This window comes from Furipterus horrens, unplaced genomic scaffold, assembly GCF_987537825.1.
Source record: "Furipterus horrens unplaced genomic scaffold, mFurHor1.1.pri manual_scaffold_2, whole genome shotgun sequence".
Lineage (NCBI taxonomy): Eukaryota > Metazoa > Chordata > Mammalia > Chiroptera > Furipteridae > Furipterus > Furipterus horrens.
The window spans coordinates 6733503-6850595 of record NW_028327172.1 but is presented as its reverse complement, the minus strand read 5'-3'; the positions used below and the strand labels follow the sequence as shown (position 1 = coordinate 6850595).

The window sequence follows — 117093 nt, the reverse complement described above, 5'->3', positions numbered from 1 at the left end:
ATCAGAGAGTTACCTACAAAGGAGTTCCCATAAGACTATCAGCTGATTTCTCAAAAGAAACTTTGCAGGCTAGAAGGGACTGGCAAGGAGTATTCAAAGTGATGAAAAGTAAGGACCTACAACCAGGATTACTCTACCCAGCAAAGCTATCATTTAGAATGGAAGGGCAGATAAAGTGCTTCCCAGACACAGTAAAGGTAAAGGAGTTCATCATCACCAAGCCATTATTACATAAAATGTTAAAGGGACTTATTTAAGAAAAAGAAGAAAATCAAAACTATGTGCATTAAAAATGGCAACAAACTCACAACTATCAACAACTGAATCTAAAAAAAACAAACTAAGCAAACAACTAGAACAGGAATAGAATAATAGATATGGAGATCACTTGGACGATTATCAGCTAGGAGGTGGAAAGGAGAGAATGGGGGGAAAGGTGCAGAGATTAAGAAGCATAATTGGTTGCTACAAAATAGACAGGGGGATGTTAAGAATAGTATAGGAAATGGAGAAGCCAAAGAACTTATATGTACAACTCATGGACATGAACTAAAGGAGGTGGGGATTGCTGGAGGGAATGGGGGTACTAGGCAGAGGGGGACAATGGGGGAAAAACTGGGACAACTGTAATAGCATAATCAATAAAATACACTTTAAAAAGAAGCTATTTTCTCTTCATTGCAGGTGCAGATGGAATTAATTCTTAATGAATGGAAAAGCAAATTAGATGTAATCAAATTTGTTTTTTCTTTCTTAGCACTGGTTTTCAAAATACTTGAGACATCTGGATATGTGCTCTGTAAGAATTTTGTTTAGATAATTTCAATGAAGATCTAGTTAAAATCATCTTGAAATGAATTTGCAAAATTATTATTATTATGTAACATGTTCCTTTATAACTTGTATTTCAGCATCAATTTCTCCAATGCTTTCTGTACTTGACCATCAGTCAGTAATGATTACAAAATCAACAATGTGTGATTAAGGATAAACAAATTAAAATTCCAAACAGTCCAAACCGTCACCATGGCTGGCCATCTGCTGAGGGAGGACCCTCCTAAGTCCTGGACACATTCATCTGATTGTAACCAACCGCTCTACTCTTGTGCACAGAGTTCTCTTTTTTTATGTTTTATTGATTATGCTGTTACAGTCGTCCCAATTTCTTTTCCCTTTGCTCCCTTCCACCCAGCACCCCCCTCCCTCTAGCAATCTCACCCCCTCAGTCCATGTCCATGGGTCATATGTATAAGCTCTTCTCTATAGCACAGAGTTCTTTTTGTTCCATTAAAAAAAGGCAAATACTTGAAAACTATTTTGTCAATAAAAAAGAGGAAAATTAAAACAGGTTTCCAGTTTAAGACAAGATTTGAAACCAGCATGTCCTATTGGCATCTGTCCTCAAGCCCAGACTTTGAGGTATCAGAGAATTGACAGGTACATGGGGAAACCCCAATAAAACCTGAGCAAAACCCTTGAAGAGGCACAGGTGGTTGGATCCCAGAGTGTGGGCTGTAAACCAGCCAGGTGCACGAATGGGTTCTTCCCAAGGGGAAGACCTCCAGATATGTTATTCCCCACCTGCAGAGTAGGGCAGACCATTGCCCTTTCTCCTGCTACCTTATTTTTTCCAGCTTTGTTGAGACATAATTGACATATAACTTTGTGTACGTTTAAGGTATAATAATAATAAGATGCATATATATATATCGTCGGCAGCCGTCCGTCTCGAGAGACGATGGTGTAGCTTCTTAAGAGTCTATCTGCACCGCCGAGAATGGTTGTGCAGTCCGACTCGGGAGTGACACGGTATCTGTCTCCTCCCGTGCTGAATCGACATCTTGCGATGACGCTGGAGTGTCCTCTCCAGTGAAGCTGAAGCTACAGAGCCTGGGCAGGGTGATATGGAGGGTCTGCTGTTGCCCATGCAGCAGACCCCCCCTCTCTTCGCAGCTGAAGGGTCCAAGGGAAAGACGGAGTCAATACAGCTTGGCTTCAGGTGCGCCGCAGGAGTTGCTGGTGTTGACTACAACGTCAAACCGCCTTAGGGACTCCGGCTCCGGATTTTCTGTCGGGGTTTACTCCCTTAGCCTTTCCCCTGAAGAGGTATGCCGCAAGGCAGCGGAGGTTTTTTGGAGTCAGAGTTTTCCTTCTCTGATGTGCCCTGACTGGAAGATCGAACCAGCGACACTTAGCTCGCAGGCCGACGCTCAATCCACTGAGCCAAACCAGCCAGTGCTATATATATATACACACACACACATATATATATATATATATATATACACACACATATATATATATATAGTAAAATGTTTACCACAACAAGGTGAATTAACATATTCTTTTCCTCACATAATTCCTAGTGTGTTGTTATGAGGAGAACACTACATCTATTCTTGTAGCAACTTTGAACTTTATAATACAGTATTGTTAACCATGGTCACCATACCGTGCCTTAGATCCCCATAACTTATTTTATAAATGGAAGTTTGTACCCTTTAACCAATATTTCCCCATTTCACCCAACCCCAGCTACTGGCAACCATTATTCTACTCTCTCTTTCTATGAGTTTGATGTGTTTCGATTCCACATATAATTGAGGTTATACGGTACTTATCTTTCCTTTGTCTGACTCATTTCACTCGGCCTAATGCCCTTGAGGTCCATCCACATAGTTGCAAATGGCAGATTCCCTTCCTTCTCTATGGCTGAATAGTATATATAATAGAACATTATGGTATATAAATGTAATTCTATATTACATTTTCTTTATCCATGCATCCATTAATGGACACAGGTTGTTTTCTTGTCTTGGCTGTTGTGAGTAATTCTGCAATAAACAAGGGCGTGCAGATATCTCTTAGAGTAATTTCATTTCCTTTGGATATATACTCAGAAATGGGATTGCTGGGTCACACAGTAATTCCATTTTTAATTTTTTGAGGTACCCACATACTGTTTTCCGTAGTAGCTATGCCAATTTCCATTCCCACCAATAGTGCACGAGGATCCCTTTGCGTCACATCCCCTCCGGCACTTATTCTATCTCGTCTTCTTGAAAATAGCCATTCCAAAAGGTGTGAGTGATAGCTCATGGTGATTTTGATTTGTATTTTCCTGAGGATTAGTGATGTGGAGCGCCTGTGACTAGCTTTCAAGGAATTCTTTTCCGATACTCAATAGAACCATACTATAAAGACCGTGATCATTAAAAACCATGTACAGCCTTTTTTCTCAGGGGATTGTTGCCAAGGCTTCCTTTCAAGGAGGCCTGCCCATTCCCATGCAGAAAGGAGCTTGAATACAACAATTAGGCCAGAGAACTTGCCTAGTTTCTAAGACTTTCTTATTGATTTGCAATGTCGCCCTCAATGATCAGACGTCTATTTTTTTCCTTTATAAAAACCTATTTGAAAAATATTGTAAGCTTCCAGTAAGTGAAAAAAATCACTGATAATGCTGTTGCAAAATGATGAGCAGAAAAAATATTAACCAGGCACTTGAAGACTGTCTAGCATTCTGACCACAGTAGAGTTTCTATGCTTTCAATTACTATGCTTCTTCACACACACAAAAAAAATCTTTTAGGGGGGGTAAAAAAAACCCAGAAAACAAATTTGCAATTCTGACCCTTTTCAATGTACAATTCAGTGGCATGAACTGCACTCACCGTGTCATACAATTATTGACATTATTGATTTCCAAAACTCTTTCTTCACTCCAAACAGAGACTCTGAACCCATTAAGCAATAACTCTTTGTCCCCTCGTTCTGCCACCCCCAGGTGGCTACTGATCTACTTTGCTTCTATGAGTTTGCTTATTCTAGATATTTCTTATAAGTGGAATAATGCGGTACGTGTCCTTTTGTGTCTGGCTTTTTTCACTTTGCATATTGTTTTCAAGGTTCGCTGATGTAGCATTTCATTCCTTTTTATGGATGAATAACATCACATTGTGCGCATGCACCGTATTTTGTTTATCCATTATGTGCTGATGGCTGGTTTCCGCTCACCGGCCACTGTGAATAATGCTACCGTGAACTTTTGTGTTCGATATACTGTTTGAGTCCCTGTTTTCAATTATTTTGGGTATGCAAGTCGGAGGGGAATTGCTGGGATGTATGAGAATTCTGCGTTTAAAATTTTGAGTAACTGCCTAAATATTTTCCAAAGTAAATGCACTATTTTATACTTCTACCAGCATTGTGCAAGGGTTACGATTTCTCCACATCCTTACCAATAATTTCTCTCTCTCGTTTTGTCCTAGCCAGCTTCACTGAAGTGGTAACTCACTCTTTTATCCTCTGCACCATGAAGCACAGCACAGAGATTGAACTGTATGTAATAGAAAAAGCCCGTGGGGACCTATGGGACACCCTGCCATGAAATACCAGGCTCAGTGGGTCAGCCACCAGCCCTCTGGGTGACGAACAAAAATGGACACTCCCTGTTCTTTCTCTTGATGGGGCAATAAATATTTCAATAGGAGGAATGATGTGATTATAAACAAATGACACTCATCATGGATGGTTTTCCTGAAATTTCTTCTATCTCTTTCCCACATGCCTCCCGGCCACCCATCCTGTGCTTTCTCATCTCTTGGAAGACATCTTGCAGATGAAAGCAGAAGAAGCTTGTATGACGGGGTGACTTTAAAAAAAAAAAAAAAAAGACTATTGTCCTGGCTGGTGTGGCTCAGTGAATTGAGTGCCACCCTGTGAACCAAAGGGTCGCTGGTTTGATTCCCAGTCAGGCACATGCCTGGGTTGCAGGCCAGGTCCCGAGTTGGGGGCGTGAGTGAGAGGCAGCCACACACCGATGCTTCCCTCACTTTCTTCTTCCCTTCCCCTCTCTCTAAAAATAAAAATAAATAAAATCTTTATATAAAGTGTACAATTCAGTGGCATGAATTGCATTCACAGTGTTGTACAATTATTAACATTACTGATTTCCAAAACTTTCATCACTCCAAACACAGACTTTAAAAAGATTTTATTTACTTATTTTTAGAGAGAGGGGAAGGAAGGGAGAGAGAGAGGGAGAAAAACATCATGTGTAAGAGACACATTGACCAGCTGGCTCTCCCATGCCCCCAACCGGGGACCCAGCCCGCAACCCAGGCCTGTGCCCTGACCCAGAATCAAACCGGCGACCTTCAGTCTGCAGGTCAGAGCTCATTCCACTGAGCCACACCAGCCAGGCCCAACCGGGTGACTTTTGATTCCAAAACTAAGTTCCGTGAGACAACTGGAAGGTCTGTGGAAGAGGTAACGAGAGAAAAGCGTTGGTGGAAAGAAGCTGAGCGTTTGGGAAGGGGTGAAGATGAGGAAGGGTCTGTGGGTACTGGGAGCAGGCAGACCCAGGCATGAGCCTGGCGGCACCCCCAGGAAACAGCCCACCCCTCGCCGAGTGGCTGTACGGGGTGCTGAGTGATCAGAATGGGAACCCTGGGTTCCCGGATGTCACTGTGGTCACGGGTGGAAGAGTTCCAGCCCCTGAGCATGCACCGGCCCACTGTCGTGAGATAATCTCTTTGCACAGAGAACTGAGAACAAGGGGCCGCTTTCATTTTTGCCACCTTATCTCTTTGGCACTGCACATGCCAGCGGGATCTAAGCAGTTCTGGCGTGAAGGGTTTATTGAAATTGTCCCCACTCTTCCACCGCCCCCCCAAATGTACTGACTCGCAATCTCCTGCTAACTAGAAAAAAATGGTTACCTAAGTTAAAGTTGCTTTGACCTGTTGAAAATGTGATAACTCTATGAAGTAAGAGTCACACCTGCTATGTCTGTGTTAATGCCCTTTTTCTTCATTTCCTATTTATATTGGGGGTACCTAGCACAGTGACGTGAAGCTTAGTCACGTTCAACGAACAGTTAAATTAACGAAAGAGTGTTGTAAAGCTCTTGATGATGCTCAACTGTGTTATTATCTCTGTCGTCGGCAGCCGTCCGTCTCGAGAGACGATGGTGTAGCTTCTTAAGAGTCTATCTGCACCACCGAGAATGGCTGTGCAGTCCGACTCGGGAGTGACACGGTATCTGTCTCCTCCCGTGTTGAATCGACATCTTGCGATGACGCTGGAGTGTCCTCTCCAGTGAAGCTGAAGCTACAGAGCCTGGGCGGGGTGATATGGAGGGTCTGCTGTTGCCCATGCAGCAGACCCCCCCTCTCTTCGCAGCTGAAGGGTCCAAGGGAAAGACGGAGTCAATACAGCTTGGCTTCAGGTGCGCCGCAGGAGTTGCCGGTGTTGACTACAACGTCAAACCGCCTTAGGGACTCCGGCTCCGGATTTTCTGTCGGGGTTTACTCCCTTAGCCTTTCCCCTGAAGAGGTATGCCGCAAGGCAGCGGAGGTTTTTTGGAGTCAGAGTTTTCCTTCTCTGATGTGCCCTGACTGGAAGATCGAACCAGCGACACTTAGCTCGCAGGCCGACACTCAATCCACTGAGCCAAACCAGTCAGGGACATGTTATTATCTATAGCATATCTTATTTTATATTTCCACTATCAATGTTTCAGTTTCCATTTTATTGCCCACTCACCAAAATTGAGATCAAATTTTAAAAGATATTTTAGAAAACGAAGGTTGATATTTCCTTTTGTTTGTATGTCTTTGACTTCCAGTGAGTTTGTACAGATTTTCATAAGTTTATTAGTAATGTAAGTTTATCCTGACATCACGTTTTTACCTTTGCTTATTTTTCTATTAAAATATTTATTCGTGTTGATGTAAATAAAGATTTATAAGAACTTTACATGTTAGATACATGTACATTTTGAAAATGGTTTGTTATTACCCTTACTTAACATTTTGATAATGTCTTATAATATTTTGGTAATTTTTGTATTTGGAAATTATAGTAGAGATCTCAATCTGAAAAAAATGTCAAGGGAGGTCCCACATACCCATCATTGTTCCTTCCCCAGTGTTAGTATCTTTTATAACGATTATACTCCGTGTGATCACACAGTGAAGCTGAACAATCTGCAGAGCTTATTCATATTTCAGTGGTTACATGGGTGTGTACAGCTGTATGCAATTTTGTCACGTGTGTATCTTTGTGTAAGTACCACCAGGAAAAAAGCTCCCAACTAAGACAAGTCATGGCCCCGATGGCTTCACTGATGAATTCTACTCAGTATTTAAAGAAGAACTTACACTAATTCTTCTCAAACTTTTCAAGAAAATTGAAGAGGAGGGAACACATTCTAACTCAAATGATACAAAAATAATTTTCTAACGAGGGATCAAGATCATTCAGTAGGGAAAAGACAATCTTTTCAGCAAGCTGTACAGGGAAAACTGGATATGACTTGCCAAAAATGAAGTTGGACCCTTACCTAAAACCATATATAAAAATTTACTCAAAATGGATCAAGAACCTAAATGTAAGTCCTAAAAGGATAAAACTCTTAGAAAAAAACATACAGGAAAAGCTTCTTGACTTTGGTTTGGCAACCATTTCTTGGGTGTGACACCAAAGGCACAGGTTACTCAATAAAAAATAGACAAAGTGGGTATCATAAATTTTTTAAAAATGTGCATCAAAATATACTATTTACAGAGTAAAAAGGCCACCAGCGAATGGGAGAAAATATTTGAAAATCATATATCTGATAAGGGATTAATATCCAGACTATATAGAAAACTTTAAAAACTCAACAACAAAAAGACCAAACAACCTGGTTCAAAAATGGGTACAGAACTTGAATAGATATCTTTCCGAAGAAGGCATAGGAATGGCCAATAAGCACACAAAGAGATGGTTCAGTATCACTGACCGTTAGGGAAACGCAAATCAAAGCTGCAAAGACGTAAGGATGAGAAAAAAGCCAACCCGAGTGCTGGCGAGAACAGGGAGAAGTTGGAACCCGTGGGCCCTGCTGGTGGGAATGTGAACTGGTGCAGCCGCCCTGGAAAACAGCGTGGCGGGGCCTCGAAAATGAAAAAATTGAATTATCGTACAATCCACAATCTTCTGGGCATGTACCCCAAAGAATTGAAAGCAGGGTTTGGAAGAAATACTTGTAGACCCATGTCCATAGCAGCAGTTTTCCCAACAGCTAAGATGTGGATGCAACCCAAGTGCCCATCGGCTGATGACTGGGGAGCGAAGCATGGGATATACATGCGATGTAATATTCTTCATCTGTTCAAGGAAGGAGATCTTGACTCGTACTACAACGTAGATGAGCCCAATGTCACCCCAATACATTCCTTAAAAGTAAGTAAATGGGTTCATCTTAACCCTGCCATGTGCTTCTGTGTGTCGGTTCTCATTTTTCCACTTTATTCACCTTTCTGTTGATTGGACATCAGTCTGTGTTTTATTCCATGGTGTTAACTTCTAAAAGGCAGATCAGCTTATAGGTGGGTTTATTTTCCCCCCAAATATTTTCTGGTTTACAATAAATATTCAACAAATATTTCTATAGTAAGATTTGATGAAAATGGTCCTCCTTGGTCTTGAAGAAATTTTAATTCCATCCCCAAACTTGTTTCATAAGTTTCATAAGATCACAATATCACCTTATACATTCCATATTTGGACCATAGTCCAATACCTTTTGCTGAAAAATGATTTAACATTCTTTTTCTAGAAATATTTCAACTTCTCCGTCTCAAATCTCACCACTGTAATTTGGCTGTACTGGCTATTTCCCCTATAACGCACGAGTAGAATCTTATAGACTTGGTGACTTTTAAAAATTACTGTTAGAAAATGCCTGTCATAAGTCCATCTTACCATGAAAACTATATTCCAAGAATTCAATTCAGAATCCTCAGTTGCCAACTGCTTTGTCTATGATCTCTGTTTAGACAGAAAACCTTAGCTCTATAGTTCTCTGAACTTAATTTAGTTTTCAAAATATTTTTTCAGTGTTTGAATTTAGTGACAGCTCTTCCGTTACAGTTGCCTGTCTACCAATAACCACCATATTGTCCTTGACCTTTAAATGTCTAGTCAGGGGTGACGCCTTCACGGCGGACTGACGCGGCTGCTTGCATTTCAGCTATTACCGTCTCAGCACAGCTGACTTAGAATGCCTCACCGTTTGCAGACGGCTTTTTTCTTTTGATTGAATTTATTGGGGCGATGCTGGTGGACAAAATTACACAGGTTTCAGGTGCACAGTTCTACAACACAATATCCGTACACTGTGTTGTGCGCTCACCACCCCAAGTCAAGTCTCCGTCCGTCACCAGTTAGCCCCCCTGCACCCTCCTCCACCTCCTCTGATAGGTTGTTAATGGGCATTGCTTCTCACATAACTGTCTATCCAGGGCACGGTGTCACACCCTGAACTAAAAATTATTTTGTCTTATGCTTGCTTTTATCCTTGCGCAGAAAGCGGAATCCAGTCAAAAATACGTAAATGACTTTCCTAAAACGTTTCCACTCCTTCCAGTCACATCATAAATGAGGGGGAGGGAAAAACCTTTGACTAAGCTATCGGTAGCAGGGATAAAAGATCACCCCTCATGGAGACTGAGGGCTTTAGGAAATATTGTAACTGGTCATTGGTAAGCAAGGAAGAAGAAAATTATAACCAAGACACGTTGCTCAACATATTCTTACCCTTTCAAAAACATAATGGTTGCTAAAAGTTGAGTGCTGTTACCATTAAGGAAAATTGGGACCACTGTTAATAATGACATCTGGTCCCATAAATGCAGCCGAACAGAATATAGTCTTTAGTCCATAAATTAATGTTGCTAAAGGAATGAAGAAAGCAGAAAATAACTTTGAATAAATAACATAATTTCATTCTAACTGTTATGACCATTCAGAATTTTTCTAGTTTCCTTTTCCCAGAACGTTATGTATTCTGGATCATTTCTTACAAACAAGCATTTTAAGTTCTATAAACTGTTGTTATATATCAGTTTCTAATGTGCTGAGATTTTTTTCTCAGTCATCTATTAAATGTCTTTAAATGATGTACTTGCACACACAAAAAACTGGATTATTTCTGTCTATAACACTACCTCCGTATAAATGCCATTACAAGCACTTGAGAGTTTATATTATATGAGGTGTTTTTAGAGGCAATAACGAATGATCTAACATTATGAATTCATGAACTATGGATTTGGCCTCTCAAGTACATAGAGTACAAATGTTAATCATCTGTAAAAGCTTGTTTATAAATATAACTGGGTTTTTTTTTGTAGAAACATTTGATCTAAACAGTTCAACTAAGGTCAGATTTATTTCAATGCCACTGAAAAATCTATTGCATTTACTCTAAATAAACTGCAAAATTACGAAATCTGCTGTTTGTTTTATTGACTAAAATACAAAGCAGTTGTCAACTCTGCTAGTTCTTCACTATGCTTCTGGAATTCAATCTAGCAAAATTAGAGGAAAAGACTTGAGATTTCTGCTCTGACTTGTAAAGAGCATGGAAGATGTCATGTGTGTCCTTACAGAAAGGAAAAAAACTACATACACTGAAAAACTATGCTTAGATCCATCAAAGAATTGAGGTCATGGGCACCGGCCGTCCTGGCTTACCAGGAGCAGAAGAAGCTCGCTGCTGGAGCCAGTACTGGTAGGAGCGCTTAGACGGTAACAGAAGAATTCTGAGACTCAGGGTAGTCCAGTTTGAGATTTAAAAGCACTGGGGGAGTGAGGCTCCCATACATTTGTGGGGCCCCACCAGGTTCTCGCTATGGAGATTAAAGAAAAATGCGTTCTTCCTTCAACAGGCAGAGAAGCAAAGTTAAACATTTTGAAATCTATCCAGACCTGGAACACCTACTCCTGGCTCTGTTCTCTGTAAGGAAGGCCAGACCTCGAGAAACTACATTACCGCAGTGTTTTATCTGACATGGAGAAAGCCAGTCCCCTGTAGCTTTTCTGTTTCACATAAAAGGAGAGAGAGAGAGGGAGGGAGGGAGAGAGAGAAGGAATAAACCTCATCTAAAGATCACAGTGCAAGGACTCTGGCCCACCACAAAGAAAAAAATCAAAAATTATTCATAATATTAGAGAATGTCTTCCCTCCCCAGGACCTGACCACCCCAACAAAAGGGCCCTGGGACAATAACAGTAAATTACAAATGAGAGAGCTGCAAGACACAGATTCCATATAAGAAGTTTCTAGAGTTTTCATATAAGAAGATCCAAAGACAATAGAGGAGAAGTAAAAAGCACACGAGAAGAAGCTGAATCCTCTGACACATACAGATAGATACAGAAAACATTCAACACTGCCTATATTCTAGCCAGATAAACATCCAACCTCACACTAAAGACCTAGTTACCTCAATCTGATTACCCAATGCACCAGAGACCAAACAAACATCAGAGACAGACTCAGACATGTCACAGAATTTGGAATTATCAGACCAAGAATTTAAAGTAGGTATGATCAATATGCAAAGGGCCCTCGTGGGAAAAGTGAACAGTATGCTAGAACAGAAAGTAATATAAGCAGAGAAGTGGAAACTCTAAGGAGGAACCAAATGGAAATGCTAGAAATCGAAACCTCTGTAACAGAATTGAATGCCTTTGATGGGCTCAAAAGTAGACCAGGCACAGCTAAGAAAGGATTCAACAGGCCTGAAGATCGGTCAGCAGACACCTTCCAAATGGAAAGGCAAAGAGACAATAGAAAGAAAAAAGGTACCAGGGTAGTCAATAACAGTTCAATAACAATTGCAAAATGGGTCGTGTATGCACGTAACTGGACGACCGGAAGGAGCAGAGCGAGAGAAGGGAGCGGTGAAAACGGTTAATGTAATGACGGCTGAGCGCTTCCCACAATGAAGGACAAACACCAAATCAAAGTCATTGGAAAGGTCCTAAAGAGACTTACTTCTTTTAAGCAAAGGTGAACGCATACAGGCAGAAGTTGTGACATCGGCTGCCAGCGTGTGGATGGAGGTCATTGGGATTGAATGTGAATAGCAACGGTGCCTCTTTTTGTGGGGATGAAAATGTTCTGGAACGCGAGAGGGGCGACGGATGGACAAGTCTGAATGACTAACACCCAGCGAGTTGAACATTAACATCAGTAAGGCCTCAAGAAAAGAAGTTGTAGTGGAAGATTTAGCACTAACAAAGGTGACCTTCCCCCCATATTTTCTCTTTCATTCTTCCACAGCCCATATGCATTTACCATATGTTTTATAATATCGGAGTGTAGTTGCTTACCCACCTCTCCCTTCCTGTAGTAGAAGACCGTTAAAAAAGACCTCGCCTTACACACTGCTGGAAAAACATCTGTACAAGTGTTATCTGAACGGATCAATAAGCTTGTAAAAACAAACCTCTTTAGGAGCTTACCGCTGGCTTAGCCCTCTACCCTCCATCACCACGCACTCTGTCCCCATGATGAGTGACTTATTTTCAAAGTGAATTCACGGTTTGATTTGACTTGAGGCAGAATGTCACTTACCCCAAGGGAAGGATTGTACCATATTTCCCTTGCTTTAATTTAACTCAAGATTGTTTTCATTAACTCTTAAAATTTAAGCAAAGCACTCATTTTCAGTATTTTTCACAGAAAAATAAAGAACACCTCGCTTTTGAGTCTCATCGGTAGCATGTGAAAAGGTCTGCAAACCGCGGATAGGTTTTATTTACTTATAGCGGGTGCAGGTCAGAGTCCAGCGCTACTTCGGGGCAGTGCTGATGGAATCAATTTTCACCAAGTAGACCTTTAAACAGTGCTTATTGTCAACTGCTGGTAGTATCCCAGCGAAATCTCTCTTTAACTTTCAAGAAAACGGCTACCTACCTGATCCTCAAATAAGGTGGAGAAAGAGTTTCCATGGTCCAGCTGTGGAGGGGAGGAGGCGGGGCCTATTGAGGAGAAACTGCGATCAGGATCGACATGCACTTCGTGTGACCCAGAGATAAGAAACCGTTTTTCTCTCTGAACTTTTATAACTACAGCCATTGGGTCTCTCCTGGTCATCCTCGATGGCCTTTCATGAACTCCTGGATGAAGTCGGAGGCCTGGGAAGATTTCAGATCCTTCAGATGGTTTTCCTTTGTGTCTCCGGCCTCATGGTGTACCCCCATATTCTACTGGAGAACTTCACTGCCGCTGATCCTGATCACCGCTGCTGGGTCCACATCCTCGACAATGACACTGTCTCTGCTAATGGCACCGGGATCCTCGGGCAAGATGCCCTCCTGAGAATCTCCATCCCACTGGACTCAGACCTGAAGCCAGAGAAGTGTCTCCGCTTCCTCCACCCCCAGTGGCAGCTCCTTCACCTGAATGAGTCCTTGTCCAACACGAGTGAGCTGGCCACAGAACCTTGTGTGGATGGCTGGGTGTATGACCAGAGCTCCTTCTCCTCTACCATTGTGACTGAGGTAAGAGTCCTCTTTGACCTGTTGTGATTCCACGGTCTTGGAGTTTAAGGATAACACAAGTGATGAACCTTAGTCATCATATAGGTGCTCATTCTTTTTTCCTTCAGCAGTTATTAATTACTTCGTTAAATGCCAGACACCTACGTATTTAGTGACTCCAATGAACTAAAAAATATCCACAACCTTGCTATTATAAAGCTTTTATTTTTAGGGAGGCTAAAGGTGAAGCAATTAATTTATGTAATGTGTTTGCAATGTTATGCAAGGCCCATGATGCTCAGCCTTGCCTGAAAATGAGAACCATCTGGGAAGCTGATAAAGTTGTCCAAGCACAGACTGTACCCCAGAGCAGCCATACGAGAAAATCTATGGTGAATTCTGGCATTGACAAACTTTAAAACTTCTCAAGTGATTCTACTCTGTAGCCAAGATTGAGAACCACTAAGTGTGAAATAAACCATGGCATTCCCATAGCCAATCGGTTTAGAGGAAGCTTCTTAGAGGGAGTTAGGTTTCATCTGAGATCTGAATAATAAGGGTCAGCTAATGCAAAGAAAAAGTAAAGGAGCTGGAGAGGAGGAAGGGTCTTGATAGAAAGAAACATGGAAGTCATTTAAGTGGTTTCAGTCAGGTCCATATTGAGGGGCTGTGAGCTGCTGTGATGCTGTGCTGCGACACTTTTCTTCCTTTCCAGTGGGACCTGGTGTGTGACTCTCAGTCACTGAAATCAATGGTCAAATTCTCATTCATGGTTGGAGTGCTGGTGGGAGGCATCATTTTGGGCCATTTGTCAGACAGGTGAGTGTCTCTGGATCACCGCTCTCTTTACCTTGGGATATTTTCAAGAACTCATGAATCGTTCTTCCATTAGGAAACATTTATTGCAAATTACACTGTCCTGGGGGATCTAAAAACACAAATGAAGAATTATAGTCAGTGTGGTGGCTGCTGGTTTAGAAAGATGAGAAAGAGTAGTTACCTGTGGGAATAGAGAGGAAGGTGTATCACAGCATGAGATTCAGCCTGTTTAAAGACACACATGTGTAAAACAATGTTATAGACCATGTTCAGGCCCTCCTGGGTCTGGATTTCCAGAGCATAGATGTGTCATGTCATTGTTTCTCAAGAGTGAAGAGTAGACATTCTCATTAAACCTGTGTTGCACATATAGCAGTTTCTCTTGATGGTGGTTAAAAAATTGTTCCAGTAACCTTGACTTTTGTTTCTGAAAAAACAAACAACTTTTAAAGGTAAGCTTTTCAACCGTGTAAGGTGTAATCTAATGACAATTGCTGTCACCATTTGTGGTGTTATAATTGCAGTATCTTGTGCCTAACAGTACTACTTCTGAATTAAATAGCTAAGCATTGCCACCACATCTCCTCTGAAAGATACGGAGAATCAAGGTGTCCTTAACCATCTACCAGCATAATGTTTTCTGCTATTTCATCTGAAACTATGAATTCTGAATGTATGACAGTAAATGTAACTAAGTGTTCAGAGTCATCAACGAGGACCACATCAAGACACATCATAATTAAAATGGCAAACGTTAAAGATAAAGAAAGAATCTTAACAGCAGCAAGAGAAAAACAGTTAACTACAAGGGACTCCCATAAGGCTGTCAGCTGGTTTCTTAACAGAAACACTTCAGGCCAGAAGTCATTGGCATGAAATATTCAAAGTGACGAAAAACAATGACCTACAACCAAAACGACCCTATCCAGCAAGGTTATCATTTAAAGTTGAAGGCAAAATAAAGAGCTTCCCAAACATAACAACAACAAAATAACTAAAGGAGTTCATTACTACCAAACCAGCATACAAAAAAATATTAAAGGGTCTTTTTGAAAAAGAAGAAAGAAAGAAAGAAAAGAGATGTGGCTCAATGGGTTGAGTGCCGGCCTGCAAACTGAAAGGTCACTGGTTCAATTACCAGTCAGGGCACATGTCTAAGTTCTAGGCCAGGCAAGAGAAACTGATGTTTTTCTCCTTCTCTTTGTCCCTCCCTTCTCTTCTCTCTAAAAATTAAATTAATTTAATTTAATAAAATCTTATAAAAAAACAACAAAAAAAATAAATCGGCACTCAGTATCTATCAAGAATTACTTTAAATGCAAATTGATTAAACACTCCAATCAAAAAGACAAGAACGGATAAGAAAACAAGACCCATAGGTATGGTGTCTACAAGAGACCCACCTCAGAACAAAAGGTAAACACAGACTGAAAGTAAAGGAATGGAAAAAGATATTTCATGCAAAAGAAAATGAAAGAAAAACTGGTGTAGCCATACTTATAGCAGACAAAATAGACTTCAAATCAAAAGCCATAATGAAGAAAAAATGCTACATAATGATAAAGGGAACAATCTAACAAGAGGGTATAACCCTAGTAAACGTCTATGCACCTAACACAGGAGCACCTAACTATGTAAAACAAATCTTGATGAACATAAATGGAGAGATCACAGTAATGCAGTCATAGCAGGGGATTTTAACACCCATTAAATCAATGGATAGATTTTTCAGACAAAAAAATCAATAAGGGAACAGTGGCCTTAAAGAACACACTAGACCAGATGGAGTTAGTTGACATTTTCAGAGCATCTCATCCCAAAGCAGCAGAATACACATTCTTTTCTAGTACACATGGAATATCCTCTAGGATCGTCGGCAGCCGTCCGTCTCGAGAGACGATGGTGTAGCTTCTTAAGAGTCTATCTGCACCGCCGAGAATGGCTGTGCAGTCTGACTCGGGAGTGACACGGTATCTGTCTCCTCCCGTGTTGAATCGACATCTTGCGATGACGCTGGAGTGTCCTCTCCAGTGAAGCTGAAGCTACAGAGCCTGGGCAGGGTGATATGGAGGGTCTGCTGTTGCCCATGCAGCAGACCCCTATCCTCTAGGATAGACCACATAGTAGGACACAAAAAAGTCTTAATAAATTCAAGATAGAAATTATATTATCTTCTGTGACCACAATGAGATGAAACTAGAAATCAATTACAAGAAGAATAACTGAAAACACACAAATACATGGAAGGTAAATAGCATGTTACTAAACAGTGAATAGGTCAACAATGTGGTCAAGGAAGAAAATTTACCTGGAGACAAATGAAAATGAACACGCAACAACCCCCAATCTATGGGACACAGCGAACGCAGTCCTAAGAGGGACATTTTAAGCAATGTCACCCAATAAATTTAATTTTTTAAAAAGAAGCAAGAAAAATCTCAAATAAACAACCTAACCTTACACCTAAAGGACTAGAAAAAGAACAAAAAATAAAAACAAAAGCAAAAACAAAAACAAAGCCCAAAGGAAGTAGAAGGAAGGAAATAATAAAGATTAGAGAGGAAATAAATGACATAGAGACTAAAAAATATATATAAAAGGTCAATGAGAACAAGAGCTGGTTCTCTGAAAAGATAAACAAGATGAACAAACCTTTAACCAGAAAAAAGGAAAAAGGATCCAAATAAATAAAACCAGAAATTAAAAAGGAGAAGTAACGACTGACATCACAGAAATACAAAGGATTGTAAAAAATATATATTACGAACAACTATATATGCCAACAAGTTGGACAATCTGGATAAAATAGATGAATTCCTAGAAACATACAATCTTCCAAAAACTAAATTAGGAAGAATCAGAAATTTTGAATGCACAGATTACAACTAATGAAATTGCAGCAGTAATAAAAAAAACAAAACAAAACAAAAAACTCCCAGCAAATGAAACTCCTGGACCAATGGCTTCATAGAGGAATTTTACCAAACATTGAAATAACAAACACCTGTTCATCTCAGTTTTTTGTAATAGTTTATTCCAAAAAATTCAAGAGGAGGAAAGACTCTCATACTCATTTTATGAGGCCAGCATTGTCCTAATTCCAAAACCAGATAAAGACACTACAAAGAAAAAAATTATAGGCCAATATCCCTGATGAACATAGATGCAAACTTTTAGCAAATCAAATCCAGCAATGCACTAAAAAGATCATACAGAATGACCAAATGGAATTTATTCTGAGGATGCAAGGTTGGCACAATATCTGCAAACCAATTAATGTGATACACTGCATAAACAAAATGAAGGATAAAAATTATACAATCATATCAATAGATGCAGAAAAAGCATTTGATAAAATCCAGCACTCATTTATGATGAAAACTCTTAGCAAAGTGGGAATAGAGGGAACACACCTCAACATAATAAAGGCCATATATGACAAACCTACAGCCAACATCATATTCAATGGGCAAAAATTATTATAGAAGCATTTTCCTTAAGATTAGGAACAAGATACGGATGTCCGCTTTCACCAGTCTTAGTCAACATATTACTGGGAGTCCTAGCCACAGCAATCATATGAGAAGAAATAAAAGGCATCCAAATTGGGAAAGAAGAAGTAGAACTGTCATTATTGGCAGATGACACAATACTGTATATATAGAAAATTCTAAAGACTCCACTAAAAAACTACTAGAACTGGTAAATGAATTCAGTTAAGTAGCAGTATTCAAAATTAATATTGAGAAATTAGTGACACTTTTATACACCAATAATGAACTATCAGAAAGGGGAACTAGGGACTTCCAGCCAAGATGGAGGCCTAGACAGACATGCTGCATCTCCCTCCGCAACAAGAAGGAATACAACTACCTCAAAACTAGAAACAGCTAGAAGTTCCCGAAACTTGAGCTGCATGGAACTCCAACAAATAAAGATATAAAGAAGAAACACTCACCCAGACAGGTAGGAGGGGCAGAGCCGGGGCGGAGAGGACACAGTGTGGTGGCGGCAGCAGTGGTGGCAGTGGCAGGCCAGCAGAAAGCACAGTCACACATTTTAAAAAGTCAGGAGGGATACCTGGGGAGTGTTCCCAGCACCAGACCAGACTGCACAGCTCACAGTCCCAGTGCTGGGGAAAATAGAGCCTCATTGCTTTTGACTGTGAAAACCAGTGGGGGTTGGGGTGGAGGAAGAAACTCTCAGTCTCACAGCAGAGTCTTCTTGTTTAAAGGGCCCCCACAAATCCTAGACTGTCTGCAGGCCCACCCACTCTGGGAACCATGGCTAGAGCAACAACTAGAAAGGTGCCAGTCCCATATGGAAGTGGGAGAAATGCCTGGAAAAGGGATGACTGCTGAGCAATGGCATTGTTCCCTCTCAGACCCCTGCCCCACATATAGCACCACAACGTGGTGAAACGGGTCACCCGTACTGATGAATACCTAAGGCTCTGCCCCTTACAATGTAACAGTTGGGATAGCTCTACCTAAGACGCAGAGGGGTACACAAGAGCCTGTCAAGATGAGGAGACAGAGAAGTGTGGCCCAAAAGAAGGAACAGATCAAGGTTCCAGTGGGAGAACTAAGCGACGAGGGGATAGCCAACCTAACAGACATAGAGTTCAAAACACTGATGATAAAGATGCTCACAGGCTTGACAGATATGCTTGAGTACGGCAGACGCATAAGAGAAGAAGTGAAGGCGATGCTAAATGAAATGAAGGAAAATCCACACAAAACCAGTGGTGAAGGGAAGAAAACCGGGCTTCAAATCAACAATTTGGAACACAAGGAAGAAAAAAACAGTCAACCAGTACAGAATGAGGAAACAAGAATTGAAAAAAATGAGGAGCAGCTTAGGAACCTCTGGGACAACTTTAAACATACCAACATCCAAATAATAGGGGTGCCAGAAGGAGAAGAGGAAGAGCAAGAAATTGAAAGCTTACATGAAAAAATAATGAAGAAAAACTTTCCAGATTTGGCAAATGAAATAGACAAACAAGTCCAGGAAGCACAGAGTCCCAAACAAGCTAGACCCAAAGAGGACCACACCAAGACACATCATCATTAAAATGCCAAAGGTTGCCCTGGCTGCTGTGGCTCAGTGGATTGAGCGTTGGCCTGCAAGCCAAGTGTCGCTGGTTTGATTCCCAGTCAGGGCACATTACTAGGTTGCATGTCAGGTCCCCAGTTGGGGGCGTGAGTGAGAGGCAACCACAAAGAAAAAAAAAGTGCCAAATGTTAAAGATAAAGAGAGAATCTTAGCAGCAAGAGAAAAGCAGAGAGTTACTTACACAGGGGTGCCTATAAGACTCACAGCTGATTTCTCAAAAGAAACTTTGTAGGCAAGAAAGGAATGGCAAGAAGTATTCGATGTGATGAAAAGCAAGGACGTACAACCAAGATTACTCTATCCAGTAAAGCTATCATTTAGAATGGAAGGGCAGATAAAGTGCTTCCCAGACAAGGTAAAGCTAAAGGAGTTCATAATCTCAAGCCATTATTATATAAAATGTTAAAGGGACTTAATCAAGAAAAAGAAGATCAAAACTGTGAACGTTAAAATAACAAACTCACAACTATCAACAACTGAATCTAAAAAATAAACACAAAATCCAACTAAGCAAACCAGAATAGGAACAGAATCATAGGTATGGAGATCATTTGGAAGCTTCTCAATTGGAAGGGGTATGGGGGAGAAATGGAGGAAATGGTGCAGGGACAAAGAAGCATAATGGGTTGGTACAAAATAGACAGGGGGAGGTTAAGAATAATATAGGAAAGGGTGAAGCCCAAGAACTTATATGCACGACCCATGGACATAAACTAAGAGGGGTGGGATTGCTGGAGGGAAAGGTGGTACTGGGCAGAGGGAAGTAAAGGGAAAACAACCGGGACTACTGTTACAATATAATCAATAAAATGCACTCAAAAAAGAAAGAAAGGGGAACTAAGAAAACAATTCCATTTACAACAAAAAATAAGGTACCTAGGAATAAACTTAACCTAAGATGTAAAGGACCTGTACTCGGAAAATTATAAGAAACTGAAAAAAGAAATGAAATAAGATACAAATAAATGGAAACATATACTGTTTCATGGATAGGAAGAATTAACATTATTAAAATATCCATACCACCCAAAGCAATCTATAGATTCAATACAATTCCTACCCAATTACCAGTGGCATATTTCACAGAACTAGAACAAATATTCCAAAAATTTACACAAAACCACAAAAGACCCCAAATAGCCTGAGCCATCTTGAGAAAGAACAAAATTGATGGTATCATGTTTCCTTTTTTTTTTCTTTGTTCCCCTCAGAGAGATATAGCAGATAAAATATTACTATGAGGAATGCTCGAGATTTTACTGCCTATGTTTTCTTCTAGAAGTTGTATGGTTTTGAGTCTGCCATTTAAGTCTTTAATGGATTTTGAGGTTATTATTGTGTGTGGTTTAAGAAGGTGATCTAGTTTCTATTTTTTGCATGCACGCACCTGTCCAGTTTTTCAAAACACCATTTATTGAATAATCTGTCTCTATCTCATTTTAAATTCTTGCCTTCTTTGTCAAGTATTAAGTGACCACAGAGACATGGTTTACTTCTGTGCTCTCCATTCTGTTTTTATGCCCGTACCATGCTGTTCTGATTACTCTAGCCTTCTAGTATAGTTTGTATCAGGCAGTGTGATTCCTCCAGCTGCATGCTTCTTTCTCAAGACTGCTGTGGAACTGTGGAACATTTTTGAACTGCGATTGACCGTGGATAACTGAAACCATGAAACGCAAAAACCACGGACAAAAGGGGCCACTGTAGTGCAGGCGGTCTTATATGGTTTCAATTGATCTCAAAGTTCTACTGGTAACAAACATATTGGAGAAGAAGCTCTGTTACGCTCAGTATTTATTTACAAACAGGAGGGCTGCTTCTGGGATCTAGCGTTGATTCTTTATGGTTTCAAGTGCCAAGTTTCACTCATTAAAACATGGCCAAAATTTTAAAGTATGACTTCTTTTAGATACTTTCGACAACAGCTTGTTATTACCCCCGTATCTAACCTGTTTCCATTTCTCAGGTTTGGGAGGAGATTAATTCTCAGGTGGAGCTTACTGGTGATGGCCATCACTGGGACCTGTGCGGCCGTGGCTCCCACACTTCTCGTCTACTGCGCTCTGCGCTTCTTGGCTGGCTTTTCTGCCATGAGCATCCTGACAGACAGTTCTGTGCTTAGTAAGAAAAACTTTGGGTCTTTGACATATTCTAGGAGCCCTAGTTTTGACTTTGAAATTCCAACTTTGTTTGAAGTCAAAATCCTGTCTGTGTTTTCTTTCAGTTATAGAATGGATAGTGCCCCGATTCCAAACCATGGGAATGACAATGATGATCTGCTCTGCTTGTATGGGACAGATGATTCTGGGAGGACTGGCTTTTGCCATTCGAGACTGGCACTTCCTTCAGCTGATGTATTCTATCCCATTATTTATCTTGTTTCTTTCCTCAAGGTATGTCTTCCTTTCTTTGTCTTAAGGATCCTGGGATGCAGGCACATGGAACAAGGACACCGGATTCTGTTAGGTGCTTAGTCAATACTTGAGCACGTGCTCCGGCTAACGTGTGCCTTAAGTTTGATTCAAGAAGCGAACAGGCAGGGCTGTCAGACAATACCAAGGACACTCACTTAAATTTGAATTTCAGATAAACATTTTTTTTTTTTTTTTTTTGTATAACATTCCGAATATTGCCTGGTACACAGTTACTCTGAAAATCATTCATTGTTGATATAAAATTTCTATTTCTCTGAGAGGTCTGTATTTTTACTTAGTAACCTGGTAAAATGAAGGATGTCTAATTAAAGTACAATTTCAAATAAATAACAAATACTTTTTTAGTGTACGCCCAAAATATTACAAGAGACATAGGTACATTCAAAGAGGACCCATATTCACAGTTTAACTGAATTCAAATTTACCTAAGGCACACCGTTTTTATTTGCTAAAACTGGTAATATTCCCTTGAATAGGAAGGGGGCCAATGGGACTCCTCTTCTATAGTCCCAGCTGTGAAGGTGTATTGCGTGGAGAGACCACCTCACAGTTTCCTAGTTATGATGCAGGAAAATAAGAACTTAAGGTTCTTATTTGCTGGTATAACAAAACAGAAGGTAGGTATGAGAGGAGAGGGGAGACGTATTTCAGGCCAAAGGATATGGGAAACATGGGCAAGCGAGACTTCCCTGCACCTCTGTCTTCTTCTTTGACCAGGTGGCTGGCGGAGTCTGCTCGGTGGCTGATTATCACCAACAAACCCGAGGAGGGCTTAGAGGAGCTTAGGAAAGCCGCGCGCATGAACGGAAGGAAGGATGCTGGAGACGTCCTCACCATGGAGGTGAGTGGGACGGGAGCTGTGCGTGGGATGCAGGGGAGACTCGACATGACATGAGCACTAGATGGTGTCCGTAAGATGAATACAGGGTGGAATGCTGGTCATTTTCTCTAACTTGCCTGGTTCCCGGTGGCTGTCAACATTGTTCGAGTTAACATTGAGAGAGACTATGCTGTTGGCTGAAAGAACTGGACACAGATATTTCACCCAACAGAGGCTGTTATCACTTAGCATTTACAATTGTACAGAGTGTGTAGATTTCACTTAGCCAAATGTCCTCCAGATTTATCTCTGTTGCAGCAAATGGCAGGATTTCCTTTTTTATGAATGAATAATATTCTGTTGTATGTATATACCACATTTTAAAAAATCCATTGATGGGAATTGAGGTTGTTTCCATGGTTTGGCTTTTGTGAATAGTTCTACAATGAACATGCATGTGCGAATATCTATTCAAGATCTTCTTTACAATTCTTTCAGATCTATACCCACAAGAGAGATTATGGGATCGTATGATAGTTGTAATTTTAATTTTTGGAGGAACCTCCATACTGTCTCCATAGTGACTACCCAGTTCCACATTCCCACCAGCAGGGTACAGGGTATCCTGTTCTCCACATCCTCAGCAACACTTACCTTCTTTTCAAATAACAGCCGTCCTAACTGGTGTGAAGTGATAACTCACTGTGGTTTTGATTTGTGTTTCCTTGACAATCACTGACGATGAACACTTTATCATGTACCTGTTGGCCATTTGCATGCTGTCTTTGGAGAAATATCCATTCAGTTTGTATGCCCATTTTTAATGGTGTTATTTGGCTTTTTGCTCTTGAGTTGTAGGAGTTCCCTATATAGTATGGATATTAACCCTTCGTCACACATATGGTTTGTAAATATTTTTTCCCATTCCGTAGGTGCTTTCTCATTTTGTTACCTGTTTCCTAGTGTTGCAGAAGCGTTTTGGTTTGATGTAGTCCCACTCGTCTATCTTTGCCTGTGCTTTTGGTGTCACATCCAAGTAATCATTGCTGAGACCAATGCCAGGAACTTTCCTCCTATGTTTTATTTAGGAATTTTCTAGCCTCGTGCCTTACATTTTAGTCTTTAACTCATTTTGAATTTATTTTTGTGTATAGTGTAAGATAAGGTTCCAATTTCATTCTTTTGCCTGTGAAAATCCAGTTTTCCCAACACCATTTATTGATGCCACTATTCGGTCTCCATTATAAATTCTTGGCATTGCTGTCAGAGATAAACTAAGTGATTTGCATGGATTTATTGCTGGGCTCTCTATTCTGTTCCATTAGCCTCTATGTTTGTTTTTATGCCAGAACCATATTCTTGGTTACTGTAGCTTTGAAATATATTTTAAAATCAGAGCATATGTTGCCTCCAGCATTTTTATGCTGAAAAAATGTTTTGACTGCTAGGGGTATTCTGTGTTTTCATATGAGTTTTAGGATTGTTTTTTTCAATTTCTGTTTAGAATGCCATTGGGATTTTCATAAAGATTGTATTGAATCTATACATCACTTTGGATAATATTAAGTCTTTCAGTTCATGAACATGGGATGTCTTTCTATTTTTTGTGTCTGCTTTAATTTCTTTCTTCAGTGTTTATAGTTTTCAGTATACAAGTTTTTCACCACTTTGGTTAAATTTACTCCTAAATACATTATTATTTTTGATGTTATTATAAATGAAATTATTTTCTTTCTTTCTTTTTCTTTTTTCTTTTTTTTGGTGATAAACGAAAGGACTCTATTCAAAAGCTTCACAATTCTAGAATAACAGTTTTCCACATGCATTAGTCCTTAAGCCTACCAATTACTGCTAATTCTTTTACTCTTTAGCTACAGCTTTAATCAATTAAGCCTATCAATTAAGGCTAAACTCTTTAACACCTGAGTTCTCTTAGCCTTCCCCTTGTTATTTTTAATTGTCTTATTTCTATGGGGTTAGTTTACACACTAAAACATAAGCTACAAGAGCTACAGTTTTGGAAGAATGGCAGGCTTCTGCTTCAGAGCTCATCTCCGCTAGAACACCCAAAGAAGAATAACTCTGCCACCCTGTGCCAGGCCAGCTGGATCCTAGACTGCACCTGGAGTTCCTTCCCACCCGAAGTACTGTCCGTTGGGAAACACCGGCAGCTGCAGCACAGCCATCCGGGCATCGCTGAGGAAGAAGAGAGCGAGCCAGCAAGCTTGAGATTATTTTCTTAATTTTAATTTTCAGAGGGTTTGTTGCTGGTGTATAAAAATGCAAGAGATTTTTATATGTTGATTTTGTATCCTGCAACCTTATTAAATTCATTTATTAGTTGTAACAATTTTTGGAAATGTCTTCAGGGTTTTCTACATGTAAGACCATGCCGTCTGTAAACAGTGATGGTTTTACTTCTTTCTTCCTTATTTGGGTGCCTTTTATTTCTTTTCCTTACCTAATTGCTCTGTCTGGGACTTCCAGTCCTATGCTGAGTTGAAGGGGTATCCTTGTCTAGTTCCAGGTGTTAGAGGAAAAGCTTTCAGTTTTTCGCCATTGAGTTTAATGTTAGCTGTGGGCTTTTCATGTGTGGCATTTAAGGTAAGTTCCTTTAATACCTAGTTTGTTGAGAGTTTTTATCATGAAGGTTTTTTTATCATTTTGTCAAATGATTTTCCTGCATCTATTGAGACGATCATGTGATCTTTAGCCTTCATTCTACTAATATCATGTACCATATTTATTTATTTGCTTCTGTTGAACCATCCTTACATTCCAGGAATAAATCCCCCTGGGGTATGTTTCTTTTCATATGCTGTTAAATTTGTTTTGCTACATCTTATTAATGACCTTTTTCATCTATGTTCTTTTCTTACAGTCTTTGCTTTCGATATCAGGGTTATGCTGTCCCCATACAATGAGTTTGGAAATGTTTTCTCTTCTGTATCTTAGAAGAGTTTGAGAAGGAGTGGTATTAATTTTTCTTTAAATATTTGGTGGAATTCACCTCTGAAGGCACCTGGTATTAGGTATTTACTTCTGTGATTTTTAAAATTCCCTGGTGATCTTTTTTCTTTATGTGGCATCGGTTGTAACGTCTCCTCTTTCATTTCTGATTTTATTTATGGGATTGAGTCATCTCTCTTTTTTTCTTGGTTAGTTTAATTAAGAGTTTGTCACTTTTGTTCATCTTTTAGAATATCAACTCATCACGTTTTTGTGTACTTCGTTTCATTTCTTTCTGCTCTACTTTTGTTTCCTTCCTTTGTGCTAACTTTGGGTTTAATTTGTTCTTCTTTTTCTACTTCCTTAGTGTATAAAGTACTGTTGTTTACTTGAGATTGTTCTTTTTTTAATGAAGGTCTATAAATTTGCCTTTTAGTACTACTTTTGCTCTATCACATAGTTTTGGTATGTTTTATTTTAATTTTCATTTGTTTTGAGATATTTTCTGATTTCTCTTCTGATTTCTTCTTTAACCCAAATGGTTATCCAAGAGTCTGTTGTTTAATTTTTGTGAGTCCATTTTCCTTTTGTTATTGAGCTAGCTTTATTCCGTTATGGTTGGAAAAATACTTGGAATGATTTCAAACTTCTTAGATATGTTAAGAATTGTTTTGTGACCCAGCATGGGATCTATCCTGGAGAACAGTCTGTGTGAGGGGTAGAAAATGTATAGGCTGCTGCTATGAGATGAAATGTTCTGTATATGTCTGTCTCGTTCATTTGGTTTATATTATCGTTAAAGTCTTCTGTTTTCTTATGTATTTTCTGTCTCAATGATGGAGCCATTATTGACAGTGGGCTATTAAAGGCTCCTGATATTGCTGTCTATTTTTCCCTTCAGATCTGTGAATGTTTTTTTAAATATATTTTGGTGCTCTCTTTTTGGGTGCATGTATGTTTATAATTGTTATATCTTTCTGTCAGATTGGTACTTTTATCATTGTCTGTCTCTTGTGACTGTTTTTGACTGAAGTCTGTTTCATCTGATATAAGTTGGACTGCATCTGCTCTATTCTCATTAGCATTTACATGGAATGTCTTTTTCCATTCCTTCGCTTAAAGTCTACTGTGTCCTTCGTTCTAAAGTGTATCTCTCATAGATAGCACATGGTTGGATCTTGTTCTTCCTATTTATTCAGTCACTCTATGTCTTTTGATAAGTGAGTTTAATCCATTTACACTTAAAGTAATTATTGATGGGGAAGTACTTACTATCGACAAATTATGGTTGTGTCTATTTTTTATTTCTTTTGGTTTTTCTCTTCTATTGCTGTCTTTCCTTGTGATTCTCTTTAGCACTTTCTATTAGGCAGGTATAAAGGTGACAAATTCCCTCAGATTTTGTCTGGGAAGTCTTTATCTCCTTAATTTTTAAAGGGCATTTTTACTGACTATACTGCTTTTCATTGGCAGGTTTTCTTTCAGGATTTTGGATAAATCGTTCCATTCTCTTCTTTCCCACAAGACTGCTGCTGAGAAACCCACTCGTCTTAGGGGAGTTTCCTTGAATGCGATGAGTCACTTTTCTTGGCTGTTTTCAAAACTATCTCTTTATCTTTGACTTTTGACAATTTAACTATAATATGTCTCAGTGTAGACCTCTTTAGGGTCTACCTATTTGGAGTCCTTGGGCTTCATTAATCTAAATGGCCATGACTCTCCCAGATTTGGGAAGTTTTTATCCATTCTTTCTTTAAATGAGCTTTCTGGTCCTTTTCCTCTCTTATAATGTGTTTATTAGTTTTTTATGGTCCATAAGTTCCTTAGGATTCTTTTTATTTTTTCTGGCTCTTTTTTATTCTTTTCTCCATTTGTTCCTCTGACTGTATAATTTCAAATGATCTGTCTTCGAATTCGTAAGTCCTTTCCTTTCTAGCAAAGGAAGTGAAAATCAGAAGGAAAAAATGCATTTAAAAAAAGTGAAGATCCAGCAGGCTCCCAGCTAAATATGGACATCCTCTCCCCTGAATAAGGATTTGACCAGGTAGAAGGAGCTTCTGGAGTTCCAGTTAAGTGATCAGACATCTCCTTCCTGAATACTTCTGGATGCGCCACTCACATCTCTGCTTGCTCACCGGAAGTGAAAGGCCAGTACCAAAGAGCTTCAGTGTATCCTACACTTTTACTCTGATATTGGGTGTAATTTAAATCCAGCCTCCCAGGCATTGCAGCCCTCCTCTGGCCCACGTTGAAGATATTCTTGGTGCAGCCTAGACTAGCTCTAAGGCAGCAGGCAAACAGCTGCATAGAATTCCCAGAAAGATCGCAAGAACCTGCTGCTGTCCAGTGTGGGGAGTGGTCGACCAAAAGAGAGGAGACACAGCTGCCCATGGTGCTTAAGAAAAAATGAATAAGATGGGTTGGAAGAAGGCCTCATCAACAAGTTCAGGGGTAAGGGAAATTAATTGGTAGGAGGACAGAAAGGTGACTACTTCATGGACAATAATTTGAAAACCACTTGAAGAAAAGGCACTTGAAAGAGGAGAATTGTCGGTTGATACACTGATTATTGATAATTATTGACCTGTCTATCTGAGGCCATAGTGGTCTCAGAAGAGGTTGAGGAGGCTGTGGCCAAGGGATGAGTCGAGGAGATGAATTTGATTCCTGTGGCAAATAGGAATTTAAAAAAAATTCTATCTATTGAGGTGACATTGGTTAATAAAGTAATGTAGGTTTCAAGTTCATATTTCTATGGTACATGACCTGTATTATGGCATGGTGTGCCCATCACCCAAAGTCAAGTCGTCTTCTGTCATTATATATTTGGCCCCCTTTACCCTTCACTACCCTCCCTTGCCTCTGATAACCACTGTGCTGTTATCTGTGTCCATGAGGTGTTGTTTGTTTTTCTTGTTTGTTCATGGGTTGCGTTCAGTTTTCTATCCCACACAGAGCAAACGTGAATTGGCTAAGCACAGTGGAAGCGATAGATCTTTTACACATTACGGTGACTTGAAGCAGGAGGACGAATGTGGGGGCAGCGGGGCAACTATCAAAGACAGATTAACAGAGTCCCCAAGATACATTCAGAAACAAATATCTTATCATTGCGGTGACTTGGAGTAACTAAATGTGACCGAGGAAACACCTGAAGGTGAGAGCTTACAGTTGCAGTCACTGAAAATAAGGAGAATGAAGTTGAACAAATAAAGGAAGAGGATCCAAAATAAATTACTTTGGATGAGTGGAAAGCTATTCAAAAAGTAGGCGAGGGCAAGAGTAGAATAATATCCAAAAACCAAAGGCCAGTGGAAGGAGGGATTTGTTCTACATAAGTCGAAGAGTGAAGAGGTACATGCTGAAGATTCAGTTATGGACCATAATTTCTCCAGAAGCCAGCAAATGATATAATGTCTCAGCTGGAGGTCAAGTTTGGAGACCTTGGCCACCCAGGATGTGGTGGCAGGAGAGGACGAGGTGGCCGTGGGTGTGGCAGACATGCAAACCGTGGTGGCAGGACTGCGTCAAGCGCTTCTGCTCCTGCTGTAGATGACCCAGAGGCACTTCCAGCTCTGCTTAACTGGGTGCCATCAGACCACCCAGGTTCCTTTACGGGATCTGCCACTTGAGGTTTTGCGTGCTTGAAGATCCCACCTGACTAAAAAAAAAAAAAAAGTCTGTCATTCAAGCCATTCACACCTACAAACTATTTTCTTTGTTTTGAAAATTAACTTCTCTCACTACACAGAAGTAACAATATGGTAGTCAGTTTTTAATTTGTTAAAATTTTTATTTATTTATTTTTAGGGAGAGGGGAAGGGAGGGAGAAAGAGAGGGAGAGAAACATCAATGTGTGGTTGCCTCTCACACGCCCCCAACTGGGGAGCTGGCCCACAACCCAGGCATGAACCCTGATCTGGTTTGCAGGCCAGCATGCAATGTACTGAACCACACCAGCCAGGACCAGTTTTTTAAATTTAGACATGTATTGGGAAGAGGGATGTTTTCATAATTTTCAGAGACTGTGTGTTCTTACATGAATATTTTCTATTGCTGCCTGCAAATATGCATTTCTAAACTTGAAATATAGGTATGAACAGTGCGGACCAAAATATATATATATATATATTCTTGGAACCCATTCTTCCAACCCCACGCATGACAATAGCCCGTGGTTACAGGTTACTGGTGTTAGATGCTGGAAGGAAAAACCTTCATGACTCCGCTCTTCCAAAAGCATTTTGCCACTCAGGCTGGTGGACCAGCTGAGAGGAGATTCTTGATCGTGTAGGTCCTCCATTAGGGTGGCCTTTCATGTCTCTAAATTCCCATCTTCATGGGATTTTTCCAACGGACTTCCTGAGGTGTGCTGGATCTAGTTCCATCTTCACATTTGCGAATTCACGTGTGGCCTCAGAAATCCTGTGAGAGGTGCTATTATTTTTCTTCACCTTCTTCTCTTATTCTTCTACTTAGTCTTCTCTTTAATGACAAGGAAATGGAGGTTTAGAAATATTTAACTACCTTCCTCAATGTACCTATCTAGCATGTTGTAGTGTCATTGAGTCACTCAGATCATAACCACCTCTGGGGACAAATCATTCTACTCCAAGATCTCCCCAGATTTCGCCCTCAGATTTACTTCTAGACATCCCATTCATGGGTGCTCCACATGCCAGGCCTTCCCTCAAAGAGACTGGGTGACAAACCACAATAAAGACTCTCAAGAAATGCTCTTTTTTCTGAGATACACAGTTTTTCTGAAAAGGATAGTCAGCTGAGTCCCAAGCTCAGTTCCCAGGTCTTTCATGCCTATTGGGCATAAATGGCGCTTTGGACCATAATCCAAGTAACTCTGCATCTGCTTCCCTTTCTGATCGGAGGATCTAACACACACATGCTTCCCGATGCCTTGCAGTCCCCTCAGAGCTCATGTTTAATGTGTCTTTGTTGCTACATGATCTCCTTGAGGCTTCTTGGACACCCCAGTTCACCTTTCACACCCCTTTGACATCTGTCAACGCATCTTAATGGCTGCGGTTTCCAGTAGGCAGAAAAGGAAGTGGCCCATCTTGTCCTGTTGAGGGCCCCGCAATGCCTGCCACGTTGCGACAACTGAACAGTTTGTTGTTGTTGTTGAAGGTTTTGAGGTCCACCATGCAGGACGAGCTGGAGGCAGCCCGGACCAAACCTCCCGTGTCGGACTGGTTCCGCAAGCCCATCTTGCGTAAAAGGATGGGTCTCCTGTCCTTCGTGAGGTAGGCTTCGCGGCGCCCGTGCGGACGGTTAAAATGGGGCAGGTGTGGTTCTGTGGATCTCAAAGGATAGAACACGCTACAGGAACAGATCTGAGATAAAACACGAAGGAGCCATCAAGATAATTGCTATGTTTAGAGATAGTCGGAGGGTTATGCAAAGGCTGGCAGACCTAATTGTGCGGTGGGGAGTGTCGTTGGTCACGTCGCCCTATCGGGTTCATCACTGGAAACTGAGGCTGAGGACTCAGTCATGGTACAGATTTTGATTTTAAGCTTCTTCACTTGTTTCTATTTTAATTGAGGTAAAACTACAAACAGTAAAGTGCCCAAACAATACAGCTCTAGGAATACTTACACAGGTAAATACGCCACTATCACCCAGATTGGGACATAGGAAAAGCTCTAAAACCCCAGAAGGCCCCATTGTGTGTCTTCAAGAACAACGCTCCCCACCTCCAGAAAAACTGAGTAACAGTTATCACCTCCATCACCATATTTTATGACAGTTTTAAAACCATTGCCATGCAAAGATGTATTCTACAACACCGACCAGGCCTGTGTTCTCTGTCGCCAACCACTGGCTGCCTGGATGACAATATCTATCACGGCCGTTTGCCGGACAGGGGCTCTAACCCTCACGCCACGCCTTTCTTCCTTTGTTCCCTGCAGATTCGCAATCAGCATACCCTTCTACGGCCTGGCCCTCCACCTGCAGCACCTGGGGAGCAACGTTTTCCTCTTCCAGGTTCTCTTCGGCGCGGTCTCCGTCCCAGCCAATTACGTTTCATTTTTGGCACTGAATCACCTGGGCCGGCGAGTAAGCCAGGTGCTTTTCCTGTTCCTGCTGGGGGGCGCCATTCTGGCCGTGACCTTTGTGCCTCAAGGTGAGAAAGGAGCACAGGTTGGAGGAAATGTCTTTGCCCTTTTCCTCGGGGGACACACCTCTCTGAGGTCGGACGGAAAGGGAGAATGGGGTTCTAATGATTTCCCGAGACCAGTCTGAGGAGTTTGGACAGATTCTGCCATCGAGTGGCTGGGGAAGAGCCCAAGGCCAGTAAAAGTCAGTTCAGATACAAGGCTGTCTTCACTGTATCTGCGAAGTCCCTGACGATTGGTGTCATCTATTCCTGGCCATTCCTCTGAGCGAGCAAATGGTCACTTGCTCTTTGGCTATCAGACTTGACGTGGTGAACAACAGTGTTGCGTCCGTGGTATAACTGTGTCTCACGGGATGACACAGCACTCTCACTTCCTCTGTCTGGGCTCTTTTTTATTAGTTCCAATCCACTCCCCGATTACCGTATGTCCACATGTGTGTCTGGTAGTAGGTCATTATAACTGCTATAGTGTACATCTTCTTGACTTCAAGGAAGTAAAAATCTCCTGTCTTCTAGCAGACAAGTGTCCGACAGGAACACAGCGTGAAGCAGTTAAAGCCTCTCTCAGGATCAATTTTACTGAATTAAATAATCAGATGTAATGAATAGGGGAACCCAAGTGGTCATCATGCCTCATAAACACCCACTTGAAGCCAGAAGGAAATGGGGACTGGGTTCTAAGGATTCCTCCAAACCATTCTGGAGGTTTAGTACGTGGGCTGTCATTAAGTTGCCTGGAAGGAAAATCAGAGGTCAATTCAGGTTCGCTCTGACATATGATGTGCCCGTCACACCCTGGAAGTGCCTGGGAACTGCTGTCATCTCTTACATTACTGGCCATTTCTCCAGCACAGCAACTGACCACTTACCTTTAGGCAATCTCACTTTGGCCAGTAGACTTTGTCACTGTAGTCCATGTGAGGACACAATACTGTCATTTCCCCTGTCAGGGTTCTTTCTTACAACAACTTCAGTGAAAATGATCTCCTGGGGTGGGCTGCGTGGAGGAGGCAAAAGCAAAAAAAAAAAATGGGACAACTGTAATAGAATAAACATATATATATATATATATGTATGTATATGTATATGTATGTATGTATGTATGTACACACACACATGTATGAAAGAAAGAAAATTGAACTGGTATCCTGATTTTTATGTCTCCATATTATCTGTGTGCAGTCATGGTAACTGCAACTCTGGTTTAGGGGTGTCATCTTGACCCAAAGGATATAGTAGGAACAAAGCCCCATGCCATTAAAGCCTCTCTAAAGTCAACTTCATGAAATGAAGTGATCAGAGGTAACGAAGAGGGAGACTCAGGCGGTCCCCACGCTTCACTAACTCCCAGGGCAGTGGTGTGCTCTACAGGATCCCAGGTGGGTGGGCTTCCCTCCTCTTGAACGTCAGCAATGATGCAAGTTTCCTGGCTCCCAGCAGAGCCCACACCAGCGCTGTAACGCTCTCATGCGATGCCTTTTTAACTGGGTAGAAACTGACCCTAAAATCTCCTTTCCGAGGTTTCTAAAGTGTAATTCTCTTTCCTAATGCAGGCCCTTATTCTTGCATCTTCAGATGGTATCGTAGATCAAGATACTCTCCAGCTTACCCACCAACACGAGTCCCATTCTTTCATTACTCTCTATGCCAGTATGTTGACGCTCCATGCCAATATGTATATGCACCCAGGTTTTACACTCTTCGAGGATGTCTTGAGTCTTAAATCCCCCAGCAATTGCTCATGTGACAGGCCTATGTTATACATGAAAGGCAGAGAAGACTCTGGACGGAATAAATGAAAGTGAAGTCCTACCGGTCTCCCGTTCTCCTCTTTGTCTTTGGCAAATTTCTGATATGTAGAGAGACGATGCAATATCTTAGATTTTAGAAATTCTCTGTTTAAGCTATTAGGTATAGATACATCATATTTCTCAGCTATTAGACACTGCACATCCTCTGCCTCTCTGCGGTTCCTCTATGAAGTACTTAACCCATGCAGACATCTTTAAAAATATCCTTTTCAGTAATGATTTGGGGGGTGGTCGTTCCATCAGCTCAGACTTCCTGAGTCTCACTGGTCTTCCTCTCCAGAAATGCAGACCCTGCGTGTGGCTTTGTCAACCCTGGGAGTAGGATTTTGCTCTGCGGCTCTCATGAGTTCTTTTGTCCACGGAAATGAGCTAACCCCTACCGTCATCAGGTAGGGAGCTCTATCGGGCTCAAAGAGACTTTTCCCAGCAAATTAACATTCATACTGGAAGTAAACTAAGGCTGGTTAGTTATGAAACCAAGCAATTATAACAATTTATAGGCAAAGTTGATTTACAGCTGATTCGGCGAGGCCCTGGGGTTAAGTCCTTTAAGGTATCACCTCACATGTTCTACCAAACCACTAAAGGGTCGATGCTATGGGTAAGAGTATTTTTTTAAGTAATGAAAATGTCTTACTGGACTTGTGTACGGAAAAAAATGGCAAGCGCATAAGAGCATGTTTGAAACGTGGTCGTGCACTGTCAGCCTTCAGGTTTCTGAACACTGCTGTGCTCTCTCCCATAACCAGAGCAAGATAATAAAGCACAAGCTACACGTGTGGATTTTTCCCAGATTATTGTACTGTTGTTTGCATTCCAGGGCAACAGCTTCAGGCCTCATTGGGATTTTTGGTAATATTGGGGCAGCCCTGGCTCCCCTCTTGATGATCCTAGCCGTGCATTCTCCCCACCTGCCCTGGATCGTCTATGCAGCCGTCTCCTTCATCTCTGGCCTTGCGGTCTTCCTCCTTCCTGAAACCAAGAATCAGCCTCTGCTGGACTCCATCCAGGATGTGGAAAAGGAGTGAGTACAGCCCCGGCCGTCCCTTAGGGAGGCTGTGTGTTCTAGGTCTATGATGAGGGGCATGAAACAGAAAAGAGACCACCGTCCTCGAGGCAGGTATAGACCTAGACCGCTCCCACGCCGTCAGCGCCTTTGGTTTGGCTGCAGCCTCACCCCTCCCTGTAGGGACCTCAGACCCTCCCAAGGCCCCTGGGTCACACGGACCAGCTCTGCCCAGCCTGCAACGGTAGATTCAGTGGGGAAGGCGCCCCAGTGTGACACACACCCCAGAAATTGTTTCACAAACACGCACAGGTCCAAACACCAGCTCCTCGTCCTCAGGCCGGGGCAGCCCTCGGCCCAGCGAGTGCAGTGAGCCCTCTGGGGCTGCTGGCTCTGGGAGGCCCGCGGACACCCTGGTCCCTAAAGAAGCTGAGGGAGGTCAGGGGCGGGCCAGAGCCCCTCCCGCCGATGACAGCATATCCCAGGGGGAGCGGTGCTGCCTTTCACAGTCAGACCGTCTGGTTACCACTGGGATGGCAGTGTTGCCGAAGAGGAAAAGGGGTGGTAAATATTGGTATTTTAGATGATCAAGAAGTGGAAAGGATTTTTGGTAAACTTCGGGTATACTTTCCTTGCCTTTTCCAAATCCCTCTGGCCAGTGCCCTGGTGTCCAAAGGGGGGGAGTTGAAACTGTCAGAGCGGCCTTCCTGGGTCCTGCCCGGGAACTTGGTCTTTTCCTTCGTAAAATTTACTTAGATCCTTGGGGTAGCGGTTCTGGTTTTCATCAAAACTAGTGGGTGAAGAAGCAGCTTGCTCTAAAGAATGCAGAACATATATGCTTTTCCCATGTTTTTTAAATGTGTGTGTTTGCTGTTTCATTATATTTGTTCCAGGAGAAAAGGCTCACAGAAAGCAAAACAGGAAGATGCCTTCCTGAAAGTGACCCGGTTTTAAGGGATTCCAGGAACGGACTGCTAATCAAAGAGCAAGATGGAGGGGAGGGAGATGGGATCATCCCTAGGTACCGGCCAACTTTGGGGAATAAATAAATAAATAGTTATAATGGAGAAATGGATCCCATTTACAATTGCAGTACTAAATAACTCTACGTAAAATACCTGTGATTGATCATAAGAAGAAGTTTGAGGAGCCCTGGCCGGTATGGCTTAGTTCATTGGAGTGTCGTCTTGTAAACTGCAAGGGCACAGATTCGAGTCCTGGTCAGGCCTCATGACTATATTGCGGGTTTGGTCCACGGTTGGGACACATATGAGGCAACCAATCAATGTTTCTCTCTCACAAAAATGTTTCTCTCCCTCTCTCTCTCTCTCCTTTCCCGGCTACAATCAATAAGCATGTCTTTGGGTGAAGATCCCTCCCCCCCAAAAAAGAAGTCTGAGGAAAGTGGTCATACTTTTAAAGGAAGTATATTAAACTATGTATATAAATTTTGATCCCTAACATGTCTCTGGATAGAAAGAATAGTATTAAAAACATTGATTCTGCTCCAATTACTTGATAGAGTAATTGATTACAATGAAAAACCACATACTTTTGGAAGAATTTGAAAAAGTTACAAATTTATCTAGAAATTAATAATAAACAAGGTAATTCAACAAAAGAGGATCATAGAGTGAGAGGGGCTGGTTAGTGTTTAGATAGCATATGACAGACTTTATTATAGCAGCAATAATCAAAACAGTAATAGCAGATGTATTTATACATCAGAGGAAGTCCAGTAACAGACCATAGGAGATGTAACTATCAATATGTCCTTTGGGTATCAGAAATCACCGGGCAAAATAAAGGATTATACAACAAATAGCATAATAAATACTTTAAAATAAATGACTAATAATGTGACCTCCTGCCCTAAACCCAAACATATTCTATTTTAATAGAAAGTTAATTGGAAAAAATAAACCATAATTTTCAGTAGAAAACTTGGCTACAAAATCTTGGGATTAAAAATATTTTGAAGAGTAAAGCAAATGCCAGACATTTCGCGACAGGTGATTTGAATGCTACTCATTTATTATTAAAAATGTATAGAAGACCCTAATTGGTGTGGCTCAGTGGGTTGGATCGATGCTTTTCTCCCTCTTTCTCCCTCCCTTCTCCTCTCTCTAAAAATAAATAACTAAAATCATTTTTAAAAAATGTATCTAACAGAGGCTATGGGGAGCCGAAAAAAAAAATTAATTAATTAATTAATCAATTAATTAATTAATTAAAATGTATCTAAAAGGCCAGGGGTATTTAGCAGTGTGATATGTTACATTTTTATGCAGAACAATATAATATTTTAAACTAATAACTGTTTTATGTTTTCTCTGGCCCCAAATACACACACACACACACACACACCCCCTCTTCCTTTAATTTCTTCCTTGGTTTGCCCAGGATAGACCCAGCCTACACCTGTTCTATTGGCATAACTATTCAGTGTCCCCTTTCACTACCAAAAGTGTCTCAGTCTTGTTTTTATGATCATCCTACCTAAGGACTGTCTCTTCGGGTCAAGTAGTTAAAAGTGAATCCTGAAACCAGACATGAGTGTTGGGAGGAAAATTGTCAAGGTGAAGCAGGCAAATTTTTTACTTTGGGTTCAAAACTCTTTGTCCAAGTGTAAAAAAGACGTAGGAAGACATCCTAATTAGCTAGTCCTGTCCCCCATGCCATCCCCGCAACCCCAAGACTAGCTAAAGATCTGAGCTGGGGAAGGAATATCAGAAACAAGAAGGTAGGAGCTGATGAAGAACTCTGGTCCGGTGTGTGCCCCTCATCCAAAGTGTGGAGAGCAAGCTCTCCCACCCAGTGGGAAACCGAGGGAGATGCATTTATGTAGAGAACAGAAAACAGGAATACACTTAAAAGTCTCCCTTTTGTTAATCACTACCCACCAGCAATTTTAAATAAGTAATAAAATCCTCTTACCCGTCATCTAAAAGATATTTTGTTGGGCTATGTTTTAAACAATTGATGTGACAACGATTAAGGTTTCATAATACATCTGTAGGCTTCAAACAAGCATATTTTGGTTACTTATTATTTAATAAATATTGTATTCTACATGGGCATTGGGTAGGAGAACTCGCAGTTATACAGTTGGTCTCAGGCATCTGTGGACCCAGCTACACACACTTATAAGATTCAAGAATACGTTTATAAGGATTCAGAATCAGACAGCTCACTGGGGACTCTGCTATCTGTTGTACAACATATTTGGCATTTAAATAGTGGGTTCAAAATAAATAATGAAAGCAGAGGTTAGGAAAGATGAAGAACCTGAACTTGATTTATGTCAATCATGTCATTTTATGGGACCTCTTGGAGATCCTTCTGTGTTTCAAATTTAAAACAGTAAAGCAGAATGCAAACTGGGAGATGGATGTTTTTGTTTGGTGAGTGAACATTTCATTTTATATATGAAATACTTTACTGAATTTGGTAGTATTGTTTCAGTTGAAATTTGAGTTTTAAGTGATTAACTTTTAAAACTAAAGAAAAATTAAGAAAACAAAGTGTTATGTCAATGGTACAATTTAGTAGTTGCCTAGATTGTAACTTTTGCTAATGTTTTCTTTTTTTTAAAAAAAATTGTTTACTGGACATTTATTTATATAAAATAGTATGATAGCAGGCTGTAATGAAAGGATTTAAGTTCAAATGGTAAGGTAGAATAAAAACTATAAAGCAAACATTGTGCTTTGTAATATTTATTTTATTTTATCGAACTGTTTTATTTGTGTGGTTATGTATATAAAGTCTAATAAAAAATTTTTTACTGTCTCTTCTGGCCATTAATATTTGTTTCCTTTCATGATTATTAATAAAAATAATTTTGAAATCTTGAGGGTGAAGGACTTAAAACATGGCCTATTACAGGTGAAAAATATGCTAGGTTCGCCCCCTGAAGTTGAGGAACTGAGAGTAGGCGGGACCTGGGAACCTGTGACGGTTGACACACTCCAGTCTAGGTGCTCCCCTGCCACCAACGGCAGGTGGCAGCAGGGAGAGGTGGCCAAATGCCTGGAAGGGCACAATGACAGACCCGCGCCCCTCAAGGCCACACACGGGCCAGGAGGACAGCTAACGCTAAGACCTGATTTTTTTTTTAATGTTCTATGACAGTTGTCCCAATTTCCCCCCTGTTGCTCTCCACTGCTCCCCGCCCCCCAACGCCCCCACTCCTGTAAGGCCTGATATCTTGAAGGAGTTTCAGAGTCCTGAGGAGGAAACCCTGTTGGAAAGTGACATGAGCCCCACCTTTGGGAAGTCACAGAACCAGGGGTCTTCGGCAAGGTGCCAGGAAGAGGCCACCGCAGGCCCAGAGCGTGCCAGAGTGCTTTCAGCGGGGACAGAGACCAGCACAGGACAGAGGGGAGCGACGGGCCACGCTCCACTCTCCTCCCCTGCTGCTGAGGCTGCATCCTTGGACAAAGGCCAGAGAAGATCCTCTGAAGTGACTGCACTGACTCGCTGAAATGACTGAGCTTACCAATGCTGTTCCCTCTCGGGCAGACTGGGGCCGCTAAAAAGAGGTGGGCATGTTTTTTTCTGAGCTCCGTGTTTGCACAGCCTAGTTACTTGGCTCTAAAGAAAGTCTCAGTGCACTTGTACACAGGTGACTGAATGGAAGTCGCTTTCCTATTTGCCAACAGGACTGCATCGTGGAGGACGGGTAACGTTGCGGTTTCCCTCCTGCGGTGTCTCCCTCCACCAGCGGCTGCGTTTTTATCACGGAATGCCCGGACACTAACATGCTCGGTTCTGCCCCCATGTGTGGTGGGCTCTCCCCACTCCCTTCAGGGCGGAGGACCAAATTCCCCCAGCTGCTAGGAGTGTTGATGGCTGACAGCTCCCACCTGAGACCCTCTCTGGGAGGGTCACCCCCTCATCCTTGGCAGCCCATGGCCACAGACTACAAAGGGAGAGCTATATAAAGGACCGTCCTGCTTGCCTCGGTGCAGGGCCACTCTGCTTAAACGCCTCCCCCGTGACTGCCTCCGAGCTCCCCTTAGCCTGCGGCCGCTCACGCTTCCTCCACTTCCCACACAGTAAACTCGCTGCCGGCAAACCTCCACCCCAGGGTCCGTGTTCCAGGAGCCTGAGCTGCAACAGTAGATCCTCTACAATGCTGAACTGAACCGAAACCACGAAAACAGTGAACCCCCAAACACGTATTTCTCCCGGAGTAACCTAAGGGGAGAACCTGCTAACAAGCGTGACCCAGGTGTCTCGTGCCGCAGGAAGCATCTCTAAGGGATCTCAGCCCTGCGTCTAGCCAGAGGGCCAGCTTTTGCGCATCAGAGAATGTGCTGGGTCCCGCTGGAAGAAAGAGAGCAAGGGCCTAAGCTCTCAAGGTGTGCGGTGGTCCTTCCCTGTTCCTGCCCACCCGATGCCTGCACCACTTTCTCCACAATAATCTCGGGGTTCTGACTGGTACATCACGTTATTCTGAGCCGCTGTCCTGAAGGCCCGAACCCGGCCGTACCCTTTCCTACTCCAGAACTGGACAGTCACTTAAACCTTCTCACGCTGCTTAAGCTACTTGGTTGTGTTTTCAGCCCCGGCAACTAAGAGAGCCCTCACACAGACCTGGGACTGCCTAGAGCAGCAGTTTCAACCCTTCTCATCTCACGGCACACAGAAACTAATTACTGAAGTTCTGCGGCACGCCAAAAAATACATTTTTTGCATATCAGACCAAAAAATGGGTGTATAGTAACTTTGATTCATTCACACGTGTGTTTGATAATCTAAAGGAAAAGGAGCCAGTGCCCCTGACCAAATAGTCAGGTGTTGCGTGTTTTAAAACAACGGATCTAGAGAGATGAGACTTCGAGGAGTCTCTTGCAGGTTGCTTCCCATATTTTGGAGAACGACAGGTCAATCACGCCGTAGGTGACTCTCTCTAGTCTTCTCCTGATACCATCTCTCAGCCACAGCCCTGGGTGTCAAGTCGGGCTGTGAGTTCTCAGTAGACAAGGCGCCGCGGAGCCCAGCCTTGTGGAACAGTAGTCATGAGTGTGAGCCCCCAAAAGGCAGCTTCGTCAGGGACTGTCTTCCTGTCGCCCTGCCCAGACTGTCCTTGTCACTATGCATCTTTGTGCCTCAAGGACCTTCTTTCCTATTTATCTCTGAGTTCACTATAAAGCCGCTCCTGACCTCAATTTCCTTATTTTGCCAAGTGGAGACATTTCTACTACAGACATTTACCCACTTAAAGGACTGAATAAAGCTGGCTGGGTGGGGCATCTGTTTAAGGAGCCGCAGGGTCTGTAATGAAGACAGTGAGTGCGTAAAACCATGGGGGTGATCAAAGCATTTAAAAGAGCACCTGGAAGAGTGTGAGCACTTCATGAATGTCATAGTGTCGTCCCTGATGTGTGTTCCCACCAGCTGTTGGCAGAGCGTGTCCTCGAGGGCGTCCAGTCTACCAGATGGCCCTCAGCCGCAGCATGAAGCTCTGGGCCCCGCGTCCCCCAGAGCTGCTACATTTTCACCCCTTTTCTGCACCGTGTGTCTTGCTGACATTACACCTGAAGGGAGGGCTCTGCTGCTGATGGGAAGTATGGGAACCGCTGTTCAGGAAGTTCTACTGAAGCCGCAGCTTCCCTGTCTTTGTGACTGGGCACCTCTCACTGCCACTCGATCACGGCCCAAGGGTTCAGGCAAAGGGGAGGGAGCCATCTTTCAAGATGAAAAGACAAGGGAGCTGTGTCCTCCAGAGGTTTCTTAAAAAAGCCCTCCTTTGGAAGTGGAACCGGAAGTCCCCCAAACTACTCATTTACAAAGCACCGTCCACGTTGCTATAAACACAGATATACCCTACTTTTGAAGTTGAACTTTCAGCAATCTTTCAAAAAACATATACATTAATCCTTTTATATTTAACCTAGCAAACTGAATCTGAATTACCAGACTTTTAAAATATATATATACCCACCATAATCAAGCCAAACAAAACATAAACAAACAAACAAACCCAAACCACTTCCTCGGGACCACGAAGCAGCATGGGGTTCCCAAAGAGCTGCCTTCTTGTTAGTGCCTGTGAAGCTCTACGGTCAGTTTCAAAAGTGCTGGGAACAGAAATGATGGAAGAACAAAACTTCAAGTGGCTCAGAGAGCCTTCTTAGAGTTTGTATAAGCATTTATTGTCCTGCTGAAGCAGTTTCCGTGGGAACAGTGTGGGGGTCGAAACGGTCTATGAGCATCAGAATGCAGTGGATCCAAGGCCCCTGACCTCACCTTGGACTTGACTATGAGTCCTGTAAGCCCAAGTCCTATGGGCTCCGGAGTCACCCTTCCCTGTAAAATCTTATTTTGTGAACCAAGCTCCCCTCCTGCATGGCTGCAGGAAAGCCAGGTGCCTCCCAAAGTGTTCCAGACACACGGACATGGGGCCCCTCTGGTCTGCTTGCTTCCCATGACCTCCCCAGTGGTCCCTGACCCCTTCCCTCCTAGGTGCTGCCAACCGCAGACACTGCTCCTTCCTTTACCACCCCCTTTTCAATACGAGGCTGGAGAAAAACAAAAGGTTATTACAAGCACAGGACTGGGGAGCTTGCTTATCTCTACTCCTGGTGTCACAGGGGGCTCCCCTCTGTCCATTCCTCCCCTCAGCCCCTGGCCTGCTGCCCCAGCAGTGGGGCTCATGCTTCTTGATTCAGTTGGCAACCCTGGCAGACAGCTTTCCCACTCCCTACTGCTGGTTTGTTAGCCAGCAAACCCAGCCCCTTCATCATCATCAGCTTCGCTGCAGAGGTTATGCAGTGTTCCCTGAAGTCGGCCTTTCTACCCCTGAGCAGAACACCTGAGTTGTGTGTGGCACCTGCTGCCTCCTCTGTCGCTAGCACCGGGCCTCCCTACCACTGAGGAACATGGCACGTCCAAGTTCTCTGCCTGGGACACGCCAACACCACCACTGCCCCTACTCACCCATCCCCCCAAAGTGAAAAGGAATAAACGCTAAAAAGCCCACCAACAGGAGACCAGCATTTAACATCACTGGAGCACTTGCATTCGGATTACTTTCCCTTCATGTCTGCCCCCCAGCCGTGGGGATGTGTCTTGTATCAACCAGACTAAGAAGGCTCCCCCAAGTGGTCCCACTTGAAGCAGAGATTTCCGTTTTTGCCCGAGAATGCAGAAACCGCTACAAGTTTGTAATGCCACCTGCAAAGTGTGTGGCATGCACCCCAGAGCTCGTGGCCTTAGGCAGGGCTTGGAAGCAGGGAGAGACCACTGTCTGCCCCACGCTCCAGGGGGCCTCGGGCCCTCCCAGCCCACTCAGAACTCATCGCCATCCCTGACCCCTGCTTGTGGGCTCAGGCAAAGGTTGGGGAGCCAGGGCATGGCCCTTGGCATACACTCAAAACTATTTATTGGGTGAATGAGTGAACACTGGTCCTGATTGGCTCCTGGCGGTCTCTGTCTGAACCAGAAAGAAGCCAGAGCAGTATCCTTCTGTCCTGTCCACAAGCGAGACGTGATGGGTCCTTCGTTTAGAAGCTACTAAACACTCCCTGGCGTGGGGCAGTGGTTTGTTAAACAAATAACATCCAGTTTGTTTGATTAATAATTAATATGGTCTGTGAGTTCAAAGTCACGTTCAGATCAAAAGATTCACGAATACGTGACTGAGTTAGTTCAAAGCTGCAAGGAATCTATGTTATAAAATATAAATTCTTGGCATTTGGTTCTGTGTCCAAGGAAGTCTCACCCCAGATCGTGTAATGAGTGAAGAGACGGAAGGGATTCCCGGCAGGTGGGGAGGAGACAACTGTGGGATCTGGAGTCAGCGGCTTTGTCCTGGTGAAGAGTCACAGACACCAGGGAGTGCTCTGACCACTGGAAGTGAGCAGAGAGGCCGGCCCGTGGGGCAGGGCCGCTGGAGCACAATCAAAGACACACGCCCAGACTCCAGTATCTGAGGCCTAGAAGGTGCCAGGCGAGGCGGATGGCTAAGAAAATAACGGAGCGGGTGTGTGTGTGTGCATGAGTGTGTGCGTGTGTGCGTGTGTGTGTGTGCGTGTGTGTGCATGTGTACGTGCGTGCGTGTGCGTGTGCGCGTGTGCGCACGTGTGCATGTGTGTGTGCATGTGTGCGTGCGTGCGTGCATGTGTGTGTGTGTGTGTGAAGATCTTCATTGCAGGTCTGTTTTCTCCAGAGGGGAGAGAAGCTCATGGGAGAGCCTAACAGTGTCTGTGGGTTCCACCTCCACTCTCCCACATTCTCCCCCTCTCCTCGGCACTGCAAGAGCCCTTCCTGCGCCTTCTCGGGTGGTTTGGGCCCCCCACTGGCACTAACAATCCCCAACCATAAATTAAATCTTCCATCATGTCAACGTTCTTCCAAACACAAAAATCGCACCTCCCTTTCCCTCTTTCATGTGGTAGAAGTCCATTGATTCAGTTATTCTAAATATTCATCTGACATCAATGAAAACAGAAATTTCAAATGTCATGATACTTCTAAGGTAGAAAAGCAAGATAAATGGTCTAACTGATTATACTTTAAATGGGGGTTTTTAAACAACAAATAATAAAGCTGAAGTCTAATTTAAAAAATTATTTATTGGGAAAGGTGTTCCTAGCTTAAGGCACAGTGGGCCTTGGGTAGTGAGTTGTAGGCCTTCCTCAAGTCCTCCGCCTTTGAATCACACTGTGGCCGCACGGGCGGCCTGGAGCCATCCAGAAAAGCTAAAGACGTTTTAGTTCAATAAAAAGAACTTCTGAAAAGGGTTCTTCATCACGGGGAACATTCCAGCAGAGGTTTCCAGGATGTATCAGATGGTATTTAAGCATCGCGGACTAGGTTCAGCCTAAGAAACGAGGAAGACCCTTTTCTACAAAGAGAGTGGAATGACCGACCAAGTCATTACATGAAATGCCTCGCACAGTGCCTGGTGCCTTACAGCACATAATAAATACTAGATTCTTCCCACCCTGAGAGTCCATGGGTCTAATCACATATATTGGATGTATTTCCTAAGGGGTAATTGGATACATTCCTGGTTCTTCCGGAAGCTCACAATGGGGCCACTGAGCAAGGGAGACGAGGGAGCAAAGGAGGAGCGTTCTCCTTGCTGATGTCAGTGGCTCTTCCCCTGCTTGGTGTTTTCAGCCCTTCCAGGGGTTGCTGGTTTGGGTCTCATGCTCTCCAACATGGCTGACATCATGGCTCCTGCAGCCTTCGCACCTTGCATGAGGGCGTGCTCCACCTGCAAAACACATCAGTTCGCGGACACTCAGGGAGGACCCTAGGCGTGCACCCTGCCCGGCCCCCGACTCACCACGCCCCTTCCGGAACTGGCCTGCCTGGAGGCTTTTCCTAGAGCAGGAAGCACCCTGTGTTCCTTATTTCTAAGGGTCCTAGAGATTCAAGAGACCAAGAGGAGACAGGACGGCCTGGGACGGACATCTGAGGCAGGTGCACGCCCTTTCGCCCGGGTGGGGTCGGGGACACAGGACTCCTGGTCCCTTCCTTCCTCGGAGCCACTCAGCCTGGGGTCTGCCTCCAGGGTGGGGCTCAGAAGCAAGGGATCTCAGAGCAGCACAGCCACTGAGGCCCTCATCCCACATCCGGGGAGTCCGAGAACCAGGGAGGGGAACTCACTTGGACAATGTCACACAGTGAATTAGTGTCTGAGCTTAGATCTGGGCCCAGGTTTCTGATGAACGAGGGCTTCTTATAACCCTTTGACCCGTGGGGTCTTCTTTTCATGTGCAAATGCTTATGGGATGGGAGATCCCTCATATCAGTGCCCACCCAGGCCCTAGTGCTGCAGCAGGCCTCACAAGAGGGAATGCAGGCTGGGAGAGGACCAGAGCACAAAGGGGGAAGATGCGGGAGGTGAGGGACAGGCAGGAGGGAGGGACAGCGTGGGAGGCCTGCTCGCGGCCACTGAGAGATGGCACACCACAGCAGAGAAAGCAAGGCTGGGATGTGCCCAATGTGTCAGGAAAACATAGGAAGCATGGAAAAGAACATAGAAAAATGACGTGCCACATTTAATCCTTGGTTGTTTAAAATCTATTACCGGGGCGATTATAAACACTCCCTCTGCTCTTCTCTTGGGGTTTTAGTAAGGACCAAATATTAACAAGAGCAGCTCAAACTATCACAGATACTTAGGCTTGCAAAGTTCTTTCACCTGTACTGTACCTCATTTCATGTGCCACTGCCCTCTGTTATGGGGGGGGGGTGGTCACAAACCCAGATGCAGTAGGGCCAGGCAGGTAATGCGGGTGAAGCTGGTAGGTCGCACGCCTGCTCCCCCACCCATCCAAAGGGAGAGCGGTGACTGGGCCCCACAGAGTGTCAGCAAGCAGGAACTGATCAGCTGGTTGTGCAGGGAGGCTCGGAACCCAGATCTTTTTATATAAAATTTCTATATTTTTAAATGTTGACAAGGAATTAAAAAAAATACTAGTTGTCCAAGCAAAACATGTCTGTGGGCCAGATGTGGCCCACAGGCTGGTAGTGCGTGACTTCAGCGATAAAGTGTCTCCCTTGGTTTATCCCCATTTTGTAAAGGAAGGGACAGTCTCAGAGGTCAAATGACTTGACCAGGGAGACCAGGCCAGCTGATGGCCAGGCTGGACTCCACCGGGGGCCTCAGTGTGTAGCCCACTGCCTTTTCTACTTCTCCATGAGTTAACAGAGACGAAAAAAACCTGTCAAATGCTATAGAAACAGAGGGCCCCGCCAGGGCAACAATAACACGGAACCACTGATGGCCATTCTGACGAGGCAGGGGCCCCAGACAGCTCGGGGGGAAGCCGGGGCGCCGTACCTGCTGGCTCCTGGGCACGCCGTAGCGCAGGCCGGTGACAAAGTGCTCGCAGTTCCCTTCGATCAGACTGTACGGCACTCTCTCGTTGATCATCTTCTTCGTGCGCTGGATGATCTTGTCCACGGGCAGGGGCAGGTATGTGCCGTCCAGCTTGTTGTTAATCTTCCAGGAGCAGCCTTGCAGCACGTCCTGCAGGCGACTGTATTTCACAACGGCCCGGTTGCCGAAGATGGAGGTGATGATGCCGGCCTCCAAGTCCTCACCTGCAGGCCAAAGGCAAACGGAAGTCGGAGAGCTGCGAGGGACAGCAGCGGCGGAGGCCGGGCCCCTCTCGGGAGCTGGGCCACCTGCTTCCCGCTGGGGCCTCAGTTTCACCGTCTATAAGAGGCACGGCCGGGGGGATGGGGAGTTGGATTAAATGAGCGGCAAAGGATCGACTTCCCCAAGAAGTCCCCGCTTGCACTGCACTCCCCACTTCCGACCCACAAGGCCACCTCTTTCCCATAAAACTCTGCAAGTACCTACGGTGTGGCCCCAGGCTGCGTTCCGTGTTGATCTGAACTGACCAAGTGATCTAGTCTTAAACGACGTGAGTCTCGCTTTCCCAACCAGACTTCAGGAGTCTTCTTCACAACTGTGTGCCGAGCTCCCCGTAGGGGCAACTGTAAGCGTGGGCTCTTGGGGAAGGGGCTCCTGGGGTTGGGGCAGCCTGGGGCAGGTGGGGAGGGTCTGGCAGACCAGTCGAGGGTGGAGGTACCCAAGGCGATGAGGAAGCCAGAAGCAGTATTGGGGACAACAGAAAATAAGTGACAATCGAGGACGTAAGCACTGCACCCCTCCTGGGGAATCCTCAGGAATATGAGGAAGACTATGGGACTGTGGTCAACACAGATGGAGGCCCAGGTTCTTAAGTCTGCCATTGAAAAGAAAGGGCGCTGCCAGCGGCCAGGGAGCCTGGGTCCCCTCTCACTTGCGTCTCCCGGGAGGCTGGACACGCAGTGGTGTTAGTAGACAGAGATGAAGATCTGTCGCACAGCAAAGTTAGGTCTAGTCATGCTTTGGGGACTTTTATTGCTAAAAGCGAGGCAGCAGCTGAGGAACACCGTAATTAACTGTACAGCATTCCCTCACTTATCGCGGGTGTTATGTTCTAGACCCCCCCACGATAGGTGAAAATCCGCGAGGTAGGAACCTTACAATTATTTTAGTACAGTGTGCAGTATTTTATTCCGATTTAATATTCTTTTAATGTTAGAATCATTAATTACATTTTTTATATATTTTTTGAAAAATTTTAGGCAAAAGTCACTAAAATCATAAATACTACGCATATAAATACGTATGCAGTACCGCAAAATCCCGCGATAGAGCAAAAGATCCGCAATAAGTAATTAAATATAATATTTTTTAAAATCCCGCGATACAGTGAGGCCGCAATAAGTGACCCCCGATATAGAGAGGGACTGCTGTACTGCGTTTTCCTCGGCTAACTTAAGCATCACCATTTCGGCAGAGTATCCACTCTTACTCGGGGGGGCCAGGTGAACCACACGGTCATCCTCCACGTAGATGGCCCAGTGTTCATAGCCAATTCGAAAAATCTCAATCAGGTCTCCAGGTCTGGGTCTGGGTTTGCCCTACGATGGAAAGAAATATAGGAATAAAGACAAGGCGCATTCCCAAAGAATTCCAGAGACACTGGTCCTGAAGGCAGGGCGTTGTGTCTCTGCACAGAAACCCAGGCTGGAGAAAGCGCTCTTCACACAAAGAAGCAAAGGCCCGTCCCCCCTCCTGTTGTCACCCTCGTCACTAAAGAACTGCGCCCGTTCTCTAGGTATTACGCCTTCCTTATAGACGCTGTATAATGAATGGCTGATGGGACTCCTTTAAGCATAATTTCTCCTTGAACTTCAGCACCAGGTTAAGCTTTCTCAACAGAGGGCGCTAGAGGGACTTTGCAAGAGGAAAGGGCTCTCCTGCAATGTCCCGCCACGAATGAAGGGGCCATGCTCGGTGGCGCCCATGTGGGGACATCTGGTGGAGCTCTGACTGAGCCCCCATCCCTCTGTCCCCATAACCTTGTAACCTTGTTGATAACAAGCTTGCTCTCTCTCCCTCTCCACACATGCAAAAAAGGTCACATGAGCATACAGCAACATGACAGCTGCATACAAGTCAAGAGAAAAGGCCTCAGAATGAACCTCCCCTACCAGCGCTTTAACCTTGGACTTCCAGCCCCCAGGACTGTTGTAAACTAAGCTTCCGTTGTTTAAGGCACCCTGTCTGTGGTTACAACATGAATGAACCTTATAAACATTATGCTAAGTGAAAGAAGCCGGACACAAAGGATCTCATCTTGTCTGATTCCATTTACATGAAATGTCCAGGGTAGGTAAATCCACAAAAATGGAAAGTAGGTGACTGGTTTCCAAGGACTGGCGGTGGGGGAAAATGGGGAGTGAATGCTAAGATAGGGTTTCTTTCTTTCTTTCTTTCTTAATTATTTATCTGTTTTTAGAGAGAGAGGAAAGGAGAAAGAGAGGGAGAGAAACATCACTGTGTGGTTGCTTTTCATGATGCGCACCCAAACGGGGACCTGATGTGCAACCTAGTCATGTGCCCTGACTGGGAATTGAACCAGCGACACTTGGTTTGCAGGCCGACGCTCAATCCACTGAGCCACGGCAGCCAGGGTGGATTTCTTTTTAGGGTGATGAAAATATTCTAAATTAGATAGTGATAATGGTTGCACAACTCTGTGAATATACTAAAAACCACTACATTGTACATTTTCAAAGCTAAATTTTATGTCTATGAATTACATCTCAATAAAGTTGTTATTTTTTAAAAGATAGCTATTTAAACAATGTACAGCAGGGTTTATAACATATTTATAACACATGTATAAGTAAAATGCATGAGGATAATACAGTGGAGAAATGAAAGTATATTGTTACAAGCTTCTTATACTATACATTAGTGGTGTGACAGCACTTGAAGAGGGACTGTAATAAATTTAAAATATATAATATAAATATAAAACAAGAATTAAAATTATAAAACACAAAGAATTATAGCCAATAAGCCACAAATGAAATAAAACAGAATCATTAAAAACACACTTAATTAATCAAAAAGAAGGTAAAAAAGAAAGGAGAAAGCCAACAAGGAACATATAGGACAAATAAAAATAAACAGTGAGAGAATAGACTTACACCTAGCCATTTCAATAGTCACATTAAAGTACATTCTCCAAACACTCCAATGAAAAGGCAGAGACCAACAGGTTGGACAAAAAAGCAATACTCAACTTTATGCTGCTTAGAAGAAACACATTTTAAATATAAATGCATAAATAGGTTAAAAGTAGAAAAAAGAAAAATGATATACTACACTAACACTAATTGAAAGAAAGCTGGAGTGACCATATTAATATCAGACAAAGTAGATTTCAAAGTAAAGAATATTACTAGGGATAAAAAGGGTAATTTTATAATAGTAAAGATGTGAATTTATCAAGAATAAATAATAATCCTGATACTGAATCAATTACAAGCAAATAAAATTATAGACCAATAGCTTTTATGAATGAACATAAATGCAAAAATGCTAAGCAAAATTTTGTAAATCAAATCAAACAATATATAAAAAAGATAATGCATTATGGCCACTTGTGTTTTTTTACTCCAGGGCTTTAGGGATGTTATAACATCTGCGTACCAGTCAATTTAATTCAAACTAAAAGAAAAAACTATGTGGATTTATTAATAGGTACAGAAAAACATATGCTAAAAGTCAACATCTATTCCTGATTTTTCTAAAAAATCTCCCAACAAGCTAAAGATTTAATGTTTTCCCTCCAAGTTAAGAAAATAGACAAAGACATCTGCTCTTACCACTCCTATTAAGCATTGTACTGAAGATTCTAGTTAGTGCAATTTAAGACAAAGGTAAATAAAGGCATCCAGACTGAAGAAGAAAAAGCTAAACTGTCTTTATTTGCAGATGGCATAATCACCTATGTTAAAAGTCTGATAGAATCTACCAAAAAGAGTTACTAAGTCAATCTAGCAAGGTTGAAGGATACAAGATAAATATACAAAAATCAACTGTATTTTCAATTACCAGCAACAAATAGTCAGAAAATGATTTTGTTTTATTTCAAACTTTCAAAATTGAAGTTTTGTACTCAGATTAGGCAATGATTTCTTAGATACACAATAAAAGCACAATTCATAAAAGAAAAGCTGATATATTGGACTTCATCAAAATGGAAACTTTTTGTTCTTCAAAAAGATATTAAGAGAAAGAAAACACAACCCACAGACTGAGAGAAAACATTGCAAAGCATTTCTCTGATGAAGTATTATATGCAGAATTTCTGAAGAACTCTCACACATACAAGCCAAGAAGAAAACGGGCAAAAGAATTGGATAATTTACCAAAGAAGATGTATATGGATGGCACAAAAATACATGAAAAGATGTTCAACATGGTTAGTCATGAGGGAAATGTAAACAAAAACCACAAGGAGATGCCTACATCCTGTTAGGACAGCTAAAATCAAAGAGACTGATCACACCAAATGCTGCTGGGGATGTGGAGGAACTGGAGGCCTCATACATTGCTGGTGGGAATGTAAAACGGCACAACTACTTTGGAAAAGAGTAAGTTAAATGGATGTCTACCACCTGACCTTGCCCTTATATTCCAGGTATTCACCCAAGAGAAAACATGTGTCTATACAAAGACTTGTACACAAATGTTCACAACAGCTTTATTTGTAACAGCCAAACACTGGAAACAACCCAATGAGTGAAGAAATAAATATCAGCACAATGGAATACTGCTCAGTAATAAAAAGGAATGAAGTACATGGATATAACTCAAAATAATTATGTAAAATTATGGGAAAGAAGACAGACAAAAAAGGGCCCATATGATATGATTCCATTTGTATGAATGCCTTAAAAACGCACACAAATCTATAGTGACAGAAAGCAAATCAGTGGTTGTTTGAGGATGGGGCAGCGTAGGGAGAGGGAGGGATTTACAAAGGGGAACGGGACGTTTGAGTTGTTGTGATGGCTTCATGGGTATATACATATATCAACTTATTTAACGGTATATTCTAACTACGTGCAGTTGATCATATGCCAGTTATACCTCAATAAAGCTCTCTAAAGCTTTTTTTTTTTTTAATTAAAAAGGCATAGACAACATCCCAAATCAGTATGCAGTTCAACCTGTCACCCAGTGTAAGTGAAGTGAAATACAGAGTGTAGAGAAGTGAGCAGGACCACCTGTGACTTCTGGGGACACGCACCTCAGCTGCTTGCTTTGTTAACTTGCCTGCAGTCTTGGACGTCAGGGACGAATTGGACTCCGCTCTCTTCTGCTTGGGTGTGGTCTCCGAGTTAGCTACTGGCTGCTCCCTAAATGAATTTTGTGATCATATAGTTAATAACTAACACTGCTTCACAATTATGGAGTATTCTGCACTACTTCAGATTTGTGATTTTAAGATATCTTCCAGTTTTGAGAGTCTAGGAAACATTTCCCCTCGAGGTTGCTTCTGTGATCCCCTTAACTGTGATACAAAATACTTGCTGGTTACTGCTTTTCAGACAATGGTTTTAAAATGCTAATGATAGCAAGGAGTAGCTTTTCAGCATCTTTTTTACTTGCTAATAATCCTTTAAAAATGTTTATCAAAGTGATAGTTGCAGATAGCTTTTTTAAAAAAAGTGATAACCATACATAATGGCTTATAATGAAATGCAAGAGGCCTCAGCTCCCTCCCTGGTCTCTCCAGGGCCTACTGCCAGAGGCAGAACCCCTTGAAGTCCTGAGCTGTTTTTTTCCAATAATTAGGCCCATATTTTGAGCCACAACACTGTGACTGCAAGCAATGTGACAGAAATTGGTATATTTTGTCCCTTGATAAAAATGTTGTAAAGACAGCCGAAACTGAGACGAAGAATATGCTTTCCAGATAGTGCGGGGACATGTATTGAAGCCGAAGGGACGTGGCTTTGAAACCCGGCTCTGACCCTTGGTGTCCAACCTTGAGCTGGTAAATTAAACTGTCTGAAATCAGTTAGATTATCTACAAAACAGATGGTAATGCTGGTCTCACAAAGTTGTCAAGAGGGCTAAATGAGAAACCGTATGTTTGTATCGGCACGTTACCAATCCCAAAAGGGCATTCTCTTTTTCTTTCCCCAGTTTTAACTCTTCTGTAAAGTATAGTGTATGGGGTTGGTGGGGGGTGGGGGGAGTGGCTGTCATTTTCAATATAGCTCTTCTGGAAACTTTCAGCCCCTCACAATTTTTAAAAGACGCCAACCACATTTTTAATGAAGTGAATTGAGGAAATTGGTTGCATCATTCATGAGTTACCAACTGGCCATACTGTCAAGGCCTTTCAAAGCAATTCCGTTCTCAGGGTTCTGGAGAAGCGACCCTGTGGCTAGACATCGCTGCTAGAAATACCTCCCTCCAGCAAGTCCCAGGCCTGGTCACAATCTGTTGCTAGGACCACACCTGCCTTCTACTTAACTAGTTAGTGGGAGGCTGGTTTGCAGAGAAACCACATCAGGGTTTGTTTTACAGAACTGCCAGCAAAACCCATTCTTCAAAAGGCTCTATGTCCCAAAGACCCAGCCCTTCCATGCAAAGAACCTTACCCTTTCAGGAGGCTTTTGCCCACTTCCAACGGACTCTGCTTTGGCTGCTTGGGTGAGACCTGAACCAACACGTGTGATCCCACGGATTTTTCTATTTCAAGAAAAAATAAAAAGCTATTTAAACCACATTTGCCTTCCACGGCGGGGGTGGGGGGGTGGGGGAAGGCGTAAAAGAAGGATTCATTGATCACCTTGACAGTGAAGGTGGGCTGGAAGCTCTAGTGCAGAACCTGACAGGCCGGTTAGCCTTTGATCAGTTTTTGGATGAATGAAGGGGATTGTAGGGACTGGGTGCTGGAGAGGGCTCCATTCCTCTGGGAAAGAGACTTTGCCACTCCCGGGGTCAGAATCTGGCAGGGTGTGAAGAAGTCAGAGGTGTCTCTATCTCAGATCACAGAACCTTAGAGCTAAACCTGAGGGCAGAAGCTTCTGCTGAGATACAGCCCTTCTCAACTCTACCTGCCCCAGAGCTGACACCTCTGCCCCCCGCCCCCCGCCCCCACCCCGTGGGTTGCTACCTCTGTCCCCCTTCCATCTTAAACACAGCGGAAGGGTAGATACTGAGTGCCTGCCTCACTTTGATTAAATTAACAGCAAACGATCATTCCGAAGTATTCACTCGTTCCGGGTAACAGGCATCTCGCACAACCAACGGACGTTGTCTACACGAAGGAGTCATGAGGACAAACAAGGTGATTTTTCTGGGGGTCCGGTGGCCCGCGGACTACCTGGACTGGGCGCTGCGGCTCGGTGAGGAAGGGCCCCATTCCTGCGGCGCCCCGGCTGGGGAACAGCTGAATGTCCAGGGACATGCTGATTGTCATCTGGTTCCATACCTGCCGTTCCCAAGGTCGGTTTGAGGCAGGACCCGTGGAAACTAGAGGAACGGGGCCGACCCTTCCTCTGGGCCGCGGGGCTCAAGCCCATCCCGCTGCTGCAACCCCGCGGGGTCCCGGGGCCTCCAAAGGGCGTTGCTCCAGGCCAGGTCCCAGTAGGGGCGGCCCCAGGTCCCCGGGGTCGCGTGGTTCAGGGCGCTGGGAGCAGCGCGGTACAGCGCCGATGAGGGGGAGCGCGGGGACGCGCACAAACGGCAGGGGCGCGCGGGCGAGGGGCACAGGGGGGCGCGCTGAGCGCGTCTCAGAACAGAAAGGGCACATATGGGGCTCTGAGAGGAAAGGCAGGGAAAGGGGTCTAGGAGGCTATTGGAGAGGTGCAAGGTCATGTTACAGAGCGGGATCCCCAAATTCCCCACAGCTCGTGGTTTCCGGGACGTGGGAAGGGCATAGTGCAGCTTTGGGGGTACTTCGCATATCTATGGCTGGTAGCTAGTTTCTTAGTTACGCAGAGAGTTGCAGCCACTGCCTGGCAGCAGGGAGATGGGAGGAACCTTGACCATAGAGCGATGGTGGAGAGCTGATGGGGCCTGCAGCAGATTTCCGGGGGTGGCCGCGGCTGGCCACCATACCCGCTGCGTCACAGGTCGCGGTTAGGATTTAAACGACAGGACCCAAAGGGAGATCCAGGGACCTCTGTGACAGGGTCCTCAGGGGCAGAGAGCGCTGGAGTAACAGAACTTGGACTGCCCACTGTATCTACCAAGACCACAGCAGCAAAGGCCTCCCCGTCAGGACTAGAACCGCACTAGCTAGAGGGAGTCCGTGGGGGCTCCTCCGTGTACTAGGGTCTGTCAGCCCTGCTCCTTCTCCCTACCCCCACCCCTCCCATTCCAGGGCACTGCAGGGATGGTGTCCAAAGGAGCAGACTGCTCCTCCACCTTCAAGGGTGAAGCTGAACACTGAAGTGTTCTCCAGTTATCAATACAGGGCCAGTCTTACTTCATCTACATCCTCCACCCACCTCCTCTATATCAGGTTATTTTGAAGCACGTGCCAGAGTCCATATCATTCCATCTGTAAATACTTCAGTGCATATATATCTCAAAGTTAAGGAATCGTTCAAAAAATAAAAATGACTACAATACTGTTAGCACATTTAAAGATATTTTAGTAGTTTCACAATGTTAGGAGACAGCCAATGTTCACATCTACCCGATTGCTTACACAATGTTTAACTGTTTGAAACAAAATCCAAATAAAGTCCATAAGTTACCATTCATTGAGGTCTCTTAACTTTTTTTTTTTAATTAAAGGAGGCAGCAAACGACAACCCACAAACTGGCCCATATCATCTGTTTTGTGCAGCCTGAGAGCTACGAGTGGTTTTATACATTGTTAAATGGTTTTAAAAATAAAGAAGAATACTGGTGTGATGTGAGAATTATACGGAATTCAACTTTCAGTGTCCGTGAAGTTTTACGTCAACACAACCACGCCCTTCATTTACATATTGCCTGGGGCAGCTTTCCCAGGACGAGGGCAGAATTGACTACTAGCTGTGGCATCTGAGACTTGATGGCCTCCAAAGACTGAAATATTTACTAACTGGCCCTTTACAGAGAAAGTCTGCCTACCTTTGCCCTATAGGTTTCTCCTCCACTTTTTTTTTCCCCAAGTAATTTTTTAATTGGAGAAACTGAGTCATTGGTCCTATAAAATCCCCCACAGTCTGCATTTTGCTGCTGCTGTGCCCTGTATTTCTATAAACTGGTAGTTCAGTCTACAGACTCAGTCAGATTCCAATTTGATGACTTATTTTCCCCAAGAGGATTCTTTAGTGGTGATGTGTTCTGCCATCAGGCAGTAAACATGTTTGCTTCTCTTTCTTTTTATGATGCCAACAAACGTTGATACCAATGCTGGACTGGACTGAGTTGCAGTAACCAAAGGTGACTAGAAAGTGACAGGAACGGCCTGCGATGTTACAAGGTCTGCACCCCAGCAGGAAAGAGAGAGACAACGGATGTAGACAAGAGCAGTGGTTGGAAAAAACTCAAGCTGCTTTGCGTTTGAGTTGAGTTTCCACAAAAACCATGATCCATGGGTGAGGAAAAAGAGTTGGGCAGTGAAGGGGTTCAGAACAGGTCTCCCCAAGATGTGCCACTTTGACATGTGTATTGTTTTGAGCTGAAGGCAACCAAGACTCTGCAGTCTTATGAGAAACGTTTAGCTTTCCCTTAAAGAATTTACATGTGGTGCCTTGCCCATAATAAGAGTTATTGCCGGACGTAACTGTGACTTATCTATAGGCAAACGTCTCATTACAGGACATCTGCTCTCATCATCCTGCTGTGACCTTCCTCACCCTCTGAAGCCCCAAGCCGCCTCATCCTTAGCTCAAAATGCCATATCTACCTCCTTTTCCCTTTCTGTCCCTGACCCTCTCGCGTATGTGGACTTCCCACACGTACGTAATTAAATTTGGTTATTTTCTCTAGTTAACCTGTCTCATGTTGATTTAATTATTAAACCAACAGACAGAAAAAAAATTTTTTTTTCTCCCCGCAGTAGGATATACATCACAGTAATGAGAAGTGTTGTGCCAGCTTACTGAGGCTACAGGTGATGCCGCTCTTGTCCCCATTATACAATGCTTCTGTCCGAACGGGCCCATCTCTTTGGGGGAAAGAAGGTAAGTGCAGAGCAGTTGGCATCGTCCTGTTTGTTACCCCTCTAAGTGTGTGCCTTCTCTCTTCACTCCTTGAGAACTAGACTAATGGCTGCTCCTGCCCCATCTAACGACCACAGCCCCCAGTTATGAAAAATGGCTGGAGCCCCTAAAACTCACTTACAGGGCCAAATAGCACCAAAGTACTGTAAATACTAAAATAAATGTAAGGTTGCTACTTCGCGAATTTTCACCTATCGTGGGTGGGGGGTCTAGACCGTAATATCCGCGATAAGTGAGGGATCACTGTAAACTGAAACTGTTTTCTCCAGAAGGTAGACATGTTTTTAGGCAACAGCACCCCCCTTTGTTCAACAAATACTGACTGAACATCCCCTGGGTGCAGGCTCCGTCCAGATGATTCCCACACCCCCACCTCCTCCAAAGTGGCCTTGACTGGAATGAGCCAGCCTGCCCTCCTCCTGATTGCACCTTCAGCTTCCCAGTCTTTCGTTCATGCCATCGGAATCTTCCCAATCACTTGGCCCCAGGTCCCTGCCCAGCTGGTTTCTCCACCTTTGGTTTCTCCTCCCCCACCCCCCGCCCCCACACTGTATACCGATTTTTCCACCTGAACACACCTCTGATTGCACCTCCCCACACAAAGCACCTTCAGCAGCCCAGCTTCACCTACCCAGAAATTTCTGAACAAACTCCTTGGCTCCATAGCCCCAGCAGTTAGGACCTAAGTCAGTGCTTTTCAAACATTAACACGCATCAGAATCCCTTGGGTAGCTCGTTAAAATGTAAATTCCTGGGCGCTGTCCCAAGAGATCCCTCTTCAGTAGGTTGGGGCCCTAACATTTGCATTTCTAACAAGTTTTTAGGTGACGCTGATGCTACCCTTCAGCAGCAGTAGGATGCCCTCCCCCCTCCTCCAAAGCAGCTGCTTGCTCTTCCCCAGCACCCCCTGCACTTGAGCCTTTGCCCAGCCCGGTCCCACGATGAGCTAGTTCCCCACTGCCAAGTCTGACACTGGTCAGATCCTGGAACCTCCCCACTCAGGATAAAGTTGAGTGGTTGTGCTGCTTTTTAAAGGGAAAGACTTGTTGGAATTTAAACCAAAACCAGACCACCTCTATCTAAAGGATCAGGGGGAAGCTTGATAAAAATGCAGATATCTGGGTCCACCCCAGATACAGAGCTCCCTCGGAAATGCACGTTGCTGTGGTCCCCTCTCTGTCTACAGATAAATAGAGGGAGTCCCAGAGAGGGGAGGTGACTTGTCCCAGGGCACACAGCACGTTAGAACCGAGGCTGAGCAGGAACCCAGGTCTCCTTGGGTGCAGCTGTATTCCCCTCCCACTGCACCACGCTCCCTTTTCTGAGCCTGAGGGGGGGTCTCCTCTCTTCCTGCCCTTTTCTCACTGCCCTCTGCCCCACTTTCTTGTGACACCAGCTGGGCCCTGGCATCCAGCTGATGCTGAAATGGAGCCCTAGGGAACTATAAAACTGGCAAAATTGTCAAGAGTAGGGGAAAAGGGCAAGGAAATGAGAGATGAAAACCTCATGGGAGGGTACAGGAGGGGAGGAGAGAATGGGAAGCCAGTCAAAGGTGTCCAGGAAGTTGGGGGCGGGGCCACCACCCTTGCCTCTGACCAGGGAGGGCTTGGAGGGCTTAGAGGGCAGGCTCGGGAACCATAAACCTTCCCTGGCCCCCAAAGAGCCAGCCTCTGCCAGCCCCACCCCACCCCCCAACCATTGTGAGAGCCAGCCCTGTGCTCAGACCCAGAGGGGCTAGGTAGTTAGCTGGTTGGTTAGTTAGTGCGAGTTTCCTACACCTGGAGACGGATTTCCGCTACAGCCCCAGTCCCAGCAGGTGGGCTGAGAGCTGTGGTGTTTCACCAGGGGTAGCTCGCTGCCCTCCCAGGCTGGCTCCACGTGGCATTAGGACTAACAGCTGGAAAAACTGCCCCAGGCACTTAGGATCCTAGCTGGGAAAGGTGAGTCAGTGCAGCGGAGGCAGGGCCCTGGAATCAGGATCAGCAGCTTGAGTTAGAGGCGCCCCACCCCCACCCCGCCCCATGTCACCTGGAGAAAAACTGGACCCGCTTCCTGACACCTTCATCCTCCAGCCGCCAGTCTTCCACCCGGTGAGCAGCCACTCAGGCCTGGAACCCCCGGGACTCAGGGCGTCTGCCTTTCAGCTGGGGCCAGACTCCCGGTGGTGGGATGGAAAGGCCCTTGGTCTGGAGCCCCCCTTCCCCAGTGTCTGCCCATGGGCTCGGGAAAGGTCCCCCTGAGCTTAGCAAAGTGCTGACCAGCTAATTCCCACTTGGGTGGGGATGAGTGCTGGGCTCCCAGGGTCCTTGCATTGCAAAAGTAGTAGAGCCTGGAGACACAGTACTGTGTCCCTGATGCCCCATAGGTGACTAGGAGGATCTGGGGTAAGTTGTGGGGACACTGAGCCCCTAGGAGGGAGACAGGTGGGCACTTTCAGCCCAGGGATGGGGGGCGGGGGGAGCTTCCTGGCTTCCCCTCCCGCTCAGGGCCCAGGCGCCCTGAAGCCTGGCCACGCTTTACAGAGGCTGAACTCCGCCCTCCCACTAATGAGCGCTAATGATCCCTTCCTCTCTGCTCCTCTGGCTTCTCTCACAAGAGCTGCATCTGCTCAGTGGGGGCGGGACTGAGGTGCCCAGCGCACCTGCGTTGTGGGTGCTCCGGCCATCCAAACCTCCCGCACGTCCCCAGGTGCCTGGGTAATGGGATGAAGCAGCTGCCCAGGCTACAGCCCCTCCTTGCTCACCAGGCTGCAAGCTCCCCCACCTGGAGGGCAGTGCTGTTTCTAGGTGATGCGGCCTTCTGAAGGCTGCTGGGAGCTGGAGAATACTGGGAGAAAGGCTGGTCTTGTGCAACGCTGCCGGATGTTTACCTGCTGCGTGTTCACATTCATCCTGCCAACACCTGTTCAGAGCGCACGCTGCGCCAGGCCGGGCACGGAGCCTGCAGAAGGGAGAGGTTTCTGCTTTGAGAGGCTCGTGTTGCCCCGCGTGGACGGCCAGCCCCACGTCTCCCTGTTAGCCAGCCAGCCGAGGGCTCCGGAGCATGCGGAGGGGAGAAGTAATTCAGGCACCACAGTGTATGGTGTTTGAGAAGGCGTCAGAGAAGAGGCCAGGAGCCTTGAAAGTCAAGACCGATTTAACAGGGTGTAGGGAGAGCAGAGGAGGCCTCCCAGAGAAGGTGAAAGTTGTAAAAGTGGGTGCAGTGCTTTAGGAACATAGGCAGCTTCTATGTGAGGAAAGGGGAGCCTGGGAAGCTCCAGACGTCCATATCAGGGTCCTCTTGCAGGTCCCAGCTTGTCCATCCTTCTGTCTCCCAGTTTCCAGGCTCTGGCCAGCAGACAGCAGACCCGCAGAGGCCAGGGTGGCATCCAATAGATGGCGAGCTGCACTTGGGAGAGGGGCTGGGCTGGTGCTCCAGGGGACAGTGGAGCTGGCTTTGGCTTCCCCAAGGCACACATGGCTTTGACATGCGAAGGTCCAGAAAAGGGGAGCAGGTAGAAGACAACATTTCAGAGGAAACTAATGTTTCCCCCTAGGGCATCTTCTGTTTGGGGCAGGAGAATCACGTTTTCTAGTTCTCCTTCCCTCCCCACCCCTCTGACATAGGGGTCCCTTGGCCTTTTCTCCACTCACGCAAGGATGGGTTTCTCTCCCTGTTCAGATGGTTCCTTATGTCACGACCATTTTTGGTGGCTTACGCGCAGGCAAGATGGTCATGCTGCAGGGAGAGGTCCCTCTCGCCGCACGCAGGTAAGGCGGCTGCTCCATGGGGGTGCTGGAACTCAGTTCCAGAGGCATCCAGCTGGCATTTCGGGGGCCTCTGACCTGAGGCGCCCTTGGCGAGCCTCAGCTCCCGCCAGGTTCCAGGTGGACTTCCAGTGTGGCTGCAGCCTGCATCCCCGGCCGGACATCGCCATCCACTTCAACCCTCGCTTCCACACCACCAAGCCCCACGTCATCTGCAACACCCTGCACCGCGGGCGCTGGCAAGCGGAGGTGCGGTGGCCCCGCCTGGCCCTGCAGAGGGGAGGCAGCTTCCTCATCCTCTTCCTCTTTGGAAATGAGGAAATGAAGGTGATCGGCAGGGCACCGGGTGTCTGGAACTTGTGGGAGGGGTTGAGTACCACCCAGAGGACCAAGGAGCTGCCCTGGGACACGGGGCCTGACCACCATGACAGCATGACAGCTCTGTGGTGCCTGGCCCTGGCGCGGGGGGGGGGGGGGGGGGGGCACTGCCACAGTCGGTATGTCTCAAGTGCCTGCAATATACCCAGCACTGTTCTGAGCCCTCAAATATCAGCCCATGGAATCCTCCCAACAACCCACCAGGAAGGTACTCTCGTTTCCCCATCTCCCAACTGAGGGAGCAGGGGGCAGGGAGACAGAACTTGACCTCAAGGCTCTCACCGCTGATGTGAACTCCTGCCAGAAAGATGAGGGAGCCTTTGGACCTCTCCAGGGGGCGGGAGCTGGTGGGAGCCAGCACTGGAAGGAGAGTCTGGGATAGGGGTCCCCACAGCCTCCTGAGCCTCGGTTTCCCCACCTGTGGACAGGATGCTGCTGTTGGCAGGCAGGTCTCTGGAGAGGCAGAATGAGGGATGGCATGGGGAAGTGCTGTCAGGGCAGAGAGGGGCCTTGAAAGGTGTCTTGGTTCCAAGGCCAGCTCTGCCACCTGCCAGCTCTGCAACCTTGTCTGTGAGATGTACCTGTTTCAGAGAGCTGGGATGAAGGGAAATGGGGAAAATTCCAGGTAAGCGCGCTCACCGATGCCTGGCGTGAACTCAAGGACCATGAGCTATGCTGAGCGGCCCCCGTGTGTCTCCAGGTGAGCGTGAACGGACAGCACTTCCTCCGCTACCGCTACCGGCTCCCGCTGTCCCGCGTGGACACCCTGGGCATATTTGGGGACATCTTGGTGAAGGCCGTTGGATTCCTGAACATCAACGTAAGTTTCCTTGGGACCAAAGCCTGCGTGGCAGTGGCCTCTGACCTCCTCTGACACCTGGACAACCCGGGACCCCCTCCTGCCCCAGACAAGCCCTGTCACACCAGTTATGGCCAAGGTGGAGGGCTTCCATCGAGGTGTCAGATATGAGTGGGGTGAGGGGCAGGGACGGTGACTACAGAAGGGCCCAAGAGCCTGGGACAGAAGTCCATACGGGGTGTGGGGTCAGTCAACAACAGGGGTGCAATGGCCAGGAGGCGAGTCCCTTGGAGACTTAGAGCCGTGGGGCCCAGACGGGGAGCTGGCAGCACCACTCCCACCTGAGGAGCTCATTCAAAATGCAGATTTCCAGGGCCCACCCCCAGAGATTCTGCTTCAGTGCGTCTGAGGCGGGGCCTCGGAAGCAGCACGTTCACGATGCCAGGCCAGATGGGAGAAGGAGGGGCTCTCAAGGCCAAAGCGACCTCTGCCCACACCCAGGCACAGGCAGGGCAGGGCAGGTGAGGGCCAGATAAATGTCTCTTGGGCTTGCAGCGGTCCTGAACCCTGCTGTTTATTCTCTTTCCAAACAGCCATTTTCAGAGGGTGGCAGCGAGTATCCAGTTGGACACGTGAGTCTCTTGGGAGCAAGGTGGGCGTTTGTCCCAGACACAGGACCTGAGCCGCTGGTGCTCCCTCCCCCAGCGTGACCTGCCCCCCTTGCACAGGCCCAGTTGCCCCTGCCCCCACTGCACAGTTGCCATGGAGATATATATACATATATAGCCAGCTCTGCCATGGTCCCTGGAGAGCCTGGATTGCCTCTCCCAGCTCCTCTGGGCCAGCTTGGGAAGATAAATGGCGAGGGTCGGGGAGGGAACGGCTCCCCTGATGGGGCTGGGCCCAGTATTTGTATGAGAAGATCCCTTAGATTGGAGCTCTCAGTCCCCAGAGCAGCCCCATGAAGTAGCCGGGGTTGGCCTGCAGGGCAGAAGGGGGGATGATGCCCAGGGACTTGCCCAAGGCCACACGGTGAGTGAATGACAGACCCTCTGTCCAGTTCTTCCCCATTTTCCAGAGCTGGTGTCTGTCTGAATTTGGGAGGGTTCCACAGGGGCTCTAATCGTTCCCCTGCATTGTCTCTGCGAGAGACAAACCCCAAAGATCCCCAATTTTTCCCTTTCATTGAGCAAACATCTCGTGACCCCTGCATCCTCTTCTTCTCTCCCTGACAGCCTTTCCTGCTGCAGAGCCCCGGGCTGGTGAGTGACACCCCCCCTTCTGGAGCTGTAGGCCCTCACTGCCCCCTCAGGGGTAGAGGCACCCCCACCTGGTGGGAAATGCCCTCAGCATCAGGGTTTTCCCTCCCTTCATTGAAAAGTGCAGCCTAGGGGCGCGTCGGCAGCTTCAGGCTGAAGCTCCAGCCTCATCTCACCTTTTCTTCACTCATTCTGCACACAAGTATTTGATACTCTTCTGTGCCAGGCCCAGTGTCAGGCTCTAGGATAGAGGGACAAGCCCGTCCCCAAGCCTCCAGTTGCTCACAGGCTGGTGGGGAGGTGGACCAATGAACGGGCCATTACAGTTCAGGGTGCAGGATGGGGGTGTACATGGTGCTCACAGCACCTCAGCCTGGAGAGGCCAGCGGAGCAGAGTTCAGGAGGCCAGGCTTGCAGTGGAAACAGTGCTGACTCCCCCCCCCCCCCCCAGACCACCTCCTGGGCTGCAGGCAGACAGGCAGAGACTTACCTGCTCCGGGGATCCCCCCCTGAGGGTGGCCCACAAAGCTGCTCCTGGGGACGATAGCCCACTCTGAGCCCCTCTGTGAACCAACTTCTCAGTTATCTCCCATGTGGCTTCAGGAGGTGCCCTGCTCACGCCCCCTTCCCCGGGGTCTCTGGCCTGGACAAGTCATCGTGCTGCGGGGGCTGGTCTTGCCAGAGCCCAAGGAGTAAGTACGCCTGTCTGTGGCCGGTGCGAGCTTTAAGCACATTGTTTCTTCCCCACCATTTAGTCCCCGTTTTACAGATGAGGAGACGGGAGCAGAGAGGAGACGTGAGCTGCTGGGGTTGCAGAGCTTGTAAAAGGCGGGCTGGGCTTGGGACCAGGGCTCGGCCTGCCTTCGGGGGCCCCAACAGCCCCAGTTCCGGAGTATCTTCCATGCCTGTAAATCTGGCCAGGCCCTCCCTGGGGCTTCAGGAAAGGCCCTTGAAAGGGGGTGTGCTGAGACCCCTACAGAGAATGCGACCTCCAACAGTGACACAGTACATAGTTTAGGAAGCATAGCTAGGCGGTCCTAGACAGGGGGCCTGGCGCTGGGAAGTGGGAACTTGGAGGCACGCAAGATCCAAGTATACAACACGCGCTGCCTAACTTCTCCCCCAGGGGGCGCTCCCGCACCGCTTCCCAGACCTGCGGTTCAAAGCAAGTTAGACTAGGCTCTTACCTTTCTTTTTCTTTGCTTCTTTTTCTTTTCTTTCTACTTTTCTTCCTTCCTTCCTTCCTTCCTTCCTTCCTTCCTTCCTTCCTTCCTTCCTTCCTTCCTTCCTTCACTTTCCTTCTTTCCTTCTTTCTTTTTCTTTCTTTTTCTTTCTTCCTTTCTTTCTTTCTTTCTTTCTTTCTTTCTTTTCTTTATCCCTTTCTTTCTTTCTTTCTTTCTTTCTTTCTTTCTTTCTTTCTTTCTTTCTTTCTTTCTTTCTTTCTTTCTTTCTTTCTTTCTTTCTTTCTTTCTTTCTTTCTTTCTTTCTTTCTTTCTTTCTTTCTTTCTTTCTTTCTTTCTTTCTTTCTTCTTTCTTTTCTTTATCCCTTTCCTTCCCTCCCTCCTTCCCTCCTTCCCTCCTCTTTCCACTTTTCTGGAATTGCATTGCATTTCATGACTTTTCTGGGCCACATTGCCTGCTGCCTGGCTTTGACCTCTGCTGAGGACCCTGTGGAACTTCAAGCCATTACTTTTCCTTTCTGGGCCGCAATTTCTTTGTCTATAAAAGGAGGTGGGAGTAGTGCTGACTTCAGGGGTGGTGTTAATGCATGTAATTGTGCCAGGCACATAGTGAGTATTCCCCAATGGTGTGGAATCGGAATTCTCTCAGGGGAGGGGCCAGGGAGGAAGGGCACCACCCTTTGTCCCTCCCCCACTCACCCCCCCTTCCTCCTTTTGTTTTGTTACTGTGTTTTAAGTCACTGACCTCACTAAACTCTTGCCCTGCCTGCTCTTGAATTCTGAGGTGGGCACCACCCCCAAAGCCAGGCACCATTGGGTTGGATTCCTGATTTTGCCTCTCACAAACTGTGGTCTTAGGCAAGTCACTACATCTCTCTGAGTCAGGAGTCCTGAATTTCCCCATCAGGAAAAAAAAAAAAAAGACAGAGTTCCAACCCTAGAGGGAAAATAAAATGATTCCCAGTGATAAAGAACACCTTCCCCTGACCCCCCAAATCTTGGGAACATAAGGCCAGGTTCATATCTTAGCTCAAAGACACATGGTGATTACTGACACAGTAAGTAACTTAACTGCTCCTTTGCAAGGCCGGTGGATTCTTGTGCTCTCAGAGGCCCTTCAGGTCACACAAATAGTGAGGCACCAGGCTGCGAAGCTGGTGAAGTGGAAAGAATATTTCCATAGACCCAATCGTGACAGATCTGGTTATTTTTAAAGAGAAGCTGGGAGCCATCTTTTATATAAACTCTCTCAATTGTTGAATAGGATATGACTTTAAAGTTGAAGGACAGTATGAACCAGCCAAACCATTTCTACAGGCCAGTTTGGCTATTGGCCACCAACATTGAGACAGCAATAAATGCCGTTGCTGCGGCCACCGCTGCTGCCACGGTGGTTACCAAAAAGCACCTGTGGCTTGAATTGGACGAATGGGGTGAGAATCTGAGGGCACAGGGTTCATTTGTACTAAAAATTTGTCCTTCTCCTTTAACCTCCTGCTCCCAAGCACTGAGGATAGGGGGGTTCCGCTGTGGCCTCACAGAGCTTCAGCAGACCTTCCTTTCATTGTTCTCTGGGGGGGGGGGGTCCATTACCCAGCAGGGGGCTGTGCTGGCCAAGGCCATGGTGAGGGACATTGAGGCCTCCAATAGTTCTCAGGCCAATGGGAAGACAAAACCTTTTATCGGCGGAGCCTAAGGAAGGGGGCTGAGGCTGGAGACTCCGTGCAGACCACTCTCCAGGGCCCTGCCTTCCAAGCTTCTGCCCAGCATTGAGCTCTTGCTGTCCCCTCCCCAAAGCTGGAAATGGAGGGAGTGTCCTCCTGGAACACACCGACCAGAAAGGAGCTCCCCGGAAGACCCACCAGGGCAGGCCTTTTCCGGGCTTTGTCGCCATCTGAACCTGAGAATCCTCTCCACCCTCACCTGCTTCCTGCCAAGAGCTCAGTCAACAGCTTCGAGGCTGTTGTTTCAAACAAAGTGACCGGAAGCTCCCTAGACGTGAAACAGAATCGGGTTGCCCTGAGAGGCAGATGCCCAGCAGCAGAAAGACCCTCTGAACCTGGAGTTCTCAATCCTGGTTCACATCCCAGCCTGAAGCCCCAACTACTGCCAGAAACAGGGAAAGTGGAACATCTTGTCCTAAGTTAAATGAACTGATAAACTTCAGGCACAGGATTCCTTCCGGGAGTCCAGGAAAGCAACTATTTGCATCTATAAACACCTACTGTGTGCCAGGTGCTTGCTCAATGTCGCATACATTACCTCCTTTGTTCCCATCAATGACCCTGAAAGGTACATATGGTGTTTTATAGTATTGTTTTTTTAAACAATAGGTGTAAACCACACCTATTGGCTTATCAGACACCAGCTGCTGTTGAGTTAAATGTGTTAACTCATTTAATTTTCATCACAACCACACAGGCAGGTACAGGACTGTTGCTATTGCCACAGTACAGATGAGGAAACAGGCACAGAGACAGTGACTTGCCCAAGGCCACAGGACTAGAAAGTGGCAGAGCCAAGGTTGACCCCCGGCAGCCTCGCTCTAAGCCCTAACAAGTTTGGAAAACACTTAAGACAATCCTGGCCCTTGGTACGCAGTAAACGTTAGCTATGACTAATATTACAATTATCCCCATTTTGAGGAGGGGGAACGGAGGCTCGGACAACGTTATTTGCTCCCCCATGGCCCTGGGGTCTGGGGGAGGAATCTGCCCAGTCTTCCAGCTGCTCCTCCCCCAAACACACACACCATCCCTCCCCTCAGGCCCTGGCAGCCGCAGCCCAGAGGAGTCAGGAGACAGGGCCTCGGGGCGCCAGGACCTGAGCCCCTTCTTTGGCCCCTTCCCTCAGTTTCACGCTGCGTCTGCTGGACGAGGCTGCCCGCGTGCCTGTGACACTCAGGGCTTCCTTCGCAGACAGAACGCTGGCTTGGGTCTCACCCTGGGGACGGAAAAAGCTGATCTTGGCCCCCTTCCTATTCTACCCACAGCGATTCTTCGAGGTGGGTCAGAGCCAAAGCATTGCTATCTGGGACACTGGGCAGGGGGCACCCTGGGGAGACCTCCATGCCAGGGCTCTGCACCTTCTACACTGGTGCCAGAGATCCCCTGCCCAGAAACCCAGGTTTAACCCACTGGGGCAGGCCCTGGCATCAGTGCTACTAGAAAGTTCCACTAATGACCCCAGTGTGCAGCCAGGGTTGAGAACCTGTCCTCCAAGGGAAGCCACCCCTGTTACAGATGGTGAAACTGAGGCCCAGAGCTCAGAAGATCCCTGTGGAAGGACTGGGGGCAAGCTGGGCGCAGTGCGAGGGGAGGAAGGGCTCACTGGTGGGCCATCGGGCAGGCGGCAGAGGGTCCATCCAGAAGCCTGCAGGCCTCACGCCCTCCCTTCCCAGGTGCTGCTCCTGTGTCAGGAAGGTGGGCTGAAACTGGCGCTCAATGGGCAGGCCCTGGGGGCCACCAGCCTGGGCCAGCAGGCCCTGGAGCGGCTGCGGGAGTTTCGGATCAGTGGTACCATCCAGCTGTACTGTGTGCATTACTGAGGAGGGATCCAGAGAAGAGGGGGGCCAGCCCACACCAGGGTCCCACCGTTTGGCTCCCTCCCCCCCGCCCCCCCCGCCCCCCTGTCATTAAAGTGTCTACCTGTCACCACCATGTCAGGCCTGGGCCACTTCTGGAGCCATGAGCTGCAGTCTGCAGGGACTTTGGGCCCCGCAACGGAGGGAAGGCCCCAGGGTGTGAAGGCTCCTCAATTCTGGACCTCCGTCCACCAGGAGCCCAGGATTGGCTCTTGTCTGCCTTCAGGGCCCAGACAAGGAGGCAGGTTTTGTAGCCTAACAAAGACGCGCAAAATACAGTGGCTTAGAGAATTCAGATATTTATGTCATTCTCATCTAACAATCCTAGGGAAAATGGTCCAGGTCAGGTGGGGAGGGGGCAGTCGGCAGTCAGTTATTTGACCATATATTACTAAAATGTGTAGTATAAACTCTAAAGTGCTATATTCATTCATTTAGAGAAGAATGTCATCCAGAGAAGGCTGGAATAGTTAAGAAAACTTTTCTAGCAGAGCTGAAACTTAAATCTAACCTCTGATCATTAGACTAGGAAGAAGATACTGTCCTAAGAATGGAATGTATAAATGTAGATATCAGGCTCAGGAAAAAAATGGTGTTCTTGGGGGGAAAGAAACTGGTGGCCTGACTAAAGCTTAATATTAATATTGAAATGGAGTGGAACTAATATTGCTTGATAAGAGGTCAGATTATTATAAAAGGTCTTTAAATTCAGAAAGAGGAATTTAAACTTGAAAAAAATAGAATGTCATGTTTACACAAGGAAATGACTTTGTGTAATGATTTTGAAGATGGTTCATATGGAGACAGGTTTTTAGAAGGGTATAGAGAGAGAAGGAAGAGATGAGGGTTCTGTATTCAGGCAGACTAGAGTAGAAGTATATGCCCTGGAACAGGAAAAGAAGGGATTTTTAGAAAATGACCCTAGAGTTCTTGGACAACCCTGAAGCTGTGCGTATGTAGGACAAGACATTCCAAGAGGCCCAGCAGAAGCCATATACTAAAAGCTGTGTTCTGGGTGTAAAGTTAAAGTTGAAATGGTCCCGTCCAAACAAAATCTAAACTGAAGCTTCCACAGGATCAAGGTGATCCACCAGTAATTTAACTACATGTCTTATCAAAATTGACTATTCTGTAGAGAAGGGTAGTAATCCAGATCCTCTATAATATATCACACAATGTCAAGTACCAAATAAAAAATTTCTAGACAAGTGAAGGAGGAAAAGTTGATAATCAAGTCCACAGGAGCAGACTCAGATATGACTTAGATATCTGAGTAAGCAGACAAGGACTTCAAAATTCTGTGATTTATAGCTTTTAAAAAGGTTAATGGGAGAAAAAGAAAAGAAACCCCTAACCCAATTTTTTTTTAAAAAGGCAAAAGGCTTGAGCAGGTACATTCCGAAGAAGGATATTCTGATGGTCAATAATCATGAAAATGTGTTCAATATTATTACAGATCAGGTAAATGCAAATTAAAACCACAAAGAGATATACCTATGCTCCCTACACAGGGCCTGAATTTTTTAGAAATGACAATCATAAGTGTTGACAATAAAGTTAATGCACTGGAGCTCACTTAGATTCTTGGAAGGGAGGGGAGTCAGTTGGTTTAGCCGCTTTACAATATTGTTTGGCTGCAACTCCTAGGGCTAAACACACTCTCCTCGGCTTCATGGCCAAGCAGTTGGTCTACTGGACATACCTCCCATATACTCAAGAGAAATGTGTGCAGATATCCATAAAAATACATGTACTAGAACTTTTTTTAAGTTCCTTAGCAGCCAATGCTTCCACGGAGTGTGTACACTGTACCCTGTCGCTGACATGTGTGCTCACGTGGAAGCCTGGTATGTCCCGCATTTATAGCTGCAAAATGATTGAGGGGCTTCGGTTAATCTAAGCTGGCGGTCCCTCCAGGGGGTAGCAAAACCACAGGCTTACCACTTACACAGAGAAATGGCTTAGTTTTACAGTTTCTCATGGCAGACATTTTAATCTTTGCACCCAGAGCTCTGGGCAGTTTTTCATCTTCCTTCCTCTTTTTCTAAAGGGTTATTTCTTTTCGGGATCCCACTTTATGTAGGGATCTCAGTTCCTATTTTGTAGCTATTCTGGTCTACCACTGATATTCCTGTCTGCACATAGGCATTAAAATTCCAGGTTGAATCTTTTAGGATCTATACCTATATATTTTTGAAAATATCTTACTTATTTATTCTTAGAGAGAGGAAAAGAGAGGAGAGAAACATTGACCAGCTGCCTCACACACCCCCAACTGGGGGCCCGCTCTGCAACCCAAGCATGTGCCCTGACTGGGAACCGAACTGGCGACCCTTGGTTTGCAGGCTGCTGCTCAATCCACTGAGCCACACCAGCCAGGGCAGATCTATATCTATATTAATACCCACAGGTATTGGTTTATGTTTTCTACTTCATTGCTGGAAACAGGGTATAACCTTTTTCTTTTGCATTCAGTTACACATGTATTCAGACCTTCTAAGTGTTTTTAGTGGTAAAACTTTTATATGTAAGACATCACAGTCGATTCTGGGCTGAAAATGTGAAGAAAAGGAGTCACGAGGCTGGCTTTGTAGAATGACATTTCTTACAGGGAAAATACACATTTGTCACAAGAGCACACAGTCAAAGTTAAGTTGGAGTCTGGTAAGTGCTGCTAAGGAGCAGTACGTGGAGAGCTGGGAGCTTCAACCTAGTCATAGAGAGCGAACAAAATCTTCATCGGAAAGATCCAGCCTTTCCGTCCAGGAGATGGACATTCATGTCGTTAGGTGCCCTGGGAACAAACTGATCTTGGGACAGCTAAGGCATCAGGGAAGTGAGTCATACTGGAAAAGAGAAGGTCCTCCTCTGCCGCGTGTGGCCACGCGATCAGGGACCTGGGCCCGGGGTAAGCAGCCGTGTCAGAGCATCGTCTTGTGTAAGGTGAGCTGAGCCCATTGACACGGAGGCAGGCGGGGGCCAATGCAATGACCACCATTCGCGACTCTCTAAGTACATGAACTGATTGATGTGGGTCTGTGGCCGGAGCGTAGCCACGTTAGTCATGGCAGCAATAAGTTATCGCCTTAGTAGTTCTTCCTCCCTGGTGTCTCTGAGCTTCCCGTAAGTTCTTATCATCAGCTACACTCTGGGGTGTGCTGTGCCGTGGAGATTGGGGGTCCAGCCTTTCATATCTTTGGGATGGTGAGCAAAGGGGAAAGTGCCACCTGTCCCCCGGGGCCAGAGTAGTGGGGGCCACGGTGCCCTCACTGGAGGATGACTCTGGTGGGGGACCACTCTCTGGGGAAGGCTGTGGGTGGCAGAGGCAGCAGCCTGGCAGCCTGCGGGGGGAGGGTGCTGGACGGGAAGAACAGGTGGTCGCCGCTTCTGAGATTACACATGAGGCATGCAGGAAAACAGCTGGGACTGATTTCGAGGAAAGATACCTTCCAGAAATCAAACCAGGAGCAGAGTGACCCATGCCAATTGGAGCCCCTAATGCAACAATGACTTCACATAATAGTCACAGGTGGGTAAAGGCTAGACCCTTGTTACCAATAACATCCTTTATAACAGTGGAGGCTGACAGAAAGGGGGCCCTGTAGGTACAGTGGGAAGCTCTCCTGCTGGCAGGGATGTTGGACTCCTTCAGATGCCGGGGTTACCCAGAGGGATTGGAGTCCCGTGCCCACCCGGAGAGTAAAATTAAGCAAGGCAGAAGTCAAGTGCATTGAGAAAATTTATTGATCGTCTGCTCTTGGCCAAGGATTGCACTGAGGCATTTTCCATCATCCCAACAACACACAAGGAAGCCGTCGTTCTAATCCCCTGTTACAGAAGAAGGAGCTGAAGTGCTGACTACAAGAGCCTTTTTTAAGATTATGCAGCTAAAAGTGCACAGCAGGTACTCAGTTGTAGGTACTTCCTGTCCATAGATTCCTGCTTTACAAGGAAGTAGTGGAAATATTTGATGAAGGGGACGACTGGGTTCCTTCATCAGATTCTTCAAGAAGCTACAGTCTTGTTATAATTGGTCCTTCCAAACGCCGGTGAGAGAGAGGAACAGCTGCTCTGTGAAGCAACCTCTGACTTGAGAATTTGCAGTGGCTTTCAAGCAATTATTAGTATTCCAATACTTTAGCTGAATAATGATGCCCCAGTCCCAATAGTTACAACTCCTCGCACAACCTCAGAGGACTGAAAAATAGAACAGTGCCTTGTTCAGTGTCAAAAGGAAGTCCAAGACCGGCGTTCCCTCCCTCTCAAGTCACACAAAGACATGTGAACTCTGTCCATCCCCAGAACCTTTTCCTGTGTCCCTAGGAAAGCAGGCCCTGGAGGCCCTCTTGGGGACACAGCAATTCTCTCTGGGTCCAGGTGCGTGCCCGACTCTCCCTGACAATCCACAGGACTTCTCAGGATCTGCCTTCAGAGCTGAGCTCAGAGCTATAGAATAGCCTGTGGGTAGAGCCAGCCAGGCCCTCACTCAGAGGTCCTCTACCCAGCCCTTCATTCTGCACTTGGGGCAACTGAGGCCTGAGAGGGGAAGTAACCTGCCCAAAACCCTCAGTGGATTGGAAGCTGAGTTGGGATTGGAGTTCAAGTGTCCTCTATTTACAGGCAGCTCAGTACTTGGAAGAGACCCAGACAGCCAAGAGCACAGAGGCCTGGATGAGGGGCTGCTGGGGAATTAGGGATGAGCGGACCCTGTGCATCCTGGTGGCTGGCAGGAGAATGTGTAATATGGCATCTCGGGGGTCACGAGATCGGTGCTGATGCTTTACATAAACTCCCCAGAGCCTCAGCTCCTTTTATGTAGGAAGGGACCAAAAACACTGCCCGATAGCCCCACCGGCTTGTTCAGGAGCAACTGGTAGCAACAGCAGCTCACCTTTGAGCTGAGCTTCCCAGTTGTCACAGCACTTTCTCAATCCTTTAACGTCCACAACAAACTATGGAGTGGATGGGACAGAGACACGTGCTCATTTCTGGTTGAGAAAACCAAGTCTAGTCAGTCAAGTGACTTTCTAGCAGGTCTCCTGGCTGGTCAGTGGTGGTGACAGAACCGGAATCGGTTGTTTCTGATGTGCAGAGCAATGAGCCCTCCCCAGGATTCATGGTGACCCTTTGAAAAAAATTTCCCCACTGAAAAATGCTCTTCAAGGAGAACAAAGCAGTGGGATTCAGTGCACAAAATACTGGTTTTGGAGTCAAAGCTGCTGGTTCACACTCTGAAGTGTGACTAGCTTTGGTGGCCTTGGGCAAGTTAGGACCTCAGTCCTTTAGTGTTTGGGTTAGAGATGTCAGGAGGGCTCCTCTGATATTTACCAACAGCTGCCCCCCCCCCTTCCTATGAACAGAACTCCGAAAAGAATCACCCCGTAGGGTCTTACCTGTTGGCTCCAGGGCACGCCATTTCTCAGTTTGGTGACAAAATGCTCACAATTTGACGTCAAAACATTGTAGTTTATGCTTTCACCGATTTTCTCCTTCGCCAGCTTGACAATGTCATCCACAGGACATGGCCTAGCCTCCGTGTCCCGGTAGTTGTTGACCCTGTACGGGTCGCTTCCTGCCACATCCTTCAGAGGCTCAGATTTGACCATGGCTTTTTCTTTAAGTGCACAGTCCCTGAAGGAGTTCGACCCGGGATACTGACCTGGGATCACAGACAGTCACCCTAAGACACTGCTGCCATGCTCAGCAGGGCAAGTTGGGAAAGGAGGGGAAGAAGGAGAAACAAGAAGTTCCGCTACTGACCTCTGAGGGTCTCTGTCTCTTCCTCCTACTCTCATTTCCTGTTGTTAGAGGTTAACTTTACAAGGAGTATAATTGTTTGATCCATAACTTTTGTAACTTACATACTTAACAATATTGCAACATGGTCCCATAGCAACAAAGGTAGAACCACGTCGTAACTTGAAATGGTTGCCATGGCACTCCGCTAAGGTCATACTTTAATTTATTGACAATTTCCCAATTGTCAGGCATTTGGGTTGTTTCAACTCCCTGATTATAGACAATGACATCATTAAAATCCTTGCAGATTATACATCTTTGGGCAAGGGTCTGACTCAGACAAGTTTTGGAGTTTTTGAGTCTCCCCCAGGAAGAAGCAGATCTCATTTGATCCTCTTACAGTTCCTTCCAGGTGAAAACATCTCTCTATTTCACAGACCAATTTTGAGCCAGAGAGCTTAAGTCACACACCCAAGAGACAAACGCTGTGGTAACTCCAAAGGCCCAGCGATTTCTACCCTAGTGCGTAGAAACTGTGGCTCCACAGCACGAAAGAACTTTCTCATTGTTTTCTTACTTTCTTACCTGGTATAGTTCTGGACACTTAGGAGTCACAACAGAATTGTCAACTGATGGAGTCCACATTCTATTACTTTCCATTACTTAGTGAATGAAGACCCACCGTGTATAATTCAAAGGAAACATGCTAATTACCACAGCAGTAAGCTGTCTTTTCTTCCCTCCTCTCAACATAGAGCTGGTGTGTTTATACAAATAATTTATCTTTACCTGAAGTGGTGGTCACGTGGACCACACAACCGTCTCCCACATAGATGGCCCAGTGCTTATAAAGACCTCGGAAAATTTCAATCAGGTCTCCAGGTATTGGGTCTTCATGTGACTACAACAGAAAAAGCGGAGTGTAGACGGAGACCTGGCGGGGAGAGCTGTGCGGACTGCCACACCACACTTCGGGGTAACCCAAGAAGGAGAGACCCTGGGGACTGCTGGGACCACCAGCTTTGCTGTCACTCTCACAGAGCCCCCTTTGGGAGCAGGAGGGACAGGAAGCCTAGACAGAAGATGGGCTGAACCCTTTCCCTCTCTAGATTGGCCTAGCACATTTGTCCTGCCCCATCGTTGGGTGTTAAACTTGTCTTTTATCTTCTGTTCTGACTCTTTGACATCCTGAGTCTTAAGGAACCTGGAGAGACTGCTCCTCCCAGGGCTAGCCAATCCCCGAAGACAGAAAACAACTGGCCCATAAATGTACTTCTCAAGTGCAAACGAACCAATCCAGACCCCATGCCCCCAGCTACCTCCTTAAAGGGGCTCTGATACCCCAGGCCAGGCCCAGCGCCCCGGCCCAGAGCCTGCAGAACTTCCTCTGACCAGCCGGTCGTGAGCCTGCCTATCCTGCTGCAATCGTTCCTCCCCCAGAAACCACAAGAAAGGCTCTCACCCACTTTTCTCCCCACTTTCTCTGCCTCCTCGCCAGCCTAGTGCTTTCTCATGTGGCCCCGTGTGGTGTGGCATGTCCCCTGCTCTTGGGAACTATAACAAGCTATCTTAACTGCAACCACCTCCCGATCTGCTGTCCTTACTGAACCTCAAATAGTTTATTACTGTCCGTGTGTTTTTTTTTTTTTTCATTTGTTTATTTTTTAATCCTCACCTGAAGATATGTTTATTGATTTGAGAGCGATGAGAGCAAAATATCGATCAGTTGCCTCCCACATGTGCCCCTGAGCAGGGATCGAACCTACAACCTTTTTTTTTTTTTTTTTTTGGAATACATCCTGTTTCAAAGCAGGCGGTCCACAGTTTCATCGAGTAGCCTCCTCCTCAGAGCCTCTCCCAAACGCCTGGGCACTCGTTCATGTGACGCACACACTGTGTGTGCCCTTAGGGCTGCCCAGTGGACGGCTGGGCCAAGCAGCCGGCCGGAGGGAAAGCTGTGTCCCAGGCACCCAACAGCACGCCCACCTTGGAGACTGGAACGAGTCCCCACTCACGACCACGGCGCTGGGACAGGAGAGCTTGAGGGACTCACCCAAGACCGCTCAGCCAGAAAGCAGTTTACACTTGCACTCCCCCTCCCGTGCGCTGCTGTGGCCGCTCTCCTCCACACTCACCTTCCCTTCCGGGGACTGAGGCTCGCCCACGCTGCACTCCATCCCCATGGAAGGAAGCCTGTTTTCTGTCCTCTATCCTCTCTCTGTCCCCCTCCTTCGGGCGTCGCTCAGCACAGGTCGCCGAGTCAGAGGCCGGGAGTCATCCTGCTCTCCTCCTTTTCCCTCAGCCCCCCATCCGATCACCAAGTGTCTCCAACGCCACTTTTATCCATTACCCTCGCTCTAACTGGGGTCAGAGAATACTGTCCCCCAGCTCTGGGTCCCTTCCCACCACTCCTTGTCCACCTCATGTCATCCAATGGGACCTTCAAAGGGGGCATCTGGCAGTGACCTACCTGGAGCCTCAGAAAGCTGTGCACACCCATTAGGCAGCTTCTGATCTGGTGCTTCATGCTCATCCCTCTTCACGCTCATCCTTCTTCACGCTTGTCCCTCTTCATCCTCATCCCTTCTCACACTCACTCATCTTCACACTCATCCCATTTCACGCTCAGCCCTCCGCACCCACCTGTGCCCTGCTCTCCCTGAGCTGCTCCTGTGTCCTCTGCTCCTTTGACAGCAGTTCTCTGGGCCTCCAGACGCCCTCCCAGGCCCCTCCCTGTAACAGCACTGTTCTCCCAGCAGACACCCTCTCCTGGGTGACTCAGGGCCTCGGGCTGGACCGTGTCCCCTCCGCCCTCTGCAGAGATTGCTTTCGATGCCATTTTCTGTGCCTGCCTGTCACGTCCCCCTGGGTGTGGCTGCCCCTGGGGACCGGTCAGAGCAGAGGCGTGAGGACCAGCCTGCCCAGCACCGCTTCCTTTGGGACCAGATCTCAAGCAGACACCGTAGGGCCAGGTGACTTGAAGAAGGTCTCCCAGCGGGTCAGTGGCAGTGTGAGACCGGAGACTGGCTACCCACGACTCTCAGAGCAAAGGGCTCCTGCACCCCGTGTCCCGGGCTGACAACCCTTTGCAATGTTTTCCTAACTGACATGTGCTCTCAAGGGTGTGATACCCCTGAGGTCACTCCTCATGTGATGTTGGACGCGATGGGGTAAAACCCTGTGTGCCCAGGTCCCCACGTGCAGACTGGCCTGTCAGGGCTTAGTTAGCTAAGAGCTTTGCCTGCCTGACACTGCAGCATCCCTGTGAGAACTAATGCTGTAGTCTTCCCATGGGCGGGGACAGCCGCGTGGTGACTGCCGAGCACAGAGGGGTGTAAAGGGGGTAATGGTGATGGAAAAACTACAATAAAAATACTGTCGCATTAATATGAGAATTAACACCACAGTATTAACATGAGAATTAAAGCTGTAGTAGTCATATAACATATGCCATGCAGGCTCACGTGGTGGTTTCCCATCACCCCACTTACAATCCCACCCCAAGAAGAACTCAGGAGGGCCTTACCAGCTCCCGGGGAGGCCGGCCATATCTCAGATCAGTGACAAATCTTTTGCTGTTATTTATAATGACTGTATATGTCTTCTGGTCACCAATCATCTTCTTGGCAGAACTGATAATGTCATCCACAGGTCGGGGTCTGCACTTAGAATCCAAGTGGTTGTTGACGCGCCAGAGGCAGCCAAAGGCCGCCCTCCACAGGGGCTCTTCTGTCACCTCCACCATGCCGCTCAGAAACATGAATACCTTGGAGGAACCAATCCTGGGAAGTTTACCGGGGAATCACATGAAGCGGTCACAGAACAAGGGGTAGGGAGACAGAAAGAAGGAGAAGGAGTGAAGGGCAAGTGCGACCCGTTACGGGGATTTTAGTGACAAACTTTCCCCAGAAAGGGATGGAAGAATCACATATTGTGTTCTCTTCGTTAAAAAGATGTCACGAGTCATTTTTGCATGTCACAAATGTCACGATTGTGAATGGCTGGATCACAAGACATATCAGAGTACTGTGTTATAAGTGTGTGCACAGTAAGTGTGACCAAACCCCTTTTACTGAGTGTTTGCATTGATCAAAAGCTTAGCCATGATAAGCAGTTATGTCAGCAATACACTGATATGCCTGTCCGTCTTTATACCCTGCTATACTTCAGAAGCAGTCCTATTTTTATTAGCGCCCACTGTGCTTAGACACTCTGCGAGCTATTTTTTCATATATTGGGCCCAGTGACACATTAACAGACCCTTCTGTGCCGTGAAACTCCTAGAACCGGACTGTGAAACTGCCTCTCCCAAGTTCCAAAGCCCAAGCTCCTTCTACTGCAGGAAGCAAAGACTTAGGACCCTTCACGTAAGTGTCTCCTCTCCCGAGACCTGGCTGAGAGTCCACAGAAAAGCTATCAGTTGATGGAGTCCCAGTTCCATTCCAATAGTGACTCCAGGTTTTATTTCCTAATTTCTTTGTTTCTAATCTCAAGGATGATGAATGCACTTGGAATCCGTACTCTTCAGAAAACCTGTCCACACCGAGGAAATGAGATAAAAGAAGGACTACATGTCCTCACAGCCATGCTTTCTCTTACAAGGCCCCCAAGTGTCATCTGGGTTCAATGAGCTTGATTTACTATTGATAGTCAACTCCTATGTTCTCACTGCACCCTCAGGACAAATGATAACATGGAAGATGCAAAAGTGTTATTCGGATATTGATGCCCATTATGTTTCCCCCTTGATGAAAAGAACATCAAAGGCGGTGTTGCCACTGCTCGGGGGGGCAGGCACAGGCTGCATCTAATTTAGCCGGCTTGTGCCAGCCACCTGGGTTGTCTTTCACTGATGGTACATGCATCAGTTTTACTCATTCTCCTGCTTAATGGACTTTGTCAGCCTCCCACTTGTCATATTTATGACATAAATAAGTTATTAACACGTGTCTGCTACATCATTTTCATAAGCATTTTCCTTTTGGGTGGGCACCTGTGGAAGCTACTTCTGCTAAGGAGCCTCTATTACGTGCACTGGGGCACCTAGTTTGTGAGGTTCTGTGCTCACGAGAAACCAGCATTGAGGGCCCTTCCTGTGTAAGACTCGGACTGTGAGCCTCTGATGAACTTCGCTGCTTTACATCACGCCATCTGAGTCTGCAAGAGCAGAGTCAGCAGCCTGGAGCTGCAGGCATCCGAGAGCTGAGGGGCCCAGCTGCACCCGAGGAGCCGCTGAGCCTCCCCTGCTCGGTCACGACCTACTGGCCCCCCGTGAGCTCAGTGGGCGGACTTGGCTCTGCTCTGCACAGGCTCTGCGCAGGGAGAATGCGTCTCCCGGCTCAGGTTGCCCTTGGGAGGGTCCCATCTCAATTGCTCTCTTTCTCTTATTAACAAAGCTCTGGAAACTTATATCTTCAATGGTCCTTACTTGGAGTCAGATGGATCACAGAATTTTCTCCCACATAGATGGCCCAGTCATCGTAGCCAAGATGGGAAATCTCAATAATGTCTCCAGCCTGGGGTTTTTCAGAATACTGCAAGACAAAAACCAGAAATTATGTGGACAGACTTCTCCCCACAGCAGAGATGCTACCTGGGGCCTGGGGACGCCTGTGGCTGGTCATCACCTGGTGAGAGTGGGGTGGAGAGCACCCGACATCCGTGGGATCCCACCTGCCTTTCAGACGGTCCCCGCTCAGGAGGAACCAGGAGCTACAACTCTGAAAAATAAACTTATGGAACGGGAGAAACGACGACTGTCTGTGGGGTATATAGCACGTGGGTGTGGTGCATGTACCAGTGCGCGCACAGGTGCATATGTGTGTTGTGTGCACATGGGCACACCCTCGGGAGAGTGTGCACAGGCAGCGGTGCTGTGCATGTGTCCGGGGTGCTCACGCAGCATCCGGCATCGGAAACCCCTCCCCCGATGCTGAGGCGCAAGCCCCGGGCCCAGCAACATCGCACAGGTGAGTCTGGGGCGCCCCGGCCCTTTACGCAGGGCCCTCTTGTCTCCATCACGCCCTCTGCCCTGGCGCCCGCGTCTGCAACAGGCACCTCCACACACTCTGCTCCCTCCAGCCCGGGGGCACCCAGCCCTAGAGATGCTGACCTGAGAACAGGAAGTGGCAGCAACATAAGGGGACCTGAGCCTTCCAGGGGCCCCCAGTGGGGCTGCCCAGCTTCCTGCACTGGGAGGGGGGCCAATGCGTTCACACAGCAGGCTCTGCTGGCACTTTTCCTGCCATAACTGTCACCCTCCCACAGTCCTGGGGAGGAAGCAGCACCCATTTCCGCAGGTGGAGAGACTGAGGCTCAGAGGCAGAAGGAAATGCCCAAGAACACTCAGCTGGGAAGCTTCGGGGCTGCGTCTGCTCTGCCACGCGTTTTCCTGGTCCTGTGTATCTCCGCCGCCACCACTCCCACCTCCTCCCTGCTCCTCAGTGTCCCTGCTTAGGGCTCCGCAGCTTCGTGGTTTGGGAATGTTTCCGTTTTTCTCCCATTTGGTGCCTCGCCTCAGGGAATGACAAACCCCCGCAGCCCTCACCCACGGTCACCCGATCTGAGAGCAGGGGTCAGCTTCCCTTTGCCCTCCTTCCATGCCAATTCCCAACAACCGATGTTGGCCCTGGAGTTTCTCCTGGATTCACCTCCTTGTCCACCTCCTAACCAATGACTTGGTTCAGGGCCTCCCATTTCCAGACCATGTGACTACCATGGCTTCCTGACCAGCCCCCCACCTCCTGTCCTTCCGTTCCACCTCCAGTCCCCAAGCCCGCTATGGCCTTCCCAAAGGGTCCATCTGGCCATGACCTCCCTCTGGCCTCAGGGCTCAGGCTGGCCCTCCTGCAGCTCACAGGCTCCTCCTGCCAGCCCTTCCTGACCCCGCCCACTCCCAGAGCCCCTCCCCCCACGCTGACTGAAGGACACCCCCTCTCGCCACACAGCTCTCTCTGGCCGCTGCTCCTCCGCAGGCTGATGTCTCTCCGTGCGCCCCACTCCCACCACCTCCCACACCCGCGCCTCCTCTCTGCCCCCATGAGGCAGACATCCCTCCTCTGAGAAGCTGCCCTGATGGCCCCAGCCTGGCTCAGCTGACACTCCCTGGGTCCCCAGGTCCCCTGGGGCCTGCACCTCTCCCCACGTGGATCCTGTGGGATTGCGGGTCTCTGTGGCTGTCTGCACCCCTCCCCTGGGCTTTCACCTTCAGTCAGGGAAGTCCCTGTATGCTCGGCCCTTCCTCCCTGCGTCTGAGGATCCCCCACAGGCCTAGTTGGCAGTAGGGGCGCTGCATCTGTGGGAGGAGGAGGAAAGCTGGACAGTCAGCGCGGCCGGGATTGGCCCCGCTCCCCTCTCTGTGCGCCAGGGCAGGGCAGGTCCCGAGCCGGCTCCATCCGCAGCACACGAGGGGATTTTTCACTCTGAAACTAAATGTCTAACTAAGGCAAGGCCTGGACACTGTCCACAGTAGCACGGGACAGATGAAAGGGCAGCTTGGCCAGTCTGGCTAAGAAACGGTTACCCTGGCCACACAGCTCTATGTTGTTCTGGCTGGCAAAGCCCTCCCCCAGGAGCAGGACCCAGATGAGCGCACCCTGGAATGTGCCCTGCGTCTCCCATAACAGCCCCACTTCCAGGAACAGCCCGAGTCCAGCGGCCCCTTTACTGTTGCTCACCAGGAGCTCGCCTGCCCCTCCCCGGGACATGTGTGAGTCCGTACCTCAGGGCTGATGGGAGGGAGCTGAGTCAGACCCTAAAATCTAATGCACGTTTCCAGGCAGGAGAAATGGCCTTGGAGGAAAGAGGAGAGAGAACAGTCTGGTGCTGAGAAGGCACCAAACTGCAGCAGCAGCGGAGGCCAGGGATTCACTCACTTCCAAGGTCCCGGGTCCCCTCCCCCATCAACCGACCCTCCACTACTTCCCCAACTCAGGAAGGCACAGCCCAGACACCCACATATACTCCCACTTGGGGGCCCCCAGACACCTCTCCTTTCCCCTATGTGCCAGACACAGAGGGGAGGCTCACGCTGCCCAAAACCTCAGTCCCACTGGAAAAGGGATTTAAATGACAAATACAGTTTTCCATAAAATTCATCTAAAAACAACCCCTGATGTTCACTGTGCCCAAAGCCAGGATCACAGACTGAGGACTTTACAGGTGGGGAGCTGCCCTCCCGCTGTAGAGCCACTAATAGAAAGTTCCAGTGGACTTACCGAAGCCATGGTGATGTGCGGTGGTGTGCTTCTGATGGAACAGGATTTATACCACAGCTGAGAATTTCACTTTTTCTTTCCTTCTGATGCCACTCAGGACACCGCTATTTAGAAACAAGACACTGTGCCAGGGTGGCTCAGTTGGTTGCAATGTCATCCCATAGACTGAAGCGTCACAGGTTTGCTCCCCAGTCAGGACACATACAAGAAGGCAACTGATGGATGCCTCTCTCTCTCTCTCTCTCTCTCTCTCTCTCTCTCTCTGTGTGTGTCTTTCTCTCTTTCCCCACCCTTTTTTCTCTCTCTAAATGCAAAAAAAAAAAAAAAGTGCGCTTCAGCAGCGCACCAAGACCACGGAAGACCCAGGCCCTTTCATCATCTGTCTCGCTGCTCCTGTGTCTTCACTGATGCTCTTCAGGGTCCATAGGCCTGAGCAGCCTCCAGCCTCACCTACAGCAAGAATTAGAACACCTGTGTATCACCTGGATCTGCAGGTGAGGCTCTTTGTGCCTGAATAACACCAGGGACGTTGGTGACCTGGGAGAAGGTGGTGATGGCCTTAGGCAACCAGTAAGTACCAGTCTGTCTCCTAATCTACCATAACAAAATCAGGTTCTATATGAGGATTGAATTAGTCTGATTGGTTGCAATAAGATTCACAGGCTACATGGGTTTAACAACGGAAACGTATTTTCGCACAGTTCTGAAGGCCAGAAGTCCGAGTTCAAGGTGCCGGCATGGTCAGATTCTCCGTTTACTTGTAGAGAGCCACTGTCTCACTCTGCCCCCATGGCCTTCTCTCTGTGCGCACACAGGAGCAAGTGCACGCTCTCTGGCATCTTCTCCTGTAGGGGCTCAAGTCCCACCAAATCAGGGCCCACTCTCATGGTCTCAGCAGTGCACCAAGGCCACCAAGGACCCAGGCTTTTCCATCAGGTTGTTCCTGTTTCTGCTCTGATGGTTGCTCTGGTCACAGCAGCCTCAAGTGACACATTTTCACCTGGCGATGTTCAAAACCAATAAAGAAAGAGGTTCTTCATCATTTATCTCTTTCTGTAGTGAGAAAACCTTTCCCACAGTCCTTTGCGCTTTTGCTCCCCCTCTTCCCTGACCAGAACTGGGTCCCATTTTCACTGCAAACAGTTCATGGGCCAAGGGAAAGGGCTTCCCTGGCAGGGCAGGCTCAGACCACTCACGGTGCCTCAGCTGGATCACAGGAGGGTCTCGTGCTGCCCCATGAAGAGGAGGACTCTGAGAGCCAGGAGAAGGTGAGTGACAGGAGTGTGTATGTATGGCAGTGGGGCAGGGCAGGGCGGGGCGGAGCAGGAGGAGATGGCTATTGGCTAAGCAACCAGCACAGGAGATGCACTCACCTACCTCCATCCATTGTAAGACCCACAGCTTTACTGGAAGGCCACAGAGAGGATGGAGCCGGCCTCACCCAACATGAGCCCCGGCCCCCAGTTCCCTTGACCAGACAGAGCTCCAGAAACAGAGGTCCAATGTCCACTGGCTCCTCTGGCCAATTACTTGTGAATTTGCTCCTTCCTCTTCCCTCAGTTTTCTACTTCATGTGCTCCGTGTCTTAATACGGGATCTGAATATCACCCCACATATTAACACTTATATATGACATTCCCTGTATGTTTGAATATGTCCTTTATCAAAGGAAATGTCCCTTTGTTCCTACTTTTCTGAGTTCTCATCACAAATGCTTGTTGGAATTTTTCCAATTGCATTTTTGGGTCAAACAAAACGATTATGCATTTTTTTCTTTATTAACTGTTAATGCGGTGAATTACACTGATTAATTTTGTATGTTAAACCAACCTTGCATTCCTGCGATCAAGCATCCTTGGGTGATGGCTCAAAGTAACACTATTTGTAATCGGCAAACTCTTGTACCTTACTCTTTTTTTCTGCTTCTTTTTCCACTTCGAGCCTAACCTCAGCGCTTGGAAGTGGCCAGTGACTGATTGTGATGTCACCTTACAAAGAAGAAGGGCAGTGCTGTAGAAATGTAAGAGTCAATGTCAGTTAGAAACAGAATGGGCAGTGCCAGGCCTCGAGCCAAGGCCAGAGGAGCCCATGGACATCAGACAACTGGGGTTGGGGCTGTGGCCAGTGGAGGAGCCTTGTGGTCCAGAGATGCTAACGGGAGGAGCTGCGTCCTTCCAGAGTGTCCTGGGCAGGAGATCTCTCTGATGGGGTCTTGCCACCCCTGCAGGCCGTCTCCACTCTCTCCCAGTCCCTCGTAAGCCAGTTGCCTCCATTTTTCCTGACCTGTAGGGAGTCAGTCTGACTGTCTGAGAACTGATGCTGGCCTTGTTGTAGCCCTGCTAGTGAGTGTTTGTGTCCACCCCAAATGAGTATATTAAAGCTTTGACCCCCAATGTGAGGGCACGTGGAAATGGGGCCTTTGGGAGGTAATGAGCATGAGATGAGATGATGAGAGTGGGCCCTGATTTGGTGGGACTTGAGCCCTTACAGGAGAAGATGCCAGAGAGCGTGCGCTTGCTCCTGTGCGCGCACAGAGAGAACTGCACATTTTTTCATTGCTTTTAGAGAGAGAAGAAACGGTGGCAGGGGGTTGGGGGAGGAGAGAGAGAGAGAGAGAGAGAGAGAGGCATCCATCCGTTGCCTTCTTGTATGTGTCCTGACTGGGGAGCAAACCTGTGGCTCTTCAGTCTATAGGATGACACTGCAACCAACTGAGCCACCCTGGCACAGTGTCTTGTTTCTAAATAGGGGTGTCCTGAATGGCCTCAGAAGGAAAGAAAAAGTGAAATTCTCAGCTGTGGTATAAAACCTGTTCTCCGGAAACACGACACCACACATCACCATGGCTTCAGTAAGTCCATTGGAACTTTCTATTAGTGGCTCTACAGCGGGCGGGCAGCTCCCCACCTGTAAAGGCCTCAGTCTATGCTCCTGGCTTTGGGCACAGTGAACATCAGAGGTTGTTTTTAGAAGAATTTCATGGAGAATTGTATTTGTCATTTAAATCCCTTTTCCAGTGGGACTGAGGTTTTTGGCCAGCATGAACCTCCTCTCTGTGTCTGGCACATTGGGGAGAGGATAAGTGTCTGGGGGCCCCCAAGTGGGAGGATATGTGGGTGTCTGGGCTGTGCCTTCCTGAGTTGGGGGAGGAGTGGAGGGTCGGTTGATGGGGGAGGGGACCCGGGACCTGGGAAGTGAGTGAATCCCTGGCCTCAGCTGCTGTTGCAGTTCCCTGCCTTCTCAGCACCAGACTGTTCTCTCTCTTCTCTCCTCCAAGGCCATTTCTCCTGCCGGTAACATGCATTAGATTTTATGGTCTGACTCAGCTCCCTCCCATCAGCCCTGAGGTCCAGACTCACACATGTCCCAGGGAGGGGCAGGCGAGCTCAGAGGTGTGCAGCAATAAAGGAGCCACTGTACTCGGGCTGTTCCTGGAAGTGGGGCTGTTCCGGGAGACGCAGGGCACATTCCAGGGTGCGCTCATCTACGTCCTGCTCCTGGGGGAGGGCTTTGCTGGCCAAAACAACATAGAGCTGTGGCCTGGGTAAACATTTTCTTACCCAGACCGGCCCAAGCTCACCTTTCTTCTGTCCCCTGCTACTGTTTTTTCTCCCTTATGTTCCAAATTGTTGATTTGAACTCTGGTTTCCTTCCCTTCACCATTGGTTTTGTGTGGAATTTCCTTCGTTTCACTTAGCATAGCCTTCACTTCTTCCCTTATGTGTTTGCTGTACTGAAGCATATCTGTCAAGTCTCTGAGCATCTGTGTCATCAGTGTTTTGAACTCTATGCCTGTTAGGTTGGCTATCTCCTCATCGCTTAGTTCTATCTCGGGAACCTTGATCCATTCCCTCTCTTGGGCCATACTTCTCTGTCTCCTTATCTTGACAGGCTCCTGTGTTTTCCTCTGTGTCATAGGTAGAGCTGTTGCACATGTTATGTTGTAAGGGGTAGAGCCTTACGTAGACATCAGTTCGGGAAGACCTGTTCACCCTGTTGTGGTGCTGCATGTGAGGGAGGGGCCTGAGAGGTAAGAATGCACTTCCTCAGCCTTTGTTCCTTTTCCAGGCACATCTCCCACTTTCCTTATGGGACTGGCACCTCTCTGGATGTTGTCCTGGTTGTGATTCCCAGACTGGGTGGGTCTGTGGACATTTGAAGACCGTGGGAACCTCCAGACAAGCAGACTCTGTTGAGAGACTGGCAGTTTGTTCCTCTGCCCCAACACCCACTGGTTTTCACAGTCAGAAGCAATGAGGCTTTATTTTCCCTGGCGCTGGGACCGTGAGCTGTGTGATCTAGTCTGGTCCTGGAATGCTCCCCAGGTGTCCCTTCCTACTTTTTAAATGTGTTGCTGCATTTTCTGCCAGCCTGCCACAGCCTCTACACCACTTTTTCTCCACCCTGACTCTACCCCTCCAACCAGTCTGGATGAGTATTTCTTCTTTATATCTTTGTTGGACTTCCAGGCAGGTTGATTTTCTGGAACATCTGTTGTCTCCAGTTATAAGGTAGTTGTATTCCTTCTTAGTTGTGGAGGGAGATGCAGCGTGTCTCCCTATGCCTCCATCTTTGGCAGAAGTCCCTTGGTTCATCATTTTTAAGTGAATTTCTCATATCTTAAATATACTAAGCTTTTCAGTGTTTTCACTTTTTAAATTATATTTGGCATTTGTTTTTGAAGGGCTCTTCAACATATAATGTCTTTACTTTTTTTAGGTGTGTAACAATGGTAGGAAGAACAACTTCAGCACCTTCCAAACCCCCGCGGTGCTCTTCATGGGCATCGTGGCGTTGTACATCGCCTCGGGCCTCACTGGCTTTATCGGGCTGGAGGTTGTGGCCCAGCTGTTCAACTGCATGGTTGGCCTGTTGTTAATAGCGCTGCTCACCTGGGGCTACATCAGGTATTCCGGTCAGTACCGTGAGCTGGGCGGAGCTATCGATTCTGGAGCAGCGTATGTGTTAGAGCAGGTAAGTGCTGCCGGCTGCGGCACCTGAGGGTGTTTCTATTGTAAAATGTCTCCATTTGGAAGAGTTTCCTGTTGGGGACCACTGAGCCACAGAGATCCCCTGGAGTCATGGATGAAAGGAATACTTCTCAGGTAGCTTGTGCCAGGGGAGAGATGGCCGACAAATGTCTGAGAGACAAATGCCTTGATTGCCTTCCTCCAAGGTCCTTTATTGAGTGCAGGAAGCTAAAGGGCACATAGCACGCAGGTAAAGCTCATCAATCAATGTTAAATGGTGCTGATTACAGAAAACAGATGTTGTTCAGGGGTAACAATTGAAGGATCGTTGAGATCTCCCTCAGGCCAGAGTGCATTGTACACAAAGTCTTCAGATGGCCATAAAATAGGGAGGGTGAGTTCATGCTGAGTTAAAGTTAAAACCTCTGCAGCTGGTACAATAAACAAGTGAGGTGAAAGAACAGGGCAAGTTTCAAAGGACATAAAGCATTTTCTCATGGCCCCATTCCCACGGGGGCGCACTGGCTATAGCATTAAGGAACGTATGCACCCAGCTTTCCTGGCTTTTCAGTCGGGTCTTACAGGCTTCGTTTCCTTCTCCTGGCCGCGTGGGGCTCTAAGTCTCTATACTTTCCCAGGGGGACACTGACAGCTTCCTAGTGAAAGAATACATGAGAACATTTCCCTGGCTATTTATTTTTTCTGATGAGCATTACGATTTCTTAACCTTCTTTAGGATATTAATGTTATGGGGCATTTACGAGCAAAGAGGACACGGGGCAATTTAGAAACAAATTTATGGTGTTTATTTACCTGGCCAGGGATGGGTCTTCCCACTTTCAGCCAGAAGCAGAAGATGGGAGAGCCGCTCCGCCTTACAGACTAAAAGGTTTTTAAAGGCAAAAAACTACACTCATGTCCTTGGAGCTGCCAGATAACAGCGGCGGGTGGGAGAAACTACACACACACACACTTTCTAATTTAGAAGGGGCTACAGCTGATAAACACTTGGCGCACCTGGGGTTGAGATAACAGCCAGGGTGAGCTAGCAAAGGGGGCCTCAAGGTTGCTGGGATAAGTGAGCAAAAAATAACCTGCCACTGGAGTAAAAAGCAAAAATTGCAAAAATAGCAAAAAGAGTAAAAAATGACTTACTACAATTAATATTTGTGATATTTTGCTTTCATGCCTAATGATTACCCTTCAGTGCAAACTTGATCCAGTTACTGTGTAAAGATGCTGAGGCAACCAGCTGTATGTACTCAGGTGACCCTGCTAATTAGGGCCTTGTAACTGTCACTGTGGTAACTGAGGCTCTCTTGCCATGTCGTGGCTGTCACCGAGCAACACAACCCTGGAATTCAGGGGTTCTTTCAGTGGCAGTGAACCTCGACTTCATTGGTCTTGGTTCATCATTTTTAAGTGAATTTTAATATCTTAAAATTTCCTAAGCTATTCAGTGTTTTCACTTGTTAAATTGTATTTGGCATTTGTTTATGAAGGTGTCTTCAACACATTATGTCTTTTTTTTTTTTTTTTTTAGGTGTTTGGGAAAGAGAAACCTTATTTGTTTCCAGACATCCTAGAGAAGAAGCACTGTGAATTCAGTGAAACTTCTCTGGACCATTTTAAGGCCAAAAAGAAGGATGGGAAGGAGGTTAACCTTCGTTACCCGAAGGAGCAGAAGGAAAGCAAGGAACTCTGTGATGTGTTAGACCAGGTAAGTGGTGCCAGCTGCGGAGCCTGAGCGTGACCATGGACAGATTTTGTGTTTCTGTTGTAAACTGTCTCCACTTGGAAGAGCTTCCTGGTGAAAGAACACATGAAATACTTTCCCTCACTTTTTATTTCTGATAAGCTTTATGTTTATTATCCTTCTTTAGGATGTTAATATTTAATTGTGATATTTTGTTTTCATGCCTGATGATTATCCTTCAATGAAAAAATGTTCCAACTTAGACATATTGTGTTCTTCACGGGAAACTTCTAACTACGTGTTCTTCAGACACGATTCCTGTGTGATTCTTTCCCTCAACCAACGTTAATTTGCTTTACTGGAAATCAAGAGCTTTGAAAAATATAAACTGAACAAAATGTTTTGTTTTCGATCCTATGAATGAATGGCATTTGTCTCACTTAAAATCTTCCAGTAAGCCTGTGGATTTTGACATTGACATGGTATCTAGGTTTAAAGATCCTTGAGACTGATTGGTTATTTTTTCTGAGTAGCATGAACAGATCAGTTAAGTTAGAAGCTTTTGGGGAATGAAGCTGAGAGAGGGGCCCCCTCCACCCCATTATCAGAGCAGACCTGGCTCACTCTCTTGAGTTGGAGTTTCCGTCACAGGCTCCCCTCCCCTGCTTTCTCATTTCCCTGGTTTCTGTAACACGATGATGATATAGACAGAAATTTTTGAAAGTCTATCTCCAAGGACTTACTCTCTTGATGTTGCGCTGTATTTTCTCAACTTTTATGTTGAATCATGGACTTTTGCAGGCTACTTCTCATATTGGTAATTCCACTCAGTCCGCTGCGAGGGATGTTAGGAGACCCTTCATGGATAAAAAAGCTCAGTAGCATCTGAACAAGAGGATCCAACTGGAAGCCGACCAGTCCCTCCTGATTTCTGAGTTTCTGCTGCAGCCACAGGTCCAGGCCCAGAGGGACGTACATCTGGGACCGTCCAGGAAAAGCTGAAACATGGCGCCAATAAATGGACAGACCTTTCCTGTGGTTTCAAATTCTGAAACACGCTTCCATTTCTGTTGGGAGCATCTCCTTCCCTCGCTGCTGATGTAGATCCAAGCCTGAGTCTCTTTTCTTACTACTCTCTGCTTGTGCACTTTATGGGGGAAAAGCTAAAGGAAATAAGGAAACGCAGTTTTAAGCCCTTTCTGTGCCACTTAGTGCCTTTGCAAACGGAGCCTGTGCTTCTGCGGGCCTGACGGGGAGGGACGGGGGACAGCCTCGCGGACGGCGCGGTTCGGGTGAAGCGTCCGTTCTCGTGTACCTTCCGCTGCTGAGAAGGGTTCCTTCTTGAGAAGTTTACAAAACTTGCAAAAGCTTCAGAAATGAAGACTGAAGATGATGTCATTATACTTCCTAGACAAGGTAAAGCTAAAAGCGTTCATTATCACCAAACCATTATATGAAGTGTTAAAGGGACTTATTTAAGAAGAAGAAAATCAAAATTATCAACATTAAAATTATGACAAACTCACAACTATCAACAACTAAATCTAAAAAATAAAAACAAAATCCCAATAAGCAAACCAGAATAGGAACAGAATCATAGGTATGGGGATCATTTGGAGGGTTATCAGCTGGGAGGGGGAAGGAGAAGAAATGGGGAAATGGTGCAAGGATTAAGAAGCATAATTGGTTGGTACAAAATAGAGGGAAGTTAAGAATAATATAGGAAAGGGTGAAGCCAAAGAACTTGTATGCATGACCCATGGACATGAACTAAGGGAGGTGGGATTGCTGGAGGGAACGGGGTTACTGGGCGGAGGGGACCAAAGGGGGGAAAAATTGGAACTATTGTAACAACATAATCAATAATATATACAAAAACAAAAAACAAAAAACAGGGAACTGATGATTTTATATCGTCCTTTTCGATAAAAAGATGCTTTCTCGTTGCTGGCCTAAATAGTCCTGGGGAGATTTGTAACCAGATTGAAAAGCATGTCTTTTACTTCTTACCTTCTCTCAGCCGCTAATTTGTGGGTCCGGGACATTGCTTAGGAGGTTAGACTTTGGTCGCTTAGAGTGTGTGGCTCTGCCACTCCTGGCTGGCCTTTCCCCGCAGCATTTTTTACATTCCTAACAGTATATGGACACCTATTAACATAGAAAGGAGGGTTTTAAATTTTTCTACTTATAGAACTCATTTCAGGAGAGGTTAAATATTTTTTAATAATTGCAATTAGCTTACAGTAAAAATAATAGAATAAACGTTTCGATTCTTTCACTGAGAAATCTTTCTAGATTGGTTTGTAGGCAAAATGGGGGCAAACTGCCGTGGAGTTCTGTGGTGATACATCCTCAGACCCGTTCCTTATTTCCGCAGTAAACTGAGACGTCTGTTCCACGCATGTTTCTGATTCACACCCACTTCACACTTGGTAGCATTGCCTGTGAAAACCGTTCTTGCTTTACCTGTTGCTTTTTTATTTTACACAAAGTAAAATGCACTGGGCAAACAGCCAGGCCGCCTTGTATGGCAGCAGGTTTCTTTAGCTGTCACGCCAAGGGACCCACTGGCTGATAAAACTGGGGTCTCAGGTAGGGCAGTTCGTGTCTGTGAATTATGGAGGAGCTGAGTGAATGGATTTAAGTTCAGGTCAGGCGAAAGCAATAAAAATGTTTTATGTTTTTCCTGGAGCTTTATTTTTGGTAAATAATATAACTCACATGGAAATCTTCATGGAAACTACATTTTTTACCCCATAGAACTATTGAAATTAATGTAGGATGGGCTTCCATCACTCCGGATTATATTTAGACCCAACAGAACTTAAGTCAAGGAAAAAGGCGTAATGAAGACAAACTTCAGTTTACAAAAGTACAATCTACTTGTGTAAGTGGTTTTTTAAAATGACATTAAGGACCCCATTGTAAAAGCCACTTGCAGTTGGATAGTGTTTCTTATGTTAAATCAGACTGTAGCTGTGGTTTGGGTAGTGGTTCTTACCTGCCTTGGGGTGCGTAAGACTTACTGGTTTTAAGAAGTTCAGATGACCAGCTTTACCCCGAGGGCTGCCCCGGGTGGTCTGGGCCGGGGCCCTGGAATCACCACGTCTGTAAACAGGGCTGCAGGTGGCTCGGAGACAGCAGTGGGAGAGACCGCACGAGTGGCAGGCACTCGCCATTCAGTTCGGTCTGGAGGCAGGTGGACGGCTCCTGTGTTCAGGTGAGGTGGCCTGCCAGGCACAGCCTCTGAGTTTACAGCGTCCAGGGTAGTGAGGGTGCCTGTAATCGAGAGGATTACCCAAGCTCCTTAAAGATGTCATAGTGCCTTCTCTGAAAAAATTAATGTGCATGTATGCTGTTTACTAGCAGGGTAATTAGGATTAAAAAAAAACAAAACTATATGGTCGTCGTCCCTCCTACCCACAGTTTCACGCTAGAGAAAGCTGCTGATTGGTCTGGCTTGAGGCAGGTGCTCCTTCCAGGGCCAATCACTAGCCTGGGGGCCTGGGCACAGTAACCAGCCAGACCTCGGTCACACGTGTCTCTAGTCAGGGTGATGGGGTGACGTGATTGGCGGCTCCACCAGAACCCACGGTCACCGAATGAAGGACTGCTGGACAGACAGGAAGCAGTGTCCACAGCAGCCTTCAGCCCCTTAGACTGGCCATTTAACAAGCAGCGGGATGAGAGCCTGGAACATTCCAGGCGGGTTCTTTCCGGGGCAGGTAGAGGCGGTCACGCCAAACTGCCGGGGAGGCGCCTCCGCGTCTCCGTAGGGATTTGCTCTTGCCTCTCAGTGGGCCTTGCGGGGTCTCAGAGTTGGGGCGGCTCAGGAGGAAGTTATATTTCTTCTTCTTCAGAAAAGCCTGACTTTTCTGTTCAGAGCAACTGAAAATTGGTGTGTTCCTAAGTATCGGCCTTTTTACGAGCCTGGGTGCCTGCAGAAAAGCCGGGACCGGTGGCTGATGGAGCGCCCTGCCCGGAGCAGCTCGCACTGGGGGGTTGCTGGTACGCACAGAAACCCGCGTGCTATTGCGAAATGCACCCGAGGTTCTGCTCCCTGTGCTAACCAAGCATCGCAGGCAGCCTCCTCGTAAAAGAAAAAAGAAAGAAAAAAGATTTTATTTATTTATTTTAGAGAGAGGCGAAGGGAGGAAGAAAGGGAGAGAAACCTCGGAATGTGAGAAACACTGACTGGTTGCCTCTCGCCTGCACCCCACCGGGGATGGGGGTCCTTTGAGGCCTGCCACCCGGGCCTGCGCCCTGGTTCCCACCCACTGAGCCCCGCAGGCCCTACCCCCTCTCCCCAGCCCCCCCTTTCCTCTGCCCGGCCTGGCTTCCTCCGCTCCTACCTACCTGCTCAGAGTTCCCACCGGCATTTAGCCTTGTGCCATGTCCTCCCACTTTCTCCGGCGCTCCTCCTTGAAGACAGCAAAACAATGGTTTCTCCTGGAGGAACCATCCTCTTCCTCCACAGGCACAGAAGGGAGGGATTGCAAATAATGAAAAATTAATCCATTCCTCTGTCACAGGGTCCCACAGCTGTGGTTGCAGAAGAGACTGGAGCCTTCAGAGGCGGGTGACAGTGTGATCCTGGCATGACTGTCCACCTGTATGGTGGTGACCATGTGACATGGGCTTGAGGACGATCCTGCTGATGGCGCTGCCATCATGTGGTAGCTTCTCAGGCCTGGGGCCTTCCTTACGGAGCTCCTCTTTGAGAGCTGCTTGAAAGGCAATATAGTGGGTTGGCCAAACATTTTGTTTAGTTTATTCTGTACACTGGCTCTAGTAGTGCTCGGTTGTCTTCAACTTCATTTGAAACAATTTTGTTAATTGTATTATGACAGCTGTCATATCAGGGTGCATTATAAAAAGCTTACCAAGGTTGGTGAATTTCTGTGCAGCCATTTAAATATTAAATATGAAAGAATATACGCAATGTTTTTGCTGTTATGCTTTATTATTTCAAGAAAGGTAAAAACGCAACTGAAATGCAAAAAAAGATCAGTGCAGTGAATGGAAAAGGTGCCGTGACTGATCCAGCGTGTCAGAAGTGGTTTGCATAGTTTCCTGGTACTGTTGACATTCTGGCCAAATAACTGCTGTGGGGCGTCTCATGCATTGGGAGGTGTTTAGCAGCACCCCTGGCCTCTCCCCACTAGAAGCCAATAGGGGGAGACAGCTGACATACTCAAAATAGCCAGATCAATAAAGTTATTGGTGAAAAATGTGTCTTTTATTTTATGAAAAAAAACTAAACGAATTTTTGGCCAACCCTGCCATCCCTGCCCCTCTCAATGCTTTTTGTTTTGTTTTTCTTGGCACAGAAACAGGACAGGATAAAAAAGGAGGGGATGTGACACTTGAGCAATTCTGGAATCGGAGAGTGAGGAGAGGCAGAGAGCGGTCTGGTTTCCTCAAAACCGAAGCTCCGGGTGGATCGCTCAGCGTGCACAGCACTTGGCCGGGTGTGCGGCCGCGCACAGAAGCTTGTGCAGTATTTACTGATGTTGCCTCTGACTCCCCGTGTCGGGAAGCTGGTGAATAACGTGTGATGCTGATGAGCATGTAGGCCTTTCCTCATGTTAATAACACGATTTACCACATGCCTGACACGGGCTCAGCACTTTATAAGCATCATTATGTTTGCTGCCCTCCCTTTGGGGAATGTAGTTTTATACATCATCTTACACATTGTATGCTACAGCATCACCATCACTCCATTTTACAGGTGAAGAAACTGAGGCTCAGAGAGGGGAGCGTGCCTGGATCGAATAGCAAGCAAGTGACGGGGCCAGGGTTTGGAGCAAGCATCCCGATTTCATGGCTCAGTGCAGGCTGGGAGTGGGGGGAACAGGGACATGGACAGGAGCTGGTTTTGGGGGCATACCTAACAGCTTAAGACGCAATAGTTAAGGCCTTGGCCAGGTAGCTCAGTTGGTTAGAGCACCATCCAGATATGCAAGGTTGCGGGTTCCTTCCCTGGTCAGGGCGCACGCAAGGAGCAACCAGGGAATGCGTAAGTGGAACAGCAAATGGATGCTTCTCTCTCCCTTCCTTCCTCTATTAAAAAATTAAAGAAAGACCCAATGGTTAAAGGTCCTTTCTCTCTGCTAGACCCTTGTCCTCTAACGCCTTTAAATTTTAACATAGTTTTAAACTACAAGCCCGCTCTAGCGGGGAAGAGCAATGGCTTACACTCAGTGTGATGCGGGTACAGGGACCGGGCGTCTAGCAGCACCGGCCGCAGAGGGCGGAGACCAGGGGAGGGCGCGGCGGCCGTGGGGCCCGCTCGGTGGGTGCACGCCCCACCCCCACCCCGCGGAGGAGCACACAGGGACGGGCCGGGGAGTGGGAGGCGTCCGGGCCCGTCTGTCCCAGAGGCTGGAGCAGGCGGTACCTGTCCCCGGGCCAGGAAGCTCCGAGAGGCGCTCATTAGCCAGTGACACGGGGAGGGGCCGGGTGACCTCACGCAGGTCCGGCGTCTGCGGCCTTAAAGTCCGGTCCCTTCACCGTTGCAGCCGCGCCGCCCGGAGTTCGCGAGGTGGGTGGGGCGGTTCTTCCCTGGACCTCGGGAAGGGTGAGGCGCTGGGGTGGGGGGCTCTCCGGGTGCGGGGGGCTGATTGGGGACAGCCAGGCTGCTGAGGCGGAGCAATTAAGGTCGGGAGCAGCTGCCGCCGCCGCGGAGCGCCGGTGGCCGGGAGGTGCAGGGGACTGTCGCGGGCTGCCCGCTTGGCAGGCGACACTGCGCCCCCGCCGCTCGGGTACCTGGGCCTTGAACAGGGACGCAGGTGCCGCGGGCGCTGCGGAGACACGCTGCTGAGCTGATCAGAAGGGAAAGGCCACGGCGGGTGGCGGACATAACGATACTAATTGTTTCTGGAACCTAGAGAAACAGAGTGACAGGAGGAATGGGGAGCCTCAGCCACTGGTGGCTGGGTCACATTCAGGGCCCACACTCCTCCGCGCGACTCCAGCCGCTGAGGGCCCTCCCGGCCGGGCAGGCCGGCGCTTCCTGCCTGGGTGCACCACAGGCGCCATGAAGACACAGCCCTCCCAGAGGACACCCGAGAAGAGCAGCGAGTGGCCTCGGGCTGCTGGGAGGGAGCCTGTGTGCGTCAGCTCAGGCCACCGCCTGCTGGTGTTTAAGGCGTCGCAGATTCAGTTCCTGGAGAAACCCTCTTCCTGGCTTACAGATGGCACCTTCTCCTGATGTTGTCACATACAGGAGAGAGTTCTAGTCTCTCATTATAAGGGCACTAATCCCATCAGACACCCCGTGACCCTCCCCACCACCCCATGACCTCCTATAAACCTAATTACCTCCGAAAGGCCCACCTCCAAACCATCACATTGGGGTTAGGGCTCCAACATGAATGGGGGGCGAGGGGACACAGACACACAAACATTTAATCCATAACAGGACCCAAATGTGTCTTAATAGAATTCACCCTAGGCTGCGTTTCCCCAATTAAAATCTTCCTGTGCTTTTATTTAACTCCATTAAAATTAGTTTATGATTATAAAACAGTAAAATCAATAAACCCAACCCCACAGCTGCTGGTTAAGCAAGATTTTTCCGTTGCCGTTGGGACGATTCCTTGAAGTCACTGCTCTTCTCGGTCACGTCTACCCCGTAGTAATCCGATGAAGCCTGCAACGGCCAGAGCCACTCCTACGGCACCTACTGTCATGCCTACTGTCGTGACCGCATCAGTGACCTGCAGTAGAAGTTAAGGGGCGTCATGCTCAACATCAGGACCTGACCACGGACACATGCACCAGAATCCTCACTTCAGGAGAGGCCCATATGACCTTTGTCCTGTTCAACAGAATCTCAGAAGGAATTCTTGTTGGCAGGAGGGGGTGATCCCAAGAGCGCAGGTCACCCAGGACAGTGGGAAAGAGGTGGCAGGTGGGGAAAGAATGAGTGGCAGAGGAGCTGCAGGTGTGGGGGAAGCAATAACCCTCAACAGGCACTTAAAGTATAATAAAGCCACATGGAAAGGGCAGAGGGCAGTGTCTGGGTGTTCTAGGTCAGGGTTGGCCAACGGGGAACCTGGAAGCAAGGGTCGAATTGGGGAACCTCCCCTGTGAACTCTCGTAACCCAGAGCTTGAGGGCAGGCAGCTTGCCTAGATTGATCCTCTTCTGTGATGCCTTCCTTGAGCAGGTACTAAGTTCAAATCCCACCTCAGCACAGTGGCTGTCAGGTACTAGAGGCTCAATAAACACATTAAGCGCCATGTCACTGGTGACTGACACTGTACTTTCTGTTCAGACCGCGCCAGTCACTGGTGACTGATGATATATATACACCAGCATATCGGTGAAATCGGATATCACAGGCTAAACAGAAAGGAAGACGAAACAGGCTTGGCACAATGTCGTAACTGCTGAATGAGTTTGAATAAGCTACTTAAGCACTGTGAGCCTCGGTTTTCCCACCTGTAAAGTGGGGGGTAATATAGTGCCATCTCTGGCACTGTGGGAAGGGGGCCACCTCAGGGCCAGGCAGCCATGGAGGGCTTGGCAGTAGGGGTGACCGTCATGGCTGTGACATCATCCCCTAACCGCACCGGCCCGCAATGCAGACTGGCAGGTCTGCCCACCCTTGTCCCTACCCCGACTGTCGTCACACCCTCAAGGGCAGGGAGCCTGTCTCTGCTACTTTGTCCCTTCGTGCCTCTGTCCCCACCCTGGCCGGCCCACACTGATCACAGCCACTGTCGGCTGCTGGGAGAATGGCCTGGTTCCTGGGGACGGTGACACAGGCTGAGGACGCACCTGGTCGCTGCGGGAGATTCCGTAGCGCAGCACGTTCACAAAGTGCTCACAGTTGTCGCTGGTCAGCTTGTAGAGCACCTCCCGGCCCACCATCTCCTCTGCGCGCTGGACGATTTTGCTGGGAGGCAGCGGTTCGTACTTGTCATCATGCTTGTTGTTGACATGGTACGTGTCCCGTCCGGCCACGTAATAAAGCAGCTCCTTCTTCACTATGGCCTTGTCAGCCAGGGCGGACATGATGCTGGCCGCACCAGCTCCGGCGATCTCACCTGCGGTTCACAAAGAGGGAACAGAGGGATGGTGCTGGGCAGGCCCCAGGGCTCGGAGTGGGCAAGCAGGCAGCCCATTGCCCTTGGCACCATCAGTAAGGATGAGCTACTGGAAGGGCCTGGCCACCCTGCCTGGCTTCAAACTCAAAAACAGGGCAGACCCGAGCTTGGATGGCTATGGAGAAGTTCCTGGGCTCTGGCTTCCTCATTTCTAAACCAAAGGACGTGGATTCTTCTCAAGGATGACATGAGTTGAGACATCCCTGAAAGATTCAGGATAAGGCAGAGTGGTGCCAGGCAAAGACATCCTGGTCCTAGTCCCAGCTTCCCCTCACTAGCTTCTGGCCTAGAAAAGGTCACCGATTCTCCCTGAGCCAGAGTGGGGGGACCTCAGCATGCTAGGGTGACTTTTTAAAAATAGTAGGTGAGATCATATGGTATTTGTCTTTCGCTGCCTGGTCTATTTCACTAGCATCATACTCTCCGGTTCCGTCCATGCCATCGTGAAAGGCATGTGTAGTATTCCATTGTGTAAATGTACTGCAGCTTTTTGATCTACTTGTTTACTGATGGGCACTTAGGCTGTTTCCAGCACTGGGCCTTTGTGAATATGATATCACTTATAACAGGAACCTAATCAATAAAACACACAAATGAGCAAAATAGAACCAGAGGCTTGGCAACAGGGAACAGACTAACAGTGACCAGAGGGGAGGGGGCAGGGGAGGAAAAGGATAAGAAGGGGAAGGGTCTAGTCTAGGAACTAATATCAATGACCTATGGACATGAACAACAGGGCAGGGACTGACTTTGGGGCGGGGGGGCAGTGGAGAGCAACGGGGAAAATTGTGACAACTGTAATAGAATAATGAAAATTAATAATTTTTTTAAAAAGGAAAAGAAAATCATAGGAAAGGAAGCTGTGGAGCAAGATGAGATCTGACCTGCAAATCCAGTGCCCCACTCACCGTGTGGCCTCAGGCAAGTCCCTTTTCTTCTCACTGGCTTTTATTGGTTACAAATTGAAGGGATTGGATCAGGTGACGTCCGCACTCTCCCTGTTCAAAATTCTCTGATTCACTTCTGAAGGGGACCTCAGCCTCCTGCCCACCCAGGCTTCCTGGGAAGCTGGAATGAGGAGACAAAGCCCGGCCCCTGGAACCCACAGGGAGGGGCTGATGGACCTGCCTGATGGCACTGGGCTCCCAGGAAGCCTGTAGGTATAACGTCAGTCTCTGAACAGTCAGTTCTTCTAATGACCGGCTTCTAAATTCACTTGTTTGTGTGAGCGGGTGTGTTTACACTTTAGTTCACCAGTTCTTATTTTCTTTTTTAAAAGGGCATTTTAAAAAATGTCTCTGTCCCTGCTCTCTCGCTGCAGGAGGAGGGACTGAGCAGAGAGACCCTATGCCAGGAAACACCGGAAGAGACAGCACCCAGGTGGGCCTGGGCTGTAGATCCCAAAGAGAAGAGGAGGAAGAAGAAACACAATTAATACACATGTAAAAATGTGTCACCAAGAATTTATTCTTTTTTTTATTTTTTATAATTTATTTATTTGTTTATTTTATTTTTAGAGAGAGGGGAAAGGAGAAAGAGAGGGAAGGAAACATCACTGTGTGCTTGCCTCTCACTCACGCCCCCAACTGGGGACCTGACCTGCAACCCAGTCATGTGCCCTGACTGGGAATCGAACCAGTGACACTTGGTTCGCAGGCCAACATTCAATCCACTGAGCCACACCAGCCAGGGAAGAATTTATTCTTTTCCAAGACAAATACTAGTAATCTTCCTTTTCTGCTCCTCAGTCTCCCCATCTTTTTCCTGTACTCGCACATCCCCTCTCTCCCTCAGTCTCCCCGAACCCCTCACTTTCCCCCTCTCTCCTCACCTCTGCCCTCCACCTCCTCCCGTCTGCCCTGAGTTTCTTCCTGTGCCCAGCAGAGGGCGTGCGCCCCTGAATTGTGAGCTACTGGGACATTCTGGCGATTTACCTTAGGACGCTTAGACATTTACCCAAAAGAAATGAAAACGTATGTTCACACGTACAAAACGGACCTGTATGGGAATACCTACAATGGCTCTAATAATTGCCGTCAAAAATAAAAGACCACCCAAATGTCCTTCAGCTCCTGAATCAACAAAGGGTGGGCCATCCATACAACGGGGTACTCAGCAACAGAAAGGAGCTAAGTGCCATCACGTGCTACAATATAATGCACCGCAGATGCGTACACCAAGTTAAAGAAACTAGGCAGGGAGGCCACATCCATGGGACTCCATTTATGTCACAGGCTGCAAAAGGCAGAACTATAGAGTTAGAAAAAAGGTAAAAGTATAGGGTTAGAAAAAAGATCATAGGCTGTGAGAAGCTGGTGGTGCAGGGACTGGGGTGCAGGGCTGACACCAAAGGGGAATAGGGGAACTTTTGGGGGGTGAGGGAACTCTTCTATATCTGCATCGTGCTGATGGCTACATGATTCTATGCATTTGTCAAAGCCCATAGAACTGTATACTAAAAAGGGTAGCTCTTACCATTAGTAAATTATTCTTCAATAAGCCTAATTTTATAAAGCCTGAATTTAGAAAATATATATATGCATATGTACACATGTGTATGCACAGGCCTGCAGGACAGTTGCTACAGTATGCCATTGCGTGAGGTATCTATTTTATTTGGCCAATTCCCTGCTGCTGAGCGGTTCCCAAGGTTTCGGCATCTTCTCTAATGCTTGAGGCTCTGACAGGGAAGGGAGGTGGCTCAGCCCCCACCAGGCCCCACACCAGTGCTGCCCCGGGCAGTCCTGCATCTCATCCTTGCCCAGCCAGCAGGTGGGGATCCTTATCTGCTCTGGAGAGGGTGCAGCTGAATACAGGGGGCAGAGTCACACATGCCCGTCAAGTCAGTGAGCAGAGGTCCCAGGATTCCAAATGGGTTCTGTCTAGTGGGGAGGCCCACGCTCCTTCCTTCACACTGCGCAGCCAGCTGTAACTCTCTCCTACGCATCTGCCCCTCCCAAACATCTGGTACACACGCAGGGGTCTTCCTTAGGACAGTGGGTCAGCTAGAACTGAACCCCAATCTGTTCTGGAAGAAAGGTCAACAATCTCTCCACAAAATTGCTGCTAAGGAAGAACAGCAGTCGATATACCTACCAGGGAGGACCATTCAGCCAGTAGTTGCTGAATGCCCACCATGCCAGGCACTGAGGTGAGAACAAGCAGCCAAGTGTGCAGCTGATCACACTCCCCACCTCGTCCCTTGTGTTTAAGCAGAGAACCCGTCCTTACTTGGAGGAGCCAGATGGACCACGTAGCCATTTCCCACGTAGATGGCCCAGTGCTGGTACCCAGAGCGAAAAATCTCAATCAGGTCCCCGGGACTTGGTCTGGCCTGTGACAGAAAATCCAGAGACAGGCTGAGGTTAGTCCTAGCAGAGAACATTCTACAACTTGGCCTGCAAGGAGCCCCAGCCCAGCCTGCAAACTCTCTGATCATCCCCTGCAGAAACGAAGGAGGGAGGTCTCCCCGCACACATGGGAGGCCCTCCCTTACTGGGGCTGCTGGGCTGGAAATGAGCTCTTCAGGGACAAAGGAGATGGGGATGGTGCCTGGAGGGACCTTGTGAGCAGATGGGCAGCACCGGGGTGTGGCAGAGAGGTGTCACAAGTGGGCGTAAGCACATTTCATCCCAGAGTGGGTTTGTGTCAACAAGTGAGTACGTATATGATTCCCAGGAAGTCTAAAATGCCTCATAAAGGGCCCTGACCGGCGTGGCTCAGTTGGCTGAAGTGTCGCCCCATGGACCGAGGAGTTGCGGGTTCGGTCCCTGGTCTGGTCGTATGTGAGGGGCAACCAATCATTGTTTCTCCTCTCTCCCTCCCTCTCTGGAATCAATTAAATAAGTAAATAAATAAATGAAATGAAATAAAATAAAATACCTCATGAAGAGCCACCCACCTTGTGCCAGGCGTGAGTGATCCTCCGAGTTATAGAGCCCGGACTGGCAAAGCCCAGACACAGTGCTCCACATGACCCACATTTGATATCCGTCACCCCTTTGACTAAGAACTGCCATTACCCAACTTGACAGATCAGAAGACTAAGTCTCAGAGAGGTAGGTAACCTGCCACAGATCCTTACCTACTGAGTAGAAAAGCAGGATTGTCACCTAGGTCTGCATGTTCCCAATGTTGTGCCCTGAACAATCCCAGAGCATCCCAGGCAGGCTGGGGGCAGCTGAAGCCTGAGCTCCGGGCCAAGTCCCAGGCCGGGGTCACAAGGTGTGACAGGTGTGGGCAGCGCCCTTCCGGAGTTTGCATGAGCAGGAAGTATGTTGCCCTGGTCACACTCGGAATGTGAGATATGCCCTTATCACAGAAGTTCTATTTTAGGATCACTCTGACATCAGCCAGCTCCCCACCTCCCCTGCCTCAGCTGAGCCAGGTCACTAGGCTGGGCCACCCCGACCAGGGTGTTGGGACGCTGCTAGGTGAGGGGAGGACAGCAGCCAACTGGAAGTCTGCTGCAGAGACATTGCTGAGAGAAAAGGTTTGGCCACAGGAGTCAATCATCAAGAAACACATCACCCCTGGGTGGTGTAGGTCTCGGGTTTGATTCCCCGTCAGGGCGCGTGCCTCGGTTGCGGGTCAGGTCCCTGCTTAGGGGCATGCGAGAGGCAGCCAATGGAGGTTTCTCTCTCATATCAACGTTGCTCTCCCTCTCTTTCTCCCTCCCTTCCTTCTATCTGAAAATAAATAAGTAAATAAAATAGTTTAAAAAAGGAAACATATTGAATATATAAATAATGATATCATGTGTTTATAAAGCTGTTTTTAAAAATTCATTAGTTGCCTTTGGAGGATGTAATAGAATCAGCATAGGACTTCAAAAACTGGCAAATGAAGGAAAAGATTCAAGTATTTCCTAAATGAACTGTAACAACACAGAAAACACTTCAAAGGCGGCTACATGCTGCGCATGCGCATGAGTAGAAACTATCTGGAGGGACGCACCCCAGGCCATACAGAAGGGGGAGGGGCCATCTGTGCGGGGGAGTTGGTGCAAGGGGGCTTCAGCCTTAACGTTAACAGTTTACTTCTGGGTGTTGGGGTGTGTGTGTGTGTGTGTGTGTGTGTGTAACAAGGAAAATGAATTCACATATTTTTATGGAATCAAAGAAATTATTATTTTTTAAGTAAAGGCTCTGGAGTCAGACTCACCTAGGTTCAAATCCCCTCTTTATCTCTTGAGTAAGCAAGTCAGTTTACCAGAGCTCAGTGCCCTCACGGTAAAGTTCACAGGGTTGTTGCAAAGAGTAAATCAAAGCCTTTCACATGCTGTGGACGCAGTGACCACTCAGGAAACGGGACTCTTGGGGGGTCAGAAGGAAGGATCGACACAGGAAAGGGGAAGACAGGGGTGGGAGGAAAAGGAGAGGGGAAAAAAAGACAAGCTGTTTGCAGATGAGGGGTGGACGGGAGCGCCTCCGGGCAGCCCCACCTCGGCCCCACAACGCGGTGATCCCTTCCCTGGCCCCTCCAGCCCAGCCCGTCCCACCCTCCCAGGAAGGTGTGACTGAGGAGGTGGGCCTGGGCTGTGGGCAGGGGCTGCCCTCCCTGAGCTCACCCTTCTTGCCCCCTCAGGGAGGCCCTGGGAGCCCTCCCTACCCGTGCCCCACCTCCCACCCCAGCCCATCCGAGCCTGAGCTGCACACAACAAGGAAACCCACACAATCTCCACTAACAGAGTTACGGGGTTTAAATAAAAGCTTTCCGGGGACTTACCAAAGCCATTCCCCGTGTGTGGAGGTGATATCTGTGCATTGCTGCCTGGATGCTCTGCCTTCTGTAACCTTAACAGTTTCGTTTTCCCTCTGACCCCGCCTAGGAACACAGATACCTGTATTTAAAACCATGGATCTCGTGACGTGCTCCTCTATAAGTATTTGTCCAGGTGCCATGAGGTGTTATGACTCAGTTAGAGGAGATGCGTGTTTGTAATATTTAGATTTAGCATGTATTACAAAATAATAGTGATATAAATTTTTTTTTTAATAAAATAAAAACATGAATCAAAGTTCACATAAACTCTACTCTTTCTTCAAGCAGGGCCAGGGACTACCAAGGTCGGGTGGGTGTCAGGTCAGGGCAGGGTGGAGAGGCAGAAGCCGAAGGAGAAGAATTCCAAGGAGGAGGAGCTCCAAGGAGACCCGAAAACGGGGAGTGACCGTGACCAGAACATGCCAACATTTCCACCGACCTCAAAGCCGATGGAACTCAACAAAATGTGTCCCAAAACGCTCCCCCAACACTGGGAACTGTGAGCCTGCTCAGCCCTCTTGCCCTGTGGACCGCAGTTCAGAAGCACCCATGCTAGACCAAACAGAAGCCCAAATCCGCGACTGTCTAGGTGTGGAGATGCTGCATTTTTAGGCACCAGCATGCTACCCCACCCAGAGCCCCAGAGAAGATTCTCTCATCTGACACCCCCCCTGTGCGCTGTAACATCCTGGGCAAGCTGGACAGGCAGGGACGGGTGGGTGCAGTGGGGAAGGCCCTTAGCATCCCTCTGTGGGGCCTGTGAGTGGGGCAGCAAGGACCTGCAACTTTCCTTCTTCTGGCTCTTTGCATAAAAAGAGCTGTCTGGTCAGGAAATAGGTAGATTGGAACAGAGACTAGACAACTATTCAGGATGTACAGTGTCTCTGCCAACCAGAAATCTCACAGCCCTCGTGGTCCTGCTCCCACGGAGCCTGGCCTCTCTCAGCCTCTCCGCTGTTCTCCTCCTGGGTCAGCTGGACCATCCTGGAAGTAACTCCCACCCTTGATTCTGGAGGGAGACAGTGGGGTTGGTTTAGCTAATTCCCTCCTGCCCCATTGGGCAGAGCCCTTTGAGCCAGCTGCCATGTGATGCTGGGCACATTTTGACTGGCTGGCCTAGAGTCAGGTGATCTCAGTTCGTCCCGTCAGTATCACCCCCTTACAACATCAGAGGCCTGTGTCCCTGAGCAGGAGGACTTGGCTGGGCACTGTCAGAGACTGCAGGTTGGCGGGACAGTGACTGACTGAGTTGCTCTGGGCAGAACGGGAAGAAACGGCACTGTCCCCATTCTGGTACTTGTAGGTTTTCACCTAATCCAATCAGTTCAGGGGGTCAGAAAATCAGGTCTAAGAGCCACATGAAAAGAGTCACCGATGCTGGTGAGCTGTGGATTCTGTTTGTCCCAGTAGCTGCTGGGCAGGAAAGGGTCAAAGGGCTCCCAACTGGGCAGAGAGCAAGGCAAGGACAGGCCACACACCCAGCCTGCTGGCACTCTAGGACCACAGCCTGGAATATAAACACTTTTGGTCTTACATGTGTGCATATATATATATATATTAATTATATAAAATGCTATAAAGGACAAAGTAAGCCCCCATACTCCCCACCCTCACCCCCACCCCCCAGCCACCCAGGTCCCCTCCATAGAGGCAGCCTTATCAGTTTCTTGGTATCCTTCCAGGAATATCATAGACTACATATACTTTTTAATGATTTTTATTAACTCATATCTATGAGAAGAATATTCATAAGTGTGAGGTGTAAGAAATTACAATAATGGTGCCAGGTGGGTACCAGAAATATCAAGGGGAACCCTTCGTAAAGTATGGGATCATCTCATCACTATGCTGTACACCTGAAACCAATACAGAATAATATTGGCTGTAAATGTAAGCTGTAATTGAAAAATAAAATTTAAAGTTCTCTTTAAAAAGAGATAAAAATTGAATTCCTGAAACAATAGCTTTTTACATACATTGATTACTAAGCTCATTAGCTGTTACTTGAAACTAAAATTTTCCAACATTTGAGTCCCCCATCAGAATAACCAACCGAACACTAGCTGGAGAGAAGTCTTATAACCACGGAGAGACAGAAAAGGCCACTACATCACAACGTGACCGGTAGGGAGTGTGGAGACGCAGAAGGGCTGGCTGGGGTCCCATGAGTGGCAGCTGAAGGGACTGAGAAACAGCTCAGCAGCCGGGGGTTCCTCCTGAGAAGGGCAGGGTCTAAACCCCCAGCTGGGCTTCCCAGCCTACAGCAAGAGAGCGGAAAGTAAAACAGCATCCAGCTGTGAAAAGCAAAAAGCCACAGGTTTTTTTGCTGACCTGAGAGAAATAGTTGGAGAAAAAGAGCTCTTAAACAGATCCATATGAAAATATTTTGGCACCCACTTACCCTGGGCTGAAGCAGAGGGAGGGCAGAGAGGACTAGATATGCGTGGGGAGAATTTGGGGTGGTGGCTTTGGGGAGAGAACTGAGGGAGCAGCCGACCAGGCCCCAGTGCTGACTCATCCCCAGTACTGCAGGCAGACCACTCCCCTCCAAGTGACTCAGCCTGAAGGGAAAAAAAAGCCCCGCAAACAGGAATTAAGCTGCCACACCCTCAGTGCTTAAGCCTGACACCTGATCACAGATTAAACACATTAACAACTAAAGAAGACAGGCAAAGGCAGTAGATCCCTGAAAGTCTCCAACAGACTGCCTAGGCCCAGACTGGTACATGATCTGATGCCAACAGGGGCAGATCCAGGAAGTGCAGATTAATCTAAGAAGAAGCAACAAACAATAAGAGTCACAAAAATGGGGAGACAGAGAAACAACCCCCCATCGAAAGGAAAGGAGAAATGCCTAGAAAGAGTGCTAAATGAAATAGAAGAAAGCAAACTATCAGACATGAATTCAAAACATGGATTGTAGGGAAGCTCAATGAGCTCTGCAAGCTCAAAGAAAACTACAAAGAACTCCAGGGAAGCTATAAGGAACTTACTGAGAATTACACCAGCATGGAAAAGGACATAGAAGCTATCAATAAGAGCCAGGAGAAAATGAAGAATATGATCTCTGAGTTGAAGAACACAGTAGAAGGAATTAAAGCAGGCTAGAGGAAGCAGAAGATGGGATCAGCGAGCTGGAGGACAACGTAAAAAAAAAAAAATTCCCAGATAGTGCAACAAAATGAAAAAAAGACTGAAAAAGAATGAAGAGGTTTTAAGACAGCTGCAGGACAACATGAAATGTAATAATATCCATATCATAGGAAGTCCAGAAGAAGAGGAGCAAGGGATAGAAAACCTGTTTGAAAAACTAATGACAGAAAACTTCCCTAACATGATGAGAGAAAAAATCATGCAAGTCCAGGAAGCACAGAGGATCCCAATGAAGAGGAACCCCAACAGGCCCACTTCAAGACACATCATAATTTAAATGGCAACATTGAAAGACAAAGAGAGAATCCTAAAAGCAGCAAGAGAGAAACAGCTAATAACAGACAAGGGAGCTCTGATAAGGCTATCAGCTGATTTCTCAACGGAAACACTACAAGTCAGAAGGGAATGGCAAAAAATATTCCAAGCAATGGAAAGCTAAGGCCTACAACCAAGAATACTCTATCCAGCAAGGTCCTCATTCAAAATGGAAGGTGAAATAAGGAGTTTCCCAGACAAAAGAAGGCTAAAAGAATACATCTCCACCAAACCAGCATTGCAAGAGATGCTAAAGGGTCTGCTTTAAGAAGATGAAGAAACAGAGAGAGACAGAAAGGAAGACAAGTACAAAGGGGGGAAATGACAATGAATAAAGTACCTAGCAATAATAACCTTAAATGTAAATTGGTTAAATGCACCAATCAAAAGTCGTAGGGTAGCTGAATGGATTAGAAAGCATGACCCACATATATGCTGTCTGCAAGAGACCCACCTTAGAACAAAAGATCTACACAGACTGAAAGTGAAGGGATGGAAAAAAATATTTCAAGCAAATGGACATGGAAAAAAAGCTGGGGTAGCAATACTCATATCAGACAAAACAGATTTCACAGCAAAGGCCATTAAAAGAGACAAAGAAGGACATTTCATAATACTTAAGGGAAAAATCCATCAAGAAGATATAACCCTTGTAAACATATATGCACCCAACATAGGAGCACCCAAATATGTAAGGAAATTTTTGAAAGACTTCAGGAAGGGTATAGACAGCAACACACTCATAGTAGGGGACCTTAACACCCCATTGTCAACAATGGACAGATCTTCAAAGCAAGGAAACACCAAGGATATTGAGACATTGAGCAACACTCTAGATCAAATGGACTTAGTTGATATATATAGAACTTTTCACCCCAACGAAGCAAAATATACACGTTTTTCAAGTGCACAAGGAACATTTTCAAAGATAGACCACATGGTAGGACACAAAACAAGCCTCAACAAATTCAAGAAAATTAAAATTATATCAAGCTTCTTCTCAGATCATAATGGCTTGAAACTGGAAATCAACCTCAAGGAAAAAACTCATGGAGAATGAATAACATGCTATTAAATAATGAATGGGTTAACAATGACATCAAGGAAGAAATCAAAATGTTTCTGGAAACAAATGATAATGAACGCACAACAACCCAAAACCTATGGGATACAGTGAAAGCGGTTCTAAGAGGAAAGTTCCTAGCAATACAGGCCTACCTAAAAAGGATAGAAGAATCTCTAATAAAAAATCTAACCCTACAGCTACAAGAACTAGAGGAACAATAACAAACAAGGCCCAGCTCGAGTAGAAGGAAGGAAATCATTAAGATGAGAGCAGAATTAAATGACATAGAGACTAAAAAAACAATTCAAAAGATCAATAAAACCAAGAGCTGATTCTTTGAAAAGATAAACAAAACTGACAAGCCTTTAACCAGGCTCATCAAGAAAAAAAGAGAGAGGACCCAAATAAATAAAATCAGAAATGAAAAAGGAGAAATCACAACCAGTACCATAGAAATACAAAGGATTGTAAGAAATTATTACGAACAATTGTATCACAAGAAATTTGACAACCTAGATGAAATGGACAAATTTCTGGAAACATATAATCTTCCAAAACTGAATCAAGAAGAAGCAGAAAGCCTGAATGACTGATAACAACTAGGGAAACTGAAGCAGTAATCACAAAACTCCTGGCACACAAAAGCCCCGGACCAGGTGGCTTCACAGTTGAATTTTACAAAACATTTAGGGAAGAACTAAATCCTACCCTCCTCAAACTATTCAAAAAATCCAAGAAGAGGGAAGACTCCCAAACTCTTTCTATGAAGCTAGTATTACCCTAATCCCAAAACCAGGTCAAGACACAACAAAGAAAAAAAAACTACAGGCCAATATCACTGATGAACATAGATGCTAAAATCCTCAAAAAATATTAGCAAACTGGATCCAGCAACACATTAGAAAGATCATACACCACGATCAAGTGGGATTCATCCCAGGGATGCAAGGATGGTTTAATATTCACAAATCAATAAACAAAATATACCACATAAACAACATGAAAGACAAAAACCACATGATCATATCAATGGATGCTGAAAAAGCAGCTGATAAAGTACAACACCCATTTATGATGAAAACAAAATGGGAATAGAGGGAGCATACTTCAATATAATAAAGGCCATATATGAGAAACCTGAAGCCAACATCATACTCAATGGGCAAAAAATGAGAGCATTCCCCCTGAGGTCAGGAACAAAACAGGGATGTCCACTCTCCCCACTCCTATTCAACATAGTCTTGGAAGTTCTAGCCACAGCACTCAGACAAGAAAGAGAAATAAAAGGCATCCAAATTGGAAAAGAGGAAGTAAAACTGTCATTATTTACAGACAACATGATAGTGTACATAGAAAACCCTATAGACTCCACGAAAAAACTACTCGACCTAATAAGTGAATTTGGCAAAACAACAGGGTACACAGTCAATATTCAGAAATCGAAGCTGTACACCAACAATAAAATATCAGAGATAGAAACTGGAAAAAATATCCCATTTACTATAGCAACAAGAAAAATAAAGTACCTAGGAATAAACTTAACCAATGAGGTAAAAGACCTGTACTCAGAAAACTACATAATGCTGAAGAAATAAATTAAGGAAGATACAAATAAATGGAAGCATATACCATGTTCATGGATGGGAAGAATCAACATCATTAAAATGCCCATACTACCCAAAGCAATTTACAGATTCAACACAATCCCTATTGAAATACCAGTGACATATTTCACAGACCTAGAACAAATCCTTCAAAAATTTATATGGAACCAAAAAAGACCCCGAATAGCCACAGCAATCTTGAGACAGAAGAACACAGTAGGTGGAATCACAATACCTGACATCAAACTATGCTACAAGGCCGCAGTAATCAAAACAGTCTGGTACTGGCATAAGAACAGACCTATAGATCAATGGAACAGGATAGAGAGCCCAGAAATAAACCCAGGTTTATATGGTCAACTAATATTTGACAAAGGGAGAAGGAACATAAAATGGGATGAAAAAAGCCTCTTCAATGAATGGTGTTGGGAGAACTGGACAGGGACATGCAAAAGAATGAAACTAGGCCACCAACTTACACCATACACCAGAATAAACTTAAGATGGATCAAAGACTGAAATGTAAGCTGTGACACCATAAAAGTCCTAGAGGAAAACATAGGCAGGAAAAGTTCGGATATCCCACATAGTAATATTTTCACTGATATATCTCCTAAGGCAGGGAAATAAAGGAAAGAATAAACAAATGGGACTACATCAAACTAAAGAGTTTCTGCTCATCGAAAGAAAACATCAGCAAGATGAAAAGGGAACCAACCATATGGGAAAATATATTTGCCAATGACACCTCAGACAAAATATATAAAGAACTTATATGACTCAATACCAAGAAGACAGACAACCCAATTAAAAAATGCACAAAGAACCTGAACAAACACTTCTCCAATGAGGATATACAGAGGGTCCAAAGAATGCTCAACATCACTAGCCATCAGAGAGATGCAAATAAAAACCACAATGAGCTACCACCTCACACCAGTTAGAATAGCCATCATCAACAAATCAACAAACACGTGCTGGCGAGGATGCGGAGAAAAGGGAACCCTAGTGCGCTGCTGGTGGGAATGCAGATGGGTGCAGCCACTGTGGAAAACAGTATGGAATTTCCTCAAAAACCTAAAAATGGAACTGCCATTTGAACCAGCAATTCCATTGCTAGGATTATATCCGAAGAATCCTGAAACCCCAATTCAAAAGAATTTATGCACCCCTATGTTCATAGCAGCGCTGTTTACAATAGCCAAGTGATGGAAACAGCCTAAGTGCCCATCTGTAGAAGAGTGGATTAACAAACTGTGGTACATTTAAACAATGGAATACATGCAGCAGAAAGAAAGAACTCCTGCCATTTGCAACAACATGGAGGAACTAGAGAGAATTATACTTAGCGAAATAAGCCAGGCAATGAAAGACAAATACCATAGGTTATCACCTAATACGGGAGACTAATGAACAACACAAACAAATGAGCAAAACTGAACCAGAGGCATGTAAACAAGGAGTAGACTAACAGTGACAAAGTGGGAGGTGAGTGGGAGAGAAGGGAGTAAGAAGGGGAACCGTCTAGTCAAAGAACATGTATGTATAAATGACCCATGGACATGGACAACTGGGTGGGGACTGACTGTGGGAGAAGGGGTGGGCAGGGTGTGGGGAAGCAATAGGGGAAAAAGTGGGACAATTGTATAGAAAAACAAACAAACAAAAATTTTTAGTTGGGGGAAAAAATGAGAGCAAAATAAATTAATAAATGAGCTAGCAAATCTCCCCCCAAAAAACACCCTCACATGTAGGAAAGTGAACAAAAGAAATGTAAAGTATAAAAATGCAATTTTAGTGAATATAAGAAGAACAAGAAATTTCCTTCACACTGTATATTTCTCTCCATAACTGATCCCTCCAGAATTTGGCATTCTGAAGAAGTAAGTAATGACATAAGGTACTTTGTATAAAACTAATAAGACCAGTTGTTAATAGAGGTTTTGTTGACCATGACTTTGACTGGAATGTCATGCCTAAAGAAGACATGCTTGTACTCTGGTTGTTACCAAAAAGCCCTGAGGAACTGGGAATGACTTTCGAAGGTCATAAAAGCCCATGAGAAAAAAGGCCTGGTACCTTGGTTGGTTGTGAGGTCCATGGCAATCTCTCCAGGGAAGGAACAAAGGTTGCTTTCTTGAAAGATGGCTAGAAGGGACCTTAAGGCACAGTGGAAAACCCGAAGGACTTGGAAAATACAGGTGTTTCCAGGCAAGGCTGAATAGCAGGTGTGTGGCTCAGCTTCTGTGCTCTGAAGGGCAGATTGAAGGTCACCCTAAATGTTCCTTGTGTAAGTTCCAGCAAAGCAGACTTAAAGATTATATGTGATCATTTGCTGCTCTTGTTGTATTTATGCAAATGAACAGGATAAGTTAGAACTGGACTTAATGCAGTCCCATTAATGACAAGGAGGGTAATCTTAAGGAGAAAAATTGCAATTCAAGGAAAATCACAATGCTTAGTGGTAGACTATAAAGTAGTACAGCTAACTGTCTTTAAAGTTTATTTTCATTTAAAGTTTGTTTTCATTTGAAAGTTAAACTAGGTCCGTGACATCATCAAAGATGCTTAATTTACAGGCAAGAAGAATGTCAAATGCCTTGCAACTGGATGTCTTTCCAATAAGACAGTCTTGCAGATTTAGAGACTGGTTTGTGGGCTATGTTGCATAAACCAACATGTGTGTTCTGTTTTCTTAGGGCATAAGCCTATGATCTCATTACCTGAGTGATTGTCTGTACGTATAAGCCTCACTTAATCCTGTCTGTATTGTTTCAGAGCCCCTGGGCTGCTCCAATTGAAAACAAACCCACGGGCTCTTTAGTTAGGGGTCCGATTGCCTGCCGCCAAAATTACAACTCTGAACATTATATTTGAGTGAAAAGAAAAATTGTTTATTTAACAGTTACACATATCCTTGCCTTCCCTCTACCAAACCTAGCCAGTTTTAGGGGGGGCGATCAGAAACACCATTTCCCTACTTCCTAGGCACAGTTCAGCTTTACCAGCAGCTGCCAATCACTCAATCTGATTGAGGAGGTCCTTTCTGTGCTGTGGTGTCCTCCAGCTCTCAATGCAGGACCACCTGGATTCTCAGCCTCCTTGCGAACTGTCTTCTTTCTGTAAACCGCATGGATCTCCTCTCCTTCTCCAGAGCACCTCTGCGAGCACTCACCAGCGAGGGAGACAGCCCCAGAGCGTGCCCCCGATCATGCCCCCGAACATGCCCCCCCTAAAGTGTTCGCAGCTGCCTATATATCCCTGACTGCGTCCTCTGATGCAGTGGGTGTTGCCAATAGTTCTGACCATTGGCAGAACCCCACGTAGGCTCTGTGTGCTTTCCATACCATCACCTGGTTCAAGACTCCTCCCATCCACCTGAGGCTTTGGATGCATTAAAGCAATTTACATAATGAAAGACACCGGCCATCAGCCTCAGGCATGTGGAGGCATTCTGAAAGCTGCTTCCTTCTCCCCATCCCCCAGCCACAAACTCCAGGGATTTTTGGACTCCCCTGTTTCTGTAACAGTATCGCTGCCTCCTGAGACTCAACAGTTTGGCTAAACTAAGTGGCTGGGTTGGTGAAGCATGGGGTAGTCTGTGGGCTTCACTTAAAAACTGGTTCCTCTTTTCTATCCTAATGGCTTGGACAGAAAGGGCCCAGAGGTCTGAGAGGGGGGGAAACCTAAAATATTCCCCTCAGTCCAAACTAAGTATAATGGGCAAAAGGGTTTTGGATAGGTGAGATGTGCCTGGCACACCTTCCTCCAAAGAAGCCTTTTTTTCCCTAATGTGGGACATTGAAAAATAAGTCCCTGCCTTTTGTCATCTAGTGGTTATGGATTGAATGATGCCTTTAACCCTGTTGCCAAATCTGTTGCCCCCAGAATACAGCAAAGGATGCCAGCCTGTTAAACCAAGCACGCTTTGTCTGGGGATAGCCAACTGACCTGGAGTCTGCAAGATCCTTCCCCATGTGGAAGGCCACCCTCCCCTCCACACCCCCACCCTTATTAGGATTTCTAGACCCAAGGGTAGGTAGGATGACAACCAAGTCCAGCTTGAAGCAGCTAGAGGAGCACAAGACCTTTGTCCATTGTCTTTTATAAGATTATAAAGGGTCTTAAGTCTGAGAGGGGGAAATTGTTATTTTTTATTGTTATAAAAATAAATAAATTAATTAGTAATCATTTTTGCCTTAACGCTTATATTTTCTGATATCAATATACTTATACCTGCTTTCATCTAGTATACCAGTTTTTAGTTAGTATTTGCCTAGTGTATCTGTTCTTTTTTTGTTTTGTTTTTAGGTTATTATGTGATTTATTGAAGTAGATTCAAAGTTTATTTTATTTAAACTTTCAAGTTCAAAATTCAGATAATTTCAAGATACTATGTAAATTTTTTAACATACAGAAAGTGCTAGAAAGACTAGTACCATGACCACCCATTTACCCAGAACTAGATTAAAAACTTATAATTTTGTCATATTTGCTTTATCTGCATCTATTTTTTTAATTAGCTAATGTGTTTACATAAGCCTAATACTATTATCACACTTAATAAAATTTACAATTCCTTAATGTTATTTAATACCCTGTCAACGTAAAAACCATCCAAACCTGTACGAATTTTTCTGAGTTTATTTGAGCCAAACTGACAACAATTGCCGGAAGCAAAAAAAAATCTCAACAGCTTGAGAAAATGGCAGTTTCACCTCTCATTTTATATATCAGAGTCAGAGGGGAAGCCCTGTGGGGATTCCATGAGATCCACCGGTGAGACGTTAGAGAAGTGGGGGTAAGCAAAGCGGGGCGATCTCCGGGACTGAGTAAAAAGTCAAACAGATCGACACCTCCTTCTCTTACACAGGTGGGCGGGTGCAGGCTGGTTAACAGTCCACCGTTACCACGAGGACAATAACAATGAGGTCTGTGGTCTCCCTCCGGTGCGTGCCTGCGCTTTGAGGGGTCCAGAAAAAAGGAAATTACTTTGATATCCCAGAGCTGTGTTATCAGTATGTTATCATAGATGGAAAAAAAAAAAAAAAAAGACAACAGACAGGCTCTGTTAAGGCAAAGATCGACCTCTGTTAGGGAAGAATACAGGCCCAGGACAGGACTACCCTCCGGGACCTGCTTTGAGTCAGGAACTTCACTGCAGACCATCCTGTGTGGTTACTGTGGTCTCTGAGTTAGTGAGGCCGCCACACAGGCCTCCCCTGAGCTTGTCAGGTTCAGCGTGTGGCCCCTTTTTCGTCCACACCCAGTCTGTATTCCAATGTCCCCAATTATCCCAAATTGCTTTTACAGTTGCTGTTTTTTTACATTTAGGTGTTTTGTCGCCAACATGTCTTTCACCTAGGACAGTTTTCACACGGCCTCCTTCTCCTTGAGAGCATGAGCTTTTTAAAACACCACACCAGTTAGATTCAATGCCCGTCCTTTTCATTTCAATCTTTGTGTCCTCAGATTTTAAGTGCATCCCGTGTAATGCTTGTCTTTTATTTGGCCAGTGTGGCTTATTTATAGTTATGGGGATGACCAATACATTTGGAGTTAGTTCTTCCGTCTTATTCAATTATTTCTACACATTCCACTTTTTGTCTGTAATTTGTTAGTTTATATTTTTTAATTGAACTGGGAGGTTTTGTTTTGCTTTCTTGTGTTTTGAGAATGGAGAAAATGAAATGGAATAAGCATTGCTATGAGTCACTATGGAGGGAGCCAAGAGGTCGCTGAGAACACGGGGCCCATGCCTCGGCCATTGGACCCACTGGTAAGTTGCTGACTGTCAGGCAGCCTTTGTTCTGAGGAATCACCCAGAGAACAGTCTAGAACTTTACACCAGGTTTATTGAGGGAAAGGAGAAAAAGGGATTAGAGGTACAAGGGAGACTCCTGGTCCACCTCAAAGAACCCTTTGGAGCAAAGAGAAAGGGGGAGGGGGGAGAGGGGGGAAGAGGGGGAGAGGGGGAGAAAGGGGGAGAAAGGGGGAGAGGAGGAGAGAGAGAAAGGGGGAGAGACAAGAGGGGTAAGGGATGGAGACTCCCAGTTTCTCAGAAGAGCCCATAGGCACTGCCTCCTGCATAGGCACCTGCAGGCCCCGACTCCACACTTTTCCGGACATACATTTCGGTTAGGGTGAGTTTATACATCAACACATTGAACAAATAATTTACATGTCCCTGCCTTCCCCAGTCTGTATGTTGTGCTGGGTCCATCAACATTTCTTCTGGGAACAAGCACAGTCCATTCCCATTTCCCATGGGGGAAGCTGGGACCGGGTTAATTTGTAGACAGCTCATTTGCATATGTCAAAAGTCCAGCAGGTGGTCCAGCCGTCGCCCAGTTTTGACAATGAACAAACGGGTAGTGTAGCCCGCAGATGCCCCAAAGGAACTGGGCTGGAGGGAGGAGCCTTTGTGAGCGGGGCTCGCACAGCTGCGGTAGAAGCCACGCTTCCTCCCGCCGATGGCACTGACCGGACCGCCATGTTCCGACACTGACCTGTTGCTACACTCAGCTCAAGGCCAAGCCACGAAGGTCCTGGATCCATGACTGCTGCGTGGACATACAGGGACCCGGGTTCCTCATCATGGTCACCAAACCATCTGCATTCTAAACCTTGAAAGAAACCAATCCATCTCCACAGCCAGCATCCCTCACTTACATAACGCCTAACCAATCCCAAGTGGCCCAGCCAACAGCCTTTATTTTCGTGGAGGACCTTAATGAGAACAGCTCTTACGTTTTTCCCTTTGTAAATAATTGTGCCTTTCTCTGTTCCCTTCGGAGCACAAATTAAGTTGTTACCAGAATCTGTGCCCCAGATTACAATCCCTCTGCTCAAATCAACATTTTTTATTCTTTATTACAGTCTCAACTTTTCTTTGGTTTGTGAAGAGTTTATTTTTCCTCATTCCTTTTTTCTCTTTAATTCATTTGGAGGTTTCACTCCCCGTGTCCCCATCACCTTTGTGCCACGTGAGAGACGGGGCTTCAAGAGACCCGCTGAGTTTGGCCTGTGTCCCTTGAAGTTGGGGAACTTGAGAAATAGAGTTCAGACAAGAAAGCAAACTGCACTGGGAGAAAAATATTTTTATGTCAACACGGGGTCATGGATTTGCACACATGTGTTTTGCCCTGGACCGGATGTAGGCCCCACAGGAGGGAGCTGGCATGGAGCCATTTATAAGTCTTGAGGGCAGGACAGGTGCCTAAACTCCTCTAACAGAATCAGCAACCAAGAAAGAACAATGAGCCTTACTAACCACAATTCTTCACTAAGGCCATCAGGAGGGTTAGTCGCACGCTTCAGCACTACCGTGTTTCAACACTGAAGGGCCAGGATTACCAGAAAGTGTCTGTTTTTTCTACAACCGGATCAAAGATTCATCTAAGAGGCTCCAAGCAATTTGGTCGCTTTCCCACCAGAAGGTTGGGCAGCAACTCAGCCTTATCTTCTCTGTGCATCCCTTCAATCTGATGTAAGACAACCACTGACGCCTGTGGACCCTAATTGCAACTTCTAGTAGCAAATGTACCTTTCCTTACTCTTCTGCCTACGTAAGTCCTTCTCACTCCCCACAAGTCCAAGCCCTGTGACCCGGCCCCATCAGCCATCAGGGCAGAGCCTAGTGCGGTCACCTGACCCCATGGCAGCCCATCGGTAGGCGGAACTAGGATGTGGTGAGCTGAGCCAAGCAGATTCTCTCTCGGGAACTTTAAGTGGGAGGGATGGAGCTGAGCTGATGTGGGAAGACGGTGACACAGAGGGAACGGGGGATCGGAGATCTGGGGGTGCTTGCAAGCAATAGCCCTGGGGTGGAGGGTGGTGTGTGTGGAAACAACAAGGCTGAGGAAAGGTGTGAAGAGTAGGGTGGTCATAAGGCCGGTTTTAAGACTGGCGAGAGCCTGTACGGAATCTCCTTATGGCAAAGGTTTGGTTTTGGTTTGTTTTTAATGCCAATGACCATCTACAGACTCCAGCTGCTGAGTCTAGAAGCCGTCCTGGGTCTAGTTC

The 117093-nt window shown here is 46.5% G+C and overlaps 4 protein-coding genes and 1 pseudogene across 12 annotated transcripts; 3 read left to right on the top strand and 2 right to left on the bottom strand.

The window, feature by feature from the left end:
• Window positions 1-12901: 12901 nt before the first annotated feature.
• Window positions 12902-35453, top strand: LOC150017597 (organic anion transporter 7-like). Of its 3 annotated transcripts, XM_090259916.1 has the most exons (10): window positions 12902-13344; window positions 14039-14142; window positions 21227-21381; window positions 21485-21653; window positions 22413-22536; window positions 30610-30725; window positions 31395-31609; window positions 33695-33803; window positions 34235-34438; window positions 35314-35453. In XM_090259916.1, the coding sequence occupies exons 1-10, from the start codon at window positions 12943-12945 to the stop codon at window positions 35372-35374; spliced, it is 1659 nt and encodes a 552-aa protein (XP_090116042.1). In that variant the 5' UTR covers window positions 12902-12942; the 3' UTR covers window positions 35375-35453. The 3 variants fall into 3 exon arrangements, with proteins under 3 accessions (XP_090116042.1, XP_090116058.1, XP_090116049.1); XM_090259932.1 differs by lacking the exons at window positions 34235-34438; window positions 35314-35453 and adding an exon at window positions 34164-34205; XM_090259923.1 differs by lacking the exons at window positions 33695-33803; window positions 34235-34438; window positions 35314-35453 and adding an exon at window positions 33157-33388.
• LOC150017598 (SERPINE1 mRNA-binding protein 1 pseudogene) lies at window positions 24905-29096 on the top strand (annotated as a pseudogene).
• An 8815-nt stretch (window positions 35454-44268) lies between the features above and the next one.
• Window positions 44269-59266, bottom strand: PLAAT5 (phospholipase A and acyltransferase 5). 2 transcript variants are annotated; one of them, XM_090259904.1, is made up of 6 exons: window positions 58511-59117; window positions 52916-53006; window positions 51553-51661; window positions 47755-47863; window positions 46227-46489; window positions 44269-44651 (listed from the first exon to the last, which is right to left on the bottom strand). In XM_090259904.1, the coding sequence occupies exons 1-6, from the start codon at window positions 58545-58547 to the stop codon at window positions 44523-44525; spliced, it is 738 nt and encodes a 245-aa protein (XP_090116030.1). In that variant the 5' UTR covers window positions 58548-59117; the 3' UTR covers window positions 44269-44522. The 2 variants fall into 2 exon arrangements, with proteins under 2 accessions (XP_090116030.1, XP_090116020.1); XM_090259894.1 differs by lacking the exon at window positions 44269-44651 and adding an exon at window positions 59226-59266 and having other exon boundaries at window positions 45397-46489; window positions 58511-58590.
• Window positions 58496-70160, top strand: LGALS12 (galectin 12). Of its 6 annotated transcripts, XM_090259880.1 has the most exons (9): window positions 58496-58572; window positions 60143-60231; window positions 60342-60555; window positions 61307-61426; window positions 61999-62037; window positions 62641-62667; window positions 63268-63356; window positions 66699-66849; window positions 67246-67455. In XM_090259880.1, the coding sequence occupies exons 1-9, from the start codon at window positions 58504-58506 to the stop codon at window positions 67390-67392; spliced, it is 945 nt and encodes a 314-aa protein (XP_090116006.1). In that variant the 5' UTR covers window positions 58496-58503; the 3' UTR covers window positions 67393-67455. The 6 variants fall into 6 exon arrangements, with proteins under 6 accessions (XP_090116006.1, XP_090115969.1, XP_090115992.1 ...); XM_090259843.1 differs by lacking the exons at window positions 66699-66849; window positions 67246-67455 and adding an exon at window positions 69651-70160; XM_090259866.1 differs by lacking the exons at window positions 66699-66849; window positions 67246-67455 and adding an exon at window positions 69651-69834 and having other exon boundaries at window positions 61999-62057.
• Window positions 70161-71149: 989 nt separating this feature from the next.
• On the bottom strand, window positions 71150-102988 carry LOC150017594 (uncharacterized). The gene is made up of 13 exons (XM_090267225.1): window positions 102895-102988; window positions 100382-100501; window positions 98999-99038; window positions 96723-97107; window positions 94997-95187; window positions 94525-94876; window positions 79165-79279; window positions 78596-78701; window positions 78309-78324; window positions 76694-76949; window positions 73957-74068; window positions 72822-73087; window positions 71150-71625 (listed from the first exon to the last, which is right to left on the bottom strand). Exons 1-13 carry the CDS (start codon window positions 102931-102933, stop codon window positions 71566-71568), a joined length of 2058 nt encoding a protein of 685 aa, XP_090123351.1. The 5' UTR covers window positions 102934-102988; the 3' UTR covers window positions 71150-71565.
• Between the last annotated feature and the right edge of the window lie 14105 nt (window positions 102989-117093).

Excerpts from the sequence above, each read along its gene's own strand:
- PLAAT5 (XM_090259894.1), bottom strand. The coding sequence starts at position 58,547 with ATGAAGGTGTCAGGAAGCGGGTCCAGTTTTTCTCCAG. Across the intron at positions 51,662-52,915 it reads GGCAAAAGCCTCCTGAAAGG|GGAGCAGCCAGTAGCTAACT; the intron begins GTAAGGTTCTTT and ends AAATTCATTTAG. Across the intron at positions 47,864-51,552 it reads TAACAAAGCAAGCAGCTGAG|GGCAAACCCAGACCCAGACC; the intron begins GTGCGTGTCCCC and ends TTTCCATCGTAG.
- LOC150017597 (XM_090259916.1), top strand. The coding sequence starts at position 12,943 with ATGGCCTTTCATGAACTCCTGGATGAAGTCGGAGGCCTGGGAAGATTT. Across the intron at positions 13,345-14,038 it reads CCTCTACCATTGTGACTGAG|TGGGACCTGGTGTGTGACTC; the intron begins GTAAGAGTCCTC and ends CTTCCTTTCCAG. Across the intron at positions 14,143-21,226 it reads TTGGGCCATTTGTCAGACAG|GTTTGGGAGGAGATTAATTC; the intron begins GTGAGTGTCTCT and ends TCCATTTCTCAG.
- LGALS12 (XM_090259843.1), top strand. The coding sequence starts at position 58,504 with ATGTCACCTGGAGAAAAACTGGACCCGCTTCCTGACACCTTCATCCTC. Across the intron at positions 60,232-60,341 it reads GTCCCTCTCGCCGCACGCAG|GTTCCAGGTGGACTTCCAGT; the intron begins GTAAGGCGGCTG and ends AGCTCCCGCCAG. Across the intron at positions 63,357-69,650 it reads GTCTTGCCAGAGCCCAAGGA|AGAGAGGAAAAGAGAGGAGA; the intron begins GTAAGTACGCCT and ends ATTTATTCTTAG.
- LOC150017594 (XM_090267225.1), bottom strand. The coding sequence starts at position 102,933 with ATGCACAGATATCACCTCCACACACGGGGAATGGCTTTG. Across the intron at positions 78,702-79,164 it reads TGGAGACAAGAGGGCCCTGC|TATTCTGAAAAACCCCAGGC; the intron begins GTAAAGGGCCGG and ends TTTGTCTTGCAG. Across the intron at positions 74,069-76,693 it reads GCCGGCCTCCCCGGGAGCTG|TCACATGAAGACCCAATACC; the intron begins GTAAGGCCCTCC and ends TTTCTGTTGTAG.